Source organism: Lampetra planeri, chromosome 5, assembly GCF_965212315.1.
Source record: "Lampetra planeri chromosome 5, kcLamPlan1.2.h2, whole genome shotgun sequence".
Classification (NCBI taxonomy): domain Eukaryota; kingdom Metazoa; phylum Chordata; class Hyperoartia; order Petromyzontiformes; family Petromyzontidae; genus Lampetra; species Lampetra planeri.
The window spans coordinates 13,414,636-13,522,311 of NC_136111.1; the positions used below are offsets into that span (position 1 = coordinate 13,414,636).

The 107,676-nt window shown below is 48.5% G+C and overlaps 4 protein-coding genes across 4 annotated transcripts; 3 read left to right on the plus strand and 1 right to left on the minus strand.

Moving 5' to 3' along the window:
• Nucleotides 1-3,670: 3,670 nt before the first annotated feature.
• LOC144718575 (uncharacterized) lies at nt 3,671-14,656 on the plus strand. Its single transcript, XM_078593948.1, has 6 exons — nt 3,671-5,418; nt 6,188-6,269; nt 6,511-6,732; nt 8,003-9,761; nt 10,141-10,696; nt 11,852-14,656. Exons 1-6 carry the CDS (start codon nt 5,310-5,312, stop codon nt 11,863-11,865), a joined length of 2,742 nt encoding a protein of 913 aa, XP_078450074.1. The 5' UTR covers nt 3,671-5,309; the 3' UTR covers nt 11,866-14,656.
• Nucleotides 14,355-25,632, minus strand: LOC144718927 (uncharacterized). Its single transcript, XM_078594556.1, has 7 exons — nt 25,566-25,632; nt 24,226-24,303; nt 21,643-21,880; nt 18,454-18,608; nt 16,815-17,013; nt 16,229-16,339; nt 14,355-14,660 (listed from the first exon to the last, which is right to left on the minus strand). Exons 2-7 carry the CDS (start codon nt 24,290-24,292, stop codon nt 14,447-14,449), a joined length of 984 nt encoding a protein of 327 aa, XP_078450682.1. The 5' UTR covers nt 24,293-24,303; nt 25,566-25,632; the 3' UTR covers nt 14,355-14,446.
• A 4,728-nt stretch (nt 25,633-30,360) lies between these two features.
• WDR4 (WDR4 tRNA N7-guanosine methyltransferase non-catalytic subunit) lies at nt 30,361-40,242 on the plus strand. The gene is made up of 11 exons (XM_078594550.1): nt 30,361-30,517; nt 30,973-31,032; nt 31,898-32,032; nt 33,710-33,941; nt 34,799-34,911; nt 35,657-35,717; nt 37,112-37,198; nt 38,382-38,446; nt 38,851-39,055; nt 39,303-39,369; nt 39,835-40,242. The coding sequence occupies exons 1-11, from the start codon at nt 30,369-30,371 to the stop codon at nt 39,942-39,944; spliced, it is 1,284 nt and encodes a 427-aa protein (XP_078450676.1). The 5' UTR covers nt 30,361-30,368; the 3' UTR covers nt 39,945-40,242.
• A 7,045-nt stretch (nt 40,243-47,287) lies between these two features.
• LOC144718926 (uncharacterized) lies at nt 47,288-71,048 on the plus strand. Its single transcript, XM_078594553.1, has 6 exons — nt 47,288-47,371; nt 56,882-57,250; nt 59,531-59,607; nt 60,745-61,081; nt 63,548-63,632; nt 64,781-71,048. The coding sequence occupies exons 2-6, from the start codon at nt 56,889-56,891 to the stop codon at nt 65,342-65,344; spliced, it is 1,425 nt and encodes a 474-aa protein (XP_078450679.1). The 5' UTR covers nt 47,288-47,371; nt 56,882-56,888; the 3' UTR covers nt 65,345-71,048.
• Nucleotides 71,049-107,676: the final 36,628 nt, after the last annotated feature.

Consider the following 107,676-nt stretch of genomic DNA (forward strand, 5'->3'; position numbering starts at 1 on the left):
CGCGGGTAATAGATAATTATCGTCCCAAGTTGTGCTCTTGCATGGGTTTAAACAAAGGTTTCAAGTTTATTTTGTTTAGCCAGATGGGAAGAACCAAAGAGACCAGGATGAGGTATAATTTGGACGAGTGACCTTGGTAGAGAATCGTCGATCTCTCTATTCTCTCGTCTCGGAGCATGAACCGTCACGTGAACTCCGGTCATCCTCGTAGCGGCTTTTGGCTCACCATCGAACAAAAACGGTCACTGCATTGCGCTTTTAGAAGCGCCGTTGTGGCCGTCTGGAACGCTCCTGCTTACGATATTAGGAAGCCACTGGAGCTATGCACCTTGAAATCTAGATCGAAAACTCTTTTATTTAGAACTGCTTCGTGTGTTTTAGTTTATTGTCCTTCCCCCGCACCACCGATTAACACGGCTGGCTACGTACTATGCAAAAGAAGTTCAACATAGTACAGACATACAACATGAAGAGGGTGAAACATCGCCAGAGATAGAGGCGCTAAGAGGGAGGAAACTAACCAGAGATGGAGGGAGAGAGTGGAAGAGAGTTGGAAAAACAGAGAAAATCGAGAGCTAATATTTGGTGGCATTTTGATATCGTCGATAAGAAGAATAAACAGAGGAGCTGGACGGAAATTCCGGGGTGACTCAACTGAGAGGAGGTGCGAGAGATGGAGGGAAAAGTTAGAGGAGAATGTGATGGAGAGGTGGGAAGAGACAGAGGAGATGGGAGAGAAGGAGGAGAGAGACGAGAGGCAAAGAAGGGGAATGAGAGGGATAAAGAAGAGAGAGAGAGACAGTGGGATCTTAACAGTCTAACGCGATTAGAGCGAGACCACGGTAGCTATGAGCGTCGCGATTAGAGACGAGATGCGTGTTGGTGTGTATGTGTGCGAGTGTGTGGGTGGGTGGGTATGTGTGGGAGTGTGTGGGTCAGTGGATTTGTGTGCGAGTGTGTGGGTGGGTATGTATGGGAGTGTGTGGGTGGGTGAGTTTGTGTGGGAGCGTGTGGGTGGGTGGGTATGTGTGGGGCCAACACCAGTGACGATTATCTGAGCCGGTCATGGGCCTCCCCTAGGTCGACTCAGCCTCAAATTAGTAACTAGTGCGGTGTGTAATAATCGCCACTGGGGAGACAAAGGCGTCCGGGCGTGGGGTTGGTCACCCACTCCCTCGTGTGCCGTTCCGGACTTTATAGATGCTCCTAACGGTTCTTGCCCCAAAATAATGTTAAGGCTATACGGGGGATCTTTGTCTTTGTATGTGTGGGTGGGTTGTTGTGGGTGGGTGGGTTGTTGTGGGTGGGTATGTGTGGGTGCGTGTGTGTGTGGGAGCGTACACGACATTCGCTGTTTTCACTCACAGACAACCTCACACTCGCTGGTGAAAAGAGAAATCCAGAATCCGAAAGATAAACATCCGTTCTCTTCCTCTCACACACAAACACGCCACACACACACCACACACACAAGACAAAGATGCCCCGTATAGCCTTTAAATAGACTGTTGGAAAAAGTGCTGTCAGCACTTTTGTTCGCTCCTCGCTGTTAGCGAGCACCTATGAAGGCCGGGCACGGCACTGTCTCCCCAGTGCTGAAGTTTACACACAACACCAGGTACACACACTACACCAGGTACACACACTACACCAGGTACACACACTACACCAGGTACTCATGAGTCCACCTCCCATGTGCGCCGCACGTCCGCACACACAAACACACCACAAACGCGCCCACACACGACCGGCCAGATCACTATGTAACACGAGTTTTGTTCCTGGGTAGTAAGTGTTATTTTCTAATTGCTTATGCCTCAAACGTACAGACAATGGCTATTATTCCCCACAAACTTTGCTTTTGTGACCAGGACTTTACGTGAAGGAATGACACAAATGCACACCACGTTTTCTCATTGAAAATAGGTACATTTCAAAATATCGCTGTCCTGGTCACAAAAGCAAAGTTTGTAGGGAATAATCGCCATTTCCTGTGCTTTTGAGGCATGCGCAATTAGGAAATAACACTTATTACCCAGGAACAAAAACATGTTTTGTTACACAGTGAATAATCAGCCATGATGTATCAACCGTTGGACGAAGCCCTCCCCAAACTGTCGCCTGCCACAGTCCTTCCCACTCCCGCACCAACATTCTCCATTGCTCCTTCACTCCTTCATTAGTCTCGAGCACATTCGAGCGACGTGTCCTGCCCAAGCGAGCGCTCACTTCCCTTAACCCCCATCACGAGATCTCGAATCCATGCGTTCCTCATTGCGTCTCTCAGTGTCATACCCAGCATGAATCGCTCGCAATCTTCTTCGCACACTTTTCAGCCTTTGCTATGTTTTTCTTTGTCGGTGAAACTGTGTGCGATCCGTAAGCAATCACAAACAACTCGACACATTCGCCAGCAACACTGTGGCCTTACACGGAATATATATAACAGGCGACGTTTCAGGCTATTATCCTTTTCATACAACAAATGCAGCAGCAGAAATATATGCACTGATTGAAAACTTTCTTCTTTAAACACGTTGGTCGTGTGGTGCTTTTCATTAATCCAATTGTAAAAAGAAAATCGCTCTAAACCTCGGCCATCTCATTAGATCCCGATCCGCCTTGAATCATTTCCATAGATATTAATCACGGCAGTGTCCTCCAGTTGCGTTCCTTCCACAAAATATTGTATTTGATTAAGAGTTATCCATATACATGATGGGTGTTGTGCTCGTACACAAATACTGCTCCAGGTCCTCACGCATCCCAGTAGTCAACGTGCCCAAACCAGATTTCACTTTTGGTACATCCAGGGTGGCACAACGTTAGTGGTTCCACTTTCTTGATGTGGCCAATGGCAGTGAATCACGTGATAACCATCGCAAATGAGTGTGTTATGTAATCTTTTACTCTTATTAGCCATATAAATGCGTCGGTGCCACGAAACCTTGGCGACCTTTAGTGGTGCCAATGTTTTCTCTGACCCATTGACCAGTAAGGGACTAACTTAAGGCTGAGTCAACCTAGGGGAGGACGAGTTCAGGATAAGACACCGCTCGCTGTCAGTTGTTGCCTTGAATTAAAATCAGGTAGCCTGGTTCGTAGCGCCGTGCGTTCACCACTGCGACATCGCTGCTCTGCATAAACGCGTAAACAAAGACAAAAATCCCCCGTTTAGCCTTAACAGACTGTTGGGGCAAGTGCAGCTAGCGAGCTCCTATGAAAGCCGACACGGTACGCGAGGGGGTGGGGGTTGCCAGCACCACGTCCGACCGCCTTTGTCTCCCCAGTAGCGGTGTTTTTACACACCGCACCAGGTACACATTTGAGGCTGAGTCGACCTTGGGGGGGGGGGGGGCCGGGACTGGTTCAGATAATCGTCACTGGTGGTGTTGGCCGTGAGCGGGAATCGAACTCCAGTCACCGAGTTCGTAGCGCGGCGTAGCGCGAACCACAGAGCCACCGCTCCCCACACTCTCACACACAGCCACACACACCGCTCCCTCCCCGACACGCACACACACACCCCGTCGTCACTCACGCATGCCTACACACACACACTCTCTCACGCGAGCACACGCATGCGCTTCGTCGGTGGAATGGCATTTTTCGTAAGTCTTGCTGCAACATCATCAAACATTCCGCACTTTGGTTTTCCCCAACTCATAAACTCGGGGTGGGGGGGGGAATATAATAACCGCGCGTGTGATGTTGACGCGCGTGTGATACTGACGCGCCGTGCGCTGGTTCAGAACGTCGTGTGCTCGTGCCTGACCGTCGGATCGCGTGAGATTTGTGGATGTTGGCGACTCGGCTTGTGTAACCTACGCTGTTTGGTATTTCCCACAATCGGTGTCAACACGTACATGGCAAGCAAACTCTGGAGATTTTTCATACGCCGAGTTAAAACGCCGTTCGTCGGGTGACGTTTGTAAAATGTACTGCTTTTCATCTGAACCCGTCGTGCAAAGTGCAGTCTTCAATTCTTGTCTTCAGAATCGCTCTGGCTTCTCGAATTGCGTGCTATGAAGAAGGGACATTTTGCCCACAATGTCGCATATTAGAGATGTTTCCTTTTAAGGCCACGGTGTTATTGACGAATGTGTCGAGTTGTTGAAAAGGTATTTGATTAACACTTGAACAGTGAGCATCGTCTTTACATCCCTATGAAGTGCAAGTCGGGGTGGAGTGGTGGCACTGTGATTAGCGCATTGCGCTATTTACCCGGTGCCTTCAGTTCGATTCGCGGGCACGGCGAACATTGACTTCTGAACCGGTCTTGAGACTCCCAATTGACAAACCCGCACCGACCATCGTGGTGAAGTATGGTCACGCAATTCCCTATGATTGACGTGCAGCAGCAGAAGCAGCATCACGTGCCCCTCTGCCTGTGAGTGAGTGGTCACGGGGCCGCGGTGTTTCTATCCCTGCACGGTGACCAGTGACGGACTTCTCCTGCCCTCGCGATGTTAATATTTGGCATCAGCTCCCTTCAAACAACCCCCACACACAATCGTTCGCGTAGGCTTGGGTAAACAAAAAAAACCTTAAAAGTTAAAGATTTTTGTCGCATATATTTTTCGAGCCAAAATTTCAAACATTTTGGATGTATGATTTGTATAATAAGTATCAGCATTGCCTCGTGTAACATAACTGCCTTTTAAGCCCTTCTAGAACATTATAAGTTACTCAACTCAGTAATGATCGTCTCTAGCTATACGTATAGGGCACCGTCCACACGTCCAAACACAACGATAATTGCAAAACGCGTCCGTTCTTGTGTATCAATGCCGTGCAGATCGTGGGGTCTATTTGACCATACTTCACACTGGTCATTCCGGGTTGGTAAAATATTTTTTGTCTCGCCCCCCCCCCCCCCCAACATTTGAAATTTGACAAATCTCACCAACTTCATGATTCGTGGCGGAGAGCGGTGGGGCGTGCAGTGGTTCGTGCATTGCGATACAATTGGATGCGATTTGTAACAAAGAATCTGACGCTGTCCATAGCCTCCCCTAGGTTGGGTCAGTCTAAAATGACGAGCTGGTGCGTTGTATAAACACATGTAATTGGGGAGACAAAGTCAATATTGCACTTGTAACTACAACACAGGCGATCGGTCTGCACAAGATATCCTTGTGTTTGTGTGGGAGTTCTACCCGCAGCAACTAGGAGGAGAGAGACAGCGAGTGGTGGGGGCACGCTGGCTGTGGGCACAGCTCTTGCTGCTGCTGCAGCTGCTGCTGCTACTGCTGCAGCTATTGCCCTCCGCGCTCGCCTTCTCACGCGGAGCTGACCCCGCTGCTTGCATGGACGGGAGGCCTCGGCACGTCGGGGCGCGGACCCAGCCTCCCGGCACCGCGGCCGCTCGAATCGTCCTGGGCAAGGCGCGCTACCGGCCCGGGGAACACGTGCCGGGTGGGGGCAGACGAGACGCGTCACTGGGGACACACACACGGGACGGTGACACCACGTGGGGCTACGTGTGCAGACACACACCTGGAGCCACGTGCTCATACAATGTCCGAAGTCACGTGAGCATACACACCTCGGCTCAAGTTGTCATTCACTGCACCTGGCGACACACACTCAGAGAAAGACACATCGAGAGACACGTGGGGCTACACACCCGGAGAGATGAAAGCAACCTCCTAGCACCCACTAAGTGCTGGTGACGGCAACACGGCGCCTTTGTCAGGCTAGGTGCACTTTGAGCCCATATGAAGTATCAAAAGCTCACTGCCGTGATGCCACGGGACACGGTTAGGTGTAATGAGTTAACCGATTGAGAGGACTGGAAGACGTACCATCTGCGCTCCTCACTGTACCAAATTCCTGGATTGCGTGCACAGAAACACACACATGGTGACAGGCACAACCTGGTTGCACACACACACATACACACCTTGGGAGTATAACGTTAAAACACAAATGGTGGAACGCCGGGGCACACGTGGTCAATGACACATCCGGCGAGGTACGCATGGAAACATACACACACACACACAGGGAGACACACACCCGGCGAGACCGTTGGCCACATAGGCACCTGGTGAGACATAGCTAAGCACACCGGCCGAGACACACCTGGAGCGAGACAGTGCCTCAAGACGACGATCATAAAGACCGCCTGCTCCATCGTGGCTGAAGTCCCCCTTGTCTCCGCTCGCTGCCCCCCCCCACTCAGTGATCATCAGGAGCTCGCGGGACTTCATGGGGTTCTTGCTGCAGGCGAGGAGCGTTCCCACGCCCCGTGTGTCTGGAGACAGGTCAGTTGCCCCGTGATTCGGAGCTGCTTGGCATGGACATGTACTCTAACACCAGCCCTATCGTTAACCCCATCCCCTTAGCACGCTGGCAAACCAGACACTACTAACACCAGGCCTATCGTTAACCCCATCCCCTTAGCACACTCGCCAACCAGACACTACTAACACCAGCCCTATCGCTGACACCCAACCATCCTCCGGTGCTCTCTCCCCGTCTCTCGCGCTGTTCTCTTGTCCCCAGCGGCCCGGGAGACGTGCGCTTGGTGGGGACGTTCACGCACCGCCCCGCGGGGACGCACCTCCTGCGCTGCCCCGCGTGGGGGCAGCCCCCGGGAGACGCGGGGCAGCCGCAGCTGCCGCAGGGCGGGGCGAGCGTCACGCACACGGACAAGTCGCTCAAGAGGAACCTGTCGTTCGTGTGGCGAGCGCCCGTGGACGGCGCACACGGAGACGTGAGGTTCATGTGAGAGACGGGGATGAGACCGGGGATGGACCGTGGGCCACAGTCGTCGGTGGTGTCAAATCCACGTGGACAAACGCAATGATATTCATACTCGTAGTTTTTTTTGGTAAAAGTCACGTAGGTAAAAAAATTAAGTTAATAAAAGTAAAATAAAAAATCACGACGTTTCGGAGGCAACACAAGCTTCCGTCTTCAGGTGGAACCGTCACAGCACGATTGCTGTATCAAGTAATACAGCGACGGAAGCTTGTGTTGCCTCCGAAACGTTGTGATTTTTTATTTTACTTTTATTAATTTTATTTTTTACTTACGTGACTTTACCGAAAAAACCTAAGAGTATGAATCCTTGCAGTCACGAAAGCTTCAAATCTAGAAACAATGATATTCGGCGTTGTTTAAATACGGAATGAATGACCACTGTCGTCTGTTGTAGTCGATATTTTTTGGAGGAACATCGCCATCCATTGTGGTACTGTTGGAAAAAAAAATCTACTTTGACGTCTCTATGCACTCTGCAATCAAGTCGTGCCGAGGCCGTGCTGAGCCAACCCTTGCCTGATTCTCGAGGCGCCAGATCGATTTTTTTCCACCGCAGGAGCCGAACATTGCCACCTACGCCACACGGAATGAAATATCCGACACGGTGGCGCTTTGTCATCACAATGTACTGACCGATGTTACATGCAATGAACGCGTCATTAACCCTGTGCATGGCACTGCTTGGCCCGGAGACGGTTTCAGATGTATTGTGAGGCCAGTATATCATGGTTTGGTTCTGACTCGGCACGAGAAATAGCCGGTGGAAAACCACCCGTGATGCGAAGACACCAGCAGCCTCGGATGTGCCAGTTGCAAAGGGGTTATTGTTAAAACTGCCCCACTATCGGCAGATGAACGGAACAGGGATACAAAAATGTAAGGAGAAGAGTTGGCGGAGCTTGGAATCGTCAGAATCCCATGTTCCCGTAGTTTAATTTGCTCAATCCAAATCCATGCCATCGCCGATCAGGTGGACGGTTAAGGACGGGTGCATTGGGCTGTCATTTGTCGCTAATGTTGTAGAACTTTGGAAGCAAACATTGCACATGGGCACCAGAATCATGCTGCATTTGCCAAAATTTGTTTATATTTAAAACCGAGTTTACACTGACATAGGATAGAGACTTATTCAGAGTTTCTTGACATAGTGATTCACCTTCATCATCATCAACATCATCATCGTGTCTTGTACTCTCGGCTCACTCTGGTTCCCCGCACGTCTGTCTGGCAGGGCCTCTATTGTGCAGTCCTACTTCGTGTTTTGGTCCGACGTGGAGTCGCCCATCCTGCGCGCTCACCACGACCCCAGCGGCGACGACAGCGTCCAAAACGAGATCGACCTCGCTGCTGATGATGGCGGAGGTGACGGAAAAGGTGATGGTGAAGCCGATGATGGTGATGATTACACTCTGTTAAGAGGAACCACCAACGCGTCGTCACTACCCGTCCACCAAAACCTACAAGCCTCTTCGCCTCCCACCCAACGATGGGGAGACGAGGCGAAGACCACAGCTACAGTGACAATGACTACGATGATGATGGTGACGACACTGATGATGACTTCTCCGTCAACCACTGGGGAAGTCGGTGAAGACTCACCCCGCGCAGTCATTGAACTCGTCACCCACAAGCTGGGCGAGGCAACTCAGACTGCAGACGTCGCGGAGCAGGGAGCTGCAGGAGGTGGTCCAGTTGAAGGTGGACATCTCCAGGAGGTGCCCACCTTGGCGTGGAGTGATGATGAGTTCACGAGTGGTGAAACTCCAGGAGGTTTGACCACGGGTGGAACGTGGCCAGTGGAAAAGTCTACCGTGTGGATATCGACACGGCCAGCGTCATCCCCATCATCAGCAGCAGAAATTGAAGCAGCAACAGTAGCTGCATCATTATCAGAAGTAACAATAACATCGCCAGCAGCAGCGACAACATTAACATCATCAGCAGAAGTAGCAGAAGTATCATCACCATCATCTTCTTCTCTATCAGCAACATCAACGATGTCTTGGTCCACTTTACCAGAAAGTTCCCCATCAGCATCGACAGAGTTAATATTGCCAAAAGAAGGCATGACACAGATAGGAGCTCACAATAAAGCTGAAGTGACCTCAGTAACAGGACCACATGGACAGAGAGTGACAATTGCAAATACCCTAACAGCCAGCGTGATGAATAACAACAGCTGGTCGACTACTGGATCAGCAGTAACACAAGTCACAGAAAACACTAATGATCATGAACTAGCCGCTGGTGGTGGTCATGGTGATGATTTGGGTGGTGGTGGCAGTGCTAGTGATGATGATGCTGATGATGATTTGAGTGAAGCGCATGGACACTCTAGGGAAGGTGGAAGAGCGGATGGAGCTCCGGAGAATGAGGATGATGGCATCGGAAGAGGGGACGAGGAGGATGTTTCCATCCCCTTCAATGTTGATGTCTACGACCACCGTGGCGACATTGACAGCGGTGGTCGCAGCAATGCATATGGAGATGCCAAAGTGGTGGGCCATGGTGAAGGTGGTAGTGATGGTGACATTGATGTTGGGGATGATGGAGACACTCTGCCCCATCCTCAAGGCAATGACGAGGCGGCAAGGGGCGATGACTCCTCTAATAACCCTAATGACATCAACACCACAGAATCAAGGGATGGAGAGGCAGATGGAGCTGCTGGAGCTGCTATAGCTGCTGGAAGTGGTAATGGAGCTGCTGCAGGTCATGGTGGAGCTGCTGTAGACAGTGATGAAGCTGCTGGAGCTGCAGATGGTCGTGGAGCTGCTGGAGTTGGTAATGGGGTTGCTGGAGGTGACGACACCGCTGGAGGTGGAGCTACTGGAGGTGTGGACACTGCTGGAGGTGGTGGCGAAGCTACTGGAGGTGGTGGAGCTGCTGATGGAGGTGGTGGTGGAGCTGCTGATGGAGGTGGTGGAGCTACTGGAGGTGGTGGTGGAGCTGCTGGAGGTGGTGGTGGAGCTACTGGAGGTGGTGGTGGAGCTACTGGAGGTGGTGGTGGAGCTGCTGATGGAGGTGGTGGAGCTACTGGAGGTGGTGGTGGAGCTACTGGAGGTGGTGGTGGAGCTGCTGGAGGTGGTGGTGGAGCTACTGGAGGTGGTGGTGGAGCTGCTGGAGGTGGTGGTGGAGCTACTGGAGGTGGTGGTGGAGCTACTGGAGGTGGTGGTGGAGCTGCTGATGGAGGTGGTGGAGCTACTGGAGGTGGTGGTGGAGCTATTGGAGGTGGTGGTGGAGCTGCTGGAGGTGGTGGTGGAGCTACTGGAGGTGGTGGTGGAGCTGCTGGAGGTGGTGGTGGAGCTACTGGAGGTGGTGGTGGAGCTGCTGGAGGTGGTGGTGGAGCTACTGGAGGTGGTGGTGGAGCTGCTGGAGGTGGTGGTGGAGCTGCTGGAGGTGGTGGTGGAGCTGCTGGAGGTGGTGGTGGAGCTACTGGAGGTGGTGGTGGAGCTGCTGGAGCTACTGGAGGTGGTGATGGAGCTCCTGGGGTTGGTGGTGGAGCTACTGGAGGTGGTGATGGAGCTCCTGGGGTTGGTGGTGGAGCTGCTGGAGGTGGTGGTGGAGCTACTGGACGTGGTGGTGGAGCTACTGGAGGTAGTGGTGGAGCTACTGGAGGTGGTGGTGGAGCTACTGGAGGTGGTGGTGGAGCTACTAAAGGTGGTGATGAAGCTGCTGATGGAGGTGGTGGAGCTGCTGGAGCTGCTGATAGAGGTGGAGCTGCTGGCACTGCTGATGGAGGTGGTGGTAGACTTGCTGCAGGTGATGGTGGAGCTGCTGCTGGAGGAGCTGCTGGAGGTGGTGCTGGAGGTGACAGAGATGCTGGATCAGCCGTGTCTCCCCCGCATGCCCTGGGAGTCTCGGCCGTCTTGTGTCTCCTCCTCACGCCTCTCGCCATCCTCATCCTCAGGAGATGTGTACACAGGTGCGGCAATAGCGGTGGGCCAAGATGGTGGCGACGAGGGTGAAGGTTGTAATGTAGTGGTGATGATGATGGTGGTGGTGTGAAGCTGGTAGATGTGGTGACATTGATGTTCTTTTTTAGTGTGGTTGATGTAGATTCAGAGCAACAACTTCCATTTCACATGCAGGTGATCAAGCCAGATAATTGATGTTGATTATAGTTATTGTAGTGGTTATGACGAAGGCTTATTAACTATTCTGCTTCTTAGAAGAGTAACTATTGATGCAAATATTGGTGATAGCGGTGGTGAGGATTCGTTTTTTTGCCGTAACAACCCTTACGAGTTGGCTGTCGGGTGGTGGCGGGTTTTAACGACACATTTATTTATTTACGCGATCTAACCCCAAAAAAGCCTCGATTATGGATGATATTGGTCGCGTGTTGAGCAGGTTTACATTGTTACTCTTGGTTCTATCGGTAAAGTCACGTAGGTATAAAGTAAAAGAAATCACGACGTTTCGGGCGCAACACAAGCGTCCGTCATCAGCTGGGACAGCATGGCCTGCTGCTGAAGCAGACTGTTTTAAAAGGTTTGAAAATTGGGTGTAGCCAATATACCTCCGTGACTTTTACCGAAAGAACCAAGACTATGGATTCCTGCAGTCACGAAAGCTTCAAATCAAGCTTTACATTGTGTTGCGGCTGCGGCGAGCTCGTAGATCCGAGCCGTGTGCGTGCGCGCGTGTGGTTCAAGTTCAAGTTAATTTATTAGGTATAGCCCTGTGAGCCATTCGGCTCTTGAATCGGGTGCAACCGCGATAAACAAAAACATGAGCAAAAAACATCTTAAAGTGAATATGTGACTAAGTGCAAACAGAAAATCCAAGAAAAGACAGCAAAATATTGCAGAAAAAACACCGTGTGCAAAAATCCCAGTGGGATGCAAGTCAAACAACAACAATAACAACCACAAGACAACTTAGTCTTCTTGGTTCTTTCGGTAAAGTCACGTAGAAAGAACCAAGAAGATGAATCCCTGCAGTCACGAAAGCTTTAAATCGAAAGACAACATAGATTAAGGCCATCAGTCTAACTCTGTACTACAACAAACAAACATGGCTAAACCAATACACTTTTCGAAATCACCAAAATGGTGCTGGTGCCTCCCCTCTCCAGGAGGCGACGGGTGATGATCGTCACCCTGAGGGTCACGGCCGTGGAGCTGGAGGACAGCCCGCGGGGTCCCCGGCGCAAGCGAGGCGGACGAGGAGAGGTCGCGACGGGGCCGCGGGGTGAGCTGGGGGGGCTGGGCAGACACAGCTACAGCCTGGGCCAGTTCCCCGGGGGGCGCGACGGGAGGGAGCCGGGGGATGGGAGGTGTGTGTGCGACCGCGGCTGTGTCGGGGTCTACCACACCACACAGCGATACGTGTGAACACCCCCCCACCACCCCGTGTGTGTGTGTGAGTGAGAGTGGTAGTGTGGCGGGGGAGTGGTAGTGTGGCGGTTAGCGCTACGCTGCGCTACGAACACGGCAACACGGAATTCGATTGCAGCTCACGGCCCAACACCAGTGACGATTATATGTGAACCAGTCCTGAGACACCCCTAAGTCGACTCGGCCTCAAATTAACAGCCGGCCTCAACGTAACACCCGGTGCGGTGTGTAAAGATCGCAACTGAGAAGACAAAGGCGTTCGGGCGTGGTGCTGGCCACCTACCCCCTCGTGTACCGTGCCGGCCTTCATAGGTGCTCGCTAACAGCACTTACCACATCAGTCTATCAGTTTGTTCAGAATATATACGGAGGATTTTTGTCTTTGGTGTGTGATGGGGTGTTTGTGCCAGCCCCCTCCCCCCCGACCCGTCACGATATGTTACAAAAGTTGAAAAGTTCGGATTAAAAAAACCCAGTCCATTCACACACACAGTGGCTATCAATGCACGGGCTACCGTAACGTAAGAATATAATTTACCCACCGCATCGACTGCGTACTTGGTTATGATTAAAAATAAAAGTTACCATGTAAGACCCACTGAGCTATCCAGTAGAGCTCTTTTTTGCACAACAGACATCGCCACAAATGATCGTCCAATGAAGTGGCTTATCATATGGAAATTGATAGCAGCCAAATACTCTAGCAGTCAAATCGCGTGGTGGGCCATTGCCCCTGGTGCAAGGAATGAAGGGGGCCCCTTCTGTCCAAATCGCTCCCCCCTCCCCCGCCCCCCTCTGTGTAGCCCGGCGCCTGGGCCACCCCTCCGACTCGTTGGCCCCGGAGCAGTTGAACCGCCTGCGCACTCGGCAATCTACGCCCACTGCACGAAACCGATATATACAATATACATACATGGTAGTAGGTTTTTACCCTTTAAACTGGCACAAAACTGACACCTTTATACAAGGCATCATGTTTGCAATAACCGCAACACAAGCAGTCAAAATGCAAACAAAAAGAAACAACTCTGATAATGGTAATGATATGCACTGTCCTTGAAGTTGATTGGTCCACACCCGAGACAGCTTTCTCTCTGATAATTACCATTATCAGAGTTGTTTATTTTTGTTTGCATTTTGACTGCTTGTGTTGCGGTTATTGCAAACATGATGACTTGTATAAAGGTGTCAGTTTTGTACAAGTTTAAAGGGTAAAAACCTACTACTATATTTTGCCACTGGTAAAGGAGGTCTCATAGTGGCGCTGTTGGTGACAGAAAATGTAGTGGTATATGTTTAACATCTTTATTGTGGGTGATTGCGGATGATGATTTGGTGTTTTGATGATGATGAAGAATGTATAAAACCATACAATGTTATCGATTAATCCGCACACGTAATATTGTATTAGCTGTAGAATGCATTCCAATTTGTTCATATCCATATGATTTATATGTAGCATAATTCCAAGTAATTTTTTTCACTGTTATCAATATTGCTTTCTACAGAAGTCTTATATAATATATTAGATTATGATGAATCTTGATGATGACGGTGATTGTATTGTTGATGTTGATGACAACGATAAAGCTGTCAAGTATACTTATGCTACCATTCAGTTGAATACACTGCTGTTAACTGGCCTTACAATGACGATGATGCTGCTCGTGCTGTTTGGGATTCAAGTGGTTATACGCGCAGATTTTTCTGACGACGATGATGGTCGCGGTGGTTATCATGACAACACATTCCAGTGGATGAAAATGGTACTGATTTGTAATATGAGGATATATCCGGCTCACTGACGTATCACAACTCGTCATGGTGATTGGCTCTGCCGGTCCTGGTTTACAGCCAATGGGGGGAAGCCTGGGGGCATGGCCCTGACGTGACGGAAAGGTGACAGCTATAAGGATTGGTTCTGCTGGCTTTGGCCACAGCCAATGGGGAGATGAGTCAGGGGCGTGGTCCCGGGAGATGATGAGGGAGCATGGAAGATTCCATGCAGGCTAACGACGATTGGCGGAAACGTACCACGTGACCCGGGTATTAAATAAGGGTGGAGACGAACGACACGTGGTCAGAACGGGAACGAACAAAGGGGGGAGGCCACGCGGGAGCAGGGCACCGAGTTGCCACGTGGCAGTGCGTCTCTCTCTCTACATCTGTCCCTCTCACGCTGCCTATCAGCAGCGTGAAGTAAACTGTAAGATAAGTTGAATAAAAGACAAATTCCAGAAGTCGCCTCAACGAGCTTTATTACAGATTGATGATGACAAAATGGCCACCATTTACGTGGTGCCTAAATGAATAAACCGCCCCATGGAGGTGCATCAGTTGGGTGTGGTGGAATCGCTGGTGCTGATAATGCCGTTCTTCCAGAGGATGCTACTCTTCAGCATGGGGTTAGCCAGGAGGGAGACTTCGCAGAGGCCTAGGCTGTCCACCCGCCCAGGCAAGGCCACCGTGAGGAAGCGGCCAACCAGCCAGGGCGGGCAATGGAACTCCATCGACTGTCCAGAAGTCACGAATATGTCCTGGTCACATCTGCGCCGTGAAACATCATCATTGGCTTTCTTTAAAATATTACATTGATAAATTAATTAGCAATACTTCATTGATATCAGTTTCAATCATGACATCATAAACAACACAACACTACCATTGGTCGTCATTATGGGCAAGGCCGTCGTTTGTCTTGGTCCTATTTATCACCAATTGAATCATCGGCCAGAGTATATCCACTGCTGGATGAATGCCTCCCCACAATCCGCTTCATTGCTGTGCGAGCGGATTTCATCTCTGCAGGCGGTCGTCTCCTTAGTCGAGTCCTCTCCATTGACTGCCGCTCCACTGCGCGGCCAGGCTGCCCATGAGGCGACCACTCTTTACTCAGTTGTACTCTGCATTGCATGGATTCGACAGCGAAAAATGAGATATGCCAACACCCTTAATATAATTCCCTTCTGATTGAGAGTCGTGCTCCCTGACCACAGGGACACGTGTTCACCAATCTACCTCCCTCTAAAGACAAGTAGTTTTGGTATTTGCGCCATTCCCATAGCAAGGCCCTCGTGACGGTGACCGAATACCAATGAAGTCACCTGGCGATGACGTGGGCCCAGCGGCCGCGCGTTCGCCGCTTGTTGACGAGGTTCGTGGTTTGAAAACGGCAGGCCGCCCTGGTTATTACTACGGGCGTTAAATATCCCCTGATGTCATTCGAAACACTTTGGCCAGTTTCTGCTGACGTCAAAATCCAAATTTGCCAAATTTTAAAAATGGCCTGCAAAATACTCAATTGGAACGACACAAAAGCAACCGCCTCTGTGAAACACGACGTCCTCCATCGCGAAAAGCCTTGCGTTACAAGAATGGCAAAAAAAATGCCAAATACGCTCAAACAATCATGATGAGGTGGTGAGATGCTGCACGCATCTGACGCTTGCTAAACACGTCCCGCATAACTCGGAGAGCGCTCATTCAAATTCAGGCAGACATCTTGTGTATGCATTCTCCTGTGTCACGCATGACGTAGACTGCACTTGATTACTTTTTGAAGGAAAGTAAACATGGTGAATGTGACAGATATGTAGAGTACCGCGATGAGTGGAGTTTCAGAAATCTTAGCGTGGAGCACGTCTTGGGTTGTTGGGTTTTTTTTAAACTGTGCCCCTCGTGGGGATAAAGAGGGGGGTATACAGTTGTGAGCAATTCACAAGCAATTCTGTGACGTGATCTTCCAGGGCTGTTCTCCGCCAGAGGTTGCTGAACTGCTGCTGCTGCTCGCTGTGGAAGTTCCAAATCGAAATCCCGCCCGTCACCTCAGGACACGACACCATTGCAGTGGAGTTCATTTTACACGTCGGCTTTCACGACCTACATTGATCATGAGTTTATTTGGGCTCAGGCCGTCATATACCTACAATTTCAATGGTTGTAACTGTAACCCTCCACCACCCAACAGAGCCAATCGAATTAAGTGGTCACGTGGGCAAATTATATGCCAATTGATTTGGTTTCACAGCGACCCGGAATGTCGAAAAGCAAGCAGATTTGGGAGGTTAATAAGGAACAATACACTCCACACCGCCTCGTAACGTGGGACAACTCACATGCCGTTGTCCTCCCGAGTCATCGAGTTCCCGACGCGGATCTCGGCTCCGAACAGACGGAGGCCATTGATGTCCCCACGACCGGCGATGGTGACGCTCTTTACTCTGTAGCTGCGGGAGAGAAGACGGCGCGAGGAGGCGTGGGGCTTAAAACGAGAGGCCCCGTTGGGCGAGGTGACAGGGCACAGAGAGGAGTTACGGAACCGGCACAAGATGGAAAGAGGACGCACGAGGACGGACAGAGGGGAAGACGAGCGCAGCCGCCCGTGGCTGTATGCGCAACCGTGATGGAGGCGTTCACCTAATTTGGCTCATTCCAGCTGTGAGTTTTAAACATATGATTTAATTGACATGCGCTGAATGCACTTCTCAGGTACCTGTTTAAGGTATGCTGCTATATTGTTGATAAAGTTGCCCATTAAGGTGTCTTAAGGAGTAGGTGTGACATTTTCTAGGGTTTTTCGTGACACAGCGGAGCTCTACGAATCTTTGAAAACGACACGTACTTTCTATTTACAGTATATCCCACTGATGGCACAAATGGAGTGTGTAACAGGGCAACGCGTGACGAGTCAGGATGACCTACAGCAGCATCATGTCGAGGCGCCACCATGGCTCCCAGTCCATGTCCGTGATGCTGCACCCGTGTCCCGTGGTCACCGCCGTTGAGGTCATGCAGAGCGTGGAGGGCGAGTCATTGTCCACGCGGCTGTCCAGGGCCTTCCAGGGCCCTGCACCAGGCGCCACTTTGCTCGACTGAGACGCCACTCCGTACATCAGCACCTCTGCATTCAGTAAAGACAAGGCAGCCACCACAGCCGGCGCTGGACATTTATTCGAAGAATATTCATATACTAATATGGGCGCCACGGTGGCGAGGTGTTAACTACCTTGCCTGGTATGCAGGAGGTCGTGGGTTAGATCCCGACCCTGACGTCTGCTGCATATTTGGAGTTTACGAGTCTCTCTCCGTGGTCGTGTGGATTTGTATCCGGGTCCTCCGGTTTTTCCCTCCACATTTGGAAACATGCGTTTAGAGTATTTGGCTGCTTTAAATTTCCACGTAATAAGCCACGTCGTTGAGCGATCATTTGTGGCCAGGTCGAGTGGTTACAGAAGTTTCACCAATTGGGCTGCCATTTGGTGACTGTAAGGGAATGTGGGGTTGAGAGAGTCGAGTGGAGCAGCTCGGTTTTCTCTACCAATGAGATGAAGCCTTTAGAGTACAGTGACGCAGGTGGATTTCTCATCCAACCAGGAGGGGCTGTTAGCATGATTATTTAACGCCAGGGCCACTACTTCCACAATCCGCTGAGTTTGTGAGTAGAAGATCGTTGGGGAAATTGAAAAACGAATTTCTTTACAACCGATTGTTGTGTTTAGTGTGTCATCCTTCTCCCGCACCTCTGATTGGCACGGCTGGCTACGTACGGTGCCAAAGAAGTTAAACACACATACATACATATCAGGTGTTGTCAATTTGGGCTGTGAGGTGGCCGGGAGATTCCGCTACGGCAATGGGCTGAATATCACTTCGCTGAGCTCCCCATTTATCTGTGGGGTTTCTTCTCCCTCGTGCCAAACGTCCATTAATACAACTGAAATGAGTTGTCTCCGACAAGGTAAGGAGCTAAGTTGTTTATTTAATAAAAGCTCGGTACAGCCACACGTCTCCGTCTTCCTCCTTGCGGCTTCCACTCTCTGCGTAGCTACGCTGCCGCGCGCCACGTGACGCTCACCCGCTCTCCAGCACACCGCTGGCTGACGCTGCGCTAAGGAGCGGCTGGGCGGCTGAAGGACGAGCAGCCACGTGGTTGATGGAGATGGCGGAGCAGCAGCGACGGGGCTCCTCTTCAGTCTTCGACACACCGACCCCTTCGCATTGCTCCGTGTCCCGCTTATATCCCCTACCCAGGTCTAAGCCCCGCCTCTGGCCACGCCTCCCTGGTGGAACCTTCCCGAACGTTCCCGAAGCCTCCCTGGTGGAACCGCCTCTCAACTTTCACCCAGATATAAACCCCACTATGGATAAGTATGGCTGTAGAATGAAATACATGCCCCATGAATAATCCAGGCGATGGCGCTCTCAATACACAACTGATCAAATGTCCCAATGCAGTACCCTCTGTAAAAATGTTAAGACTTTTCATTATCAATACTGCAATAGCACATGAGGCATTACAATACTTTCACAAGATTATTATGAAGTCATAATTAGTACTCACGAGTTCCCTCTTTCAGTGGAGTCGCTGATACCATGATTTCACAAATGTAAGACGTCACAATGCTATCTAAATTCAATGTCACATATCTGCCATTTATTCCTCCACAGTTGTAGGTGGACATACTGCTTCCTTGATCCATCTTTATGTCCTGACACCTGCGCACTCAGAGACACGAGCACATTTGCACAAATAGATTGCAGATGTTGAGGATTCTGAGGGATCAGGAGATCATGTGGATTCTGTGAGATCTAAGAGGTCTATAAGGTTCTGAGATTTCCATAGGTCTGTTGTAACATTCGAAGATATGTAATAATCGTGCCTAACAACGCATCAGTTCGCCAATTAAAATTACTTGCCATACACTCATTGAATCACAAGCGTAAAACTAAATAATTTTCAATTCGTGTCTGTTGTAAGTTCTCCAAATAATTGATGCAATTAATTTGTATTAGTTATTATAATGACTGGATTGTTAAACTTGACAGCGAAGGCTGCAAAATTAGAGTCTAGATGAATAGAAAATCAAAGGTCATGTAACATCAAGTTCGCTAAACGAAATTCTTTTTTTTGGAGAGACACAACTGTAAAACACGCGACAATAATTGAAGGTGGTCCAGAATCAAAATGATGATATTAACAGGCAAGCGACAGCAGGTTTGTGTGCTGTTGGGAAAATAAATAAAAACTTGATAATGAAAACTAGCATACCAACGTACCTAAAAGAAGAAAGTTTTCAATCATTGAAAATTGCCACAGATGATATAAGGATCAGAAACATGGTTCACTGACAAAGAAAATGGAACCAACGCTGAAAAGTGCACAGAGAAGAAGCATAGTGAAATATGCATGCTTGGAATTCCACTCATGGGATCAAAGGAGGAACACAATGATTGGAGACCAAATACAAAATTGGAGACGTCATGTTGACGAAGACAAGTAAGTTAGCTTGGGCAGGACATAGACTTCTAGATTTGAAGCTTTCGTGACTGCAAGGATTCATACTCTTAGGTTGTTTCGGTAAAGTCACGTAGGTAGAAATAAATAAATAACAAACATAAATAATACAAATAATAGAAATAATAATAGAAATAAAATAATAAATCACGACGTTTCAGAGGCAACACAAAGCTTCCTTCATCAGGTGTAAAAAGGCACATCAAAATAACTGTAGTGTATAAAAAATAACTGACCTACATTTATTTTTATTATGTATTTTTTATTATTTATGTATTTTTACCTACGTGACTTTACCGAAAAAACCTAAGAGTAGGACATAGACTTTGTTGATGGTCGAGACTAATGATATAATGGAAGCCAAAGGAGGGAACCGACTCCGAGGGCACAAGAGAGGGCAACCACTTCAGAGGGTTGCTGTGATATCATTTTTCGCAAAACCGTACAATATATTTTTTATTTTTTCATTCATATGACATTCATCATCACTTTCCCAAAACATGATTCTACCTCACATTTTCTTTTTATTTTATTGTTTCGTGCTATGCTGTACTTCCGGTGCTAATGAAGATCACTTACTAGTTTTTTCAACCAACCATTGCACCTTTAAATTGTTATTGCTTATAACACACATTCTGACGGTAAAGTCACGTAGATAGGTACAAAAAATAACAAAAAACTACGACGTTTCGATCGCAACACAAGCAGAGAGACACAACTGTAAAACACGACCGCTTGTGTTGCGATCGAAACGTCGTCGTCGTAGTTTTTAGTAATTTTCTATTTACCTATCCTGCAGTCACGAAAGCTTTAAGTGAAGATTTAAACCACATTAAACTAAGCAAATTGTTCGGTCATTGAGCTACCATGCTGTCAAATACTCCGAAACACATTTTGTAAAGCACTCATTTAATGGTTAAGAGCTATTTATTTATAACTTTCGTATTTAATGATGATTTATTACTTGTATGTTATTTTTCGAGAGCTGAACTTTTGTAAATATCTGATAATGCTGGTTGTAATCTCTAGCGAAACGTTGTATAAAATTGTTCCAAATGTTACTTGCATTTAAACACTCCTTCGGATTTGCTAAAAAAACAAATCAATTGGCATGTTCGCCCACGTGACAACTTGATTTGATGGGCCCTGTCGGGTGATGGACGGTTATAATTAAAATGGATCTTATACCTACACGGCGATTTAACCCAAAATAAACAAATTATGAACCTTGGATAAATTGGGATATTGCGAATCACAATATTGGTCGTGAAAGCCTACGTATAATATTTATTTGGACCTTACATTGAACAATGTCATAGTATCAACATATTTCGAACCTCCGATTAGCACGGTTGGCTGCGTCCGGTGCGAAAACACATTCCTGCTGCGGAGGGAGCTGGTAGGAACGTTGGGTTGCTCAGTCAATGGCCAGGGTCAACTGCGGCGTGGTGTATTCCGCAAATATGGCCGACTGTGAGGGCGGGCACAAGCCGGCGTGAGTAGGTTAAACGTTGAGTTTTATAAGGGCACCACGGGGTGACCAGCCCCTCCCTCCCCACCCAGCCCCACCCCTCCCACCCCCCACCCAGCCCCACCCTCCCCACTCAGCCCCTCCCCACCCTCCCCTCTCCACCCAGCCCCACCCCTCCCATTTTTGGATGCACGACGGACGGACACAATAATCCCCTGTGGGCTAGTGGAACCAGGTGGTTCCTACCATTATAAGTTCAACATAGAACTGGTTGACCTGACCCCTTCAGTAATTAGTAACCCGACATTCGCGACAACGATAAAACCTACAAATCTTGAATCATGACCCGGATGGTGACTTATTAATTATTCTCAATTTGAAATGTGACATAGTGGATGTGAATCGATTAATTAATACCCAGCTCCCGATAGATTTGTCACTGGAAAGGGACCTCGGAAGGAGTGCTATGAAATCTACTTCTGCGGGGTTGTCCTCTAACACGGTGGTCGCATGAGCTGTGTGAAAGCTCAAAATGGTTACCTCGTCTCGTGTAACGACTTGATGCCAACCGACATAAGTGGAATCAAGTTTTGGAGAATATTTTATATATGTTGAAGTTAAATTGTGCCTTGACCACCTGAATGTGAAACTGCAGTTGTTGTTCTGCATCTACATCGGCCGTACGAAAGAAGAGGTTAAATTGTAATTGCGCGAGATATTCAGGACCACGAGTCGTGGTGTAACAGCCCTCTCGCGCACGGTACTTGGAATTGTTGCTCCCTTGCTGGCCGAGGGAGTCGCCCACGTGGATAGAGGCCACGGGAGTGATGTAAAAGAAGTTGTTGATGTTCCACACGATGGACACCGCGTGCACGGCGGTCGAGTTGACCAGATCCACTTGCAGAATGTCCGTCGTTTTCCAGTTCATCGGCAAGCACGTGTCTTTGTCCCCGTCCGTGATGACGGTGCTCGTGGCCCGAGCTCCCAGTGCGACGTTGTGATCTGCACGGAGGTTTGGGAGGCGCACGGAGAGGGGCGAGCGGTGAGTTCTCGCTATCGCGCTCGTTGGAGGCGAGGTTCTGCGACGACGGGTGCAACGATTAATCGATTCAACAATCTTCTTGGTTCTTTTGGTAAAGTAATGTAGAAGGGAAATAATAAAAATAAAACATAATAAAATAATTCTCACGACGTTTCGGCCACAACGCAAGCAGCCGTCCTCAGGTGAAGAACAGGTCTGTCGGGAAGACAGCGTCACCTGAGGACGGCTGATTGCGTTGTGGCCGAAACGTCGTGAGAATTATTTTATTATGTTTTATTTTTATTATTTTATTATTTCCCTTCTACGTGACTTTACCGAAAGAACCAAGAAGATGAATCCCTGCAGTCACGAAAGCTTTAAATCGATTAATCAATGTCAACTCTTAAGTTTGTGGTACATGCATGGAATTGCGTGTGTTAAAATCCATGTTTTTCAATGTACATGTCGTATGTAATGTGTTTGTGACCCCCTGCGGCCACTAGAAGCTGCTTCTACATTTACCACGATGTAATAAAACAAACATTCCTGGATAAAGTTTGCAACCTTGGATTGTGAGCGTGGCAGGCGATGGGTTACAGCTCTACTCTTAACCTTCATCTACCGGTCATGGGTGATGTATGGTCAAACAACCCCGATGACCGACATGGCGCGAAGAGGTATTCATTGAGCAGTGGCTACACAAAGGACTCGCGAATTGAATTGACGTGCATTGCTTATACCGATCACGAACAATTTCCCGGAGATTTGAAATCGCGGTGCGCAAGAGATTCGCACTGTCCAAACGGACACTGGGCCACCGTGGTCAAATCTGTTAGCAGACCAGCACCAATAGTGGAAGTCCCTCATTGCTTTGGCGGGAGCCAGGATATCTATGGGACGACCTAAAAAAACACAATACCTTGATTGTTAAACCCGAAGGGCTGCTGTACGCTACTCGAGTAAAAATTATTGATTTAGATCAATGTATTTGTTTGCCGATGAAGGCCTCACCGAGACTCAAGTCTCGTTCTGGAGGGTGCTGCGTTGTGAATACTGACCAATTCCTTTATGTGCACGTAGTCGAAATCGAAGCCAATACCCACATACGGGGGGACAATACTTCAAGTTCAATTCATGTATTAGGTATAGCCATGTGAGCCATTCGGCTCTTGAATCGGGTGCAACCGCAACAAACAAAAAACAAAAACATGAACAAAAAACATCTTAAAGTGAAACTTAAAAGTCTGTCCCGATAGGCCAACAACCAACTTGCTCCAATGCCTCGCGAATGAACGTGGCTACCATGCAGGATGGTGTCCCGCGCACACAATGATCCCGTCTTGGACATGAACCCAAAAACTGCCCCAACTCATCACTACGAAACGTAACAGGCTGCTTGCCAATACAATGTAATCTTCTTGGTTCTTTCGGTAAAGTCACGTAGAAGGGAGGTAATAAAATAATAAAAATAAAACGTAATAAAATTATTCTCACGACGTTTCGACCACAACGCAAGCAGCCGTCCTCAGGTGAAGACCAGGTCTGTCGGGGAGACAGCGTCCGACAGACCTGGTCTTCACCTGAGGACGGTTGCGTGCGTTGTGGCCGAAACGTCGTGAGAATAATTTTATTACGTTTTATTTTTATTATTTTATTACCTCCCTTCTACGTGACTACCGAAAGAACCAAGAAGATGAATCCCTGCAGTCACGAAAGCTTTAAATCGAAATACAATGTAAGTTACAAACAACACGAGGATGCGTTAAAAACTCCCGGTTAAGCATTATTGTTTTGCTTTTGAGTGCTCTTTCCAGAATATTTGTGTATTAACACGTCGGCTTTCGCGACCAATGTCATCCATAATTGAGTTTTTTTTGGGTTAGATCGTGTAAATATATAAATGTGCCGTTAAAACCCGCCACCACCCGACACAACCAACTAGTAAGGGTTGTCACGTAAACAGAACGTGCCAATTCGTCACTAGTTGGCTGTCAGGTGGTGACGGGTTTTAACGACACATTTATATATTTACGCGATCTAATCCAAAAAAAACTATATTATATTTGTGCATTGATTGAAACTTGCTGTTTTCTGGGCTGTCAAGACGTCGCACGTACGAATTTGTCCAGTGCCTGTGTATCGATACAACTCAAGGACACGCTTGACAATGAACAAGCTCCGTTAGAATAGACTGCGCTAGCCGGATTGCTCGCTGTGTGTTCCCCCTCAACCTCCTCACTGATGGCGTTTAATCCCCAGTGCCGTCACGCGCGGCCCGTATGATGTGCGCGTGGTGGTTGGTGCCTGGGGAGGGCGAGGCGCTTACAGACGGAGTCCTGGGATGAGACGACTTCCCAAGACAACGCGCACAGCCAGAGCAGCGTGGCGCCCATTGTGGATGATCCTGCAGAGCACGCAAACATTCCCTGTACAAAAACACAAAGATCCCCCGTGTAGCCTTACCAGACTGTTGGGGCAAGCACTGTTAGCTAGCAGCACCTGTGAAGACCAGCAGCGCGGTCCACACGAGGGGGTGGGTGGCCAGCACCACGCCTGGCCGCCTTTGTTGTTTCCCGAGTGGCGATATTTACACATCGCACTAGGCTACAAATTTGAGGCTGAGTCGATCTAGGCAAAGCCCAAGACAAATTCAGACAATCGTCACCGGTGTTGGCTGTGAGCAGGAATCAAACTCAATTTAGTAACGCAGTACGCTAACCACTACACTACCTACATTGCCTTATACCAAAGACAAACCACACAAAGCAAAAACACAAGCACGTACATTCGTACATACTCTTGCAAGACGCATTATGTAACACGATACACTTGGACAGGTTTTGAGATCTGAGCGAGCCAAAGCCGTCTACGCGACTGGAAAAGCATGAAATCATGACCTATGAATGGGTCCAGCAAACGGCTATGATTGTGGTCTTTTGGTATTGGCGTGCTCACTTTGGCAATCGTAACGATCTTGACTTAAAGCTTTCGTGACTGCAGGAATTCATATTCTTTGGGTCTTTCGGTAAAGTCACGTAGATAGGTTAAAATTAATCAAATAAACAAAAAAACTACGACGTTTCGATCACACCACAAACGATAGTCATCAGGAAAGATCCTATAGTTTAGTGGAAACCCTCCCCGTAAAGGCGGTTAAACATTGATCTCCACTTAACTATAAGATCTTTCCTGATGACGATCGCTTGTGTTCTGATGGAAACGTCGTGGTTTTTTGTTAATGTTGTTTTTATTAATTTGAACCTATCTATGTGACTTTACCGAAAGACCCAAATAATATTATAATCGTAACGATATTGATGGTTGTGTTGGTGTTTCTAAAAACGGAGTTGACCCTGGCTGATGGCAATGCTTAAGGATGCTATTGCTGATTACGATAAATGGTGTTGCTGTTTCAGCTGCTGCTACTGGTGGCGCGGATGCCAATGATGACGATAAAATGGTGGTAAAGATGAAAATTCGTGGTGAAATAGCGATGAGGATGATGATGAATACTGCTACTTTTACTGCTGCTGATGGTGATGATAACTGCTGCTGTTTTGATGACGATAACTGCTTGCTACTGACGAATTCCGCTTTTGCTGATTCTGAAATGTTGCTGTTGCAACCGCTGCCACTGTTGATGATGACGTTGTTGCCATCACTCACCCGTGCAGCACGAGGGGGAGTTGAGCTTACGGCCTCGTGTCTGATGTCCGAGTAGCTCAGCGCGGGTGGTCGCGAGGGAGCCCCGCTTTTTAGGGGCAACATTGCGGAGGGAACTGGAACCCGGCCCCCTGCGACCGTGTGGAGTAGCCCGAGGCGGACGGATATAATCACCTGGTCATGTTTCGAGCTCCGTGGGTTCACCTGCCCGTTAGCTGACCGCATCTGGTCGTATCAAATAACATGACACACACTCATTACGTCCCCTGTGTTTAACAATCGCCTACGTGTCACGAGTGCATTCGTATTTGAATAGGGCGGGTTAAATTACTAAATGCGGAAAGATGTCTTGTGGTGGGTCGCGATTACTGGAGTTTGGTAAACCTTGTATGACGTAAAACTTTCCGTCGCCGAATAACATCTCAAAGCACAATGTAAATAAATAGCTTTCAATGCATTAACAACAACAACGAAAATAATAGTATACATTGAATTAAACGCAATAATTTAAATAAGTCCAGTGAACATTACAATGGTCTGTAATAATACTAGATGAGATTTTACACAAATCCAAACAGGGCGAATTCTCGTTGTGTTCTACCCAATTCCAATCGTGCTACCAGGTGTGTTGCGATCCTTGACGCTGCAGTCAGTAACCGTGGCTTTTTTCCAGACTCGATTTTAGAATCGAATCTTAGACCCTGAATCTTGACAATTCGTAGAATCCCTGCGACTGGTTGCGTAGACCGGGAATGAAGTGGGGAGAGGGGGGCACCTTTTTTTGATTCCTAGAGTTCAACATTCATGCCATGACGACAATGCAGCCAGCATTGAGAGCGGCAGCGGCGCCGGCGGGTAAGCCCGGCCACCGTATTTGTTTTAGACGGCACGCTGCATGTGTCTGAACAGACAGCCCCACTAATAACCTTATTCTCCTCGGGCAACCCATTGTGTCTTGTTTACGGAAGGTGTCGCTCTTCGCGTGCACACGTTGCACGCGCTGCTGGATGTATTTACACGCGGGTAATTATTGTATCAGACCTCATACGCTTTTACTGACTTTAGCGGCACATTTACACGCTAGGCAACGTGTATGCTGATAGTGGTGATCGTATGTTTGTAGATGTTTTAGCACAATACAATATGTAAAACAGCTTAGAACTTTGGGATGAGCCTGCCCGAAGAGTGAATCCAATCGATTTCTGGGCTATAACTCAAAAAATTAAATGTTATATATTTTTGGATAGTTATAGACTACAGGATAACATTCGGCGTGCAGTCCCTTCTCAGAAAAATAATTTACACCAGTAGTCGTCTATGTGGTAAGACTTGAGCTTATGTTAACACATCATCTCATATATGTATGACATATACGTATGCGTGGTGACAATGCCGGCACCGTCAACATGGCTAGAGAGATGAAATTTGCCCTGACTAAAGTAAAGTATAAGGTTATATATATTCTTTGGGTATTTCGGTAAAGCCACGTAGATAGATCAAATAATTAAAAATAATTAAAATAATTACAATATCACGACGTTTCGATCGCAACACAAGCAATCGTCATCAGGTGAGAAATATCGCGGGAGAGCTGCTGAGAATATATGGTGGGAGCACTGCTAAGGTAAGGAGTTATAAAGGTTTGGGATGGGTGTAGCCCAAGGGTCAGTGGGAGGGGCTAGAGATTAAATTTGCATGTAAATGGGAGATCAGGTAAAGTTTGGAGGAATCTTGTGCAAGCCTCCTGTGCCAGTTCAGGAGCAGCTTCTTGCAACTTCGTCACTCTTAGCACCTCCTCTGCGCGTTCCCATGCTCGCCTCAAAATGGCGCCCGCTGGCCACGGGAGGTCTTCCGGAGACAAAATGGCACCCACCATGTGCGCGGACCCCCGTGCGGAGCCCCTTGCTCCCGCTCCTATGGAAGCTCCCGCTGGATTTTCCCCGCTCTCCTCCCCACCGTGCCCTGGGGTACGCTCCTCGTGCCGCCCGCGCCCTCTCCACATGGTGGTCCTCCGCCATGCTGCTTGGTCGGGGCGTGACCGTGGGAAAATCTCAGCCATTTTCCCCGTCGATGTGCAGCCGCTCTCTTTCCGTCGACGTGTAGCTGCTCTCGCCGTTGTGTGTAGCCGCTCTCGCTCAAAATCGCAACGGCTGTCCCACAGATGCGTAGCGGCTGCCGCGCCGATCCGCGGTGGCTCTGCGCTGCCTCGCAGCCAACGGGCTTCGTAACCAGAGTCCCGGGTCCCGAGTCCCGGGGCTGTCGGAGGGATGACCGTCTCTCCGTCCTCGTCCCGACGACACTACAGGTGGGTTTTTTAATACCCCACTCCTGACACCAATTGTAGTTTTGGAGCTCTCTTCTTTTTCTCCCTCGAGGCATGTGCGTGCGTGTGGCATGCGGCGCACACACTCAGTCGGAGACGAGGTAGTCGCAGGAGGCACCGCCTCCTCTCTCACGACCACGCTGCCGTACGACCCGGCCCAGACACAACCCTGTCCGCGTTACACCGGCGGTGTCAACCGAGACAGCCAACTACTGTCCGGCCGCGCAATAATCAGGCGAAGGCGGCAGCGACGGAGGCGGCGATGACGACAGCGACGACGAGACGAGTCCACTCCCAGAACCGGCAGCCAGGAGCTCTCGCTCTCCGCTGCTGAGATTCCCGTCATCATGGCTTAGCTCCGCCCTAGCCGCGCCTCCCTCCTCGAACCCACCAGAGGGTTCCAGGGGGCACCCTATGAGGTCTACCGTGACCCTTGTCCCAGTCCCTCCACCCTGCCGGCACACCCGTGTATATAAATCAACGGCATGTGCGCTGTGTCCACCTGCAGTTGCTGCTGCTGCTGTACAGCAGTCGGCGCTGTGTCACCACACATGTGAAAGTGAGTGTGCATCTGTACATCTGTAGTGGGGAGGGTAGTGTAGCGGTTAGTGCGCTGCGCTACGAACCCGGCCACCCGAGTTCGATTCCCGCTCACGGCCAACACCAGTGACGATTATCTGGACTGGTCCTGGGCCTCCCCTAGGTCGACTAAGCCTCAAATGTTGACCTGGTGCGGTGTGTAAACATCGCCACTGGGGAGTCAAAGGCGGCTTGGCGTGGTGTTGGCCACCCACTCCCCTGTGTGCCGTGCCGGCCTTCATAGCCGCTGCTTGCTAACAGCGCTTGCCCCACCAGTCTGTTTAGGATAATGTTTAGGCTACATGGGGATCGTTGTCGTTGAAATGTGTGCGTGCCTCCACCCCCCCCCCCCCCCCCCCCATGTGTGTGCAATTGTGGGGACTCATTACGCTTCTTCCGGCAGGCAAGCCAGTATAATGACTTTTTCTATTTATCTTACTTTACGTTATGTTTTATTTACTATACAGTATATATTACATTATTACTTGACAACTTACAATATTTCTTCTTATTTATGAGTTTAACAATGCTTCCCTATTTTGTTGAACCACAACACTGACCATATGTGCATTTAAATGCATCAAATTGCAGTGTTGTATTCCGACTTACGAACCGTTCGACTACTGACGCATTCGACTTACGAACGGGCGTCAAGAACTGAATATGTTCGCAAGTCGAGGACTGCCGGGGTTGTTAAATAAAAAATCCCGACATATTCGAGGGGATAACACTCCATGGTCCGCACAGATGGGAGGAAACCGCACTTGCTGTACTGCCATCTTCTGGCGGTGTGGTAGCACAGCGGGTTTGGGAGTTTCACAAGATCTGCGTTGATCTATCAACCCCTGCCTCCAAAACGCTGGACAAGAAGAAACTTACCACCACACCCGATGTCCATAAATGACGTCACGCACCTTAGGGGGGGGGGGGGGTCAGACATTTGTGACGATATGTGACGAAGGGGGGGGGTTAGAGAAATGTGACGTCGCATCAAAATGCGCAACTTTAAATATAAACAACACGTTCAACTTAATTAAATATAACAACACAATTTTTATTTATTAATTTTGATTATTAACTATTTGATTATTTAAATTTATTAAGGTAACCTTTTATTTATTCCATGAAGGAGAATTTTGCTTCTCCATCAGAGAATGGAGAAGCATAAATTTAGTTATTCAACATTTTTATTTTAATGATTCTACCAAGGCTTTTCATTCTGTAGAATGAATATTTGATTGTTATAATTGTACTCTCCATTTTGCTTCATTCTACTATAAAGTTTCAAGTACAGTATGTTTTTATATTTATAATTACTTTTAATATATGATAATTATAGGAGAATTTCAATATAATATTCTGAACATCTGCAGTTTTAGTTAGACGATGAATATTTTCAAGTTAATTTTATGCTAAATGTCAGCTTTCCAACGCCTCCTTTTTAATACGTGTTTTCTCCTACAACATCAGAGTGCAGCGCCACATTAAATACGCACTACAATGACAATAGTTTAAAGCGATTTGAAGCATGTTTTATTTTTTGGGGGGGGGGGGCAGAGCTTTGTGACGTCATATTTGAGGGGGGTCTGACTTTTTGTGACGCCGTGTGACGAGGGGGAGGGTCAAAAATCGTCCAAAATCGCGTGACGTCATTTATGGACGGCCCCTATGCTATATACAGTACTTACATTATCATAGTCAATTACGACCATTAAATGATAAAATAAAAACTTTAATTTTAATGTGAATAGACAGGTATATATAAAAGGAAACGTATTGTTATTTACATGTTTCAATTCGGCATGACGTCACTATCGGCCACGCTCGCTGTGACGTCACCTTCCAGTCAGACGTCGCTCGACCGCTCTGACGCCGCTGCGCGCGCGACGACACCTTTCAGCGACATGACGTCATCCGCGCGCCTATCGCGTCATCCCTACACCGTGACGTCATTCCACGCCATGGCGTCGCTGTGCGCGGGGACACGCGACTCGCGCGTGCTCGTGTGCGCGGGGGCGCGCGCGCTGCTCCTCGCGCCCCCCCTCGGCGAAGGGTACGTGGTGGGGGTGGGGGGTACGTGGTGGGGGTGGGGGGGGGTGGGGGGGGTACGTGGGGGGGGTGGGGGGGGTACGTGGTGGGGGTGGGGGGGGTACGTGGTGGGGGTGGGGGGGGGTACGTGGTGGGGGTGGGGGGGGTACGTGGTGGGGGTGGGGGGGGTACGTGGTGGGGGTGGGGGGTACGTGGTGGGGGTGGGGGGGTACGTGGTGGGGGGTACGTGGGTCTGTTACGTTGGTTGTCTCAACGTGCACCTAGCTTGGCACAGGCGCCATGGTGACGTCAGCGCGTCGCTTGCGGTGGCTTTGGCTGCGGTGCAGCTCAAAAGTTGCAACCCCATGACTCCATGAAGCTCTGCGCGTGTGTGTGCGCGCTCGCAAACGGCACTTTCCCCCAACAATCAGTCTCTGTGTGCACCTCTGAACATGTGCCCGTGTCACCGTCTTGTGCCAGGGAAGCTCGAGTGGTGGAGTTCGACACACGCTCGGACACGCAGGGGCAAGCGCCGGGCACGTGAGTCTCAACGCCGCAGCGCAAAGTGGTACTGCCCGCGGCAGGCCCCCTACCCGTGTGCCGTCGGGGCACGTCTGGTCGTGAAGGCACGAGCCGGATCGGTTGTGGGAGCAGAGCCGGCACGGCTGGGATCATGGGTTCAGATCTAGGTTAAGCACACTGTGAGTAAACCTTGCAATAGATTGATGTATTTCAGTTTAGTCCTAGATTTGAAGTTTTCGTGACTGCAAGGATTCATACTCTTTGTTTTTTTCGGTAAAGTCACGTAGGTAAAAAATGTAACACAAGCCTCCGTCATCAGGTGTCACTGCTCAAGTAAAATTGCTGTAGCAATTTTTAGTCGTCTATTTTACTCCACAATAGAGTCTGCGGTGTGATATAACTCCGTGGATAGCCCCGTCAAGTCGAGTGTGCCAGCCTCGCTGAGTGCAATACACGATTGCCCCCCAGGGCAATTAGGTTGAATTGGCCATGATTTTTTTCTAAAGTATATTTCTGGTCTAATTTTTACCATCTGTTTGAATTGTTTTCTCTCTTTTTTTTCTCTGGTGTAGTTTGGCCACTTCATCAGCTTAAAGTTAACAATATGTAATTTGCGTGTAAAGCAAATGATCGATTTCAACGCAATTATGCGTGTACAGTATAATGAGTAAAACTAGATTCGAAGCTTTCGTGACTGCAGGAATTACTCTTTGGTTCTTTCCGTAAAGTCCCGTTGAAAATATGATTTTATTTTCTACGTGACTTTACCAAAAGAACCAAAGAGTATAGTGAGTGTGATGAATACTTCAATATGACGATTCAGTGCAATGTGACTGCTCTAATACTATGTTCGTGGCGTCCCCTCTGCACGTGCCGACGACAGCGTGAGTGCGGGCGCGCAGGGCCTGATCCTGGCCGCCTGCCTCTCCTCCAGGGGGGATCTCATCGCCATCGCCGACGATTTCAAACGGCTGAGCGTGTTCCGCGTGCGGTCCTCCTGGGAGAGGCTTTTCTCCTGGTGCGTTAACACCACACGCATTCACTCGTCGACTGCGCACAGCAATCGTTCGCAGGTCGTGTGCGCAGCACTGCATGCAAGTATCCGTAGACGAGACTCCTGCTCAGGTCGAACTTTTTGACCCGTGACCCGACCCGTGACCCGACCCGTGACCCGACCCGCGACTTTGTGACCTCACCCGAATCCGTAACCCACTTCAATACCGCCGTTTGACCTGAAATCGATGCACAAATAAAAATGTCTAGAATTTACGTCTTATGTTTGGATGGCGTGTTATTTTTTTACGAAAGTGAGAGTGTAAAACCTACATTTCAAGTTGCTCAAAATGTGGTGCCCAGTTTCTAAACGAGTAGTCGTGTACGCAAAATCTAAACTAAATTATGTGTGGTTCATCGCAAGTCATCTGCGAGCGTCCCGTGATGAACACGACCTGACCCGCACTCAAAACGCAGGCCAAACCCACCGGCTCTTTGGTTCACCTGCTGGTACCCAACGCGATGCAGGACTAACTTCCCTTTGTTTATCCAGGAGAACCTCGTTAAGATTCATGACTCCCGCAAGAGGATTGTGCATTGGCATGTTTTTGCCAATTCCTTAAAGAGTGTTTTGCGAGTTGGTGGAAATTTGAGTTTCTGTGGAAAACAACCCCTCCCTTCACGGACTCAAAACACAAACAGATGGATTGGCAATGTGCTAAATTGATTTTGCTTGATAATTTCTATTTTGTCATAGAATACGGGTTTGGGAAAAAATGTAATATTTCACGTGCACCACAAAGATTTGAACAGCAGCAACAGCCTGATGTATCCCTACTGGTCTGATTCACTGAACTATTCTATCGTGTTTAATGGAAAAGGCCTGTCAGCCAAAATTCATCATCATCATCGTTCTTCTGAGTGACTTACAGTGCTAAGTTACAGAGGGCAGTGCTTCAAAATCCATTATTGTACTGTGCTTCTCTGCTGGCCTGTCTGTGCTCCCCACCTTCGCCAAGCTGCACTGACCAGCATGGTGAAGTGTGTTAAAATAACCCCTCATCTCTAACATCATAATGCCAGGCCATACACGAGCCTGGGAACATCAGAGAGTGCTGCAAAGTTTGTCTGCACTTTGCTGCCCCATCTCCCATACAGCCCAGATCTGGCACACTACATCTGCGCAGTTCTTTGATGAATGCCCTCCAACTCTGTTGCCCCAGTACTGGACGCTGCTTGCAGATGACTACTTGATACAAATGAATAATTTTACAGTGATGGAATGGTTACACATGGGTGCAAGTACATAAAAGAGCAAGGAGACTTGAACAATAACAGAGCCTTTATTGTACTCTCATGAATCAATCGTAAGTTAAAGAAAAAAAATGTAACTGCATATAATTTTCATAAAATTCACACAAATTGAAAACAATCATAACATACATCTCTGCATCGTCACTTGCCTCTTAGATATGATATGCGCATCTCTCGCCCAAATCCACCCCTCATCCCTTACTGCTTTCCCCGGAAGATTTGCTGGTTTATCCAGGATGTTTCTGTTGCGCGTCGTCGCTTTAAGATGTTCCTCTGTTCCTATTTTGTTTGTTGCGGTTGCACCCGACTCAAGAGCCGCATGGCTCACAGGGCTATACCTAATCAATGAAACTTGCCACTCCACTTCTCTGCCCCTCCCCCGCTGCAGCTCGGTCCCACGCTGTTGCACGGCACTGGCATTGGTTCCCGATGGGCACCCGGCGCCCAGCGGTGAGAACGGCGGAGCCAGAGACGCGGCTGGGGGGGCGATCGTGCTGGCCGCTGACCGTGCCGGGGATGTGTACCACTTCCGAGTCACGCCGGGATCTCCGGCCCAGATCGCGGAGGAGGCAGTCAATGGACAACCCCTCTTGGGACACCTTTCCATGCTGTTAGATTTGGTAAAACACGCGGCACCGACTCGCACACATTTACAGTTGCAGCAAAACTTCACTACACCTTGGCGATGTGAGGGGGTGCTCATTTCTGATGTTGTTATTCATATTTATCTGCAAAAAATTACTCCCGTTATAGGTATGGTTATTCATGGATAATTAGAATGACTTTGCCACCAATTCCGTCATAGTTGAACCTTAACTGCCCAATGAGAGTCTACTCTAAGAGATATTATAATTTGGCCCCCCTTCCAAGTTTGTCTGTGGATTATAGGATCAATGTATACATTGGATATTGAGGTCAATTCATGTGTGTGGATAATAGGAAGACCAGATAATGTGGGCGTTGGCAAGATGAGTTTTATTGTGTAAATGTAATCATCGACTAACCAATCCAATTGCGATTGGCTGGCAGTGGGTGTACGTGAGCTTGACCTTTCTGTTTCCCCACATGTCACGATTGTCCCGTGTCCTCCCTGTATTTCCGCGTGTCCTGCAACTTGCTTTTTTTACAATGTTTCCTGCGTTCCCTGTGTCCTGGTGTCTCAAATGTCCCTGTGCTGTGCTTCTCCAAGTGCCCCCACTCTCCCAATGCCCACGTGTTTGTCATATTCACTGCATTCACCTCATCTCTTGTACTCCTGTCTCCTCGGTCCTCATGTCTCCATCTCTTCCATACCTGAATGCTCGCTACATTCTGCCTGTTCCAGTGTCTGTAACCCTCATGTCCGTTTTGCTTCCATCGTCCCTCATTCCCTGTATGTCCCGTGTCCCCGCGTTCCCGCATACCCCATGTCTCCCGTGTGTCCCGTACCTTCACGTCTCCTCATCTCTCGCATCCCCCGTGTTCCTCGTGTCCACAGGCAGTGACGGAGGATGCTCGCTTTGTCGTCACGTCTGACCGCGATGAGAAAGTGCGCGTGTCTCTACTGGACGCTCCTCACAACATCCACACCTTCTGCCTGGGCCATACCGCGTGGGAACCACACTACCACACCACCACACCACCACACCACCAAACCACCACACCACCATACCACCACACCACCATACCACCACACCACCGCGTTATCGCAACACGCTGCACCCCACACCACATTGCCTCGGTACACATCGCCACACCGCCGCGTGACGTAACAACCCACACCGATACACCGCACTACACCACACGTTACGTTACCTCATCGCAAAACCACCACACTATCCATCTCTATGCACCACAGCACCACCTTACTCATCACCACATATGACTCTAGGTGGCCAAATATTTAATAATCTATTCGTTGCTTTGCTCGTTTAGACCGTCCCGTTTTTTATTGGACATTAATGATTCCTTGACGTCATTCGCAAGAGTAGACCATTGTGCACCGGCATCATGGTCCAAATTTGACATGTTTGATAAATTACCCGTAAAGTTCTCCGTTGGTATTTACGTAGCAATGACCTCCTCCTTACTGCGAAATAACCCTACTGAAATAGAGTCATGAGACTCGGTGAATCTTTCCTGGGTAAACAAGCATAATAGTAGTGATAATAAAATACTGTCCTGGCTGAGTCTTGCGTATTCATTTTAGAGACGAGTAGCTTTCGGTTGACGTCATATTCCCCACCATACTCGGCACACATTTTACTTACGCCACATTATGCTACACCGCAGCAAAATACACTGCACTGTGCTCTGCGTGTGACGATGGCGTTGTGCGTTGCGTGTGTCGCTTCAGGTTCGTGAGCCGAGTGACTCTGATGAAGAATCACCCAGATAAGCTCCTCACAGGTTCTGGGGTGAGACCTCTTTTGTAGTGACTCTGATCGAAGTGAATCCATGGCGTGAGATAGTACACAGAGGGCTTCACTAGCAATGGCACGTGGGTGACTATGTAATGACATTCTGTGGCTGAGATGGCACACCAAAATTAAGAAAAAAATGATAGGCTTTTTTTTTTACTTTCTGTCTGTTTTTGTCTGCATGTCTGTATATCTCCGTGTCTACATGCGTATTTCTGTGGGTTTGTGTCTCGGCGAGTATTTCTGTGCGTGCGTGTGTCTCTGTATTTCCCTGTCTCTGTGTGTGTATTTCTGCGTGTGTGCGTGTGTGTCTCCGTGTCTTTCTCTGTACCTTTGTTGCCAGGGCTGGTTTTTTCCCACCATTACCACCATGGAAACACCTCCCCTACTAATTCGTTTTTTTACTGCCATTTCCTTGATTTCACTGATTTTATTATTATAAATTGACGATTTCCGTGACCTTTGTGACAAACTCATAGCCTTAATCATGGGTTATCCATGTAAAATATGCGGCTTTATCTCTGTTTAGTGCTTTGTGAATTCATCGTTTTACCCCGTTGTGGTTAGTGCACTCTTCCAACAAACGACCGTGAAGGCATTTGAAGGGTTTTTAATGGCAATGCTGCATTTTGCGTGCAGAGGGCGACAGTGAGCTGATAGAATGGATGTGCTGAGATGCAGGCACCGTGGATGATCAACATGTGTACACGTACAGTCCATTTGTCAATCTACTGCTGGATGATGCCCTCCCCATGTGGTGCAGATTGTGGGGGTTAATTGACCATACTTCACAACAATTATGTTTCGTATGGCTGCTGATGTATATGCAGAGCAACAACCACTATTTCACATTCGGGTGGTCAAGGCAGATAATACACGCTGGTCAGTGTCGGTTGGTGAAGCCAGACAGTATAGGCAGAGCATCGTACAGCACGACAATGCATTGCCTTCTGGTGACAACGTGTCCCCGTCTATAACACCGTTATGTGTATGGTGGGCACACATCCTTGCTGTATGTAAAAATTCCCAATTCTCATGTTCTCACTGCAGCGAAACTTCGTTGTAATGTTCCCACTCTGCGTGTATTCCCGTATCTACGCCCCATTCTTTTTATTCCCCGATTTCCCATTTTGTGTAATGGTACAGGTCACAGTGTCCTTGAGATGCAGTCGCATTTCTGTATTTTAGAAATCAAAATGTTTAAATGTATTGCACTCATTGTTCTACGAATTGATGTTTCGGAGAACAATCACATTGTCACCTTGCCATTCAATTTGTCCGATCCCCTGAAAATCATAACTTGGAAATGATTTTGTGTATTTGTAAATAAGTCTTAAAAGGTACTTTAAAATGTATCTCGCACTTTACGCTGAAATGAATCCACGGAACAGGATGGTACAGTGCGCCTGTGGGACTTGACCTCTGGCCGGGAGATCAGCTCTTGCAACCTCAACCCAAGCCCTGACGAGCAGCGCAAGGTGACACACACACAAAGATAAAGATCCCCCTCGTAGCGTTAACAGGTTTGGGGCAAGTGCTGTTAGCGAGCACCTAATGAAGACCGGCACGGCACACGAGGGGGTGAGTAGCCAGCACCACGCCCGGCTGCCTTTGTCTCCCCAGTGGCAATGATTACACACCACACCAGGTACTCACTTGAAGCCGAGTCAACCTAGGGGAGGCCCAGGACGGGTTCAGATAATTGTCACTGCTGTTGGCCATGAGCAGCGCAGCGCTACGCACGTACACACACACACGATGCTCATCTTGTTTTACATCCAATCGTTTGGTGATACTGCTCGTCAATAACACTGCGGCCTTAAAGAAAATCAAATTAAGTGACATTTCAGACAATGACCCTTCTTCATAATACATATCGGATAAGGTGATGGCCACAACACGCCTCGTGCGTTGTATGGGCTGTGTTGGTTCGAATTCCCACAGGCCGTAAGTCTGAATGGGAAGCCGTTGTGTGTTAATGATGGATATGAGATGTCCATTGACTAAAAGCAGGGCTTGGCATGTGCTTTTAATCACGTGGCACACAAGACTGAGAACTGCCTGGTGGCCATCCCCATGTAACCTGTCGCGTAGAGTCACGAAGAGGGGTCGAGGGTTGTCATGATTCATCGGTTGAACGGCTATATGGAATTTATGCATTGTGAGGCCATCGATCAGTTATAAGGATAATATGCAAATTATGCTCTGACGTTACTTTTTGACCAATGAAGAAAAAGTTAATTAGATCGGAGATGATAAGGATGATATGCAAACTGCAAATAAGGTTGGAACACTAAAACAGTAACAAAATATTGATTGTTTGTGGTTGTGTTGTGGTGTTGGTGGTTGTGTTGTGGTGTTTGTGGTTGTGTTGTGGTGGTTGTGTCGTGTGTACAGGGGAGCGCTGGTGCGCTACGAACCCAGCGACCCGAATTCGATTACAGCTCACGGCCAACACCAGTGACGAATATCTGAACCAGTCCTGGGCCTCCTGGTGCAATAGGCAAATATCACCACTCGGGAGACAAAGGCGGCCGGGCGTGGTGCTGGCCACCCACCCCCCTCGTGTGCCCTGCTGCCCTTCATAGGTGCTCGCTAACAGTACATTGCCCTACAGTGTGTTAAGGCTATCTAGGGGATCTTTGTCTTTGATGTGTACAGGAGCATCCTGTGTCCTGCGTTGCGCACACGGCGACGTTGGACATGATCGCCGCTGTTTGTGAAAGGTGAGAAGCAGCATCAAGCACGCTCGCCCACGCTCACCCACGCTCACCCACGCTCACCCACGCTCACCCACACTTACTCGCAACACACACGGCAACAGCTGCCGTTTGCCTGCAAGTGCTGGTTATATTGTCGCAGAGCTTGTGCCAAGCTAAGTTCACTCACTCGCCCACATACACAAAGATAACCCTTTATGGTGGATGCAGTTAGCGAGCACCTTATAAGACCATCGCTGCACACCCAGCCCCACAGATCTGATATTGGCCAAACTGCTTCAGGTACTAATTTTGGTACTAACTTAATGCCAAGTCATTCTAAGGGAAGCTCAGAAGAAGTCCGATAGATTTATACACGTCCCACACTCTTTACCTCTCGCTCTGATTCTCATTTTATTTTCCATTCGCAGACTTCCTGGAGTTCACCTCCTCCACTTGGTCAACTGTGCCGAGGAAGGCAGAGATCCCACAATGCACAGGTTGGGTGAGATGCTCGCTCCTGATTGGCCTGTGCTGAGTGCCTCCTTTGACGGCCAATCACGGCTCTGGCTGCTGGGCGGCCGCCCCTGCCTCTGTGTGCGTGTCTACGCTGCACGGCATGAAGGGAAATTTGAGGTGCGTCGCCGGCTCCGGGTTTTCCACACGGCACACGCCCGGATGTGCGATTGTGGGTGGGGGTTGTTGCTGATGGTGGTTTGCTGATGATGATGATGGTGGAGACGGTGGGTTTTGGTGGGTGTGTTGGTCTTGGTCACAGGTTATATTGGTAATTTAGATTGGTAATTTATGGGAGTGGTTACAGCTTGGATTTTTGTGGCATTGATAGCGGTGGTGACGGTGACACACCACCTCTCTCTTGCAGCTTCTTCCACTGTCTGAAGCGGAGTCATTGTCTCGCTCCCTTGCACAGATGCCCGAAGAATTACCAGGTTCGTAATACATATTGGACACAGTTTGCTACCTTAAGTAGGCCACCACTATCCCAGAAAGTGAGGTTTGAAGACCCACAGAAGCATTCCGAGGCAATAAGCTTTCTAATTTGTATTTCTAGGGAGAGATTATGCTGGCTAAAAGCTAGCCGAACTATTGTGATGCACAAATATCACATTTGCATAGTTTTGACATACCTTGAAAACACCGCTTATTGATGTACTAGGTAATCAGACAGTGTCTCCTTCATATTATCTGTTTGTCCTCATGAAAAAGGACAGATATATGAAGGGGGCATTATCTGCGTATATATTTTCATTACCTATACTTTCCACAGTCGACGAATCGACCCCATCGCTACCCATTAGGGACTTCCTGCCAGAGAGCACGTGTGCTGTATTAACACGCGCAAGCATGCGGCCTCTCGCCCGCGACCCCTACCCCCCCGTGGTGTGTGCTCTCAGAGTCGGCGTGGTCGAGCTTCTCGGCGCTGTACCGGCACCCGATCGACGGCTCCGAGGTCTACTTCCAGCGCAAGGAGGAGCGTCTTGAGAAGCGCAAGCGCAAGCACTAGAGGCCGCCACCCCACCCAACGGAAGATGTTTCTGGCACTGGTCGCCGATGCCTCCAAGTGAATGATTACGTTTCCCCAAAGCTCGCACTCGTTGAAAACTGGCATGGAAACTTCAAATCGGACACACAAAGACGCGGGTCACGTGACTATGCCTAGGCTGTGTGAGCAAACGTCAAACAAACATTCGTTTCTCGCCAAAACTCGTGTTTTTTAATGACTCGACTGAACTCTTGTCGCCCTGTGGCACTGCCGTATGATGTTGCTCACAATAAATGCGTCGATGGAGATGGTTTGCTGATGACGGTTTCCCAAGTGTGCCATGACCAGAGTTGTCCGATGACACGGTCGCAACGCCATGACGGAGCAGCAAGGAAAGGAAGGCCCCTTCCCCCACGTGAATACGGCTCGGCAGAGAGAAGCCCTCACCATCATAATTCCCCTGTCCACTAGGAGAGGTCTTCCTGTTTGCCTCGGCGTCTGTTTCAAGAGGTGTGGTGTCACGTGGGGAGCGGTAGTGCAGCGGTTAGCGGCTGCGCTACGAACCCAGCAACCCGAGTTCGATTCCCACTCGTGGCCAACACCACTGACGATTATCTGAACCCGGTTCTGGGCCTCCCCTAGGTCGACTCCGCCTCAAACTAGTACCTGGTGCGGTGTGTAAACGTCTCCACTGGGAAGACAGGCGACTGGGCATGGTGCTGGTCACCCACTACATCGCTAACAGCATTTGCCCCAAGACCCTGTTAAGGCTATTAGGGGGGTCTTTGTACGTGTGGGTCACGTGCGGGAGAGTGTGTGTGTACTTGGGGATCGGTGGTGCAGTGGTTAGCGTGCCGTGCTGGCCTTCATAGGCGCTCGCTAGCATCACTTGCTCCAGAAATCGGTTAAGGCGAGGGATCTTTGTCTTTCTGTGGGGAGTGGGTGCTGCAGTGGTTAGTGTGCTGTGCTATGAACCCAGCAACCCAAGTTCAAATCTCGCTCACGGCCACCATCAGTGACGTTTATCTGAACCGGTCCTGAGCCTCCCCTGGGTTGACTCATCCTCAGATGGGTACCTGATGTGGTGTGTAAACATCGCCACTGGAGAGACAAAGGTGGCCGGGCGTGGTGCTGGTTGCCCACCCCCTCGTGTGCCGTGCAGGCCTTCATAGGTGCTCGCGAACAGCACTTGCCCCAACAGTCTGTGAAGGCTACACGGGGGATCTTTTTGCGCTTCCCCACGTGTTCCCCGAATGTCGTCACCGCTCAACTTGGGTGAACTGACAGTTTGAGCACTCGTGGGAACCACCCTGATCACCCCCGCGCTAATGGAAGAAGATGCCCTATCATGAGCAGTTTCCCTAAAGCCACCTAATAAATACGTGTTTAAAAAAAAATAGACCTCAAACATGGTGAGATCAAAATATCGTATTTAAGTGGCCTAATTTATGGATTAAAATATGTTTTGCAATGAAATAACTGTTAATAATGACTGCCACCTGTGAGCGGTCATTAAATGTCGGTGATATTGGTGAAATACATTTGCATGGACGGTGAGGGATTTAAAACCTCAGGCTTGTTTACTTTAGTTCAGGTGAGAGAGAGTCTGCTGCTCCTGTCAAAGTGGTGGATACAGAAGGTGGCCTGAGGGGTAGAGGAGAGTTACTTTTGATGGCACCGGGGTTTTAATTCTACATGGTCCTCTCTCCTGTTATGTCTGTCTTTATTTCGCCAACCCAATTTCCAGCGAATATGTTGGGTGCCAGCACATCTTCTCGCCAGGGTCCTGGTCTCATTTGTTGTTTATGTAATTTCAGTGCAGCTGTTACACATTTATGAATTGTTTTTACATTCGTATTTAGCAAGGTCTTGGTTTGTAAGAGTTGTTGATGACTGTCGGTCTTCACCAAACCTAGTGTCTTTTCACAGTCTACAACACGGCCAGACAAATGGTATTTCATATTTGGATTTTCTAGAAGATGATCCATGGTGTGTATGATAGCGTTACTGGTAGAAACACACGCCAGGAATTTGAAAATAAAAATGAGAATCACAAGGGAGAGAAATGTGAGTGTGGGAGGTGAACAACGCCAGATTCAATGCCCAACCGTGCACATTTCGAGCACGTGTGCTATTGTGTCACCCGTTGCAGCTGCGACCGAGGCGCTGGGTGTGAACGGTCGTGAGTCGTGCGCATGCTGGCAGTGGGACAGCGAATCCACACAGGGCAGGGTGGTGGTGGTGCGCAGGATGAAGAGGGAGCTCGTGCACTGCGCCAGGGTGAGGTGCTAAGCTCCGGGCAGTGCGTGCGGGAACATCTCAAGAGGAACGTCACTGACTCGGCACCCTGATGAACATTGGCGTGGGGCCCACAGTGAACAGCGGGCGTTTGTGGAGGAATTTGAAAGTAAATGGGCTGAAACGGTCTGTACTACTCTGGGGATCGATTGTAATAAGTTGTATGTTTTGTATTTAATGTGACGTTTTTTTTTTATAGACGATCATTTAGGCAGAGGTCAAACCGCAGCTGGCACCACGAAGACCCTGGGGGTTAAAATCCAGAACCCCCCCCCCTCCCATGATGAAACCAGGTTCTCACCACCAGCGAGTTGGTTACCAATAACTACAACAAAAGCCATCGCATTAAATCCGCCCCTCCCCCCTTAATTTGGAATAATCCAGCTGTGACACTTGGCAATTCCAGTTTGACATGCCGTGAACACGCAGTGTGGGACATGAAAAGGTGTGTCTCGCTTGGATAACAGTGTTTTTGTAGTTCTGTGATGTCATCTTCCAGGACCACGCTACGCTCGCTACAGTGGCCAGAGATCCAAACAGTCGGTGTCCTCGTATCGTGACGCAATGCGAGCGATATAATTAGAGCGTAATTGGAGGAAAATTATCTCGATGAGAGTGATCGTGTGTGCGCGCGCGTGTTGTGAGCTCCGCTTGTGGCCTGACAGTGGAGTTTGACAGCGTGACACTTGAGTTTGGTCTCTGAACCCGATGACAGGAAGGTCCATCCCAAAAGCAAGATGACAAAGAGAGGGAGGAGAATGCACGATGAGAGAAATTGATAAGATGGGGGGGGTGGATGGAGGCATTTGAAGGGCGAGGGAGTGAAAGATTGATAATGGAGAACAACGAGAGGGAGGGAGGGGATAATTCATGTTTTGGAAGCGGGAGTGGGACTCCCCTTCCTTACTCGCCTGACCCGGCTAATGATCCTGATAATAGCGCCGCATCGCCATTACAGAGCAATTACCGTCCCCCTCCCCCACTCGCACCGAACAATCGGGCGGAGAGCGCGCTCGTTACGAATCGATCAGGCGCCACGTAATCCCCATCGCACGCACGGCTGCTCATGTCGGGCCCCGCCGCGGTGTTTCACTCGCGACGCTTCGTGGGTGCCGAGCGCGAGAGGTGCGCGAGTGTGAGCCGAGTGTTTGTGCGAGAGTGCCGTGTCAGCGAGTGGGGGTGCCGTGTCAGCGAGTGGGGGAGCGGTAGCGTAGCGGTTTGATGCACTGGCACTGCAAACCCTGCGACCAGAATTCGATTGCCAATAACGGCCGATGACAGTGGCGAATATTTGAACCGGTCCTGTGCCCCCCTTGGGTTGACTCGGCCTTAAATGAGTAGCTGATGTGATGTCTACAAAGTCAATACGAGGGAGATAAAGGCGGCCGGGTGTGGCGTTGGTCACCCACGCCTTAATAAAGTCTCGCTAATAGCACTTGCCCAACAGTATGTCAAGGCTATAGGGGGGGTCTTTGTCAGTGAGTGTGGTGTGTGTGTGAGAGAATATTGCGTTGTTAAAGTGGCTTACAATACTATCAGGAGCCCAGAGTTTTAGGTTGGCTTCATCATTCTGCGTTGTCCGATATTCCACTCATGATCATGAAGGGCCTTCATGAGAGTGGGCAGGCCCAAGTCAAGATATCTGGCGGTCAGTCAAAGCTATTACCCTGCTCACCTTGAGTTGAGACAGGGATGTCCCCTGCCTCTCACACTATTTAAAATAAAATGTGACTAATTCAAGAAGCATTCACTCACTGTATTTTTGTAATTTTCATCTTGTGCAGACAAGCGGATACTGGTGCTACTCATCCTAGATGTTGCCATTATAAGGAGGAACTTTACAATGCTCACTGACTAAAAAAACCATCATCCAACGTACGCTGGGACATCAATCACTCCACCGCGCTGTCAGTAAGCCGGGTGGTTGTTGATTAGATGGTTGTGGTTCTCGTACCAGACCCGTGTACCCACGGCCAGTCGAGCGGTATTATCTTTTCGTTGGCTGCATGACGCTGTGAGGAAGCTGCCTGGGCTGTCGTTCCACATCGAGCCCTTTATGTTTCCAAAACACGGACCAATTTACAGAAATATCTGCGCCAGCTTGAAACATTCAAGCTGACCTGCTAACAATCAACGTTGGGTTTATTCAGAGTCGATAATTTGTGAGGAGCTCGCATATACTTGAAGGATCTTGATCATTGTCCCATCAGTAAGCTCCTTTTGTAGGCGAGGATGTCTTTGTTGGGTCATGTAGCCCACAAGCCCCACTAAGCCATACCCAATTCTGTTTCGTAGGCATTCAGTGATCACTTTCTACAGTTGGCACTGCTGCCCATGTTTTTACGGACGCTGTCACTCGTTTAGTTTCACGCGTGCTTCGTCCAGCCGCTGGACAGATATCGTTACTGATCCGTTCATCATTTAGCCTGTGCCCTCATTCGATAGGGGCGTGCTGTGTGCCGCAGATAATGAGATTTTATTTGAAATTAATGAGAGAGAAAAACAAGGTAACCCTAAAAATATTTTAAGCGAAAATTTATTAATCTAGTTTGACTATGATTATCATATCGGATGACGCAGCTTTAAAAGGATGCCGTTTATTTTCATCGATAACAAATTCAATGTTCTGACATGACCGCGTGGCGAGCGCAATGTTGGTTTACTTTAGTTGAAGATTAACGATTTTTTTCACTGTTATTTTAGGTGTAATATGCCTCATTTACAACGAGTCAACGACATGTTATAACTACAAATAAATTGCAACGAGCAGCCAACATTAAGTGGCAAAAGGAACGAAACATTTAATTAGTTTATTCTAAAATACTACATTTTGTCAAAATGACTGTATAGAAATATAAGTTACCTTATATATTATCATTTCAGAAGTGTCAGGGACTAGGGCGACTTATTTCAAATAATGTACTCATGTAATTTCCATATAAATATATTTATTCAATAAGATATCTTGGCTACATTTTTCATCATACAAAAAAAGACCTGGTATTTTTTGTTGTTCATAAGCCCTAGGCACAGTAGCTACTGGATAATACGGCCCTGTACCTAAGCAGCAGCTATTTGACTTGGGTAGAGTGTCTGAACAGATGCAGCATGGGAGAAATAAGAGATAGACTTGAAGTTGAGTTAAAGTGGCTTTCGGATGATTCGGTGCCAGCGGTGTCAGGATTGGCCTCTGTGGAGGGCGTATGTTGCAAATTGCTGAATTGGGGCATTGACGGCAACTACCTTCCAGCAACAACGGGATGCAGAGGAGTGTTGCTCACAACATCGAGCAGAGTGCCGGGTGGCTAAGACAGCAAGGTGCCACTGCAAGGGAGCACAGGTGGGTGCCTCTCCCAGCCTTGTCAGTCAGTTAACCCAAAACACCTGCGCGGGGTCCACCCTGCACACCGACCCCAACGCTTCCAGTCAGGAGTGCGAGGACGATGCGAGGTGCAGGAACGGGCGTGTGTGCACAAGTGTGTGTATGTACATTGCCACTGGTGAGACAAAGGCGGTCGGGCGTGGTGCTGGCCACCCACCCCCTCGTGTACCGTTCCGGCCTTCATAGGTGCTCGCTAACAGCACTTGCCCCTACAGTCTGTTAAGGCTATATGGGGGATCTTTGTCTTTGTATGGGGTGCGCTCGAGCACACAACCTGGCGTGTGCATACACAATGAACCGAAATAATCGCAACACTTGAAGGGGGAACATGGCCGTATTAGTATTTAAATTGTTAAGCTTTTCAGCTTAGGTGACTTGTTCAAAACAATATGAGCTTAAGTCAGGAGGTCAGATTAACCCTGACTCCAGCCCTTGCCACCCCCTCGCTACCAATCTTCTCGCTCAATACGCAAGTTGTAACACGCCGCACGCGCCTGATGTTTGGTAAACACGCCGCACGTGCCATAACGAGCACTGTTGAAGGAGGTATCGAAGTCGGTGGTTTCGGCTGGAGGCAGCGCGACGTCGACTAAGCGCCACGTGGGGAATGGCTCATTCCCCTACCGCACGTGCGAGTCCCACCAATCGCGAGCAAGGTGTCCATTCTGCTGCTCTGCGAGTGATCGTCCGCTTCTCGACACGTGCAAGTTCAGCCAATCACACTGCTCAGTCGCACCGAATTGACTGCCGCGCATGCGTCTCTCACCAATGAGTGCCCCGGACAGTGAGACATTGCTCGATTATTGCAGTCACACCCAGTGTCAGCATGGAGGGAAACCTGCCCGCACTTTGAGGAGATGCTTGTTGAACTTTGTTCGCACCGTATGTAGCCAACCGTGATCATCGGAGGTGCGGTGGAAGCCGCCTTGCTCCGCGTCACTCTGTGCACCCATGCGTAGCATGAAAACAACGTACTGTACTGTATGCGATTCGGATATAGAATCGATTATCAACCGTGCACTTTGATGCCTCGCGCATGATGAAGGCCAGCGCCTGATTTAAATCTACGAATCATGACAAACGCGGTCACCAAAGAGCCATGCGGAACACAGGCTTGAGCGTGTGCAGAGAAGCATGGCGAGATGCGTGATTGGAATTACATTTGAGAGACAGGGAGAAGAACACACGGATTCGAGAACGTGCGCATGTTAATGAAATCTTTCGAACTAAAAGTAAGCGGGCTTGGGCAGGACACGCTGGCTAGGAAGGATGATGGACGATGGTCGAGATGAATGATGGAGTGGCAGCCAACGCGTTCGAGAGGGATGTCCCCCGAGGAGATGGAGCGATAACATCTGTTTTTGTGCACGCGCTGGCTGCAATGGATTGTTCGCATGTGGCAAGATCGTGAAGGGTGGCGGCTAGGGGAGGCCGTCACCCAGCAGGGGATGGATCATGGCTGCTGCAGCTGCTGCTGCTGCTGCTGGTGCTGCTGCTGATGCTGCTGCTGCTGGTGGTGCTGCTGCTGGTGCTGCTGGCGATGATTGAGAATCGTGATTACACTCCGCACCACTCATCGAAATCTCCTGAGCGTGACCTGCGCGAGACGTCACGACGACACGGACACCGCACGTAACTTCTCGTGGGCGGGCAACCCGCGTGCGGGGCGGGGCTGTGGGCGGGGGAGCTGTGCAGGTGAGCTCACCTGGGTGACCGAGTAAGAGAGCGGAGAGGAGAGAGACTCACAGACGGCCCCGACTCGCGTACGGTGGGTGCCGGCCTTCTCTCTCTCTTTCTCACTTCTCCGACACCATCATCACGCTCGTTCACGTCTCTCAACTCAGCTTTTTTTCTCCCTCCCTCATTCCTCTTGGCTTGTACTTGCATGTGTTTTTTTTGCGCGGTGTGTTAAGTTAATCGATGTCGTTTTAAATGTAAGATAACAAATGTGTAGGTTTTTGTAAATAAATGGGCGGTTTATTTAAACTACGAGACGTTTGTGCTCGTATGAATGTGCGGTGGTTGTACTGAAGTACACTGTGGCTGTACTTTGGTTATTGGAAGGACATTTCATGAAAAGGTGATGGGGCTAATACTAATATCAGTGTCGAGGTTTGTGTGTCACTCGTTTAAGTGCGCATTAGAAGAGTTGAGAAAAGTTTGGTTCGCGTGGCATCGCTGAGCGTGTCGAGTGTATCGACATCTGTGGCCGCGCGCGTGTGCGCGAGTCTGTGCGCGTGTCCGCGAGTCCGTGTGAGTGTGTGAGTCTGTGTAGGTATGTGAGTCCGTGTGGGTGTGCGAGTCGGTGTGAGTGTGTGAGTCGGTGTGGGTGTGCAAGTCCGTATGAGTGTGTGAGTCTGTGTGGGTGTGTGAGTCTGTGTGGGTGTGTGAGTCTGTGTGAGTGTGTGAGTCCGTGTGAGTGTGTGAGCCCGTGTGAGTGTGTGAGTCCGGGTGTGTGAGTCTGTGTGGGTGTGCAAGTCCGTGTTGGGTGTGCGGGGAGCGGTAGTTGCGGTGAGCGCACTACGCTATACGAACCCGATGGTCCGAGTTCGATTCCCGCTCACGACCAATAGCAACCGTGACGAACATTTGAAACGGTCCTGGGAACTCCCCTAGGTCGACTTATCCGCAAATGAGAACCTGGTTCTGTTTGTAAACGTCGCCAACACCGAGACAAGGATGACCGGGGGTGGTGCTGGCCACCTACCATACCGTGTGCCGTTACGGCCTTCATCGGTGCTCGCGAACAGCACATACCCCAAACGTCTGTGAAGGCTAAACGGGGGAACTGTGTCCGTATGTAAGTGTCTGCACGTGTGTTTAATGTATTAGAGTGTGTGCGTCTGATTGTCTGGATGCATGTTTCCGTGTAGGCACGTACGTCTGTATGTATGTACGCATCGTTCAGTCATGTCTGGAAAGGTAACCATACTATTTACAAATGGCATTGATTACCAAGGCGCTCGCGTGACACCATCGACCGTACTGGTGGGCAATTCCACGTTACAACCGAGCACTCGCGCCTCCGTGATCCCAAACCTCGTCGCCGTGGCTGTGGGACTTGGCATCGCCCTTCTCAGAGACACGTGCGGCCTGGTCTCAAGTGATACCCTCACGTGGTCCAATAGGCCAAATTAGTGTTTTTAAAGTTTTGTTTACAATCACAATATTGTACATATCATCGGGGCTATCGAATACCTCACTCGCATACAATATCTAAATATTGTAATTTACAGAACGCATAGACGACTGTAACCGGTGCTGATTTTAGTGGTTTTCTCGAAGCTAGAGAACGCTGAAACATAGGACAAACATAATCGAGTCCATCGTTATGAATAAATGTAAACTGAGTTGATTTTTTTTCTTACCAATTTGAGGCCCCCAAAAAAATGACGGCCCAGAGAGAAGGGTGAACGGCTTCAATCACAGGGGCAGGGTCAGTCTCTACCTGGCGCTACATCTTTCTCCGTCTCGTGTTCGCCACGTGTACATAGACACATACCATCGTCACCAGTGAACCATGTAATTGGCCTTTTATGAGGCGCGACGTCGGGAAAATCCCGCTCCCCGATTGCGAGCCCAGAGTGTAGCGCACACAACACGGGGGGTGACCTCGTGCGGCGAGTGGGAGGTTGATCGCCTCCTCTCTCGGGAGGGAGGATGCACCTTCACCGGGAGAAACTGGCCCAGTCACACAATTCAGTCCAGCTTCACAAAATAATAATGGCACGATAGCTGAGAGAGCCCTTGGTGAATCTACTGCTGGACGGAGGCCTCTCGCCACGCCGTGCCGGTTGTGGGGGTTGTGTGGTCACACTTCGCCAGGATGGTGATGACGGGAGACCCAGGAACGCCTCGGACATGGCCCGGGAATCGAACTTGGCCGGATTCATCGCGCAGATCGCTTAATTATATTATCGTTGCGCCACCGCTCCACCCCAATTCCTTTCGAGTGACTTATCACTGTGGGTTTATTTTACTCAGTAAGTAAACAATGATAAACCCAAGCAATTATGGGATATGCTAAGCGGTGGCGAGATGTTAATTCCCTCGCCAGGTATGCAGGAGGACATGGGTTCGATCCCAACCGTGAAGCTTGTTTATTTTAAGTTTGCATGTTCTCCCTGTGGTCGCGTGGATTTTTCTCTCGGCGTCCTTCGGAGTTTCCCTCCACAATTATAAAATGCATTTAGAGTATTTGGCTGCTATGAATTTCTACGTAATAAGCCACTTCGTTGAATGGTCACTTGGTGGCCATGTTGCTTCTGAAAAATATCTATATAGCTCCGTGGGCCTTACCTGATCAAATACAAAAAGAGTTGCTTGTTCGTAAGTTGTTAAACAGTTCGTTAAAATGATCGTTTTTGGCAAATGTCCAGAATTTTGGAAGGGGGAGTCGTTGGAACTGTTCTACTGACTGCGGTGGAGAGTGGTCGGGCGCGATGGCTCGGTGCACCCGTGAGCCGGCGGCTGTCCGGATGCATGGGTTGGTGGGTCACGTAGAGATCTGTGAAACTCCCAACCTCGTTAGGATGCGAGGTGGCCTCGGCGGGATTGCAAGACAGTGGGTTCTTAAAGAGATCTGTGTGAGGTTTTGAGTGCCCTATCTTCGCGTGCGTGACGTGGGGTTTCTTCGGGTATACCGGATTTATACCACGCGTAACAGGAACATACTGAAAACAATAATTGGCCAATACTGTGCATACACCGTATGTGTTGCCATTTAATATGTTATGAAATTACATTTGTTATATTTATTTTATTTTGTTAAAATTAACCGTGACTCATATGATCATATAAGGTACGAAATGTAAAATGTACTGTAGTCCATCATCAACAATTCCATCTAAAGCCTCACGATGGCTGTGCCTCGGTGCGAATCGTGTTAGTCTCAACTGCTAACAAGCCAGAGCGTGTGCGTGGTTGTGTGTGCACGTGTGCGCGCACGTGTGTCTTGTGGGGAGTGGTTGATCTATGAATCCGGCAACCCCAGTTTGATTCCCGCCTCCAGCCAACATCAGTGACGATTATCTCAACCGGTTCTGGGCCTCTGCTAGGTCGACTCAGTCTCATATGAGTTCCTGGATCGGTGTGTTAACATCGCCACTGGAGAAACAAAGGCGGTCATGGGTGGTGCTGGCCACTCGCCCCCTCGTGTTCTATGACGGCCTTCAATAGTTCTCGCTAACGGCACTTGCTCCAAAAGTCTGTCAAGGCTAGACGGGGGAAACTTTATATTTTGTCTTGTCCTGCTATAGGAACCGATGGCGAGGGCTTTCCTCGCTTTATGTCGGCTTTAGGGTCCTACTGCGCGCAAGACGAATCACTTGGTTCACCGATGAGGACCAGCGAGTCGGCCTAGAGAGATGAGATAAAGTGTCCACGACGACACACAACAATCTCTCTCGCGCTGGCGTGCAATTCACAGACCAAGGAGAGTTGACGATGACGTGTATCCACTCCATATTTTATATATATATCTATATAAATATATATATGTGAGTGTTTTATGTAGAGCGTATGCATCCGTCTTGAATTGTGTTTGAGCGATGCATAATGCATTTCAGACGATCGTGGCTGATTGATGTAAATTATAATGCTATTCTGGAAGCGTTAGACAGCTAACATCTGACAAACAATGTGGTCCAGTCTGCGCTCATGTCTAAAAAATAAATCCTGAAACCACCCAATCCGAATGTGGACCCCCAGACACTTGAGCCCTGGGGTTGACTGGAGTCACTCGCAAGACAAGGGTCACCCTAAAGGTCTGACATGGCTCGAAGTGTCTCGCGTATTCCAACATGCCGACATCGTCGGTGAACAGAGTAGTTCGTCTCCTGTAGAGTGTGACGCTAAAGCCGATTGATGTAATAATTATTATTATTATGATCAAATATTGTGACATAGCACGACGTATACGGGTTAATTACAAATCGAACTGATGTTATTAATATTCAACCCACGATACTACCGAAAAAAATACAAATCCCCGCACCTCTAATTGGCACAGCTGGCCACGTACGGTGCGAATGAAGTCCACCGTATACACAATATAAAAATCGATAACCACGCGTGCTTGGCTATTTTAACAAACTAACCAATGGTGGTATTCGCAGAATCGGCAACAAAATCGCGTTGAGAAGGAGACTTGCCAACGTCTTTGCGTGAGAGCCGAGTCAACAATAGAGACAAATTCAACCTCGATTGCAGGGGCTATACGCGTCGCATCTGCACTTCAATGACCACCACCACCACGTTGCTCAAATCCCATTCTATTGAATATATATAATAAATATATATCATAAATATATATAAATCCCATTCTATTCTCGCGTATGATGGCAAAATTAGCTGAATGGCAATGTCGAGGTCTGTCAGCCACGTTGATTTAGTTATTTATTTTATTTTATTTTCACCCACGTGACTTCACCGAAAGAACCAAAGAGTATGGATCCTTGCAGTCACGAAAACTTCAAATTTAGAAAGAACTACAGGAGTTCCAGTTCGTGTGGTTCTGCTGCTGTTCCTCCTCCTCCGTTGTAGGAGCCCAGAGCACAGTGGTTTGCTGTGTGGTCCATCGTGTGGCTCATGTGGGTGGCAGACGGGAGATATCCGTCTCGCGGTGGCTCCGCCCCCCCCACCGCCGTGTTTCAGTGCCACCTGAATTACGACGAGTGCCGGCCTCTGGGCGAAGTCTTCGTAGTTAATTCGAGTCACACTCGAAGTCACACGGAGTGTCGTCCAAGATGTAGAAGCTGCAGGTTAACGGAGCGGAACGCGTGATCGTGACCGCACGGCATCGTTCTCGTATGCCGCCTGCGAGTACAACGTAAGATTTGTTGTGATAGGTTTTTTTACCCTTTCAACTAGTACAAAAACTGACACCTTTATATTTGTACCAGTTGAAAGGGTAAAAACCTATCACTATATTTTGCCACTGGTAAAGGAGGTCTCGTAGTGTAAGAGTTGTTCTTACGCACACTCTATTTGCGAACGTCACGTCGTTTCGTGAATGCGTCTGTGCGTCGTGGTCCCTCTGGGTGCCGGCGCTTCCACTGCAACGCAAACGCGCGGATCCTCCTGAAATAGAAGTCGACACTTGTCATTGGCCTGCAATGCTATGCAGTTAAAATTTTATTTAAACGTTCAGAAAAAACCGTCACTTTTTTCAAAAAATAAATTTCACACCTGATGATGATTGATTGTGTGTTGCAGTCGAAACGTCGTGAGAATTGTATTGTTTTATATTTTAATTATTTTATTTCTTCCCGTCTACGTGACTTTACCGAAAGAACCAAGAATACTATGCGGTTATTTACTTGTATTCTCGGAGGGTATGTTCGCGTTAAAAGGTAGACGCTATTTTCTAAACCCTGCTTTGTTACATCGGTTGCCTCGGAACGGTTCATAATTCGCCTCTCTTTGATCGTGGTGAAGCATTTATATTCGCGCTGTATGAGGCGAACGGGTCTTTCATTATTCAAATCGGTATCCTCCCCCGTGTTAAACAGTATGATTGAGAGATATAATTCCACGATTGAGGTATTATTAAATCGGTTCGCCTGTGTTTCCTACAGCTTCACTCGCTTATTCCTTCTGCTCCGAGAGCTCTCCACGCGTTTCGACTCGCGGAGGGCAGCAGCAGCTGCTTCTGTTTGTGTCACAGCTGGAAAACCCCCTCGCGCCCTCGTCTTGAGAGAGAGAGAGACGGCTCTCCTCCCGACGATGCGTTTGGTTGTCGCTTTTGCGATCTGCAATTGAATCCTCCTGTTCCACCCGTCCACCGTGGTTCCTCTTCGCGCTGCTAAGGCCACCGCTGTCATTGACCAATCATCGACTCTCTCCACTGCTGCTGCCCTGTTCACGGGCCTGTTGTTTCCGTGGCATATTTGATTAACTGCGCTTTGTGTGATCTCGTTTCCGTTCTCGGGTTACAGTTTGGGGCCGTCCATAAATGACGTCACGCACCTGGGGGGGGGGGGTCAGACATTTGTGACAATGTGTAACGAGGGGGGGGGGGGGGTGTTTGAGAAATGTGACGTCACATCAAAATGCGCAACTTTAAATAAATATAGACAACACGTTCTACTTAATTCAATAGACTTTTTAATCAATGTGTTCTCCTACAACATCAGAGTGCAGCGCCACATTAACTACACTTAAGACGCAGTCCGCATTTTCATACCTCCTGGACTCGATGTTTGATGTCGGCTGTCTTGCCCTCCTGCCTGTAATGAACCCTTCTCTCGCCGGGCTCTGTTGAAGTGCCACTCGCATCTCGATCGCCGCCGCGTGTGCGTCACGACTTGTTGCACAGCGGATTCAGTCGAGTGATCACTCCGCGCGCGCACACAGGTTGCATATAGAGCTCGCGGGCTTACGAGGAGTAAGGGCATTGTAGAGAAAATATATTGTTGTACTCTACTTCTGTATTATCGCGTCTATGTTCCCCGCCTTCGCCAACCCCGCGCAATCAATACGGCACGAGGGGGCAGTGCCCGATTAAGCTAGTGCGGGGCTTGTAGCAGATGTTATAAAGGGGCCCTAAATACAAACAAAATTAAACACGTACTTTTTTTACTTGCACAGTAAAGTAATTATATATTTTTCATTCGCTATACAGCCAGATAATACGACAAATCGCTAAACTTAAACACCCAGTTGTTCATAAAAGTTGAAGGCAGTATTGTACTATAGTAATAGATCAAGTGCAGAATCACTAAACCGGAATTGATAGTTTGAAATAATTTAGCGCGGGGCCCTTGAATGTGCGGGACCCGTAGCTACTACACGTGTAGCTACTACTACATATGTATCTACTTTTGCTAAGAGGATAATCCGGCACCGATGGGGAGCGGGGGAGGAGGGGGCTGGGCGGTTGCGGGTCCTCATCCAGTCGTGGGATGTCACTGATTAAATGTGATTTAACGTGATTTCCACGTGATTTAATGGCAGAGTGTCGTCTCCGCCTTCCACCTGAACAACAGACAAGCTTCGAAAACGTTGAACGTTAACTTCTGCGGGGCGAAGCTAAGGCATGACGAACACCCTCTCGGTATCTAGGAGTTACCCTGGATCGGACGCTTAACTACCACCACCACCACCTCAAACAAGCTGAAGGTGAAATGAAAGCACCGAGTGAATATTATTCAGAAACTTGGCAGGAAACAACCTGGGGAAGCGATGCCAGCATGTTGAAGATATCGACACAGGTCCTTGTTCACTGCACTGCGGAGTCCTGTGCCCCGGTGTGGGGTGCAAGCCATCACACGAACCTTGTCGACGCCGAAATTAACAACGCGCTTCGTATCATCAGCGGTTCCCTAAAGTCAAACTCCACTACCGTGGCTTCCTGTGCAGGCGAATATCGCTCCGGCCAACATCCGACGCGATGATGCGACGACACGGGAGTACAACAACAAGATCATGAAGAACTTCACTCGGCCGCTCCATCAAGATGTAAAGGAACCATACGCTTTGGTTCTTTCGGTAAAGTCACGTAGATATAAAATACAATAACGACCGAAGAAGAAGACAACACATTTATACGTACGCGATCTAACCCAAAAAAAAACTTTATTATGAATAATATTGGTCGCGAAAGCCGACGCGTTAAACGCGCAGTTTGAGTTTGGCTCTGATTCAAGGTGCGCTGCGTGTAACTCGCCGCGCTGTCCGTAGAGCCGCTGTCTGCTTTGTGACCGTGATGGCGGTACCCGTCTTATCTCAGCCAGCTCTCCCTTGTGAAAAACAAAGGTGCAATTCGAATTGGCCTCTTACGATTGTGGTGGTGTTTGTATAATTAGTTTGTATAATTATCACCGTTATTTTTGTTGCTCTTGCAGCTTATACAAATTCGCTATACAGGCCACGGTACAATGTGCACCTAAAGTGTGTGTCTGGGTATATATATCTCAAACACTGGCGCACACACTACACCCAGAATATACGGATAACGTCACACGATTATGCAAATCGTCCGCATCATACGCATGTGCGGTTTGGCAGCACAAAGCAAGTTCCGTTCATGCGCCCGTCTATGCTGATCTTCGAGCGGTTATCGCTCCGTATCGCGTGGATTTCTCCGGAAATTCCAAATGCCTCCCACATTTCCCAACGACGCACAAATGTAATTTGTCCAAGCCTCCCGAATGCAGGCAGCACCCTCCTCCTGAACAGATCTCGAGGATCACGCAACGAAGGAAGGGCATTATTAGCGGCAAGTGAACGTCGCCCAATGCTCACTGTGCCATGCCGGCCTTCATAGGTACTCGTTAACAGCACTTGCCTCATTAGTCCCTATTTGGGCTATAAAGGGGGGGATCTTTATCTCTGCTTTAAATATTCCCCGGGACACCCGGGTGGGTGGATCGTGCAAAGTTCACCGCGCGCTCTGAGATGCGCGACCCCATGCAGGGCCCGATACAGGAATCGCATCACCCGGGATAAATCTTTGCACGACCCACCAACCCCCACCAGCGCGCACAGCTGCACGCGTGGCTGCGAACTCACGCACGGCTCCGGCAGACCGAGCTGCGTGCTACCTGCGTTGGCTGCACGCCGGGGGTGAACACCTGGGCACCCGACGCGAATGGTTCTCATCATGAATCCGGTCAACAAACAAAAAATAGTTGCATATGTGTGATTTACTACCTAACTGTGTCAAACAATCCTTCCGCATTTCATTTAATTGAAAGGACATCTGGAAACGCTATGTTAGCCAATGTTAATGCACCATCATTAACACAAAGGTAAAACAAACATTGTTTAAAAAAAAATGTACAATGACTGATATATCATCATCGATTGAGCAGAGGCGTTACACGCCACGCGTGGCCGCTTAGTGCATGTGGGGGATGATCCTACCAGGGTCTCCCAAACTCCGTCACCACCGCTCGCCTAGCCACGTTCACTCGTCGTCTGCGTTCACATGCAAGGTCGCCGCTGCACATGCATGATTATTAGATGGTCATTTGTATCAGGTAAGACGACGGTTCTGTTTGGGATGAGAGAATGTTTTTGTTTGGGATGGGAGGAGAGTTATTTGTAGGATGAGAGGAGGGTTATGTATGGGAGGTGATGAGGGTTATTTGTAGGATGAGAGGAGGGTTCTATATGGGAGGGGATGAGGGTTCTGTATGGGGTGAGAGGAGGGTTCTGTATGGGATGTGGTAAGGGTTCTGTAGAGGATGGGACGAGGGTACTGTAGAGGGATGAGCCGTTTCGTGGTTGCTAAATCCCCCCCCCCCACAACCCTTTCCACTCTTTGCGCTCACAGCCCCAGCATGTCACGTGACCTGCAGCACTCCCCCATGGACCTGCGGCTGACGCCCCCGGGGCGAGTGATGAGAGGAGGACACCTGGGCGGAGCGCTCGCCACCCTGGAGAAGCGAGGCCTCCTCGCGCCGCCAGGGCACTTCCATCCCGACGAGATCCCAGACCTCTTCTACCCCTCGAGCACCCATGGTCTCTTCCCTCCCTCGGGCAACGTGGGTGCCGGCGTGCCCCCGCGCTTCCCAGGTGCCCCCGGGGCCCCGAGGCGCCGCTACATATCGTTCATGGTGGAGGAGATCCTGAAGGGCGACAGCGACGGACGGGAGAGCGAGGACGACTCCTTCGTGGACTTGGCGACATCGGACAGACGCAAGTACGACAACAACAACAACAAACAACACAGGGACGGCAATGACAACACAATAACAGCAGCAACACGAGGGCCGCGGGGCTAACGGTGGGGGTCCCTGCAGGGCTGCAAGTCAGCGCTTTGGAGGCGAGAGGGTTGGTGGATCACGTAAAGATTTGTGAAACTCACAAACCCGCTGGGTGTGCGAGGTTGATAGAAGGCAGTACAGCAAGCGAGCCGGTTAGTGTTGTTATCTCATCGTGTAGCATTGGCGAGATTTCTCCGAACACTCGCTTCAGTGTCCTCCGACAAATGAGCAAAAAAACGAAGTCCTCGTTCAAAAAGGAATTGGACAAACATCCCCATGCAGGACCCTCTTGAAAGAAGCCTTGAGATCAATGAAGGACACGGGTCGTTGTTGAACATTATCAGACGCTCGTTTGTAATTCACGGCTTTACAGAGGCGGATCTAGAAACGCCAATAAATAATGCATTGTCAGGGTTTAAATGGTAACGGGGAGGTAAGGGGGAGGGGCAGATGTGGCGATGCCCCACCCCCTGAAGACTAAGCCCCACCCCCTAAAGACTAAGCCCCACCCCCTGAAGACTAAGCCCCACCCCCCTGAAAACTAAGCCCCACCTCCCGGACAGAGCCCTGCTCTGTTCGTTCCTGTTACTCACCAAAGACAAATACACAGATCCCCCGTCTAGCCTAAACAGACTTTTGGAGCAAGTGCTCTTAGCGAGCACCTATTAAGGCCTGAACGATACACGATGGTGGCCAACACCCCACGCCCGACCGCCTTTGTCTCCTTTAGGGGCGATATTTACACATCATACCAGGTACTCATTTGAGGATGAGTCAACCTAGGGGAGGCTCAGGACCGGTTCCGTTAAACGTCACTGGTGTTGGTCGTGAGCCGGCTTAGAACTTGGGTCGCTGGGTTCGTTGTGCGGCACGCTAACCGCTGCACCACCGCTCCAGACGCTCCTCACCCCACACGCTCCTCACCCCCCACGCTCATCACCCCCCACGTGCCCTGTCGTTGTCCAATTCCCCCACCGGCGCTTCAGCCCCTAAGGCCCGATGGGCCCCGGTGTAATCGCACCGCCTGCACAATCGACAGCTGCGCCGACCGATTGAACGACTGAATCATATATTTGTTTGTAATGCTCGTGAATCTGTTCCTAAGCTCCGTTCGTGTAAGAAATTATTATTTGCGAAGTACACAAATCGTCAAATAATATTCATCTACTAACGGGGCACCACGGTGACGTGACGTCACCCTCCTCGCCTGCTACTCAGGAGGTCGGTGGTTTGATCCCGACCCTGACGGCTGCTCTCACCGCGGTCGCGTGGATTCTTTTCTCCAGGCTCCTCCGTTTTTTTCCCTTCACATTGAGAAACATGCGTTTAGACAATTTCTATTATTTGTCTGCGAAACATTCGCACGCGATAAGCCACTTCGTTGAGCTACCATTTATGGCCAGGTTGCTTCTATAAAAAAAAAATAATAGCTATCGTGGGATTTATCTGGTAAAATATAAAATAGTTAATTTTTTTATTTTATTTAAATAAAACACGATAGGAGTGCAAAGTATATGCAAGGTACGCATACAAACTTAAAAATAAAAATATTTTTTTTATTAAAACTTTTTTTGGTGATTTGCTTACCTTTCTTATACTTTGCACTCCTGTTTTGTTGTTGTGCTGTTTGTTGTTGTGCTGTTGTTGTACTGTTGTTGTACTGTTTGTTCTTGTAGTACTGGTTGCTGTTGTACTGTTTGTTGTTGTCACTTTCTGACCCGCCCCGACTGGACATCCGTGAAGAAGAGCTTTACAGCTCCATCGGATTCCTCCAGAATAAAAGAAAGATCCTGATTCTGGATACGCATGCCATCTGCAATTGCTACATTTAAGCCAATGGAGGGAACAGAGCGAACGATAAACGATGAGAAAGCGAGGCGGTTCTTGAACAAAATTGTGGTGGCGGTGCCGTGCAGTGTCAACCAATAATTGCGGCGTGCTATACTAGCAATGAATTGGCATGTATTGGTTACGTGACAAAACTTTCTAATTGGCTGTGTCGGGTGTTGGCAGATTTAACGACGCATTTATATTAACGCGATCTATCCCAAAAAAACACATCTTGTGGATAATATTGCCTCGCGAAAGCCCACGTGTTAAACCGTGTCAATGAAGTCTCTGCGCGGAGAAGCGGTCAATCGTTCCACCCTTGCAGTCCGTGTTCGCGACGATTGCCGTCGGCATTGCTGTGACCGCGACTGTTCGTCTGACTTCAGGCAGAAGCGACCCCTCCTCACGAGGGATGCGGAGAATCACGACGTCATGGTGGAGTTCAACTATGACCCGAGGGACGGTGAGTTGATGCTCACCCAGTGACCACTGCGTTTCGAGAGGGCAACGGCGAGGTTGTTAGACACAGCGAGCAGCCGTGTGATGTTAGCGATGCAGCACGCAGCTCGTGCCTCGACGCAGCGGCTCGTAACAAAACCGCCAGACATGATCACTAAATCGTGACACATCGGGACGAATTACCGTGCCGTTCACTACAGGTCATTTGCACGGTAATTTATATTTCACTGATGGATGTGTCTGTCTTGATAGTTGGTCTAATTTGATGGCCTTTTATTGTAAAATGTATTTATAACAACGCAATAAAAACTCGATTGTGACAATCTGACGTCACATTCAGCGTGGACGCGCTTCCACGAATCGAGAGCCGCAGAAGAGACGCGCGCGGTCATCGTTGTGATGAGATACGCGCGGTCTTCGTTGTCATGAGTTCCCATTCTCCGTGAGTGCTCCTAACTCTCTCCCCGCCTCTCCCTATCACTCCCTGTCACTCCCTGCCTCTCCCTGCCACTCCCTGCCACTCCACTCCCTGCCACTCCCTGCCTCTCCCTGTCACACCCTTCCTCTCCTGTCACCCCCTGTCACTCCCTGCCACTCCCTGTCACTCCCTGCCTCTCCCTATCACTCCCTGTCACACCCTTCCTCTCCTGCCACTCCCTGCCACTCCACTCCCTGCCACTCCCTGTCACACCCTTCCTCTCCTGTCACTCCCTGCCACTCCCTGTCACTCCCTGCCACTCTCTGTCACTCCCTGCCTCTCCCTGTCACACCCTTCCTCTCCTGTCACTCCCTGCCACTCCCTGTCACACCCTTCCTCTCCTGTCACTCCCTGCCCTCTCCATGCCTCTCCCTGTCTCTTCCTGTCATCGTCTCTGCTTGCCTCTCCTGATGTGTGCCTGTCACTTTCTGTCCCGATCTCGTTGTCCTCCTGTCTCCCCGTATCTATCCCTGCCTTTGTCTCTTTCTCCATCTGTCTCGTGATTTCCGTCTCTACTCACATCTGTCGTGGTGCGACTCGCTATCACGCCCTCATCATCCCTCGTCTGTTGAATCTCTCCGTTCCCTCTTCGTCATCTGTCCCCTTCATTCACTTCACCCCCCTCCCCCACTCTCTCCTCCTCCCCCACGTCCCGTTACCCAGATCCGCTCTCCCTCTCAGCACCCTTCACCTTCCTGTCCCCCGCGCCGCGCTGGGTGATCCCCGCCATTCCCCGGGGATCGGCGACTTCCTCGGACCCAGGTCCCAGGGCCCAGCCCGGAGCCGGAGGGGGTGCGGTGGGCCCCAGGGGGGGTGCGGTGGGCCCCAGGGGGGGTGCGGTAGCCCCCGGGGGGGGTGCGGTGCCCGCCGTGTCCCCGCCGTTCCCGCGGGACCGCTGTGCGAAGCGACTCCGCAGGAACCGGACAGTGTTCACCGAGTCGCAGCTCACGTGCCTCGAGACCAAGTTCGAGAAGCAGAAGTACCTCTCCACGCCCGACAGGTGAGTCAGAGCGCGTGTGGTGGGGGTGCCCTTTTTTTTTAAACACAATTGCTTAACACGGTGCCAAAAGGACAAAAAAATGCTCAACGGCTCAGGACAAACAGCATCATTCAAAGTTGTGATTGGTGAGAGTTGATACGTTTGTTGAGTTGAGCAGGGGTTAAACTAGTGGCTCTCAACCGGGGGAACGCGGACCCCAGTGGGTACGTAGCCATGTCCCCGGGGGTACGGGAGGTGATTTATAAATGTGTGAAATCCTATCATTGGTGAATGAATGTGCCAATATCAAATAACTACACTAACATTTAAATCCAGTTTAACACGTAGGCTTTCGCGAGCAATATTATTCATAATAAAGGTTTTTGGGTTAGATCGCGTCTTTTTATGAATGTGTCGTAAGCCTCCACCACCCGACACGGCCAAACAGTAAAAAATGTGTCACGTTTACAAAAGACAAATAGTTCACTACTTTAACCCACCGGTGTGTTGAAGAGTGAATCAACATCATTTACAATTTTGAGTACGACGTTTTCGCTGGTAATTACATCCAGCGTCATCGGGCAATTTTCCACAATGGTGAAGCCCTCCACTTGCTCCCGGTCTTAAAATCCATCCGGTATCGAACCCCACGCCCCCCTCCTGCATAGCAGGCAAGAGGGAGACGAGCTTGGGGCGACAGCGACGACGGGATGATCATCCATCTCAATGTCGAGCAGTGCCACACTGGGTGCGCTAGCGACGCCGCACGTGCGCTCGCGATGCTTTGTGGGAAAGGACTTCTCCTTTGATCGAACCAGATAACCGGATAAGGGGCCGTCCATAAATGACGTCACGCACCTGTGGGGGGGGGGGGGGTCAGACATTTGTGACGATGTGTGACGAGGGGGGGGGGGGGGTTGAGGAATGTGACGTCACATCAAAATGCGCAAATTTAAATAAATATAGACAACACGTTCTACTTAATTAAATAGACTTTTTAATCAATGTTTTCACCTACAACATCAGAGTGCAGCGGCACATTAAATACGCACTACAATGACAATAGTTTAAAGCGGTTTGAAGCACGTTTTATTTTGGGTGGGGGGGGGGGCAGAGCTTTGTAACGTCATATTTGAGGGGGTCTGACTTTTTGTGACGCCGTGTGACGAGGGGGGGGGGGGGTAAAAAAATCGTCCAAAATCGCGTGACGTCATTTATGGACGGCCCCTAAGCGAAAATTCGAGCAGCATTTGCCGAAGCGAGCTGCGATGAAGCCGCCCGCGTGCCGCGCAGGACGCGCGTGGCGGGGGGAGCCACTGGCACCAGCAAGGGGGGTGCACGAGCTCACGGGGTGCACGAGATCACGGGGTGCACGAGATCACGGGGTGCACGAGCTCACGGGGTGCACGAGATCACGGGGTGCACGAGCTCACGGGGTGCACGAGATCACGGGGTGCACGAGCTCACGGGGTGCACGAGCTCACGGGGTGCACGAGCTCACGGGGTGCACGAGCTCACGGGGTGCACGAGCTCACGGGGTGCACGAGCTCACGGGGTGCACGAGCTCACGGGGTGCACGAGATCACGGGGTGCACGAGATCACGGGGTGCACGAGCTCACGGGGTGCACGAGATCACGGGGTGCACGAGCTCACGGGGTGCACGAGCTCACGGGGTGCACGAGAACACGGGGTGCACGAGATCACGGGGTGCACGAGATCACGGGGTGCACGAGATCACGGGGTGCACGAGCTCACGGGGTGCACGAGAACACGGGGTGCACGAGATCACGGGGTGCACGAGCTCACGGGGTGCACGAGCTCACGGGGTGCACGAGATCACGGGGTGCACGAGCTCACGGGGTGCACGAGATCACGGGGTACACGAGCTCACGGGGTGCACGAGCTCACGGGGTGCACGAGCTCACGGGGTGCACGAGATCACGGGGTGCACGAGCTCACGGGGTGCACGAGCTCACGGGGTGCACGAGCTCACGGGGTGCACGAGCTCACGGGGTGCACGAGCTCACGGGGTGCACGAGATCACGGGGTGCACGAGCTCACGGACCACGGCAAATGGCTCTTCTTGTAATGCGTTCCAGCGTGCGTCAGTTCTCGGAAGCATGATAACATCGGTTTTGTTTTGAATGGTTTTAAGTTTTGGGAAACCCTTTGATTAATTTGGCTGCTGTGTTACGATGGCGTAAAGTCCCCAAATAGAGAGGCAATTCTTTACTCAGGTTTCGTTCGTGCGCATTGTCTTTATGAGAGTTCACGTGTCCGCCATGTACCCCACCATCCGCGAGATAATGCATGAGTTTGAAATAGTCCCAATAACTGCCACAACAGTTGGAGTGTTGTTGTGGTGATTATGTTTATGAGTTGATGGTTGTGTTTATGAGTGTTGTTGTGTTTGCGAGTATTGTTGTTTGTGAGTGTTGTTGTTGTTTGTGAGTGTTGTTGTTTGGTGTTGTCGTGTCTCCCTACAGGATTGATTTGGCCGGATGTCTGGGCCTGACTCAACTTCAGGTGAAAACCTGGTACCAGAATCGGCGCATGAAATGGAAGAAAATTGTAAGGACAATTCATTTGTCATTTCACTGATAAAATCTCACCTTCGCATTACTGATTTCCTGTATACGTATTTACAGGAAGCTTGGTGATTGCCAAGACAGAAATGTTAGCAAATGTTGGCATTGATAGAGACAGAATCCCGAGACTAGTGGGAAAATTGCACGCAGATCTTTACAGCGAAGCAATTTAATAGGGACAATTAATTAAGTGGAGATTGAATCGAGTACAGTACAGACTTCCATGACTACAAATGAAGCCACAAACAGTGCGTGGCCGATGAATCCCGCGTTTTAATCCACAGTTTGTTCAATGGCAGGAAGGGGGGAATGCTATCATGGTCCTCGTAACACGGTGGTGGATCAGACAGAGGTGTGGGGCTACATCACAACCAGCCGTGTCGGTGATCAACACGGAACTGGGGTACATCTTGACTGCTGATAAAAGTACCGGCAGATATCTTCTGATCCCTCGCTTAATTTCCTCAGGAAGGCAACTCCTCGGACAGGAATTAATCTTCCAGTGAGACGCAATGATCCTTAAGCACACAGCAGGTGTGATGACACAATGTCTGGCGAGTGAAGAGGCCGAATAAACACTCGCAGCCACGGCTTGGCATGCACCAAGTCTAGACATGAGGCTGTTTGGAGCTAGCGAGTTTGTAGCTGAACGAGTAAGTTAGTTTCTCGTCCTTCCTCCACACGTTCGATAACACTGTGTAACAAAAAAGCTCTGTCTGTTCCTGGGTAGTAAGTGATATTTCCTAATTGCTTATGCCTCAAAAGTACAAAAAGTGGCTATTATTTCCCACAAACGTTGCTTTTGTCACCAGGACAGTGATATTTAGAAATGTACCTATTTTTAATGAGAAAACGTGTGCATTTGTGTCTTTCGTTCACATAAAGTCCTGGTCACAAAAGCAAAGTTTGTGGGAAATCGTAGCCATTTTCCATACTTTTTAGGCATAAGCAATAAAAAAAATAACACTTGGTACCCAGGAAAAAAATTGTGTTACAGAGTGTTACCATGGTTGACTACGTACGGTGCGAAAGAAGTTCAACATTCAGTACATCCATAAGTGGTCGAGTAACTGGGAGAGCAATCTGCCGAGGGATTCCTTGAGTGAGTCTCCCCTTCGTGTGCCTCTCCAGGTGGTAGGCAGCGGCTTGCTTTCCCCCACGAAGCCCAAGGGTCGCCCCCGTAAGGACTCAATTCCGTCGAGCCGAGACCTGGAGCAGCTGGAGAGGCTGCAGCAGATGGAGCAGGAAGCGGAGCTCGGCTCTCCCCTCCCCAGCCCGACGCCCACAGACCAAAGCCATCCCAGCTCTCCATCTCCTGACGCAGCAGCAGCAGCAGCAGCATCATCATCTGCTTCATCTCCTGCTGCATCGACATCACTCTCCGGAGATGCGTCCTCGGTTGCGTCTCAAACTTCTTCAACTGCGTCGTCTCCTGGAGCCAGGGAGCCTGCTGCTGCTGCTGGCGCTACTTCTGCCGCTGCAGCCTCATCGCCAGCCACAAATCCGACTCTGTCATCACCAGCTTCAGCCACATGCGGCGACGACGCCTCGAGGGGAGCGGCGCTCCTATGTCGAGCCGCAGTCGTGACCACCAGGGCAGTTGCTCGCGCTCCAGCCTCTTCAGCGGCACCTGAGCGGGCAGCAGCAGCAGCGTCGATCTTAGGGCAGCAGCAGCTTCGTCTACTGCGGGAGTAGCCACATCTACCAATGGGGCCGCATTGATTAGAAGGGACAAAGACAAAGATTCCCTGTATAGCCGAACAGACTGTTGGGGCAAGTGCTTTTTGCGAGCGCCCTTTGAAGGCCAAAACGGTACACGAGGGGGTGGGTGGCCAACAACATGCCCGGTCGTCTTTGTCTCCCTAGTGGCGATGATTTTACACACCGCACCAGATACTCATTTGAGGCTGAGTGGATCTAGGGGAGGTCCAGGACCGGTTCGGATAATCGTTACTGGTGTTGGCGGTGAGAGGAAATCGAACTCGGGTTGCCGGGATCGTAGCGCAGTGCGCTAACCGCTACACTACCACTCCCCACATTTCATTACGTCTCCCCCTTTTACGTCATTTCGCAAATACGTCGTCACTTTATTAAGACCACTACCTGGTTTGCGTCGCCTAAACCCACACTTACGTCGCTGACGCCATCCGTCCTGTCTGGTATCTCCTACGCTGTTATCGTTTTGATTGACGTCGTTTCCATATTCGTCGTCGCACCTTTCAGGAACGTATCCCCGACGTTATTCGGGGTTTGACTGTATATATTTATAGATTTCTCACATTATATTTCACCACATTTGAAACGATGTTTTTTCCTACCCTGGTACTTATTTTTCATGTTACGTATTTTCTGCCGTTCAGACACAAATCGTGTTGATGATTGTATAACATGTGATGTAGGGAGCAGAGGCGCTGCAGTTCACGCACTGCACTAACAAACCCAGCACATTGAGTTTGACTCCTGGCCAAGGCTAATCTAAGTGGCGAGTGATATCTGAACCGTTCGCGGGCCCTCCCATAAGTCGAGGCAGCCTTTTAAAACGAGTACCCGGTTGGTGTGTTAACATCAGCACGTCCCACACCGTCCCAGCCTTAGTATGGTGCTCGCTAACAGCACTTGCTGCAAGTCTGTTAAAGGCTATCTGGGGGATCTTTGTGTTTTTGTCACGTGTGACGTGGAGGGAGCGCTCCCTCGATTTAAGAGAGCGAAATTGTGTGTAACGCTTTGTGCGCGTGTGTAAATTCGGGAGTACTTCATTGTACACCTTCGCTCTCTATACCGTCACGTGGCGCGTGCTTGGCAATCATCGCAGACCCGTAGCTCGCGTTGGCTTGGTTTGTATTTGAAGCGACACGGGTGGTCAGGCATGAGTAGGTGGACGGACCCTGGTTGAGGTCGCGAGGACCGTGGGTGCTACGTGGGGAAACCCCGGGCCAATTGGTCCCGGCGGCATGGCGTGGCGCCACTGGTGATGAGACGGGAACATCGGTAAATCACCCACCCCCGTGTGGATAATGCCTGCAGGCGGAGTCAGTCTGGGCGTCGCCCCACACACAGCCGTCCACGGTGTGAAGAATGGATGAATAATCATTCACGAGCTGGGCTGGCGCACAGTTTAGCAGAACCGTCGCCTAATTATTGCTCTTGCTTGCGATGGGCAAACGCGTTCAGGAGCTAAATGCCAACGTTGAGGTCGCCTCTGCACGGGAAGCGTGCTGCAGGAGCAGAGACAGAGAAGAGAGAGAGTTGAGAGAGAGGAGAGAGAGAGAGGAGAGAGACAGAGTTGTCGTTTCTGCGTTTCCTCCGTTAAAGGAGCTCCGACTGCAGTTGTTTACTATACGGAACATAGTTTGGGTCGCATGGCCACCATCGCACCGCTTGTGTCTTGATTGTTCCATTGCTGTGGTTGTCCAAACCTGATGACGATTGTTTGTTTTGCGATCAAAACGTCGTGATCTATTAATTTTCTATCGACGTGACTTTACCGAAATAACTAGAGGGTATGGATTCCTGCAGTCACGAAAGCTTCAAATCAACAATCGCTCAGTTTAACACGTAGTCTACTTTCGCGACCAATGTCCATCATACAGGTTTTTTTTGTGTTAAATCGTGTAAATATTTATTTGCGACGCGTGTGTATATTTACGCGATTTAACCCCAACAAAACTGTATTATGTACAATCACTCGCCAATACGTTCTTCAATATAGCACTGCCTAAAAATGGGCACCAACATATTTATTGTAGGTAACGGATCAAGACGATTGGCCTTCTTCATAGCGCATAGGGGCAACGTTTAATTTGAGTCTGTCGGGCTACATTGTCGGACGCAGAAGACCGGCTGTCAGCAACAACATTCGTTGTATTGCACTTCTTTACTCTCCGACGTCACCAATGCGCACTGACGATGCGTGGTGAAGTATGGTTAAACAACCCCCACGACCCGCATGGCGTGGGGAAGCCCCCCCCCCCATCCACGAGTGGATAGACAAAAGGGCTGTACACGTCGGTACCAGAAACGTTTCGTTTTAGAGCGCAGAGAGCGGCGAGCGACGAACGTTACAATCGGTCTGTCTTCCTCTTTGTGCTGCGGGCTCATCGTTGCACTAAACGTCGGCCTATTCTACAGCGTCCCTCTCTAAAGCAGGGCTTGGAGATGGACGGGGTGAAATCTCACCCCAGCGGGGACCCCCCCCCCCCCTGGGTGAGGGGCCCCCCTCTCCGCACGCGCCGAGAAGAGCGGCGCGCGGTGTGGGCCCGCGTCCGCTACGCACCGCGAGAAGCCTCACGGAGCGCCCCCCCCCCCCCCCCCATAGATGACTTTAATGAAACCCACGTGCCTTATTATAAAGTATAACGTGTGTATATATATGCATAGTTATTGTTGTTCAGTTACTGGTGGCCTTGTGGGCTACCAGGCGACATGACAATCCTCCACCAACTCACTGTGCGCTGCGTCCTGGCGGAGTGTGGGCAGCAAAATGTATAAACACATAAGCGGAGGTCTATTTTAGCGCCAATAGTAACGTCAACAAAATTCAGTCCGCTTACCAAGAGCACTTTCACTCCAATGCATTGGCTATCGAGTGTGCGAGCGGTACAACTGCACGGGCCCAGCCAGAGTGGAGGGTCGCCTAAGCGCCAGCTTGCGAAGAGGACAAGAATTTGGATACGGGGGCATGCCACTCACGCTTCGCTTCTGTTCTGGACCACATTTTTGTCCAACACACTGGCCTTGATTGTGCCCCACGGTGATCACGGAGGACTCTTGCCGTGACAGAATACGCAACGCGGAGGCGGTTGTTCAACTGGCCACTCCCTGCGGATGAGACTCGTAGAAGAAGTTAAAAGCAGTCCAGAGGGTGGGTGTTTGCCTAAATGTTGCTGCTGAACAACACTTGTCGAGAAAGCCATAGGGTGATGGAATAAAACGCGAGTTTATTTTTGTAGGCGATCAAACATACTCTTGTCTGTTATACTGACAACTTTGTATGAGTATATACAGTACGTGTATTCAGTATGGCAGTGATGCAGGCTACTAATTCATTGAGGGTTGGGTGGATCGAATGGAAAGGGGGACATCGCCATGCAGGGCCAGGGTGGTTTCTGTATCTTGGATGCAGCCGGCGTGTTAAAATATCTGCGTGAAGTTATGATGGTTGAGCGGTCTCCGCTCATGTGTGGACAGCTCCGGGCAGTCTGGTTTCCTCCTACGAAAAAAAAGAAACTTAAATAAATAATATTAAAAAAAATTTAAACACGCTTTTATGAAATGTACTAGTAATGGAAGAACTCCACGACTCCAGGAAGTGGCCCCGAAGCTTGCCATAACGTAAGGGGCCGTGGGCAATTACAGCCAACGTCAGTTGAGCGTGGACAATTAGACCCAAGCCGAAACATAACATATAAAATGAATGTTTAAAAATGTTTTGATAGAATATAGTATTGTCATCAGTATGACATAAGTATACCAAGTTTGCAGTCGATACCACATTGGGAAGTGGGTTAAAGTTGAGTTACAAGAATTGAGGATACAACAACAGACAGTGAGTTAAATTAAAGCGTGTAATAATAATAAAACAATGGCCCACTTCCTAGTATGGGGCCCTCCTGAACACGAGTTTTGAGACTCGGTAAAGCTCTCCGAGATGAGACATGCACAATGCACCAGCGTGTGTGTCGGGAATGGTGGTGCAGTGATTTTGGTCTAATTCGTTACGCACCAGCAATTATAGGGTTACATTCCCCACAATGCAGAACATCAGAGATAAAATAGTGTCTGGAACTGTCCTGAGCATATCCTAGATCGACTCGGCCTTAAATGAGTACTTGCTTTGGGGTACAAAGGCAGCCGGAAGTGGCTCGGTCGCAAGACCTCCACGTGCTTCGTGCCGCCTGTAATCGACGCTCGCTATCAGCGGTGCACCCTTGAGGCTACGAGGATGGCGGGAAGAAGATCTTTGTCTCGTTTTGGTACTTGACGAGGAGGCGTTTTATCAGCGCATAGAGTAAAGCAACATAATGGTCACCATCGTAATAAATAGGCCATAACCATCATTACGATAATAGCCATCAGTCGTAAAACAATCATCGCATTCATCCTCGCTAATCAAATGATCATCACCACCACCACCAATCGGGATGACTCTCCTCCTGAGACCGATTAAAGCGATCACCACGTGGTTGCGCTGTGGACGGCTTCACGGGAGAGGCCGCCACGCGTGCCCCTAACTTTACCCCACCAACACGAGCATCCTGCCCGGCAGGCGGCCAAACCATCAGACCCGTTCCTCCACCTCCACCACCACCACCACCACCGCTTGGGCAGCGAAATGAGAAGTGAAGCCACTGACCCCGCAAAGCAATCATCAAATGTGTACACGACGAGCCAACTCATCGTAACAGAAACACAGTCGTTATGGGATTCTCATCATGTACAGATTCGATTATTATCGTTGGCATTAGCCGAGCTGATGGGCACCATGGTGTTGGTGTGGGCACTGCACGTGCGGTGTATGGATCTCAGAGGCAGACATCGTAGCCTCTGAGCATTGGTGACCAGAACTCCACCGATGAGTCCCAATAAGGACAACACCAACCCCGCCGTGTCACCTCTGCCTGTCAGTCTGTCAACATGTGCTTTACATTTATTGTGATGGTGACCTCAGACAAGAGGCGATCACAAAGCACTTATGCAGGAATTAGCTGATGGTTTTTCACATACTGCACAAAGTCTGAATGCTTTGCGTGTGCGCGCGCGCGCGCGTGTTTGTCGTGCACGGTGCTAATCTCGGGACGACCGTGACTCTACTATCAAGCGATCTTCTCGGAAACGTTTGTGATGTCTTTGATCGTGTGTGCGTGCACATCTGTGTGAGCTGTCTGTTGATGACTGGCGGCCGCAACTTGTGTGGATCCGACCCGGAGGCGATGTACTTCGAGGCCTCGCGAGGAGACGCCACGCCGTCGATTTAACTTTGAAGACTGCATTACTGAAAATAACCAAGTAATAGATACGATTCGGTCTCCGAGTAGCCTAAGTAGATATTCCAACCCGTCAACCAAGTGGCCTCATGGACCAAATGCATGATCTCGCAGAGTCTGTTCAGGCAGGGAAACTCTGGACTGAACTCAACTGGTGAGCGGCCCGTCCTGTTTGACCGATGCTAATGCTTTCCAGGCGTCACGAAGAGCCCCAACGCGTTCAGTGCGAAGCAGAAAGTTGTGCCGCACACTCGTGATGCGTCGTCGTGGGCGGCGATGTCGTCGTGGTGGTGGGAGGGGAGGATTATTCGATGAGATATGGAATCGAGGTTACTAAAGCTTGCGCGTCTTTTTCATTGCGAGCGAGCGAGGCTCCCGTTGAGTAGAGTTTACATTAAAACATGTCCCTCACGGGCCCTGCTGCTTCACGCGTTGTGATATCGCGAGCGTGTGTTACTGCGTGTGCGTGTGTAACTGTGTGTGTGTTACTGCGTGTGTGTGTTACTGTGTGTGTGTTACTGTGTGTGTGTAACTGTGTGTGTGTTACTGCGTGTGCGTGTGTGTAACTGTGTGTGTGTTACTGCGTGTGTGTAACTGCGTGTGTGTTACTGTGTGTGTGTAACTGTGTGTAACTGCGTGTGTGTAACTCTGTGTGTGTGTAACTCTGTGTGTGTGTTACTGCGTGTGTGTGTAACTGTGTGTGTGTAACTCTGTGTGTGTTACTGTGTCTGTGTTACTGTGTGTGTGTGTAACTGCGTGTGTGTGTGTTACTGCGTGTGTGTGTTACTGTGTCTGTGTTACTGTGTGTGTGTTACTGCGTGTGTGTGTAACTGTGTGTGTGTAACTCTGTGTGTGTTACTGTGTCTGTGTTACTGTGTGTGTGTGTAACTGCGTGTGTGTGTGTTACTGCGTGTGTGTGTTACTGTGTCTGTGTTACTGTGTGTGTGTTACTGCGTATGTGTGTAACTGTGTGTGTGTTACTGCGTGTGTGTAACTGTGTGTGTGTTACTGCGTGTGTGTAACTGTGTGTGTGTAACTGTGTGTGTGTGTTACTGCGTGTGTGTAACTGTGTGTGTGTGTGTTAGTGTGTGTAACTGCGTGTGTGTGTGTTACTGTGTGTGTAACTGCGTGTGTGTGTGTAACTGTGCGTGTGTGTGTTACCGGGGGGTGCGGTGGTGTAGCGATTAGCGCGCTGCGCTACGAACTTGGCTACCCGGGTTCGATTCCTGCTCACGGCCAACACCAGTGACGATTATCTGAACCGGCTCCGGGCCTCCTCTAGGTCGACTCGGCCTCAAACGAGTACCGAGTGACACAAACCTAGACACCCCAGTTGAATTCGCAGACACGGCTGACATCAGTGGAATGTAACAACTGAACAAGACCCGAGTCTCGGTGGACCCATTCTTTAACGAGAGCAGCCAGGCATGGGTGTTGACCACACTGTGCCCATGTGCGCTTTTGCGACCCTGGCATGCGCTTCAGAACAGCGCTTGCCCCATTCGTTCAATGCGGATATACGAGCGATATTATCTGTGCGCATGCATGAATGGGTGCGTCTTTGTCTTTGAATGAGCTGACATAGCAGCAGCAGCATCAAAAGCCACGGTCCTAAAACCTCGCCTTTTTCCGCTCAGCATCAGTGATCACGATCTCACTTCGTCTTTCCACGGCTGGCTGAGAGCGGGCTTATTGTGAGGTTGAATTGGAAGCAAGGCGAATATATCTGCTGCCACGGTTCTAAGAACGGCAACCAATTGCCTGTGGGCGGATCAGCTCCATGGTAGGTGCTGGTGTCAAGGACATAGACCACGCAATCGTTATTTCTCCACTACAGAGCACCGCAGATGATTTAGCTTGGACCCGACACGCCGTGGGTGTACCGAATATGCTATAGGATGCTATCTTGATTTGAAGCTTTCGTGACTGCAGGCATCCATTCTCTTTGGTTCTTTCGGTAAAGTCACGTAGGTATAAAATATAATAAATCACGACGTTTCACAAGCAGACGCTTGTGTTGCGCCCGAAAAGTCGTGATTTTTTATTTATTTTATACCTACGTGACTTTATCGAAACAACCAAAGACTATAGGATGCTGTTAACAAAACGGCACTGGGCTGCACAGAAATCTAGCATCCTCCTGTCGTTAAGGTTGAGCTGATCTGACCCAGTTTTACTAATTGTCACATGTTTCCCCAGTGACGTTGCCTTCACATTGTACGACTGAATCACTGCCACACGCGTATAACCCTGGCGGGCTACTTGTCTGTAGTGGTATAAAAGTACGTTGACATTTGCTTGCAACTTTACTGACTGCACTTTTGGCAAGAACAACAAATAGAGCATTGTTGAGTGTGAGTAGTTTTGACATATTAAGTGTTTATGCACCCACAACGGTCACAACCAACTCTTTTTTTTTAATCTCTCGGCGAATGGGGGGAGAGGGGGGGGGAGAGGGGGGGGTCACCTACTAGGGCGAGGCCCCACGCCGGATGAGGCTTCCTGCTCGCTCGTTCGGGGTGACGGGCAGCGCCCCGATGCGGCACGAGTGACCGCACACCTCGCTACGTAGAATAACTGTAACGATTTCACTTCGTGAAAACAATAGTACCGGCTGTTATCCACAGCAGTGGAACAACGCGAACGTCGGGAAATAACGCCTCACTCGGGACCCAGAAGTCGTTCACCTACTGGCTTTGATATTCCTCCTCCTCCTCGACGACGACTGCTGGTGGAACCATCAACCGCATTGGGACATCAACAGGCCGATGCTCACATCTTCTTCATGGATAAAAAAAAAATAATAAAGACACAAGCCAAGGTGCGGCTGTGGCCACGCAACCCAAACTATGGACGACATTGCAAACCACTGGAGTTTGCGCTCCTTCAACAGAGATGGAAATAGCAAAGCTACACGAGCTCTAATGACACGTGAAGCCCTCTTCGTCGTGGTTAGCAGGCCTCGACAACGGCATTTAGCGCCTGAACATACTGCTGCTGCTGCTGCCATCATGCGCAAGAATGGAATTGCAGCGTTCAGCCTCGTTAGAACTCATGAGTACAAAATTAGCTTCAACTGCTGGATGACCAGGGAGATAACAGCTGATTCTTAAATCTATCTGTACGGATGTGTGGTTGTTCTCCCCTCAGAGGAGAGGGTTTTCTGTGGACACTTTCCGGATTCGTGCCGCGTGCCAACCCCCCATGGAAATGGCCAAACAGCTCCAATGCAGCGCATTACTTTCAAAACTCGAGGGCAATCCTGGATAAATATAGAGGACAGCACTGTATATACACATGTCTTTTAATTATTTGAGGAGCCTGCATCGGGATGTTTGGCCAATTCCACAAATGAGTGCAGTGCACATTTAAGTTGTTGGCATACGAGTTATTGAATTATAAAGTTTATTCTTCTTCTTCGTGTCTAATATCCAACATATGAAACTTATGGCGGGACCCCGGGGTCCCGAATAAACGGAAGTCAAAATCGTAATGAATGTATTTATTTTTGGCGACTCCGTCCCACCGCGCACATCAACGCCGCGACCCGCCTGGCGCGGATCATTCTGTTGTCATGTCCAAGCGCAGCAGCGAGGACAATAGCGCAGAAGAAACAAAACTTTGATGAGCGCATCGTGTAGAGCTCGTCGTGAGGAATACATTGCCTTATCGTTCGCCTTCAACAGACATAAAATGACGTCTCGCCATAAGGATCCCGCTAGAAGGTTCACATTTCGTATCTCCCCAATATTCTGCACAGGCCATCGCTTCTGGTTTTGGCATTTCCAAATCTTGAGGGAGTGCAATGTGGAGCTGCGGTGCATCTCAGGAGATGACCCATGTTTTGTTTCTCCTGAAATGCACATTGTTCGGTTGAGCAAAAACCCCCATGATTTCATGAGAGAGTTGCATCTGCCGAAACCCACTCTCAGTCTGTTGAGGCTCCGCCACGTGAGCCACGTGAGCCACGTGGAGTTAGGAGCCAGATGCGAGCTCCTCACTGGGGAGGAGGATTACTCGCAGGCTCCGTGAAGCGGCTTCGTCACTTGAGTCAGTTTAGTCACTTGAATTAGCCCACGTGACGCGATTACAATACGGCCACGTGTTCTCCGCGCACGTAAAGTTGTATTGTTTGGACAAAACGATAATCGAATCGGATATGAATAACTGCTTACATAATAAGAATAATGATACAAGTGCTAGCCATGTATCGAATACTGGACAGCTGTGAAAAAGAGCTTCATAGCTCATCGGATTCCTCCTCCAGTCTAAATAAACATTCTGATTTCTTTTTTATAATGCCTTGGGATAGTAATGTTGTCGCTGTATTAATCTTCGTTTGTCTTCAGAAAGGCCATTCCACCTAAACGTATAATCAACTCGGGCGTGGTATTAACGGCTTAAGCGTTGGTTGCATGACGCGGATCATTTTCATTAAACACTCCAAGAAAATGTGACGTTTGATGACACAACTGTTTGTTTAAGGCGTGAGGCTGCGACTGTTTATTTAGACGTGGTAATTGCTGTACACACACACACACTTGGGATGGAACCGTGGGGCAAGTGGTTAGCGCACCTGCCCTATAAACCTGGTTCTCCTGAGTTCGATTCCCGCTCACGACTCTGACATCAGTGGCGAGTGACATCTGAACCGCTACCGAACCAACCCGCACTGACCAGAGTGGTTACAGATGATCAGTAGAACTTAATCACCGACGCGGTGTGGGGAGGAAGGCACTGGATTTCTCATTAGTTACCGCCGATTATTATAACACACTACGCACACACACGCGCGCCTCGGGTACAAACCCGTTGTGTGTGGTGGAGTAATCGAGCACTCAGCGAATCATCAAGAGTTTGTGATATTGGGTTATGGATAATCGACCCTGTGACAGTGCCGAGGATGCGTACACAGGAATAGGCTGTGATGTCTGCTTAAAAATCATCTGTTCTATAATTAGAAGTTTGAAGGTAATCAGGTTACGCGATATGAGGCTACGGATAATCGACTCTGTAAATTGTGGATTCCGGATAAACGGGAGCGCGTGATCAGGTGACGGATAATTTGGGACTGCGACCATGGGCCAGTCAGTCGTGGCTCCCGCGTGGGTGACAACGCTGTTGATGTCGAAGCCGGTTACCTTGGAAATGCGATAGGGAGGTAAATATTTTGGAGTTCAAGACTTGGCCAGATTACGAGGAATGCATGAGCTCGCGCGTGTGTGTGTGTGTTCGCGTGCGGAGCGCTGATGCAGTGGTTCACACACCGCGCTCGCGATCATGGCAACCTGGGCTTTGTTCCCACCCGTGAGTAGGCAACATCAGTAGCTTCTAGATTTGAAGCTTTCATGACTGCAAGGATTCATTTTTTCGGTAAAGTCACGTAGGTAAAAAATTAAAATTAATAAAAGTAAAATAAAAATTACATTATTTTATATAAAATAAAATTATTTTATTTTTATTTTACTTTTATTAATTTTAACTTTTTTACCTACGTGACTTTACCGAAAAAATTAATCCTTGCAGTCACGAAAGCTTCAAATCTAGAAAAATTCATAAAAGTAAAATTAAAATAAAATTATTTTATTTTTATTTTACTTTTATTAATTGTAACTTTTTTACCTACGTGACTTTACCGAAAAAAACCTAAGAATATAAACATCAGTAGCATGTGCCATCTAAACCTTGCCAAATGGCACTTGATTATTGGGACTCATCTCGATCGACTCAGCCTAATTTGCGTGCCTGATTCGGTAATGATCGAGCGGCAAATTAGGCAGGACCTGCGACATGGTTGCCACCAGTACCGGATTGCCCCAGTAGCAAAAGTAGCGACATATATTCCACGGGCCCCGCACTTTCAAGGGCCCCGCGCTAAATGCTTTCAAGCTATCAATTCCGGTTTTAGTGATTCTGCACTTGCTCTATTACTATAGTACTATACTGCCTTCAACTTTTATGAACGACTGGGTGTTTAACGTTAGCGATTGTAGTAGTATATGGCTGTATAGCAAATGAAAAAATGCAATTACTTTACTATGCGGGTAAAAAGAATTAGTATTTTCATATTTACGTGTTTTTTTTCATTTAGGACCCCTTTATAACATATGCTACAGGTCCTGCACTAGCTTAATTCGGGACTGGTGGCCACACCCCCATATCACTGGTGCACCTCGTGAGGTGCTCATTAACAGGATGTACTGCCTTTAATAGGTGCTCGCTAACAGCACTTTTCCCCCAGTCGTCTGTTTAGGCTATACGGGGAATCTTTGTCTTAAATTTCGATTTAAAGCTTTCGTGACTGCAGGGATTCATATTATTGTATCTTTCAGTAAAGTCACGTAGAAGGACGCTGTCTTTCCGACAGCTCTGTTCTTCACCTGAGGACGGCTGCTTGTGTTGTGGCCGAAACGTCGTGAGAATTTTATTATGTTTTATTTATTATTATTTTATTATTTCCCTTCTACGTGACTTTACCGAAAGATCCAAGAATATGAATATTTGTCTTGGGGTGTATTGCAGCGGTTAGTGCACTGCGCAACAAACCCGGTCCTGAACCTCCCCTAGGTCGACTTAGCCTCAAATGAGTACCTGTTGCAGTGTGTAAACATCGTCACTAGGGAGAAAAAAAGGCGACTGAGTGTGGCACTGGTGCTCGCTAACAGCACTTTCCCGAACAGTGTTTCTAGGCTATACGTGTGATCTTTGTCTTTGGGTGTTTGTGTGTGTGTGTCTGTGTACGTGCATATGTGTCAGATACCACGCATGTTTAAAAAATTCCACAACTACAAAAATGCTCCGTGTAACCATAGCAGGCAAGATGCGTTTAGGCAACTGAAAGCAACAGCAGCTGTTACACTGAAGTCGAACGGCTTCGCTTGACGGCCCAGAGGTGTGTTTTAAGGGTATTTTAGGTGTGCAGGGTAAACCCAGGTGAGGGGCTGTCGGAGTCAGGGTTCAATTCAACAAACATAAAACAAATCCCCTGCAGGACATTCGACATCACCAACTTACAATAAGAAAGAAATACATATTGTATTCTTGGTTCTTTCGGTAAAGTCACCGAGAAGGGAAACAATAAAATAATAAAAATATAAAATAATAAAATTCTCACGACGTTTCGATTGCAACACAAACAATCTACGTGACTTTACCGAAAGAATCAAGAATATGAATCGCTGCAGTCACGAAAGCTTTAAATCAAAATGTATATTGTGTTGATGTTTCTGGCTGTTGCCAACGATGAGTCGTTATACCAAGCGATGCATTTGAATGACGGAGAAAAAAAAACATTGATCAACTTATAGTAATAGGTTTTAACCCTTTCAACTGGTACAAAAACTGACACCTTTATACAAGGCATCATGTTTGCATTTTGACTGCTTGTGTTGTGGTTATTGCAAACATGATGCTTTGTATAAAGGTGTCAGTTTTTGTACCAGTTGAAAGGGTAAAAACCTATTACTGTATTTTGCCACTGGTAAAGGAGATGTCTCATATTGATCAACTTACTAAAGAAGGCTACAAACAAATGGGCTTTTGGATGAATATCGGCAAAATGAAAGTTGCGTACGACACACGTTTGTCAGACAACGGGATGTATCCGTGACATGCGCGTAGCTGGTAACACATCAACGTGTGCACTGGTGGAGCCGTTGATAGGGGACAGGGATCAAGGTGGTTTGAATAAAAGAGGCAGAGACGAGTGCAGGCAAATCGGAAGAGTGCTTTGGGAAAACTTCAGGTTCATAATGGAAATGAACCTGGCGATGAGAACGCATCGCTTGGTGATGCTGCTGCGTTGGAAGTGGCGCACGGGGCAATTCGAAAATAGGGAGGCCCCAGAAGTAGAGAAAGAGTGCCACGTGGTCGTGCCAGCTGCCTTCCGCCTCGTATATCAGTCCCTCCAGAAAAACGCGATTATGCGATCGCATGATTCCATGCAAAATCAGCCAAAGTCCGCATATTTATGCGGGGGGCGCGTTTTTTCAAATACGCCGCACTTTCGCCGCATAAATTGCAGATTTCCGCGCGCAAAATATGCGGGCTTGCATGATTTCATAATCCCCGCATTTTCGTTGCAAAAAGTCACATATATCTTAGCAGAAAGTTGAAAAATGTTGCGTTTACTTCACACAAGCGCAGCCATTTCCCCTGTTGCCATGGGAACGTTATGAAGTGACGTCACTCATTACGCGACATCATTGAAAAGCTGCAAACCCCGCGATGCCAATGAAACCATGATGAAGCCCGCACATCTTTCTCATTTGCCAACAAACATAAGCGCAAAAGACCGTGCAAAGCAGTTTCCCAGTGTGTTACATGACAGTGGGGGCAAATTATTTTGCACTCCGTGCAACTGCGTGTTGGACCACAGGCGGAAGTCGACGCTGGACAGTCACTTTGCAACCGACAAACATTCGAGGATGGTTAAAGCAGCAGCGGAATCAGCCAAGATGAAGCAGCTCACCTACACCGAGGCGTCAACTTCCAAAACAGTTGCTAGGGCTGAAAGAATCAAGGTCAGTAGCCTATTAGATTAAAGCTTGTAAAATTATGAAAAGGCTGATAGTTAAATTGAAACAGAGAGAGGTGTGTGTGAATGAGATTTCCAAGTATGTTGTGTGTGAATGTAAGTTAACGTTAGGGTTAGATAGACTAACAGTAGTGTAATTTCCCATGCAAGATGATTGATTTTGGCATGAAAGAATTATGTTTTATTTGCAGAAACACTACTGTTCTGTGAAAGGCTTACTGTAAATGATTCAGTTTTATACAGCAGTTTCTGTAGGTTACACAGAAGATGTCTGTTTTGTATAGCTACCTCTGTAAAACAGGAAGCACACATTTTATTTTTTAATATTTTATCTATTCATTTTTACAGAAGTTGTAGCATATTCATTTTGTAAAGCTACAGAACTAGTTCGACTCAATGTTTTGTAAGTTTGAGCCATCTGTTTGTTAAGGTCTAAAATAAAACTAGATGAGAACTTAAATATTCCCAGCACTTTCTGTGATGTAGTATGCTTGCTTATCATAGGAAGTAATAAGAAATTACTCTTTACATTAAAGTAGTAGCCTAGTGAATAGGGTGTTGGGGGAATAACTTTTTTTTCTCTTTTTCATCAAACCGCAGTTTTTGCAAGTTCAGGCAGTTTTTGCAAGTTCCCGCAATTTTTGCAAGTTCCCGCAATTTAATCGCATAAAATTGCATAAATATCCCGCATATTCCATCGCATTTTTTAAGAAAACGTGCCGCATAATCAACGATTTTTGCCCGCAACAATCACCAAAAAACTCCGCGTTTTTCTGGAGGGACTGGTATATGATTCCTCCTCGCGCCTCCGAGCCGTTTCCCTCTCTCCCTTGACGAGAGCGAGTTGTTACTGTGTTATCATTGCAATGCCGGTTGGAGTGTTACTTTATTTAGATCGTACTTCATGACTGAATTCCCCCAAAACGTTCATCCTCTCCGCCCTCCATTTCAATGTGCACTAACACATTGCGATGTGTTAGTGCACATTGATAGGGGACAGGGATCAAGGCGATGTGTACTAACACACTCTCCGGCACGTGGGCCCCACACGTTCAAAGATCCCCCCCCCCCCCATAGCCTTCACAGCCTCTTGGGGTAAAGTGTCGTGAACGATGTAGTGGATGGCACGTGGGACCCACACGTTCAAAGATCCCCCCCCCATAGCCTTCACAGCCTCTTGGGGTAAAGTGTCGTGAACGATGTAGTGGATGGCCAGCAGCATGCTCGGCGGCCTTTGTTTTCCTAGTGGCGATGCTTAAACACCAGGTACTTGTTTGAGGCTGAGTCGACCTAGGTGAGGCCCAGGACCAATTCAAATAAATGTCGCTGGTCTTGTCCGTGAGCAGGATTATATCTCTGGTCGCTGGGTTCGTAGCGCAGCATGCCAGCCACTGCACTGCAGCTCCCAACACGACGCTACCCACGCGTACACCTACGCACGCACACACACTATATCGTAATGTGAAACCAAGTGCTCTCTAAATCACGTGGAATATTTTTTGAAATCATCACGCGCGTGTAGTGTATAACAACCTCTTCTTCTTGGTTCTTTCGGTAAAGTCACGTAGAAGGGAAATAAAATAATAATAAAAAGAAAACATAATAAAATACAATTTTATTATGTTTTATTTTTCTTAATTGTATTTTATTATTAGTTTTTTATTATGTTTTTATTATGTTTTCTTTTTATTATTTTATTATTTCCCTTCTACGTGACTTTACCGAAAGAACTAAGAAGATGAATCCCTGCAGTCACGAAAGCTTTAAATCGAAATATAACAACCTCATTTGTGTTTTAAGGTAGAATACTGGAAAAGAGGGGACAGGCGGACAGACCGTGCTGGTTCAAGCGGACTGGAGTTATGTCGACACTGAACTTGTGGACAGCGGACAATAATACTATTGACCACACGACTCAAACTGTTTACAAAGGTACACGGGTTTCAGCGGACACTGTCGCTCGAAGGGATGATGACCGATGGTCAATAATGATGATGGAGTGACAGCCAAGGAATTGAACGTGTCGGAGAGTACGCCTGTCGAGGAGATGGAGCAATGAAATCAGCTCGTGCACAGGTGTTCGGTGGATTGTTACAACCCAGGGACACGGTAGAAGAAAATAAATATTAAATGCATCTCACCACTGTAATCAGATAACTATATCATTGAATTGGACAATGTACTAAACGTGAGTGGTAAAATATTTTAAAAAACAGGACAAGTTATCTGAAATCGCTGAGTATGCTGAAGAAAAGGCCAGGTATGTAAAGGGCTGAAAATTCTAAACAAAACATAGAACACACAGAACTCTAAAGAACCAACAGAAGTCGTGCACAATAAGTTATCTTGAGAGACGTGACTGGCAGAAAACACAGTGTTTGCAAATATCTTGGGCGACTATTAAAGGACATTGGATTGAAATGGAGCCTAGAATGGGTTGGAACATACTGTTTTAAACATACTGATGTGCCTGAAAAATAACTTTCAATCAGTGCATATTACATGCCATATGGATCAGATATACTGTAGGCCCTCTTACAAGGAACATGGTAGAAAAAACTGAAAAGTCTGCGATGATGGAAGTATGGAGAAGTGCATGCTGGGAATAGCAGTGAGAGACAAAATTAGGAACGCTTGGACCATAAAACAAGCACAAATTAGAAACATGTTGATGTCATGTGAGAGACATGTTTGGGAAATACAGTGGACACACCACGAGAAGGGTGGACGAGCCTAGAGTTGGAATGTCAGCCATAAGCGGGAGCATGGGCCAGCGAGAGGGATGACCGCCGTGGAGACGGAGCGACGAGGCCATCTCTAAGCACAGCACCGCGCGACGAATGCGCGAAGGCGTTTATCCAGCACTGGGTAGAAAAAAGTTCAATATACATTCAGAGGAAACGCCCATTGGTGGAAGAGCTAAACTCCGCCAAGCGATTGAACCTTCTCAGAATATCAGGAGAAACGTAAATTTTTGTTATTGTCTCCGTAACAAAACAAATACATACAAAGCCAACTTTATTAAAGTCTGGACTGCCTTGCTCATAACCATCCAGGCATAGTAAGCCTAACAATAAAACTGTGGCCTTAAAAGCAAATATATAATAGGCGACGGTTCAGGCACTTACCCTTCTTCGTAGCATTACATGAATGTGTTGAGTTTTTTTTTGTGCACCACTGCCAGTGCAGTATCACCAAAACATGTGCCGAAGACAACAATATCCTGTGGTGCAATTCTTGGGTGATTCGTGTAAAAATCTACGGGCAAAAAAGCGTGCATATGCATGTATTATGTAACCCTTAACAATACGCGTTTGTCCTTGGAAGTATTTCAGTCGCCACATCATCATCGTGGCAGTCGTGGTCGAGGTGGCCTCCACCACTCCCCCATAACGAGACCACGGGGCTCGGATAGCGCCTCTGCCGGGGAGGGAGCGCCTTTGCTGGCAGGGCTGGGACACTGAAGCGGGTATTTTATAGCGCTGCTATATTTCTCCAGATTTTGTAAAAAAAATATTTTTTTTCAAGAAACAATTATTTTATAAAAAATAGAAAAAAATATATATAGGGTTAGCACTAAAAGAAAAAAGAAAACTCGTTATACTTTGTTCATATTAGGTCATCTTTACGAGGCGTCGTTGTGCTCCCACCCGCTACGGATGAACCGGCGGACCGATTATCCCAAGGCATAAGCGAATTCAAACTTAGTTGGACAGTTTTCAAAAAGATATATTTTTAAATACTTGTTTCTTGTTAAACAGGGTTGGACTAGGCTTGGGGCCACCAGTCATTCACACAGTCAGACGATCCGAGGGTATCGCATACGCCTTGGCGTCAGTCGGCAAATTATTTAAATTGTAGGCACGCCACTCACGATGGCCAGGACGCGCGCATCCCATTCCCGATGGTCACAATTTGGGATCTCTATTTGAGTCAACAATCAATGTTGCTCTGTCTTGTTGTTACATTCTCGGCTGTACCGCTTCTCAGTTTCGTTGTGACTCGGTTGTAGTTTTTTTTAAAGCTCCACTCCTCCCCCTATTAATGTCTAAATGTGACCGTATAAGAATTCAAATATAACCTTTTGCACATATCATGATTCTTAGTTGTACAATTCGACACCATATTATCGTGGGCGTAAACTTATATATTGCTTAATCGATGTGTACTTATAGAAAGACAAGTCAGATTTCTTGGACACGTAATGAGAAAGCAAGAGAGTGAGTATATAAATTGTGTTTTTACCAGGAACATTAGAGGTGCACACAAGAATCCGGTGAATTAAGTGGCAAGGAATATAAACAATTGGATGCAACCCTGAGCATCTAATGCAACGTTATGAAGTAATCACATGGACATAGCTAAATGGAAGGAAGCTCATGACCGCTGATGTCTTTGAGAAAGGACACGGCTCACACATAGAGAGAGAGAATGGGATGCCTCGTTCGTCCGCCGCTGTTATCTCTTTAAGTGCGGGCCGAGCATGGGACGACCCCAACTTGCAGACTTCCAGACCTGTCTCATCACGGGGCGATCGGCCTGCCTGTTCGCCGGGCAAGCCCAAGGCCTTTGCGTCGAACTTTATTCAAAATACTTCACATCGTACCCAAACTCGTGTTGTAACATTCGTGATGTTTTAGACAAACGCCGCACGTGTATTCGTGCTCTGCGGGAGGCGTGTCGCGCTGTCACACGGGGCATCCGAGAGAGAGGGATGGGATCCCTAATGGCAGGGTACGGACTTGGCTCGGGGCGAAACGTAGGCGGGAGCGTTTAGCGAGCGCTGAAGTCGCGTATTGTGTGCAGAGACAGGCGCGAGACGGGCGAGGGACGTGGGGGTGAAGGCATGCGCGATGGAGAAGAGATAAACTCGCATTTTCACGGTGACACTGTCACTTGAGTCCATTCAAACGAGAGATTGCTCTGGAATAAAACCATCACTCGTGTCACCTGACTCTGCAAAACAGCCTTCGTCGCTGTCGTTGTTACCATCGGCAGCAACAGTAGCAGCGTCTGAAATACAACAAATATTTATTGGAGACCTGATAAAAAAAATTACCTAAGATTATATTTAGTCGTGATACAAGTTTTAAACGTCACTTGGATTAATTCTTTTTTAGACGGCAATGTTTACTTATTGCGAATTAAAAAAGAAAAAGATTGAATTTACTTTAATTCACCATATGAAACTCGTTGAGCCAAGAGTGCAGATTGACACGGGCATGGTGATTTGAAACGTCGAACCATGGTGTAAATGTGAGGAATGAGTTCGGATTGGTAAATGAGTGCCTGTCGACGCATGCCGTCGCTGAAATTCACGACAGTTGGGGGACATCGCTTGGAATGAATATCTGCGGATTCTGTTGCCAACACCTACGCGACTTGCGAGATGTTAACTACCTCGCCGGGTCTCCAGGAGGTTATGGGTTTGATCTCGACCCTGATGCTTATATATTTCTAGCTTGCATGTTCTCCCCGTGGTCGCATTGATTTTTCTCAGGCTCCCCCGGGTTTTCCCTCATACATTTAGAAACATGCATTTATATTATTTGGCCGATATAAATTTCCACATGATAAGCCACGTCGCTTCTGAAAAAGGGCAATGTAGCTCAGTGGGCCTTACCTGGTAAAATCTGATTTAAAATAATTAATACAAAAAACTGACGTTTTCGTTCACTGTGTATCCACAATGGTAACAGTTTTGATATTTTAGATTTTATTAATTCACATTTCTGACGGATGACACATTGCAACAATAAACACACTACCCCGCGTTATGGTTCGTAGCGTCGTTATTTACAGATTTTATTTTTGGGATTTTATTGCAATGATTGACATTTTCATAAAGTTAATTCACGAGGGGTGGGAAACGAGAAGGGGGGGGGGAAGGTATTTATATATTTTGACGATGTTATTATTAAAAATCCTCATCGTGAAACACTGTGTGTTTAACAGACATACAATCTGCAGTGGACTAAGGCTGTGGCCAGGGAGAGCGACTCGTGTACTTTACACAGCGTGGTCTTAGTTTGCTTTAACTATAAACCCAACAAACTGAAACTTTTTTAATGTAATACCCCGGTTTACGTCAGCGATGCGTTCCTGAAAGATGCGATGACGTATATCGAAACGACGCAAATCAACGCAATTTACTAGGGGAGGTGAAGGCCGAGGCGACGGATACGCAAAAGTACGGACGATACTGTCAGCGAAAGTGTGGCTTGACGCGACGCAAAGCAGGTCGTGGTTTTAATCAAATGACGACGTATTTGCGGAACGACGTGAATGGAGACGTAATAGGGGTATTTACTGTATGGTTACAGGGTAAAACCTGTACTCAATTCATATTTGTTATGCACTTAGGTTGACGCTTAAGGGAACCGATTGTTCATGGCTCCACGCATTTGACTGCGTGGAAGAGGTAAATTCACGCAATGACCCCACAAACATAGATGAGTGACTCTTACGCTTTAAAACACGGTAAGAGATTCACATCGATCACGAGTCGGACTATGATGACCCTGGTATATATTCATATCCAGTTGAGAGATTGTTTCCTAATAATGATGATGATGATGATGAAAACATTCATATAATTTATGAATCCAATCAAGCCCCTCTGGGTGTCAGGAAAGTCCTGCAATGTAGTGTTTGGCCATTTCCACTTCAAGCAAACCTCTATTATGTATAATGCGTGTTGCCATGTCTAAGAAACACACCATGGAAACGATAGGGTCACAGCCAACGATCTGCTCCGCGCAAATTGATGCAAGAGCCCATTTTGCTGCACTCTCGCCTCTTGGCCATCTCGCAGCCCAGAAGGTTTTGAGAGTTTCACAAATCTGTCTGTGATCCGCGAAAACCCATTGCCTTGAAAGCGCGGGATCACGAGAATCCGCTCCCAGCTGCAAGCGCCCTCAGTGGGGAGTGAGCTCAAACCCCTGTGATAGCAGATCGACTTACCTGGGATAAGCAGGCGGGTTTCTGCCATAGCAATGTGTCATTTTCACCAATTGCTTTGGCTCGCCCAATGTAGATCAGGGACACCAGATGAACAATGAGCTCACAGAGCGGTGCGTGCATCACGCTGTGTAAGATAACAACCCGCAGAAGGTAAGTTCACAGAACTAATTCTGAGACACCTTCAAGTGACCTTTTTTTAAATCGATACACCAAGAAGTACACTTTCCCACATGACCTGCTACAGAGAAATGTTCGTCACGGGTAGCAGTCGAACTGGCGTTGTAAATGTTATAGAAATATGTCAGAGTAGTCATGGGTGAGCGGGCTGGGATTATCCATTTACTCCGCTTTGGAACCCAGCTCGTTAACGAGATCGGAACCCGGATTCGTCGCGGGGCTCTCTCTGATCCCTGAGCCACCTGGTGGAAGAAAATAAATAAATCGTTTTTTACTTAAATTCGTATAAAATCTCAGCACAAATCTAATCTTCGATTGAGATCACTGATGTCGTTGACGGCAACTGTGAGCATAGTCACGAGGGGTAGTCTACATCAGTGATAACAATTAATATAAGTATAACCCGTAAAAACAAAACAAAGTTTTTCACTATAAATCCTTTATATGCGTGGCAGCGAACTTAATATAAAGGATTTAAAAATATATTCGCCTGTGGAGGACGCGGGGATCGATCCCGCGACCTTTGGCATGGGAAGCGAGGGCGCTACCAACTGCGCTACTCCGCCACGGCCTGTGGAGGGGTTACGCTCTGGGCTCTTATACTGTGACGTTCAGCCAAAGCCATGAATGAGTTCTATTTGAATATATGTAAAATAATTTTTTTTTGCCTAAAAAGTGTAAAATTTTGGGAATTTTTCACGAACATTAATTATCTGGCACAACGAGTCTGTGTGGAAAATGTCAGCTCGATTGGATCACGGGAAGTGGGTTAAAAAACGACCGAAAGATTTGCACGGTCATAAGCAAGCAAGCAAGCACGCAAGCAAGCACGCAAGCAAGCAAGCAAGCATGCGAACTTAATATAAAAGATTTAAAAATGACTCTCTGGGCTCGACGACCCCAGGATAAATCCGTTTTCGGCTTGGAACAACTCGTGCCAATTCCACATTCCCATTCATTCATTGAACGCAGTTACAAGCAATAGCAGTCGTATAACAGTCGTGGTAAATGCTGACTTAGTTTTGACTTTAAACTTACGTGACTGCATAAATTAATATTATTTGGTTCTTTCGGTAAAGTCACGTAGATAGAAAAAATGATAATAAAAATAAAATAAAGTGAATAAAAATATCACGACGTTTCGATCGCAATACAAGCGGTGGTCATCATTTTCCTGTTGACGACTTTACCGAAAGAACCAAAGAACATGCTGAATTAGTCTTGAGCATACGCAAACATCGCCACAAGCACAAATACACGGATATACATAACCACGATGCAGTAAGTCACACGCATGTGACCAGGCCATATTTCGGGTGTTAGTGGCTACAAGTCGTTCGGTTGTTATCCATGGACGCGGTCGCGACTGGGCCTGTTGGTCGGTGGGGACGTGGGATTCTCTCGGAGGCGTGAGGACGCCGATGTTATGCGTCTTCAACATGATCGTGAAATATTCGTGCTTCGTCTGGCGGCAGAGTCCCCTCAATGTTGAGTTGGGGGGTCCTCGTTCCAGGGCCGTATCTGAGAGCGTGTCGCTTGGACCCTTGGAGATGAGGGTGTTTACGGTGGCCTGAGTAATTGGTGGTTTGGAGGGCCGGTTGATCGTTGATCGATGTTCGGTCGCTGGGTCGCTGATGGCATTGGTCGTGATTTCTCACGCAAAACAAGAGTGGGGCCTCGCGAAGGCTACTGCCATCTTCCACTCCATCATTGTAGTAATAACGTCCAACAGACTGCCAACGCACAATAGCTGTAGCTCTGAGTGATTAGAATGAATAAATGAATGGATGTTAAATTTGTGTAAGTGCCGTAATTAAACAGGGCCCTCTTGCTCAAGTGCGTTTCAATAACATCATAGCACATGGTTTGGAAGGCCAAGCGGACGACCTGGGGGGGGCCTGAGGGTAATTCTTTGCATGCCGTGGTGTGAATAGTGATTGGTTAAGTGGAAGGTCTTCAACAACCGCGTGTCCGGTGTATTTATCTGCCATTAAAATGTCGTAACTGTCCTTGTCACTTCACAGCAGCACGACCTCATCGCACCTTAGTCAGTTTACCTGCCCCAGTAAAATGATGATGATGCATCCTTAACATTTTATGTTTCGTCTACCCTCACCCAGACGGACAATAATGATAAGTATTAGGTCTTGCTTTCAGTTTAAGTACCCAGGATGCTTAATGAAGATCAATTGGATGATGATGATGATGAAGAGGATGGTGGTGATGGTGAGAGTAGCTACGTCTCCTTGGCAAGGATTCGCAACAACAATAAAACGGACGAGCGAAACGTCGCACTGCCCAATTGTTAATGTGTGCGGATTGCTCCCCACCATCGCACCGGTGATGCTGCCTGAGGCAGTGATACATTGGCCACGTTTGTTCGCGCGACAACTTCATTTAACTTTTTTCTTCTTGGTTCTTTCGGTAAAGTCGCGTAGAAGGGAAGTAATAAATGAATAAATGTCATTCAGACGCTGTCTCCCCGACAGACCTGGTCTTCACCTGAGGACGGCTGCTTGCGTTGTGGCCGAAACGTCGTGAGGAATATTTTATTATGTTTTATTTTTATTATTTTATTATTTCCCTTCTACGTGACTTTACCGAAAGAACCAAGAAGATGAATCCCTGCAGTCACGAAAGCTTTAAATCGAAATTTTACTTCATTTAACTTTATTTAACGGGTGGACGAGGGTCCACCACGCAACATTTTACATACGCGACGATTTTACCGGAAGAAAAAAAAATCCATTACGCGTCGTAATATAAGCCCACAAGTGTTAAAATAATAAACAAATAAAACGTATTTGAAATCTTACAACAACAAGAGGGAAAAAACGCCTCCGTGGGGCTTCGCGTTAAACCATCCGTACTGACACGCGGGCGTAATTACAGTGGGCGCGTGTTTACGTGCCGTGAATGAGACCCCTCATTGTGTTGGTTCCTCCAGAATTGGCATCGTCGGCTTCTAAGTGGGCGTGAGAGAAGTGCAACTGCGCGAACGTGGAAGTAAATCAAGTTCAGTGAGAATTTCGCGAGGGGTATTTTGGTGCCGTTTCGGTCGTAAGACTGACAAATGGGTTGCGGTGACCACGATGGTGAACGCGGCTCCTAGGAATGAAAACAAAAAATATATATTTTTAAAAGCATTAGTGCACAATGTTTGTGTTTAATAAGCGATGGGCGTGCGAGTGGGGCTGTAAGTGAATTCAGCCTGACAGCAAAGAGTGCATTGCTCTTTTTTATGTCCACGATGCGTTTCCTTGAACGCGATGTTTGACAATGCAGGTGTGGAGTGAACATTACCATCGTAAACTTGCAGACGTGGCAGCCGAATACGATACAAAAAAAGCCCCATCTTCATCCGATAAAGGCCACGTGTATTTCTAACACAGGGCTCTCGGTACATCCGATACAGAATCCTCGCCTCATCCAATACACCCCCCCATCCGCCTCCCTCTTGTCTTAGCTGATGCAGAACACTTGACTCAACCCATGATAACATTGATTGTCTGTAGGATGCTCTCTGTTGAGTGTGGACCTCCGTGGAGTACGGGCAGTGTGAACCTATTTGACAATTGTGTAGTTTATGCACTTCTCCGTAGTATACGAACCTCGTTTGCATACGCACCTTTCTGTAGAGTGTATGAAGTTGCCTGTAATATTTAAACATCTCGATTTTAAACACTCTACAGGATCTTCTTGCCTGAGTTGTCACTGCACACATTCTCATTGTGGATAGACTGTACCATCTTTCTGTGTGGTTTTAACATAGATTTTGTTTTCAAGTCATCTGTTTGTGACAGCTTGGGTGACTGTGTATTGATATGCATGTGGCGAGGAAATTTTATCTCCCTCGCCTGGTAGGCAGGAGCTTCGTGGGTTCGATGCCGGACCCTGACGATGCCTGTTGTGTGTTTGGAGTTGGCGTGTTCTCTCTCCCCCGTGGTCGCGTGGATTTTTCTCTGTTCTCATGTTCATCCATTAAGATTTATTTGGTTGCTACTATACATTTGCACACACGATAAGCCACTTCGATCATATGTGGCCAGATTGAGCTATAATATAGCTCACTGGGCTTTCCACATAAAACAAACAGTTTAGTTTCAATTATGTCGTTTATAGTACAGTATGTGTATGGTCAATAGTAGATAAAAACAATTCTAAATACTGTTTGATCACTTGGTTGGCAGGCAAATAAATCGTCCATTATTTCGTTATCTGTGCATTTATTCTTTAAGGTTATATTTTCTCTTGTATCATTATTAATATCAAATTTCTTCTTTCTGTGGTGTCACCTCATATCCGTCGTTTACAAACCTCGAACAGAACCCTGAATCAACTGAGACAAAATATAATTGATGAATGTTCAAAGATTACTCCTGTAAAAAAAAAATCCCAATTCCTTTTGAAAAGATAATTCATGCACGCATTTATGTTAACGGATGTCAGTTTGAACATACCTGAAATAACCTTAACTTAGATGTTTAAATGAATGTAAAAACCCTATGTCCTAACTCTTGGGCCACCCTGTATATATGTTCGTGGTAAAAATCGAATGGGTGTAGTAAATATTCCAATAAATATCCATCTCAAATTTTCAATTAAAAAAAGTGCAGGCCTCATTCTGCGATTGAAGTATTTTATTTCTGTATAAACGATTTTTTAAATTGGTCCGATAAATTCGAACCAACTGCTGGTTATCTATTAGCCAAACAGCAGTGGTTCGCATGCTGCTGCTTGCACTTTCCCACTGCTGATGAACGTGGTTCGTGTGGCCATTACATCTGAAGTGGGTCGGGGCTTTCAGCACGTATCTTTGTATTCATTTATTTTCTGAAATAAATGTTCAGAAATTACGCCGTAGCGTCTTTGCGAATCGTTGCTAAGACTTGGCGAGCTGAGTGAGGGGGGGGGGAGATAGAACACCATCAATTAACACGGAGGGGGAATACAACGGTAATGATAGATGAGACGGATTCTCATTTGTATTTAAAGTTTCAAAGCAATACGTGAAAAATAGGTAGGCGGGCATGGAAGGGCGAGGGCATCTACACTAGAAGGTCATCGTGAACAAGAACACCAGGCACCCAGTCACTCGTGAGTCGGCAGAGATAACAATGACGGACACATTCGACACATCGTTTGAGAATATCTCGGACAAAGAAGTTCTGCAAATCTCCACGAGTGGATCATACACTCGCCACGTGTGTGTTATTGTTGGGGGCGATGGTTGATGACGGCGTGTGCCTTTAAAGCGAAGGACTGCCACCACATGACCCCTGATTTCAGAATAAAGAAAGCTTCTTTACAAAAAAAAACCCCAATGAACTCAAGCCGCTAGTCTTCAAGAAGCTCTCTGGCAGTCGTACGAATCATGTACGTGGGCCCCGGAATTATTGGGCCCCCCGTTGTCTTTCTAGACTTGAAGGCAAGGATTCATATTCTTGGGTTTTTTCGGTAAAGTCACGTAGGTAAAACTTTTTTTTTAATTAATGAAAGTAAAATAAAAGTAAAATAAAAATCACGACGTTTCGGAGGCAACACAAGCCTCTGTCTTCAGGTGGAACCGTCACAGCACGCTCGCTGTATCAAGTAAATGAGCGAGCGTGCTGTGACGGTTCCACCTGAAAACGGAGGCTTGTGTTGCCTCCGAAACGTCGTGATTTATTTACTTATTTTAATTTTACTTTTATTAATTAACATTTTTAATTTTTTTACCTACGTGACCCCCCCGTTGTCCTGTACCACTGTGTAAATCCGGTACCCCCCCCCCCGCCACGTGAGAGCTCAGCCCTACCTGGGACCCCTAAAGAGGGAGCATAGTCAACCCCCAGACCACGGCGGGGGTGGACTGGGGGTTGTGAAATCATCAGAGGAACGACGCTATCAGCATACATCAATAGAACGCCAATCGTAGCAGTGAACCAGAACCCTGTTACGCATTCCCTTACAGGTAAACATTAAACTTGGCTGGCAAGACCATCTGTGTCTGTGCGTGTGTGTGCTCGTGGGGAGCGGTGGTGCAGCGGTTGGCGCGCTGCGCTACTAACCCGCGACCCGAGTTTGATTCTCAAGCAGCCCTGGGCCTCTTCTACATCGACTCAACCTCAAATGAGTACCTGGTGCGGTGTGTAAACATCGCCACTCGGGAGACAAAGGCGGCCGAGCGCGGTGCTGACCACCCACCCCCTCGTGTGCCGTGACGGCCATCGTAGGTGCTCGCTAACAGCACTTGCCCCAACAGTCTGTTACGGGCTACACGGGGGCATCTTTGGGGGAGTATGGGGGGTTGTTATCTGTGTCTCATACATGTATGAACTGTATGCATGTACTGTATACACGTGCGCGTGCGTGTGTACGTGTGGGTTTTTGCGGCTCAATAGCCCGGTTCGTCGTCCGTGTTGTCTCTCCGCCTAATCCGCAATTAACTTTAATTGCAGACTTTGTAGCGCGCCCCGATCCCGAGCGAGCGAGCGAGAGGGCGAGGAGGAATCGTGGCGGCCGCGATGGCTTTGATGTGATCAGGGCACGTCCTGCCGCCGCTATCATCGTCATCATAATTTACTTATCTATCCCGCAGAGCCACACTGAGTTGCATTACTCTTTTTAAAAATAATAATATTTCATAAGATGTTTTTAGCCAATTGATGATGGACTTGTTCTTTGTACACGCGTGGGAGGAAACCCGGAGCAGCCGGAGAAAAGACAAGCATTGTTGCGACGGGGACAACGCTCTCTCGCCGTACAGATTTAAACAAATGGCCAGCCAATTACTCGTTGGGGTTTTTTTCGGTAAAGTCACGTAGAAGGGAAATAATAAAATAATAAAAATAAAACATAATAAAATAATTCTCACGACGTTTCGGCCACAACGCAAGCAGCCGTCCTCAGGTGAAGAACAGGTCTGTCGCGAAGACAGCGTCACCTGAGGACGGCTGCTTGCGTTGTGGCCGAAACGTGGTGAGAATGATTTTATTATGTTTTATTTTTAGTATTTTATTATTTCCCTTCTACGTGACTTTACCGAAAGAACCAAGAATATGAATCCCTGCAGTTACTAAAGCCTTAAATCGAAATTCAGCCAAGTACTCTTTGGGGTTTTTTCCGGTAAAGTCACGTAGGTAAAACAATTTAAATAAATTAAATCACGACGTTTCGGGCGCAGAAAAAGGACGCTATCCACGGAGTTATATCACACCGCAGACTCTATTGTGGAGTAAAATAGACGACTACAAATTGCTACAGCAATTTTACTGGAGCAGTTACACCTGATGACGGAGGCTTGTGTTGCTTCGGAAACGTCGTGATTTAATTTATTTAAATGTTTTGCCGAAGTGTCTTTACCGAAAAAAACCCAGTCACGAAAACTTCAAATCTAAAATTAATGGCCAGCCAAGGTATGGCGCCTCCTCGCCGCCCACAGTAAGGTGTAGTTTCATAAAATCTGTGCGTGTACCACCAACCCTGGCTGATGCCTCCACAGTGCTGGATCACAGGCAGCCGCGTGCGTCGCCACCATTGCCTGGCTGCTGCCGCTGCTTGCCCCGGAGGGGACACGGCGCACGGTGGATTCAAGCCCCTGAGTTCCACTGCTCGCCCGCGATTAGCACAAAAGTCTAAAACGATGCCCTGCTCGAATGAGCATTGAGATGTTGGTGCTCCACGTGGTGTTGCCCTACCGCAGCAGAAGCCGTTGCTCGACTGCTGTGGGGAGGTACAATCAATGTCGAACACTGTCCTGTCTCTCCATTTCATTGCTTTGAAATGTATTAAAAAGTGGAAAACTATAATGTAATGTGAGTGTCAGGTAGGCTGTATCGCTGTCGAGTTGAAACAAACGTTTTTGGTGAAAACGGGCCGATTTGCGATTGCTAATCAATCAACCATCACTAACGTTAGCTATCGTAGCTAAGTAAGTTACTTGGAAAGTTAATTAGCCACACATTGACCCAGCGACCAACAGTGGCGCTCACGGGCGTATTCAACTAACGTAATGTCTTTATTACGTTATATTTGTCAGTCCACGTGAAGTCTGAGTAAAGTGTCAATCAGTTATGTTGCGCTGCATGTGGAATATTTCTAGACAGTAGAGGATTTTATTTATTGCATATTCGTATAGTAGAGTGTATAGCTGTACTGCTTATGATAAATAGCATTATTAGTGGGGGGGTTTTTTTTATGAAAGTGCAAGCAGTTTTATTCCAGTCAGCTTTCATTCACAGTGAGTGTCATCATGAGCAAGAGGAAGGGTGGCAGTGACATTCGTCAGTTTTTTTGGGCAGCCTCAGAAAAGACGAAAAGTAAGTTGAGAGCCGTGAGAAAATGAGCACCAGTCAGATGAGAGACGTTTCCAGTAGTACAAGAGGTGCCTCAACGTTTCTCGATTGAATAATAATAATAATTGCCATTCAGATCAGAAATGGTTATTAATCTGCTTCCTGAACATCGTGGCAAGAAACACCACTTGTTTACTGATCATATTTCTTTCATGTTCACTCTGGTGAATTCAGAGTAAAGAGAGAGAAGGAGAGAGCATGGTTTAAAGAGTATACTTGGCTCCATTACAGACCCTCCTGTTTCTACTGTGTTAAATACTTTGCAACACAAAAGTCTAAGCTTGCGTCAAAAGCAGATCCAGCTTTTGTCAAGACTGGCTTTCAAAATTGGAAGGCACTGGAGAAATGTAGTGCGCATGAAGACAGCCAGTGTCACAAATTAGCTGCGATGACTCGGATTCAGGAGCCAAAACCTGTTAATGTGCAACTTTCACGTGAGCTTGAAAGACAGCAGCAACAAGCGAGGAGAAATCTTATCAAGATTGTTGGGGGTGTGAAGTACTTGGCACGGCAAGGTCTGGCTTTTCGAGGCGTTGATAAGGAGAGTGGGAATTTCAGCCAGCTTCTAAAGTACAAGGCAGAGGGTGATGCAAAGCTGACCGACTGGTTGAAAGGTCACTTTGATTTCACCAGTCCCCAAATGCAAAACGAAATTTTGAAGCTAGTGGGCAATACAATCGTCCAAGAAATTGTGTCGGAAATAACATCAATGCCAGTGGTCCAGTTCGCACGTATCATTGATGGCACCCAGTATATATCAGGAGTTGAGCAGGAGTCAATGTGTTTTCGCTTTGTAGAAGTAGATCTACAGCCAAAGGAAACATTCCTGGGACTCTACGAAGTGTCATCAACGACAGGGCAAAATATAGCCAAGATGGCATGTGATGTGATGATGCGTCTAGGCCTTCCTCTGTCCCAACTTCGAGGAAAAACCTATGACGGTGCGCAAATATGGCTGGACGATTGCAGGGGGTGCAAGCAATTATAAGGAAAGAACAACCGCTGGCTATGTATCGTCACCATGGTCCACACTCGACAAAAATGGTGTGCTTATTACTAAACCTTTACCAGCGCGATTCACGCGCCCGCGTGTTCGAACGCGCGTCGGGTGTTTGAGTGCGCGTGGGTGTTAGTACACGCGTAGGTGTTCAAACCTGCGTGGTTGTTAGTACACGTGTGGGTGTTAGTACACGCGTGGATGTTCAAACGCGCGTGGGTGTTAGAACACGTGTGGGTGTTCAAACCCGCGTGGTTGTTAGTACACGCGTGGATGTTCGAACGCGCGTGGGTGTTAGTACACGTGTGGGTGTTAGTACACGCGTGGGTGTTAGAACACGCGTGGTTTTTAGAACGCGCGTGGGTGTTAGTACACGTGTGGGTGTTAGTACACGCGTGGGTGTTAGAACACGCGTGGTTTTTAGAACGCGTGTGGGTGTTAGAGTGCGCGCGGTGTGTTAGAACACGCGTGGGTGTTAGTACACGCGTGGGTGTTAGTACACGCGTGGGTGTTAGAACGCGCGTGGGTGTTAGAACGCGCGTGGGTGTTAGTACACGCGTGGGTGTTAGAACGCGCGTGGGTGTTAGTACACGTGTGGGTGTTTGTACACGCGTGGGTGTTAGAACGCACGTGGGTGTTAGTACACGTGTGGGTGTTAGTACACGCGTGGGTGTTAGAACGCGCGTGGGTGTTAGTACACGTGTGGGTGTTAGAACGCGCGTGGGTGTTAGTGCACGTGTGGGTGTTCAAACCCGTTTGGTTGTTAGTACACGCGTGGTTTTTAGAACGCGCGTGGGTGTTAGAACGCGCGTGGGTGTTCGAACGCGCGTGGGTGTTCGAACGTGCGGATCGTTACGTGCCCACTCCTTCCTTGCATTGCCACAGAGAAATCTAGAGCTCGGACCTGGGGCCTCCGAGTTCTGGCAACTGATTATTGACACCGACGGGGGCCGGGTGCCCAACCTCGAAGTATCACCGCCGTGGTGAGATTAACGCCCCTCATTTGAATAAAAGATGGGATTATGAACAAAAACAGGATCATGGATAAATCCACTTACAGGGAGGAGGAGGAGGGGGCGTGTGTTGCTGAACGGTGAGCTGTAGGTGCTGCGGTTAGCGCTCTGAACTTAATTTGAACTCCCACGGAGCCTTCATTCGATTACGGGCCACAGCTAACATCAGTGGCGAGTGATATATGAACCGTGCCTGGACCTCTTCCTAGGTCGCCTCAGCCTTAAATCAGTATACTACTTCGTGCATTGGGGTAAGAATTAACGCTGGGGAGTCGTGCTTGCCACACAATCCGTTTTTGTTGGCCTTAATATTGGTGTTCGCTAACACCACTTGCTGCAACAGCCTATACTGACTCCAGAAACGTTTGTTCTTGTTGTGTATGTGTGTGTGTGTGCGGGTAGTAATGTGTGTGCATTTGTGTCTCAGCTTTTGTTGGGGAGTGTGTGTGGGTGATTGTCACCTAGCCTGGCACAACCGCCGTGGTGACGTCAGCGCCACTCAGTGACGAACGGCGTATGTTGATGTGTGATTGTTGCCGGTGTGTGTGTGTGAGTGGAGTGTGGTTTTGTCGGTGACTGGATGAGTGTGTAATTGTATGAATGCATGTGGGCGTATGTGTTGTTTTATGAGTGTGTGTGGTTATAGGTGTGTGTGAGTGGATTACATTTCTAATTATATTTCGTTAAGCGGGCACAGAGGCACCTGTGAAATATTCAAGCTGGCCTGCCTACGATCAATCTCAGGATTAACCAAGCTGGGTTTTGTCAGGAGCTCACAGATGTATGAAATGTCTTGACACATTCCCATTATTGGGCTCCTCCGCCAGGAAAGGATGCATTGGCTGGGTCACGTATCCCCCCAAGTCTAACCAACACATGCCCAAACCAGCTTCCATATGGCCGTATAGAAGGGTCCGATCGTGCATGCAATAGGCTATAGGGGAGTCCACTCAACTCTGCTGACTGATACCTGCGGTGTTAAGATCGGCGTCTATGGAAGGGGCTAATAAAAGACGCCACTGGTCAGTTTGAGGCAAGTCACCCTCCAGCTGCAATGCGAGGTGGAAAAGAGACGCTCACCAAACAATGAGCAGAGCGCCGGGTGGTGAAAACAATGCGAGTAGATACAGTGGGGAGCGCAAGTGATGCAGTTGTTCTTTCACATGGGTTAACCCGTAACACCAGAGCATGACCCGTGACCTCTTGCCAGCAAGTCTTCCGATACTTATTGCCCTTGGCCTGGCAAAAGTGCTTTGTTGACATTCTTCTTGGTTCTTTCGGTAAAGTCACGTAGAAGGGAAGTAATAAAAGAATAAAAATAAAACATAATAAAATAATTCTCACGACGTTTCGGCCACAACGCAAGCAGCCGTCCTGCTTGCGTTGTGGCCGAAACGTCGTGAGAATAATTGTTTTGTTTTATTTTTATTATTTTATTACTTCCCTTCTACGTGACTTTACCGAAAGAACCAAGAAGATGAATCCCTGCAGTCACGAAAGCTTTAAATCGATGCTTTGTTGACGTCACCGACACTTAATCGGCGAGTGGTGGATATTGCTGTTGTTGTTGTTGTGTGAGCGTGTAAGAGTATATTGTTGTGGTGAGTTTGTGCGTAATTGGGAACGCGCGGATCGCTGCGCGAGTGAGAGTACTTTGTTGTGGGTGAGTGCATACGTGTGTATGTGTGCGTGTTCGTGCGTTCGTGTACGCGAGTTTTTGGGAGTATACCTATGCATTGGTATATCCATGTGTGCCGTGTCAGTCCTGTCAGGTGATCTCAACCAGTAATTGTCCCCTACAGTCAGTCCATCGAATAAGGAAGGAAGGTCTGCGCGAGTATGTAGGTTTATGTGTACGCATGGTGCGCGATGCGTATGAGTGAGTGTTTCTGATGATGGTAGTGATTATGTTGGCTTGACTCTGTAGGATTGACTGCTATGACATTGTTTATATGGATGACTTACCGTGAAGACGAGCCTTTGATGAATGACAAGGTTTCGGTAATGATGATCCTCTACATTATTATTTAGTTAATGTCTAATATTCCAGGCAGATTAATATCGATGATTCTTTAATTATGGTTATTTATGATTATATATTTCCGTATTTATTATATTTTGTATTTATGATAATACTTGAATTGATCGTGATGATTGATAACAAATGTGATTAATTGATGATGATGAAGATGATCTTGTGGAGGAAAATGTATTTAAAGGAAATACGTTAACTCCACGCCACGTGTCTCTCAGCACGATTTATATGGATTAGTTTTCAACGTGTTTTGTGAAAGATTTAATGGCAACAAAGATAAACATAGCTCATCCTCGATGAACGACACGTGGGCTCCAGTAATGAGTGCTGCTTATTTTGGTGTGTCCCATGGTGGGTGTATATATTATTGCATGTGGGTGTTGGGGGTGGTGTGAGTCTGTATGTGAGTGGGTGTGTGTATGTGAGTTATGGGGAGCGGTATTTATCGGCTAGCGCGCTGTGCCACGAACCCAGCGGTTCAAAGTTCGATTCCCGCTCACGGCCAACACTAGTGACGGTTATCTGAACCGTTCCTGGGCCTCCCCTAGGTCGACTCAGCCTCAAATTATTACTTGGTGCGATTCGTAAACATCGCCACATGGGAGACAAATGTGGCTGGTTGTGGTGCTGCCCAGCCAACTCATCGTGTGCCGTGGCAGCCTTCGTAGGTGCTCGCTAACAGCACTTGCCCCAACAGCCTATTAGAGTTATGCGGGAGATACGTGTCTTTGTCTTTGAATGTATGTGGGTGGGTGGTGGGTGGGAGGGGGTGTGATTGTGACAGTGTATATGTGTGTGAATGTGCCTGAATGTGTGTGCAGGTTTGCGTGTGAATGTTTTGTATGGGTTATGTTAAGGCCCCACCTCTCCGTGGCAAGTTGCAGGTTCAGCAGTCGAGATTCTCATAACGAGCGACAGTCACCAGGGAGCGCGCATACAGAACGCGATGCACCGAAGGGAGTCAACTCTGCGCTCGATCATTGCGCGGCTTCCCTTCATATCTGTAGCAGATGGAAGGGCTTCTCAACCGACGTGCTCAAAAATATGTTGAGAAGTTCAGGAACACAGAGGGAATCTCTGCTATCACACGCGCCAAGGTGAACGTGGAATGGTTGAAGCAGCTTTACCGAAGGCCTGCTCATGAATGACGTCAGTGGTTAACGAGTCGAGGATCAAGGAAGCTTTACGTGGATCAGACAGTAGTCAGATGTGACAATTGGTGCAGTAGCGTAAACTGTGTATGGAGTTGAGTCAGATGTCAGGAACAGAGGAGCACAGTCAAGGTACTCAAGTGTGAAAAAAAAATTAGCTTCGTTTGCAATCAGAGTCTTGTTTGCAGCCATGAACTGTAGTGTACTCTTAAAATCACGCAGAATAATGATCAAGGCACTTGGGATGTTGCTATGTGTAGGTTGGTGCGCCACGGTGGCGAGATGTTAACGCCCTCGCCTGGTATGCAGGAGGTCGTGGGTTAAATATTTGGAGATTGCGAGTCTCTCTCTCTCCATGGTCGCGTGGATTTTTCTCCGGGTCCTCCGGTTTTTTTCCCTCCACATTTGGAAACATGCGTTTAGAGTATTTGGCTGCTTTAAAATGTGCACGTGATAAACCACTTCGTTGAGCGATCATTTGTGGCCAGGTCGCTTCTGCTCGCAGTAAGATGAGAGAAGAGCTCTGAGTGATCCTCTACATTTGGTGAGCGGGAACCACGGCAAATGAATGCAGTGGATGAAGGGGAGAAACACAGACTCACAGAGGAGATCCAAACCAGCGTCAGAGATGATCAGCGCAGTGGGGCACAGAGACGCCGTCTCTCTGGTAAATTATGAAAACCTCCACCTATGAACCGGGAAGAGCGACTAAGGCTGCAGTTAAGTATGTGAGGTCTGAGTGGGTTTTTTTTTTCAACGGGAAATTAAGTGTAGTTGTTTTATGGTGATAACGAAAGGACGCGATGTTACGCTAGATACCCGTTTAGGTGTTGCAGATATCATCCTATTACTGCAAGCAATCATTGCTCGTTGCTGGCTGGGCTCCTTACCATCCCAATGATAACTCGGTTGGTCGCAGCTGCGGGCCGTTGCCACCGAAGCTAGCTGGGTGACTAGCCCCACGTGATTTGTTTTCTATGTACAAATAAACATTGAGTTGACTTGAAACGGCGGAAAAAGTTCTGAGGTTGGGGGGGGAGACACATAATTGACAGCGACAATGAACAAGTTGGAGTAACGAATACAGGAGACGGACATAGTTAAGTGACATTTTCGCTAAGTTTTCCATTTGTGTTCCCATTAATGGAATTATATCGGAACAATCTTCGATAAATCCTAGAGAATATTTTTTAAAAACCTCGCAATGCATATTATCTTGGAATTTTAGCACGTACAATTTCAGATAACCTTTAGTACTCCGAGTACAGGATTATAAAAAAAAAGTAAAAAATTACAGCTGTCTCTTATTGTCCGTTGTAGAAGAACCGGTTCTCGATCATATTTAAAAACATTCATCGGAAGTGGGAGCACACCGATTAACCGCAGTGCATCATTTACCATTATCATACAATCTCATGCGTTTAGAGTATTTGGCTGCTGTACATTTCCACGTGATAAGCCACTTCGTGGATCAAGACCAGGTCGCTTCTGAAAAGGAGCTGTATAGCTCAGTGGGCCATGCCTGGTAAATTTTTACAAAAATAGTTTAGTTCACTAAAAACAAGTTTGGCTGGCTGGCTGGCGCGGGGGCGGACACGCGTGACGACGTCACCGCGCACACCTGCGTGATGACGTCACCCCCCTCCAACCTCAGACGTGTATCCCACGTAAATGTACGGGCCGTGCTAGTTTGTAGCATAAGACGAGAAGCACTTTAGAATTTTCTCGACCAGAGTTAACCGCTCTAGCATAGTCAGCGCACCCACAGCCAAATGCCACCGCCTTCCCGAATGTGCCATCTGCGTTGGAGCTCCCTCCGGTCACGAGCGGGCACAGCAGACGAACGCAGGTCAGAGGCAGCCTGCCCCTCCCGTGGCGTCACCCATGGGGCCCTCTGGGCAAATCATGCGGCCGTTGCACTTTGGGCATCCTCATAAGCAACGTGGAGCCAGCGTGAGGAGGCTACGCTGACCGCAGCTAGAGCAGCAAAAATACCGGATCATGTACTGGCCGATAACCTCGAAACAGGGCGGAGCCCCCCTGCAGAATACTCGTAGTATGAGGTTGCGGTGTTGACGAATGTGTCGAGTTGATTTTGAAGAATGAGGCGGTGGTACCTTCCCCCCAGGGTGGTGTTTTAAGAGCACCCGACCGACGTGTTTAAGTGTCGGTCTCAATCGGTGATTTCGAACGGCGCTCTCCGCGAGTGCCTGTGATGAGTGCCCTGGCGTACATCCTCCTGTCCCCCTCCTGTTCCCCGTCCTGCCCCCCTCCTGTCCCCCTCCTGTCCCCCGTCCTGCCTCCCTCCTGTCCCCCTCCTGTCCCCCTCCTGTCTCTCTCCTGTCCCCCTTCTGTCCCCCTTCTGTCCCCCGTCCTGTCCCCTCCTGTCCCCCTTCTGTCCCCCGTCCTGTCCCCCGTCCTGTCCCCCTCCTGTCCCCCGTCCTGTCCCCCTCCTGTCCCCCTCCTGTCCCCCTTCTGTCCCCCGTCCTGTCCCCCCTCCTGTCCCCCTTCTGTCCCCCGTCCTGTCCCCCCTCCTGTCCCCCTCCTGTCCCCCTTCTGTCCCCCGTCCTGTCCCCTCCTGTCCCCCTTCTGTCCCCCGTCCTGTCCCCCGTCCTGTCCCCCTCCTGTCCCCCGTCCTGTCCCCCTCCTGTCCCCCTCCTGTCCCCCTTCTGTCCCCCGTCCTGTCCCCCCTCCTGTCCCCCTTCTGTCCCCCGTCCTGTCCCCCCTCCTGTCCCCCTCCTGTCCCCCGTCCTGCCCCCCTCCTGTCCCCCTCCTGTCCCCCTTCTGTCCCCCTCCTGTCTCTCTCCTGTCCCCCTCCTGTCCCCCTCCTGTCCCCCTCCTGTCTCTCTCCTGTCCCCCTCCTGTCCCCCTCCTGTCCCCCTCCTGTCTCTCTCCTGTCCCCCTTCTGTCCCCCTTCTGTCCCCCGTCCTGTCCCCTCCTGTCCCCCTTCTGTCCCCCGTCCTGTCCCCCGTCCTGTCCCCCTCCTGTCCCCCGTCCTGTCCCCCTCCTGTCCCCCTCCTGTCCCCCTCCCGTCCCCCTTCTGTCCCCCTCCTGTCCCCCTCCTGTCCCCCGTCCTGGCCCCCTCCTGTCCCCCGTCCTGGCCCCCTCCTGTCCCCCGTCCTGGCCCCCTCCTGTCCCCCGTCCTGGCCCCCTCCTGTCCCCCGTCCTGTCCCCCTTCTGTCCCCCTTCTGTCCCCCTCCTGTCCCCCGTCCTGGCCCCCTCCTGTCCCCCGTCCTGGCCCCCTCCTGTCCCCCGTCCTGGCCCCCTCCTGTCCCCCGTCCTGTCCCCTTTCTGTCTCCCGTCCTGTCCGCACATCTCCTGATGTTCGTCGATCCGTCGCCAGCGGCCGTCTCGTATCGCATCGGCTCGTCACTCGCTCCCCCACACACACTGCACATTCTTGTCGTCTAATCCTCCCTGGATTAATTTTAAACACGAATGCAAATGTCCCAGCCTCATCATAATACGGGCGGTTCGGCTAATCCCGGATAGAAGCACACAGTGTTATTGTTGTGTCTTTTATTTACACTAAGGTCTTACGTGGAACACAGTATATACGTAAGACATGCACGGACACCTACCTATACATATACACAAGACAACATAGACAAAGTGGAACTTCTCCGCGTATGCTGTTAGCGAGTAGCACCTGTGAGGCCATGGGGGTGGGTGGCCAGCACCACGCCCGGTCGCCTTCGCGTCCAATGTTTTACACATCGCACCAGGTACGCACTCGAAGGCTGAGTCGACCTAGGGGAGGACCAGAACCGGTTCAGATGAACGCCACTGGCGTTCGCTGTACGCGGTACACGTGCGTGCACAAACAAGTTGACACAAGACCCGTACACCGTGAACGTACTCAAGCGATACGTGCAGATGTATCAGAGACTTGTACATACGCAGAGACAAATACAAATATCCCCGGCAGAGAATTCAACAGGCTGGCGGGGAAAGTGTTGATCGCGAGTAGCACCTATGAATGCCCGTAGCTGAACCATGCCCGACCGCCTTTGTCTCCCCAGTGGTGATGTGTACAACATCGCACCAGGGGCTACTTTACGTCGTGCACGCATGCATGTACACGTACACACGCACACGTGCATGTACACGCGCACACACGTGCATGTTGTGTGCGCGTGTACATGCACGTGTGTGTGTACATGCATGTTGTATGTGCGTGTACATGCACGTGTGTGTGTACATGCATGTGTGTGCGTGTGTACATGCACGTGTGTGTGTACATGCATGTTGTGTGCGTGTGTACATGCACGTGTGTGTGTACATGCATGTTGTGTGCGTGTGTACATGCACGCGTGTGTACATGCATGTACACACACATGCATGTATGTACACACATACATGCATGTACACACACACGTGCATGTACACATACGTGCATGTGCACACACGTGCATGTGTGCACACACGTGCATGTACACACATGCGCTTCACAAATGATTTGTGAAAAATGTTGCCAGTGTTGGAGATAAACATCGAAGTGCCTGCTCAGTGAGGTGATCTCGCGCGGATTACACGCGGACAGGTGACGGGGCAGGGGCAATAACATTTACCTGGTCGCCGTGGCGACGCGGCTACCTTTCCTGCCCGCCGCTCCCTCCCCCATCTCTCCGCATCTCTCATTAATTTGCTATTTTTAATCTCTGGCGCTCTCTCGCCATCAATGCGCTCTTTGTGAGCTCGGCGGGCGCGTGTGTCCGTGTCTGTCTCTCTCTCTCTCTGTCTCTGTGTGAGGGTCTCCACTACACATGTCTCTCTCTATACGTGTCTATGTGTGTGTGTCTCTGTGTGTGTGTCTGTTTCTACACGTGTCTATGTGTGTGTGTCTCTCTCTCTCTGTGTGTGAGGGTCTCCACTACACATGTCTCTCTCTATACGTGTCTATGTGTGTGTCTCTCTCTCTGCACGTGTCTATGTGTGTGTCTCTCTCTGTGTGTGAGGGTCTCCACTACACGTGTCTCTCTCTACACGTGTCTATGTGTGTGTCTCTCTCTGTGTGAGGGTCTCTCTCTATTCGTGCCTCTCTCTACACGTGTCACTGTGTGGGTCTCTCTCTCTGTGTGTGAGGGTCTCTACTACACATGTCTCTCTCTATACGTGTCTATGTGTGTGTCTCTCTCTCTGCACGTGTCTATGTGTGTGTCTCTCTGTGTGAGGATCTCCACTACACGTGTCTCTCTACACGTGTCTATGTGTGTGTGTCTCTCTCTCTCTGTGTGAGGGTCTCCACTACACGTGTCTCTCTATACGTGTCTATGTGTGTGGGTCTCTACTACACATGTCCCTCTATACGTATCTATGTGTGTGTGTCTCTCTCCGTCTACACATGTTCTCTCGTGGTATCCATTTCTCTTCGCCATGTATGCCTCTGTCTTTCAACGCGAACGCGCGTCTCTCTCCCTCCTCAATGTCTCCCTGTCTGTATGTCTATATTTGTGTGCGTGCGTCTATGTTGTCTCTCTCTACCTTCCCTGTCATCTCTATTTCTCGGTGCGCCCGTGTGTCTGATTTAATGCCTATATCTCGTTATGGGTCCAATTGTTGAACTCATACGACTATTACATCATCCGTAGCTTTCTTAACTTTGCATGCTAATGGTTTTCCATCGCTCTCTAATCACAGGTTATCGCTGGGATCTGACTTTCCCCGTAGCTCTCCGTGGGATCTGCACGCGCGTTTACATCCCCTCTGCATCTCTGCGTCCCTTTATCTCGCGATCTCTGCCTTCCTGTGTGCACCGTCTTTGTGGCGAGGAGGTTTTTTTGTTTTATCTTCCCACATCTGTACCCGGGGATGTAAACATACGATGACATCACCAATAGCGCTATCGTATTCGCTCGTATCAGCATCGTCATCATTATAAACAGCCTTGATCTATCCACTGCTGAGTGGAAGACTCCTCCGAGGCGTCGTTTCGCCATCTTTCACGAATCGCTCCATCTTCGCTGTGTACATTCTCTCGTGCACGTTCCATACTTCGGCTTCCATTCCATCATCGACCTCGTCCATCAGTCATCGTGCATTCTCGTGATGCGTTCCTGCCCAATCACACTTACTTTTATGTTTAAAACAGCCAACAGCACGTGCCTCTAATTTGTGTTTGTTCGCTGATTCCTGTGATACCAAACTTCAGTCTCGTGGTGTTATTCCCAGCATGCACCTCTCCACACTTCTTAGCGCACTTCACAGATTTCGCATCGTGGTATTTCAGCTGTCGGTCCACGTTGATTGCCGTGTGTTCGTTTCTGATCCGCATGTAACAGCGGGCAATGCGCAATGTTGGATAACTCTTCTCTGCTTTGGGGCACATCTCAATGTTAACCTAAAAAATTGAATCCATCGTGTTTCAGGGAGCCTCCCTCTGCTAGAGCTCACAACCATCAGGCAGGGACAGAGATCGCGATGAGCTCTCTATCTGCCATTTATTTTCTCAAAGACGTCTGCGATCATCACCTACCGTATGCTTAGCTCTGCTCCACGATATTTACTCAATCATTCTGCATTAGATGCTCCTCGCAGTTGCATCCAATCGTTTACATTGCTGAGTGAGTTAATTCGCTGTCTTCCCCCAGCTTACCATACCTAGATATCGAGCACTTGATATACAGAGTGGATTGAAATTTCGTCTATACAGGGTGTTTAAAAAATAAACCCGTAAAAACAAAGTTTTTCACTATAAATCCTTTATATGCGGGTTCAATGGGCCACAACCCAGCCCACATTGGTCTTTGAAACGGGCGGCTAGTCATCTCGTCCTCTGGCTTGAGATCGCTGCCACCTATGGGTCAGATGATTGCCTGCCACCATTAAGCAATTGGTAATTTAATATAAAGGATTTAATAAAGATGGACCCAATGCCAAAACGCCGTTGAAACGCACACTGCACCGCAATTACGGATTCAGTCTTGCTGAACTGCAGAACGCAAAACGCCCCTTGTATTGTGGGTCACCATCTTGCGAATGACTGAGGCTAGGGGCTGTTTGTGCACTGGGAGAGGCATCGAGCGGTCATCATTTGAAACTCTATGCCCCGCCCTCTCTCTATGCCCCGCCCTCTCTATGCCCCGCCCTCTCTATGCCCCGCCCTCTCTCTATGCCCCGCCCTCTCTCTATGCCCCGCCCTCTCTATGCCCCGAACTTTTAAGTGGTAAGAGTTTAATTCATGGGCGGTTCGTGGTTGCAGAGATAAAGCGATTTTAAATTGGGTCCATCTTTTTGAATCACTCTGTATAATAACTTATAACATTAGTACTATGAAGATGCGTTTTCCAGCATTCGTAACTTACTATTAAATACTGTAAACAATTAAAACTTACCATTCATATTTTAAACAAAGACAATGTGCATTGAAAATAAGTTCATTTTATACTGTACACTATTAAAATAAAATAAAACTGACTTAAATAAAAGAAACATAGTGAAGAAACATGATTGTATTCGTATTTATATAGTACCGGAGATCGATAGATGTATTGTTTATTTATTGATTTCAGTGTTTATTGTAATGTATGTATACCTATTAAAATAATGGTAACAAATCCAAAGTTCGTTTTTACTGAAACTTCGTGTATCGAATATTCGCATATCGAGGGATGACTGTGCACAAGATTATCACACCACACAAGCCCCAGATTTTCAGAGATGTCTCTCTCCTCAGTGTATCCAAGAAGGCCATGCAGCGATCACAGGCGAGTGTGAAACCAGTCACACTTCGCTACAACATTACATGAGAGGGCAGAGCTCATTTACCAAATATCAAGAGTTAACATCAAGAACCTATTTCGGAGAAGAGACAGATGATCACTCGTACATCCGTCG

Excerpts from the sequence above, each read along its gene's own strand:
- LOC144718575 (XM_078593948.1), top strand. The coding sequence starts at position 5,310 with ATGGACGGGAGGCCTCGGCACGTCGGGGCGCGGACCCAGCCTCCCGGC. Across the intron at positions 5,419-6,187 it reads GCCCGGGGAACACGTGCCGG|TGATCATCAGGAGCTCGCGG; the intron begins GTGGGGGCAGAC and ends CCCCCCACTCAG. Across the intron at positions 9,762-10,140 it reads CTACTGGAGGTGGTGGTGGA|CTGCTGGAGGTGGTGGTGGA; the intron begins GCTACTGGAGGT and ends GTGGTGGTGGAG.
- LOC144718927 (XM_078594556.1), bottom strand. The coding sequence starts at position 24,292 with ATGGGCGCCACGCTGCTCTGGCTGTGCGCGTTGTCTTGGGAAGTCGTC. Across the intron at positions 18,609-21,642 it reads CAAGGGAGCAACAATTCCAA|GTGTCAGGACATAAAGATGG; the intron begins GTACCGTGCGCG and ends CTGAGTGCGCAG. Across the intron at positions 14,661-16,228 it reads ACTCGGGAGGACAACGGCAT|ATGTGACCAGGACATATTCG; the intron begins GTGAGTTGTCCC and ends TTCACGGCGCAG.
- WDR4 (XM_078594550.1), top strand. The coding sequence starts at position 30,369 with ATGACGTCATCCGCGCGCCTATCGCGTCATCCCTACACCGTGACGTCA. Across the intron at positions 34,912-35,656 it reads TTCTGCCTGGGCCATACCGC|GTTCGTGAGCCGAGTGACTC; the intron begins GTGGGAACCACA and ends GTGTCGCTTCAG. Across the intron at positions 35,718-37,111 it reads AGCTCCTCACAGGTTCTGGG|GATGGTACAGTGCGCCTGTG; the intron begins GTGAGACCTCTT and ends TCCACGGAACAG.
- LOC144718926 (XM_078594553.1), top strand. The coding sequence starts at position 56,889 with ATGTCACGTGACCTGCAGCACTCCCCCATGGACCTGCGGCTGACGCCC. Across the intron at positions 57,251-59,530 it reads GCGACATCGGACAGACGCAA|GCAGAAGCGACCCCTCCTCA; the intron begins GTACGACAACAA and ends GTCTGACTTCAG. Across the intron at positions 59,608-60,744 it reads CAACTATGACCCGAGGGACG|ATCCGCTCTCCCTCTCAGCA; the intron begins GTGAGTTGATGC and ends CCCGTTACCCAG.